Genomic DNA, 129,901 nt, shown 5'->3' with positions numbered 1-129,901 from the left:
TAGGCTGACTCACTCCATTGGAGAAATCTTTACTTTATGCCATTCATTCCCTCCTTTTTTTTTTTTTTTAATAGTTCATTGTGATTAAATCCATAAGCAAGAAGGTGACAGAATATTGCTGCTTAAAGCAATGAGTTTTAATTTATTTCAGACTGTGCTTCCACCAATTCCCACTACTTGTTGATAACCTTGTCACCAAAGACCAACAGACTGGCAGCTGGCAGCTAGTTATCCATAGAACTATTGTACTGTCAAGGTCCCCATTACATATGATGCTTGATGATGGTGTTAAATAAATGCTACTGATCATTTTTTTTTAAACTCCATTTACTCCTATACTGTTTAGTGTTTTTAATAAGAATGTGTGTTGAGTTTTATCAAATGCTTTTTCTGCATCTATTGAGGTAATCTTATGATTTTTGTCATTTTACTTATTAATATACTCAATTATGCTAATAGTTTTCCTAATATTGAACCAGCCCTGCATTCCTAATATAGATCTTACTTGATCATGGGGTCTATCCTGGAGATAATGTAATCTCTTTGCTAATATTGACTTAATATTTTTGCACCAATATTCATTAGGGAAATTGGTCTATAAAATTTTTTTCTCTGTTTTCACCTACCTGGTTTCACCATATCTGTGTCATAAAAAGAATTTGGTAGGATTCCCTCTTTTTACCACATAGTTTGAATAATATTGGAATTAATTGTTCCTTAAATGTTTGGTAGAATTTACATATAAATCCATCTGGCCTGGAGATTTTTTTTTAATTAGGGAGTTGATTAATAACTTGTTCAATTTCATTTTCTAAAATGGACCATTTAAGTAGTTTATTTCCTCTTCTGTTAATCTGGGCAGTCTATATTTTTGGTAGGTATTCCTGCATTTCACTTTGATTATCAGATTTTTTTTACACATAGTTATAATCACTCCTAATTATTATTCTAATTTCCCCTTCATTGGTGGATTTTTGCATTTTTGATACAAACAATTTGATTTTCTTCTTTCCTTTTTCTAATCAAATTAACTAAGGGTTTATTTATTTTGTAGGTTTTTTCATAAAACCAACTCAGTTTTGTTTATTAATTCAATAGTTTTTTTTCTTTTTTTTTTTTTTTTTTTACTTTTAATGAATCTTCCCTTTTATTTTCAGATTTTCAAATTTGGTATTTAATTGGGGGGGTTAATTTGTTCTTCTAGCTTTGCTAGTTGCATGCCCAATTCATTGATTTTCTCTTTCTCTATTTTATACAAGTACACATCTAAAGATATAGACCTTCGCCTAAGAACTGCTTTAGCTGAATCCCATAAATTTTGGTATGTTGTCTCATTATTGTCATTCTCTTGGATGAAGTTATTGATTTTATTTATGCTAATGTTGTTTTACCCATTCATTCTTTAGGATTAGGTTATTTAGTTTCCAATTAATTTTTCATCTCTTTTCCCCTAAACTTTTATTGCATGTAATTTTTATTTCATCATAATCTGAAACAAATGCATTTACTCTTTCTGCATTTCTACATTTGATTTTGAGGTCTTTATGCCCTAATATGTTGACAATTTTTGTATAGGTTTCATGAACTGCTGAAAAAAAAGTGTACTCCTTTCTGTCTCCATTCAATTTTTTCCAAAGATCTATCATATTTAACTTTTCTAAAATTCTATTTACCTCCTTAACTTCTTTCTTATTTATTTTGTGTTTTCATTTATCTAGTTCTGAGAGAGCAAGGTTGTGATTCCCCACTATTATAGTCTTGCTGTCTATTTCTTCTTGCAGGTCTCTTAACTTCCCTTCTAGGAATTTGGATGCTATGCCATTTGGTGCATATATGTTTAGTACTGATATTTCTTCATAATATATGGTACTCTTTAGCAAAATATATTAGATCTATTTTTTGCTTGATCTGAGATCAAGATCATTACTCCTGCTTTTTTTTTTTTTAACTTCACCTGAAGCATAATAGATTCTGTTAAAGCCTTTTACCTTTACTCTAAATGTATCACTCTGCTTTAAATGTGTTTTTTGTAAACAACATATTGTAGGATTCTGGCTTTTATTCCCAGTCTGCTATGTGCTTCTATTTTATGTTCATCCCATTAACATTCACAGATAAAATGACTAATTCTGCCTAACTTTGCTCTCAAGTATATGAATATTACAAAAAATAACAAAGCCAAAGACCTCTCTACAATAATATAAATGCTCCGTTTTTCATGTGAAAGCAGTGGCCTTTTCTGCGGAGGATAGGAAAATATTCTGGGACCTGAATTCTCTGCTGTTTCTATGTCCTTTTCCCCTTTCACCAGAATCCCCTCTCAAGCTCCGGTGAGAATTACAATTCACACTTTAGATATTATAGTTGAAATTTTAAAAACTGGTACAATAATCTTATTTGTTCTCACCTAATGAAACCTTAGAAGTCTTAGAAAAAGACTTTGATAAAGCTATCAATGAACTATGGGAAAAAAAAGGATAAATTCACAAGTAAATTCTTTTTTTTTTTTTTTTTTTTTTTTTAAGTACAATTTTTTTTTATTATATATATATATATATATATATATATATATATATTTTATAATATTATCCCTTGTATTCATTTTTCCAAATTACCCCCCCTCCCTCTATTCCCTCCCCCCGACGACAGGCAATACCATACATTTTACATGTGTTACAATATAGTCTAAGTACAATACATGTGTGTGAATATCATTTTCTTGTTGCACAATAAACATTAGAATCTGAAGTTACATGCAACCTGGGCAGACAGATATTAGTGCTAACAATTTACATTCCCCTCCCAGTGTTTCTTCTCTGGGTGTATCTACCTCTGTCCATCATTGATCAACTGGAAGTGAGTTGGATCTTCTTTATGTTGAAGATTTCCACTTCCATCAGAATACATCCTCATACAGTATTGTTGTTGAAGTATACAGTGATCTTCTGGTTCTGCTCATTTCACTCAGCATCAGTTGATCCAAGTCTCCCCAACCCTCTCTGTATTCCTCCTGCTGGTCATTTCTTACCGAGCAATAATATTCCATAACCTTCATATACCACAATTTACCCAACCATTCTCCAACTGATGGACATCCATTCATCTTCCAGTTTCTAGCTACAACAAAAAGAGCTGCCACAAACATTTTGGCACATGTATGTCTCTTTCCGCTCTTTAGTATTTCTTTGGGATATAATCCCAGTAGTAGCGCTGCTGGGTCAAAGGGTATGCACAGTTTGATAACTTTTTGGGCATAATTCCAGATTGCTCTCCAGAATGGCTGGATTCTTTCACAACTCCACCAGCAATGTATTAGTGTCCCAATTTCCCCACATCCCCTCCAACATTTGTCATTATTTGTTCCTGTCATCTTAGCCAATCTGACAGGTGTGTAGTGGTATCTCAGAGTGGTCTTAATTTGCATTTCTCTGATCAGTAGTGATTTGGAACACTCTTTCATGTGAGTGGATATAGTTTCAATTTCTTCCTCTGAGAATTGTCTGTTCATATCCTTTGACCATTTATCAATTGGAGAATGGTTCGGTTTCTTATAAATTATGGTCAGTTCTCTATATATTTTGGAAATGAGACCTTTGTCAGAACCTTTGTTTTTAAAAATATTTTCCCAATTTGTTACTTCCCTTCTAATCTTGTTTGCATTAGTATTATTTGTACAGAAACTTTTTAGTTTGATGTAATCAAAATCTTCTATTTTGTGATCAATAATGATCTCTAGTTCTCCTCTATTCATAAATTCCTTCCTCCTCCACAAGTCTGAGAGGTAGATTATCCTCTGTTCCTCTAATCTATTTATTATCTCCCTCTTTATGCCTAAATCATGGACCCATTTTGATCTTATCTTGGTATATGGTGTTAAGTGTGGATCCATATCTAATTTCTGCCATACTAATTTCCAGTTTTCCCAACAGTTTTTTCCGAATAATGAATTTTTATCCCTAATGTTGGAATCTTTGGGTTTGTCAAAGATTAGATTGCTATAGATGTACCCTTTTTTGTCCTTTGTATCTAATCTGTTCCACTGATCTACCGGTCTATTTCTTAGCCAATACCAAATGGTTTTGGTGACTGCTGCTATATAATATAGCTTTAGATCAGGTACACTTAGACCACCTTCCTCTGAGTTTTTTTTCATTAGTTCCCTTGCAATTCTTGACCTTTTATTCTTCCATATGAATTTTGTTGTTATTTTTTCTAGGTCATTGAAATAGTTTCTTGGGAGTCTGACTGGTATAGCACTAAATAAATAGATTAGTTTGGGGAGTATTGTCATCTTTATTATATTCGCTCGGCCTATCCAAGAGCACTGAATGTCTTTCCAATTATTTAAATCTGATTTTATTTTTGTGGCAAGTGTTTTGTAATTTTTCTCATATAATTCCTGACTTTTCTTTGGTAGATGGATTCCCAAATATTTTATACTCTCAACATTTGTTTGGAATGGAATTTCTCTTTGTATCTCTTGCTGTTGCATTTTGTTAGTGATATATAAAAATGCCGAGGATTTATGTGGATTTATTTTGTATCCTGCCACTTTGCTGAAATTTTGAATTATTTCTAGTAGCTTTTTAGCAGAGTCTTTGGGGTTCTCTAAGTATACCATCATGTCATCTGCAAAAAGTGATAGTTTAATTTCCTCATTTCCTACTCTAATTCCTTGAATCTCTTTCTCGGCTCTTATTGCCGAGGCTAGCGTTTCTAGTACTATATTGAATAGTAATGGTGATAGTGGGCAACCTTGTTTCACTCCTGATCTTACTGGGAAAGGTTGCAGTTTATTTCTATTGCATATTATGCTTACTGACGGTCTTAAATATATACTCCTGATTATTCTAAGGAATAATCCATTTATTCCTATACTCTCAAGAGTTTTTAGTAGGAATGGATGTTGGATTTTGTCAAATGCTTTTTCTGCATCTATTGAGATGATCATATGGTTCTTATTAATTTGATTATTAATATGGTCAATTATATTAATAGTTTTCCTAATATTAAACCAGCCCTGCATTCCTGGAATAAATCCTACTTGATCATAGTGTATTATCTTGGAGATGATTTTCTGAAGTCTTTTTGCTAATATCTTATTTAAGATTTTAGCATCAATATTCATTAAGGAGATTGGTCTATAATTTTCTTTCTCAGTTTTCGATCTACCAGGTTTAGGTATCAGTACCATGTCTGTGTCATAAAAGGAGTTTGGTAGGACTCCTTCATCCCCTATTTTTTCAAATAATTTATATAACATTGGGGCTAATTGTTCTTTAAATGTTTGGTAGAATTCACATATGAATCCATCTGGCCCTGGGGATTTTTTCCTGGGGAGTTGATTAATAGCTTGTTCTATTTCTTTTTCTGAAATGGGACTATTTAAGCAATTTATCTCCTCCTCTGTTAATCTAGGGAGCCTATATTTTTGGAGGAAGTCATCCATTTCACCTAAGTTATCAAATTTATTGGCATAAAGTTGGGCAAAGTAACTCCTTATTATTTCTCTAATTTCCTCTTCATTGGTGGAAAGATCCCCCTTTTCATTTGTAAGACTATCAATTTGATTTTCCTCTTTCTTTTTTTTGATCAAATTTACCAAAGGTTTATCTATTTTATTGGCTTTTTCATAAAACCAACTCTTGGTTTTATTTATTAATTCAATAGTTTTTTTACTTTCAATTTTATTGATTTCTCCTTTTAATTTTTGTATTTCGAGTTTAATTTTTGGTTGGGGGTTTATAATTTGGTCTTTTTCTAGCCTTTTAAGTTGTAAGCCCAATTCATTAATCTTCTCTTTCTCAATTTTCTTCAAATAAGCCTCTAAAGATATAAAATTTCCCCTTATTACCGCTTTAGCTGCATCCCAAAGATTTTGATATGATGTCTCATCATTATCATTATCTTGGGTGAAATTGTTAATTGTTTCTATAATTTGCTCTTTCACCCAGTCATTCTTTAAGATGAGATTATTCAGTTTCCAATTACTTTTTGGTCTATTTACCCCTAACTTTTTACTGAATGTAGCTTTTATTGCATTGTGATCTGAGAAGAAGGCATTTATTATTTCTGCCTTCCTACATTTAATTTTGAGATCTTTATGTCCTAGTATATGGTCAATTTTTGTATAGGATCCATGAACTGCTGAGAAGAAAGTATATTCCTTCCTATTGCCATTCAGTTTTCTCCAAAGGTCTATCATACCTAGTTTTTCTAATGTTCTATTTACTTTTTTAATTTCTTTCTTGTTTGTTTTGTGGTTTGATTTGTCTAAATCTGAGAGTGCAAGGTTGAGATCTCCCACTATTATAGTTTTACTGTCTATTTCTTCTTGCAGTTCTCTTAACTTTTCCTTTAGAAAGTTAGATGCTATACCACTTGGTGCATATATGTTTAGTATTGATATGGCTTCATTATTTATGCTACCTTTCAGCAGGATATAGTTTCCTTCCTTATCTTTTTTAACGAGATCTACTTCTGCTTTTGCTTGATCTGAGATAAGGATAGCTACCCCTGCTTTTTTGGCTTTACCTGAAGCATAATAGGCTCTGTTCCAACCTTTTACCTTTACTCTGTATGTATCTCCCTGCTTTAAGTGTGTTTCCTGTAGGCAACATATTGTAGGGTTCTGCTTTTTGATCCAATCTACTATCCGTCTCCGTTTGATGGGATCGTTCATCCCATTTACATTTACAGTTAAAATTACTAATTCTGTATTTCCTGCCATCGTATTATCCCCAGATTATGCTTTTTTCCCTTGACCCCCCTGATCCCCCTCCCCGATATTTAATTTACAGACCCCCCTTGTGACGCGCAACCCTCCCTCTTTTTTTTTTTTTTTTTTTTAGGATCCCTCCCCCCTCCCTCCAAGTCCCTTCACTTATTCTCCTTTTCCTTTTCCCTTTTCCTCTCCCCCCTTTTAATGAGGTGAGAGAAAATTCTCTGAAAAACAAATATGTTAATTATTTACTCTTTGAGCCTCTTCTGATGAGAGTAAGATTCACACAATGATTCTCCCCCTCACTAAGTTCCCTCAGATATGGTGTATTTTCTATGTCTCTTCCTGGGATGTAGTTTCCCTCTTTTTATCACTCCTTCCCCTTTTTCTGAACCGACCTCCTTCCCTTTACTACACCCCCCTTTTTTTCTTTTATATCAGTAAAATCAAATTATCCTTGAGTATTTTTTATATACCCACAACAGAGTTACAGTTCTCAAGGGTTCTGTGTACCTTTTTCTGTTTCTCTTCAGTCTTGTGGATGTAGATCAAATTTTTTGTTTAAGTCTGGTTTTTTTCTTAGAAACATATAGAATTCCTCTGTTTCATTGAATGACCATCTTCTTCCATGGAAAAAGATGCTAAACTTAGCTGGGTAGTTCATTCTTGGTTGCAGTCCTTGATCTTTTGCCTTACGGAATATCAGGTTCCAGGCCCTTCTATCTTTTAATGTGGAGGCAGCCAGATCTTGGGTGACCCTTATTGTGGCACCTTGGTATTTAAATTGCTTTTTTCTAGCTGCTTGCAGGATTTTCTCCTTTGTGTGGTAATTCTGCAGCTTAGCCACAATATTCCGTGGTGTTCTTTTTTTAGGGTCTATTTCAGAAGGAGTTCGATGAATTCTTTCCACATGTACTTTCCCTTCTGTTTCTATTATCTCTGGACAGTTCTCTTTGATAATTTCCTGTAAAATAGAATCTAGGCTCTTTTTTTGGTCATAGTTTTCTGGAAGTCCAATAATCCGCAGATTATCTCTCCTAGATCTATTTTCCAGGTCTATAGATTTTCCCAGTAAGTATTTGACGTTGTTCTCCAGCTTCTCATTTTTTTTGTTTTGTTTGACTGATTCTTGGGTTCTCTGTGAATCATTCATTTCTATTTGTTCCATCCTGACTTTTAAGGAGTTATTTTCTTCTTTCACAGTTTTTAGTTCTTTTTGTAAATGCCCAATTTCGTTTTTAAATGAATTATTTTGCTCTATTGAATTTTTTTCCATTTCCCTAATTTTTTTTTTTTGAGAATTATTTTCTTTTTCCAATTCAGAAATTCTATTTTCTTGAGACTTTTTTATCTTTTCCAATTCAGAAATCCTACTTTCCTGTGTTTTTTTAACCTTTTCTAATTCACTAATTTTGTTTCCCTGCATCTCCTGTGAATTCTTTATTTTTTCCAACTCCAATTTCAGGACGTTGTTATTCTCTATCATAACTTCCCTTTCTTTTCCCCATTTTTCTTCGATCTCCCTCAATTTTTTAAGAGCTTCTTCTAGGAGAGAGTTATGTGATGGGGGGCAGGAATCGTTCCCCTTTAGGTTGTTATCTTCTGAATCTTTGCTGTTAACTTCCTCGGGGTTGGATACCCGCTCTTTCTCTGTATAGAAGGAATCTATAGTTTTTCTAGCTTTTTTGCTCATACTTAAAAAATGTTTTGGGGTCTGTCCCTGGGGTAGGAAATTATTTACTTCTTTACCAGCTTCCTCCCAGACCGGATGGATGCAGCGGCCCCTGCGCCGGAGCTAAGATAGAGCTCTGGGAGAGAGTTCCCCACCCCCTCCCTGGAAGTGCCTCAGAGGTGATTAGCACTACTGTGCTTCGAGGGCGTAGAATAGTGAAGACTGCAGGAAGCCCAGCCTATGTGTCGGGGTGGGGAGTGGATGTCTGCAGCAGGTGACGTGAGAAGCCCCTGTGCTCAAACTGGAAGTGTCTGCCAGAAACCGCAGTCCCTAGTTCAAAGGTTCTGCTTCTCTGGGACTTCCTGGAGCTGAGTTCCACTCCCTCCAGCTAAGCTAGGCAGTGTGTGTTGCCTTGGGCCGTATCCACCCACTTGTCAGTCTCTTAACTATTCTCAGGAGGTAGCCGAGGCCACACCCCCTGGTGCCGAGTCTACTGAGTCACCCCCCAGGATCGGGGAAAATCTAATCTGAGTTTTAAAATATCTTGGCTTTCTCTTCTGAACTGCTAAATAATTAGCAGAGAAGAGCTAACAGCCTGTGCCAGATTCCTTTACCTCAGTGGCTTCTCTGATCCCAGAGCCCTTCCCAGCGCAATGGGCGCAGTGTGCCCCTACCCCACCGTCTGTGCTGGTCTTTCTTATTCCTCCCCTGAGAACTGACCTTTCCTGTTGAAACTCCAGATTCTCTTCAGCTGGTAAGTCGTGCTTCCAGTCCTTGTGGTATCTATCAGTCCTGAGCTAATTTTGAGACTTAATTTATCTAATTGGTTGTGAGGGAGTGAGGACGTTCACTGAGTCGTGTGTTTCTTCTCCGCCATCTTGGCTCCCACAAGTAAATTCTAACAAACAATTTTAGGAACAATTAATTCCAATTTTATTATAAATTATTATTTTTAAATAGGTAAAGGACCTAAAGCAGGAAGAGCCAAAATAAAGAAAATTATAGACAAATTTTCTTAATGAATATTGTTGCAAAAATTTAAGTAAAATGCTAGCAAGAAGATTCCAAAAAAAAAAAAAAATCACAAAAGTTATTACTATGAATGGGTGGAATTTATATCAAGGATCAAGGCTGATTCAGGAAAATTAATAACAATAAGGAAAAAATGAATAGTCAAAGACTATAGCAATAATAAAAACAACTTAGAGAACCTGAGTGAATCAACTAAAAAAAAAGTTATAATGATCAACTTTAGCAAAATTACAGAATATAAAATAAATTCAAATAATCATTATTTCTGCATATTATCAACTAGTAGCAAGAGTGTGTGTATGTGAGAGAGAGAGAGAGAGAGAGAGAGAGAAAGAAAAAAAAGTGAGAGAGAGAGAGAGAGAGAGATTCCATTTAAAACACTTGCATACAATGTAAAGAACTTAGTAGCTTATTTGACAAGACAAACCCAGGGACTATATAAACACAGCTACAAAACACTTTTCATAAAAAAAAAAAGATAAATCTAAACAATTGGAGAAATATTAATTGCTCATGGGTAAATAGCCAATATAATAAAAATTACAAATCTTAAATTAACTTATTTGTTGAATACCTTACTAATCAAACTACCAAAAAGTTGTTTAACAGAGCTAGAAAAGATAACAATAAAATTTATCTGGAAAACAAGTCAAGATTATCAAGGGAATTGGTGAGGAAAAAATATGAAGGAAGATAAATCAGCAGTAACAAATTTAAAACTATATTTCAAAGTGGTATATCATCAAAACAATCTGGTTTTGGCTATGCAATAACCTGCTGGATCCAGAGAAATAAATTAGGAATAAAAGACATAATAGTAAATGACTAAAGTAATCTAGTGTTTGATAAATCTAAAGATTCAAGTTTGGGGAGTAAGAATTAGCCATTTAACAAAAATTTCTGGGAAAATAGAAAACAATTTAGTAGAAATTAGGTATAAATCAAAATCTTACACTGTGAATACCAAAATAATGTCAAAATAGTTAAATTATTTAGAGTTAAATAAAATAAGTAAATCAGGGCAACATGGGAAAATATACCCATCAAATCAATGAATAAGCATGGTTTATGACCAAACAAGAGACAGAGAAAATTACTGAAAATAAAATGGATAATTTTGATGCTAGGAAATGAAAAAAAGCTTTTGTACAAACAAAACAAATGCAGTCAAAATTAGAAGAAAAATGAAATTGTGGAAGGAAGGGGAGAAGAAAAAAGATTTTATGGCAAATTTCTGTAGTAAAGAAAGGCCTCATGAACTGAGCCAAATTTAGAAAAATAAGATCCATTCTCCAGTTGCTAAATGGACAAAGTACATGAATAGGTAGTTTTCAGAAGAAGAAATCACTTATCAACAGTCACATAAAAAATGCTCTAAATCACTATTGATTAGAAAAATACAAATTCAAACTATTCCAAGATACCACCACATATTTATCTGATTGGCTAATATAGCAGAAAAGAAAAAAATGACAGAAAAAATGTTGGAGGGGAAATGGAAAAATTAAGAGACAGGAAGGCATTGTTGGTGGAATTGTGAATTAGTACAGCCATTCTGTAGAGCAATTTGGAATTCTACTTAAAGAGCCATAAGACTGTGAGGACTCTTTGACCCAACCATAACACAAACCATTAAAGAAATTACAGAAAACGAAAAAATATAGAGAGAGAAAAGGGGGGAAAACTATTTGTACAAAAATTTTATCAATTGGGGAATGGTTAAACAAACTATAGTTTGTGATTGTGATGAAGTATGATTATGTTTGAAGAAATGATGACTAGGATAGTTTCAGAAAAACCTGGAAATATTTATATATACTGTTGCAAAGTGAAATGAACATAATCAGAAAAACATTGTGCACAATTACAGCAATATGTCAAGATAATCAAATGTGAAGTACTTTGATATTTTGATGAAGATAATAATAGAAGGAAATTTCAATGTACTTATGATGAAAAATGTTTTCTACTCTCAGAAAGAAAATTGATGAACTCTGAGTACCAATTGAATAGCCTTTTTAAAATTTATTTTTCTTCTTTTTTGTCTATTTTCTTTTATAACATGGTTAATATGGAAATCTGTTTTTCATGACTTCACTTTTTTAATCTATATTAAATTGATTGTCTTTTCAAATAAGGGGTATGAGTGGATGGGAGAGAATTTGGAACTCATAATTTTTAAAAATGAATGTTAAAATTTTTTCATGTAACTGAAAAATATTAAATTAAATAAAATGTATTTTTAAAATTGCTGTTGATTTTTCAAATCTCAATTAAAAAGTAAATAAACAAAATTCAGTTTCTTCAACACAACTGTTAGGCAATTCTATGATTTCAGTGATCTTCCTTAGTTTCCATTGTTGAAGTTCCTCATGCCATCCCTCAGTGGCTGCCTGGACTTACAGTACTGAAGACTGCCTGACTTGTTGCATGGTCATTTCCAGAAAGCCATAAAAATTAAATAATTTACATGACAATGAATCCATTAAAAAGTAGGTAGGGTCTTTTAAGAGGCCTCTGGGAAAGTAAAAGTGTAATAATAATCATTAGAAATACAAAGATAACCAGTGACAATGATGACAGAGCACCACTAGTTCTAAATTTGTTCATTTCTTATGAGAGAAAAACCTCTTTCCTTGTTCCAGGAAATTCATTTCTCCAGATTACTTTAAAAATAAATTGAGTTCTATTTTTTTATTATACGTTTTTATTTACAAGATATATGCATAGGAAAATTTTCAGCAATGACACTTGCAAAACCGTTTGTTCCAATTTTTCCCCTCCTTCCCCCTGCCTCCTCCCCAAGATGGCAGGTAGACCAATATATGTTAAATATGTTAAAGTATATGTTAAATACAATATATTTATACATATGCATACAGTTATTTTGCTTCACAAGAAGAATCAGACTTTGAAATAATGTGCAATTAAATTGTGAAGGAAAATCAAAAACAGAAGTGAACAAAAACAAGAATTGGGAATGCTATGTAGTGATTCACATTCATTTCCCAGAGTTCTTTCGCTGAGTATAGCTGGTTCTATTCATTATTGAACAAATGGAACTGATTTGGTTCATTTCATTGCTGAAGAGAGCCACATCCAACAGAATTGATCATCATATAGTATTGTGGTTGAAGTATATAATGATCTCCTGGTTTTATTCATTTCACTCAGCATCAGTTCATGTAAGTCTCTCCAGGCCTTTCTGATCATTTCTTACAGAACAATAATATTCCATAACATTCATACACCACAATTTATTCAGCCATTCTCCAATTGATGGGCATCCACTCAGTTTCCAGTTTCTGGCCACTACAAAAAGGCTGCCACAAATATTCTTGCACATACTGGGCCCTTTCCCTTCTTTAAGTTTTCTTTGGGATATAAGCCCAGTAGTAACGCTGCTGGATCAAAGGGTATGCACAGTTTGATAACTTTTTGAGCATAGTTCCAAATTGCTCTCCAGAATGGCTGGATGTATTCACAGTTCCACCAACAATGTATCAGTGTCCCAGTTTTCCCACATCCCCTCCAACATTCAGCATTATCTTTTCCTGTCATCTTAGCCAATTTGAGAGGTATGTAGTGGAGTTGTCTTAATTTACATTTTTCTGATTAATAATGACTTGCAGCATCTTTTCATATGGCTAGGAATAGTTTAAATTTATCTGAAAATTGTCTGTTCATATCCTTTGACCATTTATCAATTGGAGAATGGCTTGATTATTTATAAATTTGAGTCAATTCTCCATATATTTTGGCCTTTATCAGAACCTTTGACTGTAAAAATGTTTTCCCAGTTTATTGTTTCTTTTCTAATCTTGTCTGCATTAGTTTTGCTTGTACAAAAGCTTGTCAATTTGATATAATCAAAATTTTCTATTTTGTGACCAATAATGATCTTTAGTCACAAATTCCTTCCTCCTCCATAGGTCTGAGAGGTGACTATCCTATGTTCTTCTAATTTATTTATAATCTCATTCTTTATGCCTAGATCATGAACCCATTTTGAACTTATCTTGGTGTACGGTGTTAAGTGTGAATCAATGCCTTTTTTCTGTCACACTAATTTTCAATTTTCCTAGCAAGTTTTCTCAGTGAATTCTTATCCCAAAAACTGGGGTCTTTGGGTTTGTCAAACACTAGATTATAAAACTATTAATGTTTGGTAAAATTAACATGTAAATCCATCTGGTCCTGGGGACTTTTTCTTAAAGAGTTGATTAATAGCATGATCTATTTCTTTTTCTAAAATGGACTATTTAAGCAGTTTACTTCTTCCTCTGTTAATCTGGGAAGCCTATATTTTTGAAGGTAGTCATCCATTTCACTTAGGTTACCAAATTTATTGGCATAATGTTGGACAAAGTATCTCCTAATTATTGTTCTAATTTCCTCTTCATTAGTGGAAAGTTCTGCCTTTTCATTTTTAAGACTAACAATTTGATTTTCCTCTTTCCTTTTTCTTTTTTTTAAATTAATCTTTATAATTATAACATTTTCTTTGACAGTACATATACATAGGTAATTTTTTTTACATTATCCATTGTACTCCCTTCTGTTCCAAATTTTTCCCCTCCTTCCTTCCACCCTCTCCCCTAGATGGCAGGCATTCCCATATCATATTAAATATTTTATAGTATATCCTAGGTACAATATATATGTGCAGAACCAAATTTTGTTGTTGTTGTTGTTGCAAAGGAAGAAGTGTATTCAGAAGTTAAAAATAATCTGGGAAGAAAAACAAAACAAAACAAAACAAAACAGTGCTCACAGTTTATACTCATTTCCCAGTGTTCCTTTTCTGGATGTAGCTGATTCTGTCCATCATTGATCAATTGGAATTGGATTAGCTCTTCTCTATGTTGAAGATATCCACTTCCATCAGAATACATCCTCATACAGTATCATTGTTGAAGTATATAATGATCTTCTGGTTCTGCTCGTTTCACTTAGCATCAGTTGATGTAAGTTTCTCCAAGCCTCTCTGTATTCCTCCTGTTGGTCATTTCTTACATAACAATAATATTCCATAAAATTCATATACCATAATTTACCCAAACATTCTTCAATTGATGGACATCAATTCATTTTCCAGTTTCTAGCCACTATGAAAAGGGCTACCACAAACATTTTGGCACATACAGGTCCCTTTCCCCTCTTTAGTATTTCCTTGGGATATAAGCCCAGGAGTAGCACTGCTGGGTCAAAGGGTATGCACATTTTGATAACTTTGGGGGCATAATTCCAGATTGCTCTCCAGAATGGCTGGATTCTTTCACAACTCCACCAACAATGTATTAGTGTCCCAGTTTTCCCACATCCCCTCCAACATTCATCATTATTTGTTCCTGTCATCTTAGCCAATCTGACAGGTGTATAATGATATCTCAGAGTTGTCTTAATTTGCATTTCTCTGATCAATAGTGATTTGGAACACTCTTTCATATGAGTGGAAATAATTTCAATTTCATCATCTGAAAATTGTCTGTTCATATCCTTTGACCATTTATCAATTGGAGAATGGCTTGATTTCTTATAAATTAAAGTCAATTCTCTGTATATTTTGGAGATGAGGCCTTTATCAGAACTTTTAATTGTAAAAATGTTTTCCCAATTTGTTACTTCCCTTCTAATCTTGTTTGCATTAGTTTTGTTTGTGCAGAAACTTTTTAATTTGGTGTAATCAAAATGTTCTATTTTGTTATCAATAATGGTCTCTAGTTCTCCTTTGGACACAAACTCCTTCCTCCTCCACAAGTCTGAGAGGTAGACTATCCCATGTTCCTCCAATTTATTTATGATTTTGTTCTTTATGCCTAAATCTTGGACCCATTTTGATCTTATCTTAGTATGTGGTGTTAAATGTGGGTCCATGCCTAGTTTCTGCCATACTAATTTTCAGTTTTCCCAGCAGTTTTTTGTCAAATAATGAATTCTTATCCCAAAAGTTGGGATGTTTGGGTTTGTCAAACACTAGATTGCTATTTTTATTCACTATCTTGCCCTGTGAACCTAACCTATTCCACTGATCAACTAGTCTATTTCTTAGCCAATACCAAATGGTTTTGGTGACTGTTGCTTTATAATATAGTTCTAGATCAGGTACAGCTAGACCACCTTCATTTAATTTTTTTTTTCATTACTTCCCTTGAAATTCTCGACCTTCTGTTGTTCCATATGAATTCTGTTGTTATTTTTTTCTAGGTCATTAAAATAGTTTCTTGGGAGTCTGATTGGTATAGCACTAAATAAATAGATTAGTTTAGGGAGTATTGTCATCTTGATTATATTTGCTGGGCCTATCCAAGAGCACTTAATGTCTTTTCAATTATTTAAATCTGACTTTATTTTTGTGGCAAGTATTTTGTAGTTTTGCTCATATAATTCCTGACTATTCTTTGGTAGAGGGATTCCCAAATACTTTATACTCTCAACATTTGTTTGGAATGGAATTTCTCTTTGTATCTCTTGCTGTTGGATTGTGTTGGTAATGTATAAAAATGCTGAGGATCTCTTTCCTTTTTCTAATCAGATTTACCAAAGGTTTATCTATTTTATTTTTTTTCATAAAACCAATTCTTAGTTTTATTTATTAATTCAATAGGGTTTTTTTTTGTTTTCAATTTTATCAATTTCTCCTTTTAATTTTAAAATTTCAAGTTTATTATTTGTTTTGGGTTTTCATTTGCTCTTTTTCTAGCTTTTTAAGTTGCAAGTCGAATTCATTGATTTTCTCTTTTTCTATTTTATTCAAGTAAGCCTCATATAAAATTTACCCTCATTACTGCTTTGGCTTCATCCCACAAATCTTGGTATGTTGTCTCATTGTTGTCATTCTCTTGGGTGAAATTATTAATTGTGTCTATGATTTTCTGTTTCACCCAATTATTCTTTAGGATGAGATTATTTAGTTTTTAATTACTTTTGGTCTATTTATCCCTCCCTTTTTGTTGAATGTAGTTTTTATTGAATCATGATCTGAAAACAATACATTTACTATTTCTGCCTTTCTGCACTTAATTTTGAGGTCTTTATGCCTTAGCATATGGTCAATTTTTGTATAAGCTTCATGAACTGCTGAGAAGAAAGTATACTCCATTCTGTCTCCATTCAGTTTTCTCCAAAGATCTATCACACCCAACTTTTCTATATTCTATTTACCTCTTTAAATTCTTTCTTATTTGTTTTGTGGTTTGATTTATCTAATTCAGAGAGTACAAGGTTGAGATCTCCCATTACTATAGTTTTGCTTTCTATTTCTTCTTACAACTCTATTAACTTCTCCTTTAGAAAGTTAGGTGTTATACCACTTGGTACATATATGTTTAGTATTGATATTGCTTCCTTGTCTATGCTACCCTTTAGCAAGATATAGTTTCCTTCCTTATCTCTTTTAATTAGATCAATTTTTGCTTTTGCTTGATCTGAGATAAGGATGGCTACCCCTGCTTTTTTGACTTCACCTGAAGTATAATAGATTCTGCTCCAGCCTTTTACCTTTACTCTGTATGTATCTCCCATGCTTTAAATGTGTTTCCTGTAAACAACATATTGTAGGGTTCTGGCTTTTGATACAGTCTGCTATCTGCCTCTGCTTTATGGAAAAGTTCATCCCATTCACATTTACAGTTAAAATTACTAATTCTGTATTTCTTGCTATCTTATTATCCCCAGATTATGCTTTTTTTTTTCTTACTCCTTTTACTGCCTTCCCCAGTATTAAATTTATGGGCACCACTTTCCTCATGCAGCTCTCCCACTCTAGAATTCCTCCCATCCCCTTTGAGTATCTTCCCCTTTCTTAATATCTTTACCTTATTACACTTTTCCTTTTCCCTTTTCCTCTTCCACTTTTTAATGAGGTGAGAGAGAATTCTCTGTAAAACAAATATGTCAATTATTTTCTCTTTGTTCCTCCCTCTCCCTAAATTCCCTTGGATATGATAGGTTTCCTTTGCCTCTTTGTAGGATGTAGTTTCCCTCTTTTTATCTCCCCTTTTCCCTTTTTCTAATACTATCCCCTTTCCACTTCTGCTTCCCTCTTTTTTATATTATATCAGTAATATCAAATTATACATGAACTCTTTATGTATGTCTGTAACAGAAATACAGTTCTCAAGAGTTCTTTTTTCTGCTTCTCTTGAGTCCTATAGTTGGAGGTCAAATTTTTTGTTTAGCTCTCATTTTTCCATTAGAAACAAATGGAATTCACTTGTTTCATTAAATGTCCATCTTCTTCCCTGGAAGAAAATGCTCAGCTTAGCTAAGTAATTTATTCTTAGCTGCATTCCAAGTTCTTTTGCCTTTCAGAATATCAGATTCCAGGCCCTTCAATCCTTTAATGTTTTAGCAGCTAGATCCTGAGTGATCCTTATTGTGGCTCCTCAGTATTTGACTTTTTTTTTTCTTTTCTGGCTGCTTGTTATATTCTTTCCTTAGTCTGATAGTTCTGAAATTTAGCCACAATATTCTTTGGAATTTTTATTTTAGGGTCTTTTCAGAAGGTGTTTGATGAATTTTTTCAATGCCTATTTTACCTTATGATTCTATTACATTTGGGCAGTTCTCTTTGATCATTTCCTGTAAAACAGTGTCTAGGCTCTTTTGTTCATCATAATTTTCAGGAAGTTCAATAATCATCAGATTATTTTCCAGGTTTTTTCCAAGTAGATATTTAACATTTGGGGGGGGGGATTTGCTTTACTGATTCTTGAAGTCTCAACAAAGCATCCACTTCTATTTGTTCAGTTCTGATTTTTAATAAGTTATTTTATTCATTAGCTATTTGTACTTCTTTTTGTATAAGTCCAATTGAGTTTTTAAATGAGTTGTTTTGCTCTATGGAATTTTTTTCAATTTTACTTTTTTTTTTTTTTTTAAACTGAGTTATTTTCTTTTTCCAATCACAAATCCTACTTTCCTGGGCGTCCTTTATCTTTTCCAATTCACAAATTCAGTTTCCCTGGGAGTTCTTTATCTTTTCCACTTCACAGATTCTGTTTCCCTGGGAGTTCTTTACCTTTTCCAATTCACATTTCAGGAAGTTGTTTTCTTTTTCCACTTCATCAAATTTTTCTTTTAGTGAATTATATATGCCTTTTCTTTACTCTCTTGCAGAGCTTCTCTTTCCTTTTCCCATTTTTCTTCTAGCTCTCTTTTAAGATCTTTTATAATTTCTTCTAGGAAAGCCTTGTGTGATGAGGACTGTCATCCTTTGGCTTTTGTCTGTATTCTGTCTGCTGTTAGTCTCCTTGGGATTGAAAACCTGGTCTCTTTCTGAATAGATTCTATCGATGGTTAGCTTATGCTTGGCTTTTTATTCATTTCAAAAAAAAAAAAAATCCCTTAGGGTCTGCCTTTATGAAAAGGAGGTTTCCAGCTTCCTCTTCAGAACAGGGATAGATATATGGATGGTAGCTGTCCTGCAAATGGCTTGCAAAAAGTGGCCAAACTGAGGAAGTGCTCTGAGAAGAGCCTCACACTGGAAGTATCTCTGCCCTTGGAACCCCAGCTGCACTGGGAAGTCCCCCTTGGTGTGTAGATTTGTGGCTGACCCACCCTTTCACCTCCCTCCTCTGCAGATTTGTGGCTGCCCCAGTCTGAGCCCTCCTGCTATGCAGAAGTGTGACTACCCCAGCAAAAGCCCATGCTGCAGAATGGGGCTGCACATCTGTGCTATGGTCTGTGCTGAGTCATTTCCAGTTCTGGGTACGTGTAGTCAGATCCTGTTAAATTCTGGCGTTTTTTTGGATTACAATGTACCTTTGGTGTTTGTGTAACTTCTCTGCTAATCTACTGCTTTGCAACCAAAGTAGAACAAACAACCTGTGGTAGAGTTCTCCCTGCAAATTTTTCACTCATGGAGATCACCCCTGCCCTGGTCTGCTTAGTGTACTAGACTCTGCGTTTTATCTCCCTGCCTGTGCTGGCCTGCTCCTGCCAAGCAATACAAACTTTTTTCTGGTGATCTTCCAGATTATCTTCAGCTAGTAATTTGTTGTACTCCCAATATTCATGGATTTTACCAGTCAAGCACTATTTCTGAGGCTGAATTTGGTAATTAATAGTGAGGGTAAAAGAGAAGCTTAGAATGATGTGTGTCTTCTCCACCATCTTGGTTCCTCCCCACATAAATTGAAACTTGTGAGATTCTCACTTGAACTTGCTGGAAGGTTAAACTATCAGTCCAGAAAGCCCAAATAAAGCCATAGAAACTAAATCATAATTTTAGATTCTTAAGGACTCAAAACATAATTACATTGTTCCTCTTCTTGCTGACTGATTAGAGGGAATTTATTCTCTAAACTCCCAGGAGTGAAGGAGATGTACGGAGGGAGACCTCAAATTAAGCAACCACTATGTCTAGAGACAACACTAAAAAGAAATAAAGGCCCATCTTGCCTTACCTTTTTCTGCATTCCCTATTCCTCACTTCAAGAAACTAATAATATACTAAATTTGAAAGAATATGCCAAGGAACTAGAAATTGAGTAAATATCCATCAGCGGGGCAATGACTGAATAAGTTATGGTATGGGAAGGCAATGTCTTAGTGTTCTAGAGTAGTTTCTATGACTAGAAATTACAAAAAAGTCCTGATCTACATTGGTAGATAGTGTTTCCTCAGCTGGAAGCTCTCAATGAAATCATAGGTCTAGTCCTCAAAACCATTGCCTGTATGACAGACAAACCAGAGCATTATGTACAAAATTATTTAGAGAACATCTTGTTTTTGTTATAGCAAATGTAACCGAGGCTATGCACTCCAATTAGGAAATGGTTAAACAATAATATGAAAGATTTCATCTCATTCAAATTCACAATTAAAATTACTAACCATGTATTTCCCAATATCCTATTTTCCCCAAATTATACTTCTCTCTCTTCTTTTGCTCTTCTCCTCCTCCTCAGTGTTTTGCTTCTGATCACTGCCTCCCTCAAACTGTCCTTTCTTTTTTTTCAGCTCCTCCCCCTTCCTTATCCCTTTCTTCTATTTCTGCCCTGCCTTCTATTAGTCTCTCCCTTTCCTTTCCCCTTCCCCTTGCTACTTTCCTGCGGGGTGAAACAAATGTACATGCCAAACTAAGTCTGTATGTTATTCATTTTTAAACTAAAGCTGTTGAGAACAAGATTCAAACAATGCTCATCCTCCTCCCTTCTTTCCCTCAACTGTAATAGATCTTTTATGCCTCTTCATGTGATATAATCTACCTCATTTTATCTCCCCTTCCTTCTTATCCCAGGACAATCTCTTTTACATTCCTAATTTCTTTTTTTATTACCACATTAAAGTCAACTTATAAGTACACACTCGATGTATACTCCTTCTAACTGCCTTGAAAAGAAACAGTTCTTAAAAGTTATATGTACCATCATTCCATGTAGCATTGTAAGCATTTTAACCTTTAAAAAACATAACTTTCCCCATTTTTACCTCTTTATGTTTTTTTTTTTTGAAGGTTGTATTTGAAGATCAAATTTTCTGTTCTGCTCTGATCTTTTTATCAAAAAAAATGATTAGATGTTTTATTGAATGTCCAATCTTTGGTTACAGCACAAGCTCGTTCGTCTTCTAGACTATTGTATTTCAGGCCCTTCTAATACAAGCTGCTAGATCTTGGATAAGCCTGATGTGGCTCCCTAATATTTGAATTATTTCTTTCTGGCTACTTGCAGTATTTTCTTCTTGATCTGATAATTCTGGAATTTAGCTACAATATATTGTTGGCATTTTGGGAGTCTCTTTCAGGAAGAGATCAGTGGATTCTTTCAATGATTATTTAACCCTCTTATTCTTGAAAGATGCTATCCAGGCCCTTTTTTTTTAAATTCATGACTTTCAGATAGTCCAATAAAGCAGAGACCAAGACAAACACACACACACACACACACACACACACACACACACACACACACACACTCAGAAAGACAGTTATTTTAATTGATTCAGAAGTCCAAATGTGTTAGTATGGTAGCAGCATAAAATGAGAAAGGATGTGTTGCCATCTGGTGTACACAGAGTATATTACTGTAGATAGAATATCATTAGTTTTATAAGGCATAAAACTTAGGAGCAACAAATGAGACTTTTCTGTTATCTTATTCTGATTTCTATCTTCATTTTAACAAGTTCACAAAAAAAACTTCACTTGAATATACACTTATAATTTTAAATATTAAAATAACATAGTTGATCAATACATACTACTTGAAAGTTCTGCTAGGCCCCAAAGGACTAAAACTATGACAAGAAGTAATTTAGTGGAAAAAAGCTAAATTTAAGAAAACAGAACATAGTTTCAAGTCTCATTTCTGCTTCCTATATGACATTGGACAAAGTCACTTCTCCAATTTCTTAACAGTCAAATGAGGGGTTTTGCTGGACATATTTTTCTTATTTCAGGTATTACATTCTTAGATACCCCAAATCCCTTAAATGAAGTTATTTTATTTTATTTTATCCTAAATGTAAGAAATAAAACAAGAATTTTCATAACATAGTCAAAAAGAAAAAAATGATTGTACATTAAACTGGAAATCTATTACATACAAAGTTGTTATATAATTTTATTTCCTCTTTTTTTTTCTTTCCTACCCTCCCACAAACCCTAAAGATTTGCTACCATTAGGGACACAAATATGTATATATCAATGAGGTACGAGGAAATTTTTAATGACTAATTCTCACAGGCTAGATGTACATTTTCTCTGTCACAATAAATCTTGGAAATCAACAAACCAATAGATCAAAGTCTGATTTATAACATTTGTAGATTTCTGAGATGTAAATGCTCAAAATAAAATTTTAACAATAGTTAAATAATCACAAGCTGATTTGAGTTGACTCTAGCACAACCATCTGCTTCACAATCTATCATGTGATTAGGTTCAAGCAAACATCATTGTTTCCTATCTCCAAAAAAATCAGGCCTTCCTCTTCCCTTCTTCAATGAATAATCCATTATATGAGAGGAAACTCAAAGAAACAATTCTGAAGTCAAGAGCATAAGAATGAAAGCTGTGAGTAGCAGAACCTTTAGAAACAGGGTCTTCTAGATGATGGGACCTTTTGTTCATGTTCTTTAGTCATTTCAGCTTTGTTACACTCTTCATAATCTCATTTGGGGCTTTCTTGGTAAAGATTCTGGAGTAGTTGGCCACGTCCTTCTCCTGCTCATTTTACAGATGACAAAACTCAGGCACACAAAACACTTGCTCAGGATCACTCAGCTAGTAAATGTCTGAGGCCAGATTCAAACTCACAAAGATGAGTTTTCTTGACCCTAGGACTATCACTCTATCTACTGTGCCATCTAGCTGCTCTAGGACCTGGGTTAGGTGGTGCTAAATTGAAACTCCACTGACATGCAGAGAAATCAGCATTCAAGGACATATTCAAGGACAAGTTAGCATTCATCACAATATTTATGTGATATTCATGCACTGGGCCAGAAACAAGTCCTGGTTCTATTACTACTATGTGATTTTGCTATAAGTTACTTCTTTTCTCTGGGCCTCATTTTCTCCAGCTGTTATGTGAGGAGATTGGGATTGATTACCTTCCAATTCTGACATTGCAGAATTCATTGAATTAGACTAGGTTATTTCTTCTAACCAAGGAAGTCTACTTATTTGTTGGTAAATAAACCCTGTTCATCAGAATCTGAGGCCTGCCTTAATAATCTGAATTTCCTCAAAACAGTGTTAAGAGGGAAGTAGTGTATGTGTATTTATCCCCATTTCAAAGATTATCTTTAATTCAGAAATTAAATGATTTTCTTTGGGTAAAAATAGTAAAGAGCCATACTTTGAGCTTAAGTATTTTAATTTCAAAAATTGGTGGCTTTTTCCATTTCAATAATGTTGCTTTTCCCAAGGTAATAGGAGCTAGAATAGTATTGCATGGTCTTTCAGTATAATTCCCTCATTTTACTGAAAAGAAATCGAGTCCCAAACAGAAGAAAAGAGTGGCTCAGCTTCTCTGACTATAACCAAGAGATCTTCCTTTAAGAATTTATTCTATAGATAAAGAGAAAAATCAATGCATTGGACTTGCAACTAAAAAAGCTAGAAAAAGAACAAATTTTAAAACTCCAATCAAATACTAAACTTAAAATTCTAAAAATAAAAGAAGAGATTAATAAAATTGAAAAAAAAAACCTATTGAATTAATAAATAAAACTAAAAGTTGGTTTTGTGAAAAAAAAACAAAATAGATAAACTTTTAGTTAATTTGATTAGAAAAAGGAAAGAGGAAAATCAAATTGTTAGTTTCAAAAATGAAAAGGGAGAACTTTCCACCAATGAAGAGGAAATTAGATCAATAATTACGAATTACTTTGCCCAACTTTATGCCAATAAATTTGATAACCTAAATGAAATAGAGGAATACCTATAAAGATATACATTGCCCAGATTAATAGAAGAGAAAATAAATTACTGAAATAGTTCCATTTTAGAAAAAGAAATAGAACAAGGTATTAATCAACTCCCTAAGACAAAATCCCCAGAGCAAATGGATTTACATGTGAATTCTACAAAACATTTAAAGAACAATTAACTCCTATACTACATAAACTATTTGAAAAAAATAGGGAATTAAGAACTCCTACCAAATTCCTTTTATGATACTGACATGGTACTAATATCTAAACCAGATACGACAAAAACAAAGAAAATTATAGATCAATGTCTCTAATGAATATTGATGCAAAAACCTTAATAAAATATTAGCAAATAAAATACAGAAAATCAAGGCAGCTAAGTGCCAGAATGGATACAGCACTAGCCATGAAGTCAGGAGAACCTGAGTTCAAATCTGGCCTCAGCCACTTAACACTTCCTGGCTGTGTGACCCTGGGCAAGTCACCCCAATTGTCTCAGGAAAAAAAAAAAGAGAGAGACTACAGAAAATCATCCCCAGAATAATATATCATGACCAAGGAGGATTTATACCAGGAATGCAGGACTGGCTCAACATTAGGAAAACTATTAGCATGATTCAATATATTGATAATCAAATTAACCAAAAACATATGATTATCTCAATAGATGCAGAAAAAAGCATTTGATAAAATCCAACATGCATTTCTATTAAAAAACACTAGAAAGTATAGGAATAAATGGACTTTTCCTTAAAATAGTCAGTAGCATCTATTTAAAATCATCATCAAGCATTAAATGGAATTATTATCAATAAGATCATGGGTGAAAAAAGGTTGCCTACTATCACCATTGCTATTCAGTATTGTATTAGAAATGCTAGCTTTTACTACACACCTGTCAGATTGGCTAAGATGGCAGGAAAAAATAATGATGACTGTTGGAGGGGATGTGGGAAAACTGGGACACTAATACATTGTTGGTGGAGTTGTGAAAGAATCCGGCCATTTTGGAGAGCAATTTGGAACTATGCCCAAAAAGTTATCAAACTGTGCATACCCTTTGATCCAGCATTGCTGCTATTGGGCTTATATCCCAAAAAAAAATACTAAAGAGGAGAAAGGGACCTGTATGTGCCAAAATGTTTGTAGCAGCTCTTTTCATAGTGGCTAGAAACTGGAAGATGAATGGATGTCCATCAATTGGAGAATGGTTGGGTAAATTATGGTATATGAAGGCTATGGAATATTATTGCTCTGTAAGAAATGACCAGCTGGATGAATTCAGAAAGGCTTGGGAAGACTTACATCAACTGATGCTGAGTGAAATGAGAAGAACCAGAAGATCACTGTACACCTCAACAACAATGCTGTATGAAGATATATTCTGATGGAAGTGGATATCTTCAACATAAAAAAGGTACAACTCACTTCCAGCTGATCAATGATGGACAGAAACAACTACACCCAGAGAAGGAACACTGGGAATTGAATGTAAAATATTAACACTACTATCTATCTACCCAGGTTACTTATACATTTGGAATCCAATACTTAATGTGCAACAAGAAAATTGGATTTACACACATATATTGTACCTAGGTTATATTATAACACATGTAAAATGTATGGGATTGCCTGTCATCTAGGGGAGGGAGTAGAGAGAAGGAGGGGAAAATCTGGAAAAATGAATACAAGGGATACTGTTATTAAAAAAAATTACTCATACATATATACTGTCAAAAAATGTATAATCATAAAATTAATAAATAAAAAAATGCTAGCTTTGGCAATAATTAAAGAAAAAAGATTAAAGGAATTAGAGTAGGTAAATAAGGAAACCAAATTATCACTCTTTGCAGAGGATATAATGATATACTTAGAGAACCCTAGAGAATCAATAAAAAGCTATTAGAAATAATCCACAACACCCCTCTTTGTAGTGGCCAGAAACTGGAAACTGAGTGAATGCCCATCAACTGGAGAATGGCTGAATAAATTGTGGTGTATGAATATTATGGAATATTATTGTTCTGTAAGAAATGATCAGCAGCATGATTTCAGAAAGGCCTGGAGAGACTTACATGAGCTAAGGCTGAATAAAATGAGCAGGACCAGGAGATCATTATATACTTCAACAACAATATTATATGATGATCAATTCTGATGGGCATGGCCCCCTTCAACAATGAGATGAACCAAATCAGTTCCAATAGAGCAGTAATGAACTGAACCAGCTACACCCAGGGAAAGAACTCTGGGAGATGACTATGAACCACTACATAGAATTCCCAATCCTTCTATTTTCATCTGCCTACATTTCTGATTTCCTTCACAGGCTAATTGTATACTATTTTAAAACTGATTCTTTTTGTACACCAAAATAACTGTATGGACAAGTATACATATATTGTATTTAACTTATACTTTAACATATTTAACATGTATTGATCAACCTGCCATCAGGGGGTAGGAGTGGGAGGAAAGAGGGGAAAAGTTGGAGCAAAAGGTTTTGCAATTGTCAGTGCTGAAAAATTACCCATGCATATATCTTGTAAAATAAAAAGCTATATATATATAAAAAAATGAAGAATGTGAGCTCCTTGGGGGCAAGGACTGGCCATCTGATAAGAAAAGGGAGTTTCCCTCTTGAACCAGGAAGAAATATTCATGTGATCAACATCAGGATAGAGCACCAGCCTTGAATTCAGGAGAACCGGAGTTCAAATCTGGTCTCAGACACTTAACACTTCCTAGCTGTGTGACCCTGGGCAAGTCACTTAGCCCCAGCCTCAGGAAAAAAGAAAAAAGAAAATTAAGTGACAAGAAAGATTTGCTGTCTTCCTTGTTTTAACTCCACAGAACTAGATGTCCTTCCCAGGATGAGTTCATCACTTCAAAATTCACAATCAGATGATTCAAGACAATTACAATAGACTTGTGATGGAAAGTGCCATCCACAACCAGAGAGAGAACTATGGAGACTGAATATAGATCAAAGCATAGTATTTTCACCTTTGTTGTTGTTGTGTGCTGGCTAATTTTTTCTCTTTCTTAAGATTTTTCTCTTTTGATATGATTTTTCTTAAACACCATGATGAATATGGAAATATATTTAGAAGAATTGCATATTTAAACTATATTGGATTGTTTGCTGAATTAGAGGAAGAGGAGGGAGAGGGAGAAATCTTTGGAACACAAGATTTTGTGAAAGTGAATGATGAAAACTATCTTTGCATGTATTTGGAAAAATAAAATACAAAATAAAATAAACTCACCACAAGGCTCCTACCTTAGCTTTGATCTCCTCCACCTCCCTCAGCCTTCTCTCCCCCTTGTTTGGGTGGCTGAAAGATGGAACAGTAAATTCTTCATAATGTCTTCCTTTATAAAAGTTAGAAATTGAACTCAGATCTCTATACCTTGCATTTGCCCTGCCTGGTTTCAATTCCAAAGTACAAGTTGTCTCTGTACCAGATACTTCGTAGTAGCTCCCCATTCTGATTCCCTGTTTCTTTTTGAGTGCAGTTTTTCCCCTTTAAATTATACTCTCCTCAAGGACAGCGACTGTCTTCTTTTTATTAATTATGTCTCCAAAGTTTATTTCCAAGGGAAGCTCTAGGGTTATAAACTCATGAGCTGATGGACCCTTTTACTCTACAGTGGAGAAACTATGGAGCAGCTTCACCCCTTCCAGTGACAGCAAAGAATATCACCAGGGAACAAAATCAGTAACAAGTATAATCCACACTGGTTTCTAGTAAATGCCTCTTTATTTTCTGAGTTCAGACAATAGTTAAGCGACATGCTAAGAATCACATAGCTAGTAAGTGTCTGAGGTTGAATTTAAACTAATTCCTCACTTCAAATCCAGGACTCTATCCAATGCACTTAACTTCTAGTTATCAATTTGACCTTTTTAGGAAAGATCAAGCTATAATCTAGTGTTCATAAGAAGTTTATGGAAAAGGAAGAAGCAGATACTTAGAACTAATAGAGTGGTCTTATAAAACTGTGTAATGAAGGAATAAATTTGGGAAGGAAGTTGGTACTGTATGCTAACAATCCCTTTTCCTCCTTTTTCCTAATCACCCTCTTTCTGGCCCAAGAACAATAGCTTTATCATGAGAACAAACGAAGAACTCACAATTCTATATTTGAATGTCTAGTATCTGAGTTTCTTATAGTATTTGCACTTTGGTAGAGAGGAGGGAGGGAAAATAGTGAGTTATTCTTGAGTCACTATGAGAGTCAGCTATTTACATCAAATATTAATTTGTGAATCTTTTGGAAGCAGAAAAAATAGCTCATAGTACCACTTTCATTTTCTAAATTTCCTCAAAAGTTACTGATTCTGCAATCCCATTTATATATTCATTCCACATCCAAGGCCAAGATATATTTAAACTAATTTAGACTAGTTAGGTATTTCTGTGCTATCTTCTATGATGTCATCTATATAATACCCTACTCTCTTCTCTGAATATCAGTTCGACATCCCCCAAATTATCTATTGAACTTTTCAAACTGAATGTTCTGGAAGCATGTCAAAATCAGCAAGTCCAAAAAAGAACTCAATCTCTTTCACCCAAATGCACCATTTCCCCAAATTTCTCTGTTTCTGATGAAAGTACTACCAATCTGAACACATATCTATTGGTAAACGTTGCCATTTCTACCTCCCAAGATTTCTCACATTTAACTTTTTTTCTCTAGTCACAGAACCACAATTCTCATCATCTTTCACTTCTACCAGGGGTTCTTAAGCTAGGATCCTTGAACACACAAGAAATTTATGAATTTCAAGGAGTCCAAGAACTTGGATTAAAAAAAAAAAGATAAACTACACCTTTATTTTTGCTATTCTCTATATGAAATCTAGCATTTCCTTTGATTATTTAAAAAATATATTGAGAAGCAGTGAAATGATACAGTGAATAGGTACAGACTAAAAGGACTCAAGTTTAAATTCTGCCTCATATACTTAATACTTAGATAAGTCAATCAATCCCAATTGCCTCCCTCTCCATGCTTAAAATGGATTCATGACTTTATCAGAATCCAAAGTGGTCCATGACACATAAAAAAGATTAAGAAGCTTTGAAGACTATTTTAATTCCTGCCAATTAATTTATTTTCCTGAAATCATTTCCCATTCCCATTAACCCTCCACATAGCTGTCAAATTAATTATCCTGAAGTGTAAATCTCACCATGTCATTCCCTTCCTTAAAAAACTTCAGTGGTTCTCTATTGCTTCTAGGGTAAAATATAACATCTATTTTGCTTTAAAAACCATTTACAAACTGGGAAAAATGTTTTACAGCCAAGGGTTCAGAAAAAGCCTTCATTTCTAAAATATATAGAAAATCAAATAGTCAATAATTTGTGAATTTTTTGGAAATAGAAAAAATACCTCATAGTACCACTTTTGTTTTCTAAACTTTCTCAAAAGTTACTGATTCTGCAGTCCCATTTATATATTCATTCAAATTTATAAGAATACAAGCTATTCTTCAATTGATAAGTGAACAATTTTCAGATGAAGAAATTAAAACCATTTATAGTCATATAAAAATGCTCTAAATTACTATTGATCAGAGAAATGCAAAGTAAGACACTCAGGTATCATTACATTACTCTCAGATTGGCTAAGATGACAGAAAAAGATAGTGATGAATGTAGGAGGGCACATGGGAAAACTGAGACACTAATACCTTGTTGGTGAAGTTGTGAACTGATCCAACCATTCTGGAGAGCAATTTGGAACTATGCCCAAAGGGCTATCAAACTGTTCATACCCTTGGAACCAGCAGTGTCTCTACTGGACCTGTACCTCAAAGAGATCATTAAAAAAGAGAAAAGGACCCACATGTACAAAAGTGTTTGTAGCAGCCCTTTTTGTAATGGCAAGGAAGTGGATAATGAATGGATGCCCATCAGTTGGAAAATGGCTAAATAAATTATGGTATATGAATGTTATAGAATATTATTGTTCTCTAAGAAATGATCAGTAGAATAACTTCAGAAAATCCTGCAGCGAATTACATGAATTGATGCTAAATGAAGTGAATAGAACCAAGAGAACATTGTACACAACAACAAGATTATATGATGATCAATTCTGATGTATGTGGCTCTTTTCGTTGGCTAGATGATTCAGGCCATTTCATAGTCTTATGCTATAGAGAGCCATCTGCAACCAGAGAAAGGGCTGTGGGGACTGAGTATGGATCATAATGTAATATTTTCACTTTTTTTTTTTTTTGTTGTTGTTGCTTGCATTTTATTTTCCTTCTCATTTTTTTCTTTTTGATTGGATTTTTCTTGTGCAGCATGATAATTATGGAAATATGTATAGAAGAATTACACAAGTTTAACATATATTGGATTACTTGCTGTCTAGGGAGAGGGTGGAGGGAAAGGAAAGAAGAAAAAAATTGGAATACAAGATTTTGCAAGGATGAATGTTGAAAACTATCTATGCATGTGTTTTGAAAATAAAAAGCTTTATAAAAATTAATAAAAGCAAAATGTATATATACTCCCCCCAAAAATCCTTTATAAACTGTCTTTTCAGTATCATTATGCATCATTCTCCTTAAAATCTGTGAACTAATCAAACATGCCTTTGCATTATCTTTCTGTACTGTTCATCTTCCTTGCATCTCCTAGAATCCATCTGTTCCTGTCACACACATTTGAGATACCACTTCCTTCATTAAATCTTTCCTAGTTCCACCCAATTGCTAGTGCCCACCCTCTTAAACTATCTTCTCTTTAACTACCTTTTATTTATTTTATATTTATTCTGTATATACAGAAAATATCAATGTACATGTTGTCTCACCCAATTGAATGTAAACTCAAGAGTGAAAGCTGGTTAATTTTTGGTCTTTGTATCCAAAGCACATAGATCATCTTTTACTTTAGAGTCTACCATCATAGAATAATAATTATATTTTATTTTAGTGTTTTAAAAAGTCATCCTCCTCTCAAGCCTCCCTCTGGAAGAAATGCCCATGGTAGGATAATGTGATTCTGGTGCCATCTAGTGGTTTTATTGTTTATAATAGATTAGTCCTTTCTTTACAGATAATTTGAGAATCTACAAGAAAGGCTAGATTTTCTCTTGTGAGATGCTTTTATTAGTATAAATAATTCTATATATCTTTATATGCAGATAAAGAAAGAAACCAAGACATACAGAGATACACAGAGAGAGGCACAGATAGAGACATAGAGCAAAAGCTAGAGAGATTCCTAACTTTTTTCAATGTGTCCTGAAAGGGCTGCCAGCAAAAATTAAATGATAATTTTGGCCCCTAAAAAGTGATTTATTTGAAACTTGTGGGGGGAAATGCTCTTAGATGCCAAAATCTACATCATTATCACTCCCTTCCCAAATACTCTCCTGATATCTTAGGGTATCTTTTAATTCTTTCGCCAATCCTGCAATGAACTATTCTAGGGCTCTCATTTTTCATATTTATTTATTTTTATTTTTAATTTGTTAAATAAAGCAAGCATTTCCACAACATAGTATAATAAAAATATGATTGCTCATGAAACTGCAAATCTATTATGTACAAATTATTCCTTTTATTATGTTATAAAGTTATGTAAATTTCTTTTTAATTTTTTTTCCTTCCCTTCCCCTCAGCCTAGAGATGGCTACCATTAGACACAAATAGTGTAACATGTGTAAAATCTTCTATACAAATTTTGATTTTTTAATTATTTCTCTGGATACATATATAGTTTATATGTCCTTTATAATTAATTTGGGTATTTGTAATAGTCAAAATGACATTCTCTCCATGTTATTCTTTTTTTTTATAATTACATATTTTATCTTATTTTTTTAAAAAAATATGTTAAAGTATATGTTAAATACAATACACGTATACATATCCATAGTTATTTTGCTGCACAAGAAAAATCAGACTTAGAAATAAGGTAAAATTAACCTGAAAAGGAAATAAAAAATGCAAGTGAATAAAAACAGAGGAAGTGGAAATGCTATGTTATGGTTCACACTCATTTACCAGAGTTCTTTAGCTGGGTGTAGCTGGTTCTCTTCATTATTTAACAAATGGAACTGATTTGGTTCATCTCATTGTTGAAGAGGGCCACGTCCATCAGAATTGATAATCATATAGTATTGTTGTTGAAGTATATAATGATCTCCTGCTCCTGCTTATTTCACCTAGCCTCTGTTCATGTAAATTTCTCCAGGCCTCTCTGAAATCATCCTGCTGGTCATTTTTTACAGAACAATAATATTCCATAATATTCATATACCACAACTTATTCAGCCATTCTCCAACTGATGGGTATCCATTCAGTTTCCAGTTTCTATCCACTACAAAAAGGGCTGCCACAAACATTCTTGCACATACAGGTCCCTTTCCCTTCTTTAAGATCTCTTTGGGATATAAGCCCAGTAGAAACACTGCTGGATCAAAGGGTATGCACAGTTTGATAACTTTTTGAGCATAGTTCCAAATTGCTCTCCAGAATGATTGGATGCATTCACAATTCCATCAACAGTGTATCAGTATCAAGTTATAACCTCTCTAGGTTTTAGTTTCTTATAGAGATAACTTATAGGTAAAAGTTTTGGAGATAACTATACATAGCTTGCCTAAAGGAGCTATTAAGAATATTAGTATGGGAAATGAAAAGTAGGAAGACCCAAGGCTTTGAGAATAAGGGTATGAGAAAGCCAGAGTTTCTGTGCATGGTTCTGATCCCACCCTGCCTGTAGAGATCTTTTCTCTTGAAGTATAAGTTTTTTCTTGACTGTGACTAGAATGTATCCCCCTCATTCCACCCCCAGTTATCAATACACTTAATGTATAAGAATCTTTTGCATTCCTCTCTTCAGTGTTTTGGGTGGTGGAAGGGGGATAAAAAGCAAATGCTGAAGCCATAGGAATCTGATATGATTTTGGCTCCCAGTGGGATTTAGTAGTTAACAGAGACAAGAAGAGAAATATAGATCAGACGTGAAATGACATTTTCAAGGTGAGACTTTCCTGAGTGCAAAAATTTGTCTTTGTGGCATGGGAAGGAATCCACTTTATACTTTTATAGCAAAGAAGAAAACCTGGGAAAGAAACTGAATCATACACCTAAGAGATAGGAGAAATCTTAGAGGTCATTTAGTCCAGTACCCTCATTTAACAGTTGAAGAAAATAAAACTCATAGAGGAAATACTTCTTGCCAAGATCAACCAGTTAACTTCTTATAGAAGCCAGGATTTAATAGGCCATAGCATTATAATAGTTACTCAGTGAAAGGAGATATTTTCCTATCTTTCCAGTGACTATGTCTTTTGTTTACAACTAAGAAATATAGCCTATTCCCAGTGATTCAGTCATGCAAATCTAAGACACTGTCTTTCTCATAAGTTGTCTTAATGAAAACTGACAGCTAAGAGCTCTCTTGAGCTGGCCTGGGGGAACTACAGGAAGGCTTCTGTGACTTGGACTTAAGTGGTGGCATTTTCTCTCGTTTGAACTTTTTTTCAAGTTTAGTTTTATACCTTTAGGTACCTATAGAATTGTCAGGGATCAAACCTTACTGTCCTATTTTTGAGGAAGCAAAGCATATTAACAACATAAAAAAGAGATGTTCTTTGGATCAGATACACATATTTTGTAGCAGCTAGCTTCTCTTTGATTTGGTTGGAGAATGGGCAGAGTAGTGAAAGAAGATTAGCTAGCTAATCTCTCTTCCCTATAGGGCTATTTTCATTTTAACTCAGCCTAATATATATCAGCCTGGAAACTATTCATTGTTTTCACTGAGTTGGATTTTTCTTTCTTGGTTACAGGTATGTCCTCACTTTAAGAAAATGTCTTATATGATACTACATCTTTTAGAACCAACACACTAAGGGCTTATTCTTTGCATTTAAAAAGTTTTCTTTAAGTGGTTAATCCTGATGGAAATTGCCAAGATATAAGAGAGGGCAGAGACAACAAGAGGCCAGTTAATTTAACTTTTACCTTTACAGCAATCCCTTCTACACTACTTCTGACAAGTAATTCATTCAGTCTTTACTCAAAAATCTCCAGAAAAAGGAAACATCCCATGAGTTGGAACATCTACTTGCAAATTTAGATGGCTTTGATATTTAGAAAAAATTTTATGGAGAATACAAATATAAATTTCCACCAATTTTCCTAGTTCTATACTTTAGAAATAAGTAGAATTCTAAATAGTTCTTAGATGTATGATCCCTTCAAATATATAAAGACATACATCATGGATTCTTTTCTTCAGGCTAAATATCCCCAGCTGCTTTAATTCTTCTATGACATGGTCTTGAAACACATCATCATTGCACTTGTCATCTTGTGGATCTTGTTCATATTGTCAATGTATTTTATAAAATATGGTACCCAGAACTGAAAGGGTTATGCCAGATATGACCTGACCATGTCATAGTATGACAGAACTATTTATCTTCTATGTTGTGAATATTATTTCTCTCCAAATAGCCTAAAATTACATCAAGTGTTTTGGCCATTTTTGACCTATAATGACTTAATAATTCACAAAATCCCAAAATCTTTTTAGACAAATTGCTATCCAAAAAAATCTCTCTCATTCATACTTACAAAGTTGTTGTTTTTTAAACCCAAGTGCAAAACTTTATGTGAATTTCTTAAATTTCATCATTCTCAAATGTCATCTTTCTAGATGTGTTTTTGGCATTAGATGTGTAATGTTAGACCTTCATCTTTGGGTCACTATAAATTTTATGCTTTTATTAAAGGTTATTAATGTTCTATATTTCAGTGCCAGGGACTGCTCTTGAGCAGTAAGCTATATACAAAGACTTCTCTCCAAGTTGATGGTAACTCATTAAGGACCATTTTAGATCCATTCAAATAGTTCTGAATCCACATAGCTAACCCACATTACTTATCTATTTAAAAAAAATCATGAGAGTCTTTATCAAATGCTTCATTAAAACCAAAATAAATTTATATTTATAATATTCTCTTGATATTCTAGTCTATCAAATCTATGTAAAAAAGTAGGCCAGGCTAGAATGACCTTTTTCTTAATGAAATCATTCCGGCTCTTTGTGATTACTGCTTCCCTTTTTATTTGTTCACTAACCATCCCTTTAATGGAATATTCTAATTTTTTTAAAAAGAAACAAAAAATCAAAGTAACTGGAAAGTAATTTATGGACTTCACTCTCTTAGTCTTTTTTGAAAATTGGGACACAATTTTCCTCTTCTTAAAAGTTACCAAAACCTTTCTTATTCTCCATGATCTTCCAAAGAATACAAAATAACTAATGGGAAAGCACAGAACTTGGAGACTGAATGTCATATTGAGGAATAGTAAAGAGGTCAATATTACTTCTGAATACAATTCTTCCTTTGCAACAACAACAAAACAAAAAAATTCGGTTCTGCACATATATATTGTACCAAGCATATACTATAAGATATTTAATATGTATGGGAATGCCTGCCATCTAGGGGAGGGAGTGGAGGGGAGGAGGGGAAAAATTCGGAACAGAAGGGAGTACAAGAAATAATGTTGTAAAAAAAATTACCTATGCATATGTACTGTCAAAAAAAAGTTATAATTATAAAATTAATTAAAAAAAAAAACAAAGATGATGATACACTTTTGATCTGGAAATCATTAAGGATTTGGAAAAAAACAAAAAACAAAAAAACAAGAGGTCAATATACCTGAAACATAGAGTGAATGGAGAAAAGGAGAGTATAAGACTGGAAATGTAGAAGGACTTGAATTCTAATTCATACTACTACTGACCTCAGTTTCCTCCCCATCAAATGGCCATGGTAATGTTTTCCCTGGTTATCTTGTTAAAGTAATTCCAACAAATGAAACAATTGATATGAAGACATTCTGAAAACTATAATACACTATAGAAAAATGTGAGGTGATGATGATGGGAATAAAGTTGTTTTAAACTTAATTTAGTAGAGGTGATGCTGTGTAGTGGAGAGAGAAATAGGCTAAGATTATCAGCACAGCTCAGCTCAACCACTGACTCATAATATGATCCAAGTAATTACTTCCCCTCCATCAGTGTTAGTCTTCTGTTTTGAAAAATGATGGAGTCTTCAAGGCCCAGATGATCTTTTATTTTTAGCTTGAAAAAGAAAAACATAAAAATATTTTGATGCTTCAGTAGATATATGATCAAATTTGTGTGCCATCTTTCTTCTATGAGCAGAGATCATAATCTATTCCCTCTGTTCCAAGCCCATGTAATTCTTTTTCATGTTCTTTCATAAACCTAACATAGAGGACATACCTGATGGAAGAGACATTTTTATAGATCTGGCTCTGATGTAGTACTACATGATGAGTCTTTTCCTAGTCATATATACTCAGTGATTTCTTTGCTGATACCATCTTTCATGCAAGTCATCCATCATTGTTATGCTGCAGCCTACTTATGCTACTGATACTTTTTATTTTGGGGGGGATCCTGGCATTCCAATACTCATAGCTAAATTACTATGAATTAATAATCCTGAAAAAATACTTGATAGTGATTCTGGAAGCAGATACTTTTTAAAAATAGTAGAATAGAATTGTAAATAAATGCCTTTTGATTAAGATATAATCACACATGTATTGGTGCATGAATGTAATGAAAAGGCATTATGTAATGAAAAAAATGAAAGTGGTTATTATAGAAAGGGAAGATGTATGAACTAATGCAAAGTAAACTAAGTACAACCAAGAAAATACTATACATAAAGACTATAGAAACATATTTTTAAAAAGACAATGATTACAAGATAATTGAAATCGAATGCTACAAATAATGACCAAGTTCAATCACAAAGAAGATATGAGAATTTATCCTCTATTCTTTTCAGAGGTGGGGCACCAATATGCCTATAATGTCAAATTCTTTAAATTTGTTGGCTAGTTTTCTTTGTTTTTATTCACTCTCTTTTTATATTGTTTGCTAAGCTCTACAAAAAAGGAACAAGAATACATTGGGAAATATAGGGGACATAAAACCTAAAGATATTAATAATTTTTAATTTAAAAATGTAATAATTAATTTTAACATTAGAAAATGCTGAAGTACAAACATAAAAGAAGAGAACTAGAGATGGCATAGAAGATATTCTTTATTGTTCTGTCTCCATTTCCTTGATGAAGAACAAGTTTTAAAATAAATCTAGGCCAGACATGGTAATTCATATAGTATTGGAACAACCCATGACATCAAAAGAAAATCACTTGAAACAGTCTTTATTTACATTAAAAGCACACAGATTGGGGAAGAAAGGCAGACATCTCAGAAGATACATTCACCAGAGCTTTCAACATCTTGAGCATATACAACAACAATATACATCACATACACCTAAGTTTTGTAAGAAACAGGATATAGCCTATTACTTACATCCATTTGTAGATATATTGCCCTCATATTCCTCAACAAAAAAGAAAAGTTGAAATACATCATTAATTGAACATTTCTTTCTTCTTTTTCCTTCTTTATATCTCTCCCATTAAACAACTACAAAAGGAAATTATCAGATTGGTGGATACAAGTCTTGGGTGCAATATAGAGAAATCAAAAATCTTTGCTCAATATATTTGTAATCACGTTGGAAATAATTGGAGTGACAAATGAGGCAACACCATTTTGAATTAACATTAAGTTGGCACTCCTTCAAAAAGTTTTCTTAGAGAATTTACTACAGTATGACCTCTCTCCTATGAAATAACCTCTTTGGTAGATTTCTTCAGTTTCTTATCACTCAGGCTAGATGCATACTCCAATTGCATGAGAAGAGAAAATACAGAGCCTAAGAGGTCTCTTTGAGAGATTAAGGCATCTCTGGGGACTATAGAGTAGAGTGTATCTGGCTTTAGATGGTAATGCTCCATTTTTTTAAATCACATTATTTTCTAATTGGAAGGCTTACTGGCCTCACAATAGATTTCTCATGTAGAGATGTTCTCTGACACCAAAATTACCTAATAGCTATTTTTTTTTATTTTAAAATATTACAAAAAATATTACAAAAAAATGGAGGCAATGGATAAAGGTTCGGCAAAATAGCAAAAGTGCAACATACAATAGGCAGTGGTATCCATATTGCAGGAAACCTTTATTATAAAAAGGCAGTAAAAACCAAATGGAATATTACTTATGTAAACAAAGGGACCCTTCTCTTCAAAGTTTCTGAGTGTAAGGCAAACCCTAAAACATTACTGCAAATCCAGTGACTGTGTGGACCCTCGCCAATGACCTCAAGGCCACCAGTATGGAGTGATGCCCACTGGTCAAAGAAAGAACATTCCTCTGTCTATTCTAGAGACACAAGTCACCTCCCAGGCAAGTGATTCCTGGAAACTTCACTGTAGAGAGATGACTCCTGGAACTTCTGAGCTAGCACCACTTTTCTGTTCTTTGTTTAAATCATCTGGAGAATGAAGAATTACAGAAGACTACAAAAAAATAAAAGGCTTTCTTTGAACCAATCCATTCCTCTCCCCACCCTCAACCACATCCTCTATCAGTATATCCACTGAAGCTTTGTTCTCACCCATTCCTCCAAATGTCCTTTTCATGTCCAAAGAGTGATTATTGTAATCAAAGCACAACAGCTGAATAATTCCCCTTTGGCAACCAACTAGGGGAAAATAAATGATACTCTCACTCCTCTTCCCTTCCACCACTTTATTTTGTCCCTTTTTTTGCCAAGTAACACATCTTGGCCATTTGAATGCAATAGCTCTTTAATCATAATACTGAAGATTTCTAGTTTCCCATACTAATAACCAGCTGAGGGAAGCAGAAGCAAGTGGTGTTCTGAGTTATGGTGATTTTGAATTTTCATTCCACTTTCAGAGTAAATAGTACTTATAAAGTTATATAAACCATATCCTAAAATGGTGTCATTTACCAAAGGTGTTGCCTTCTAGTGACACTGCTTGCCTTTGTCTTTAACTATGGCTATAGATTTCTAAACCATGTCTAAACTCTGATGGGTCAGTCTTTGAGTGACCCTTGCCATCTACCAATAAGAATTGGAAGAAATAAATAATCTTTCTCTGCTTCAACTCCTGTCTTCTAGGAAAATCCTATGAATTTTATTTTATGATTTAAAATTCTACCCCTGAAACTAAGGCTTCTTTCATGAGGAGGCACTGTGATTTAGTGGTATTAATTGAGGCACCAGAAATGATAAGTCCATACTGAATTCTTTGGGAGATATATTTTGAACCTGTAAAGAATAATATCTTATTTTTTCCTAAAGCACTTTCATAATACCCTATCAAGAGAAAATCTGGGATTGATAGGCCTCAGGATGATCCTTAAAAAAATAATCCTTATGCTGTTAGGCCTGTGTGTTCAGTGAATGAACCATTCTTCACCTTTTAAACTGTTTGGAAGAAATCAAGGGAATTGAACACCTGTCCACCAGAGTAGTATACCCATGACCTAGGCAAAAAAGTTAGGCTTTTGAATGTTTAAATAAAGTCTATGAATTTTATTTGTTTGTTTGTTTGTTTGTTTGTTTTTTAGGGTAAAATCAAAAATGACAACAACAAATTTTCATGGTCTAGAGAATTATTCACTTCCCTGTATGATGACCACATCTATTGCCATAATTATAATTCAGGAACAGAATTGCCTGGGCTTCAACTTACAGCAATTCAAATGTTCAGGTAAACATTTTAAGGTTCTGTTATTATTTATTTTTTGTAGTGGGGAGTCCCAATAGGACAGGAATATGATATGACTAAAATGTGACTAATTAGTGGGGGCTACTGCTAGGTATAAAACTGAAGGCTACATTTCAGGGCTTTAGATTTTTGAAAAGCAGTGTTTCTCCATGCTTCTGTGTTTTTCCTTGACACTGCATAATCCTTAATGGGGTAAGGGGAAAGAGTAAATATACATACATTTATCAACATAAATTTGGGGAGAGATTTGTGGGGAAAGAATACTAGACTCACAATAGAAAGACATGAAGAAGATAAGAACTATCCTTTAGGTAGGAAGGTAAACCACTTGGCTCACTTGACTTCTACCTAAAGCTTTCCAGGGATAGCCCACATAATCCCTCCCTGATCATTCTATAATTTTATTTTCCTAACATTCAGGAAATCTTTCCTTCAACTCAACCAGCATCATTCCTGCTTTCATTTTAATTATTTTCCTTTTGTTGGGTTTTCTGCGGGATATCTGGATGAGAGTGCCATATAACCTCAATTCTTTAATCTTTCCTCATAGAAAAGCATGTTTCAACTCTTGAGGGCCCATCTTGAAGTGTATTAACTGACTTCTAAATTGATGAAATTGAAAAGGCCTAGGAAGGTTCCCTTTAACCTAATAACCTCCTGTCCTCAAATCTCTCTCCCTCCCCCAATGCCTTCCAAAATCAGTTCTGAAATTAGAAAAGAGGTAGAAAAATGGTTGTTTTTTGAATGATACATCTTCAGTTAGTCACATGCAGCATGTCATTTTTCCTCTATGATTCTGCTAATCATGAGCTTTTTCACCACTGATCCTCTGAAATTAAAAGTGATTTTCCCAAGGCCACAAAGCAGCAACCTTAGCTTACATGGACAAGAATTCAAGTTTTTATTCTCAGGAGGGCTGCAACTGAGCTGAGCTGTGGACCAGAAACAGAAAGAACCAGCACTAATTGGGCCAAACTCCAAACCAAATTCAGGTAGAGATTTTTCCCCTAATTTTTAAAGGTTAAATATGAACCAGTTCTAGCTGACATTACCTAAAACTATTGAACTGGGACATGCAATTAAAGTATTCTCCAACCTGAATCTGACCTAAATTGATACATCTTTTGGGTCAGTTGGTAAATTCCCTATTGACTTTTTTTTTGAGAGGTTGCACAATGGAAAACATGCTGACTTGGGAGCTAGCAAGTGTGAATTTGCATCACAGCTATAACTCTTAATAGCTATGTGATCTTGGGTGAATCATTGCATCTCTATGAGCCTTACTTTCTTCATCTGTAAAATGGAGATATAGATACTGATGACCCAATAGCATTGTTTTGAGAAGAGAGATTACTAAATCTCTAAATTCTACCAAAATGTGAATTATTTTTATTTAATGTAATTTCTTACTACATATACTTTTTTTCCCCTAACTTCTGGGAAGTGATCAGCACATCTATCTGTAGTAATAAAACATCAAGGGGAGAATTCTGGGGTAGGAATCCCAAAGTTGGAAACTCATATTATAATGCAACATGGATTACATCTGAATGCTTTATAGTCTTAAATTGAAAATAAATAAATACAATCAACAGGCAAGCTGTATTTCGGCTCTAGGCAAAGAAGCTGAATCCCAAACTGAGAAAACAATCAATAGCATACTTCTGGCCCTCTTTCTAATTCCCTAAGAGAAATCCCAAAATCACTAGGTCAATCCAAATCAATGTCAATGAGCTTTCCTACATTTCAGTTCAACAGAGTAAGAAGAGCATCATACATTTCTATGGAGATCCTTATCCATGAATCTCCAAAAGTTTGGTTGTCAACCAGATAACAACATCTTTCAGTTACCCACTAACTTGTAACAGCTTTACTTGTGACCTCCCCATGATATATCTTTAATCCAGAGCAGTTAACTTTTGTCCCTTAGCAGGCTCCAGGTTCACCCTCTCACCACCCACAGGAGTGGACTCAAGTAATCAAAAACTCCATTAAAAGCAGCCTGAATAGCTACAAACTATGAAGATAGAGTTGTTGCAAAAACAAAAAACAAAAACAAAAACTAAACTAAACTAAACTAAACTAAAACAAAACAATAAGCTTACTGGTTATCCCAAGAATAAAAAGGAATCATTTTTTGATTATCCAGGCCACTGTTTGTTTCAATGAACATAAAATTCAAAAGCTATATTATTTTATGAGAAGGAGCAGAAAGCAAGGTCTTCTTTACATACTGTGGTAAATTTGGAGGTCCTGGTTTCTCCAGATCAGAATACAACAATCATTTTAAAGAATTGTAGGTTTTATAATTGTGTGACTTTGAACTGAGATGGTGGAGGAAATATGCCTATAACATCTTTAAGCTGATGGAAGTCCCCGAGTGCTGCACCAATATTCATTAAATAACAACCCGGAGGAATTCTTCCAGCATCTCCTATGCAGATGGAGAAATATACACAAGAATCCCTCAGGATAAGAAAATGTGTGGAGGGGTTGCAATCTGCACCAGAGGAGAGAGCACCCACAGCAATGAATCATGGATCCACTGAAGCATTGATGCCAACTTAACAAGGTAAGTGAACCTGTCTCTCATGATAAATAAAATTGTCCTAATGATTAGTTTTAGCTAAGCACCTTCCAATACTAAAAAAATATATATTAGAGAATAACTTATACCACAATCTGTGGTTCCTTAAGTTATAATTCTAAATCCATCCATCTTATTACAAAATAAATAGAACAGAAATGACTCAGCTCTCTCATTCTTCTTCTCTAGAAAACAAAAGTATTAGCCAAGGGAAGGATATGAATAACTAAGGGTCAATTCATACCATATAATTTAGAGGGATACAGAATAGGCCCAGTAAGACATTAGAGATGGCAACAAGCATCTAAATGTCTTTCTCCCCTGACTGTCCCTGCAGCCTGATCCCAAAAATAATGTGGTAACCATTAAACAAGAATTTACTAGCACTAGCCACAGACATTATCTTATCTTGATTTTTCTCCATGTAACAGAGGCATTGAGGGAAGGGATACAAGTCTTTCCAGTTCCCTTTACATCCCATATCTCTACTAAACTTTAGCAAATATATTTCAGGAAATAGTCCATAAAATCAATGGCTCAAAGGAAAACAGACCAGATTCATTTAATTCATTTGTAACAGTGAAAGAAAAGAACTCTTTAGGAAGATTCTCTTCCCTTCAGACAATCCCGTGGGTCAACTCAAGAGCAACTGGTGAAATACAATCCAGAGGGCTGTAACCTTGACTTTGCACTAATCGCATTGGAATGTGGCACAGAAAATAGGGTTCTTCCTTAGGTGAATACAATCAGATGGCTAGCCAGTGTTGGAGCTGAAAAAGAAAAGATTCTTTAATAATTGGGAACTACCTAGATTTTAAAGGACTTGAATTCTTTATGAACCAGTTATTGTTCAATCAGGCAAACTAAAATGAAAGTAGAAGTGACAGAATCCCCAAAGAGTCAATTTCAAGGAATCTTTGAGATAGTGAGAACTTCAGCTTCTTTTAATTTACACAAGTGTCTACCAGTGTCTAAATTTGGACCTGATGAGTGACTTTATATCTATTATATAAGTGTCAGCCTGCTTCAGTGTGAAGAAAGTCATCACTGAAAAGTGGGCCTTGCAGTAATGCAAGTAATTCTTCCTATTCAGGGTTACCTGCAAAGGTTACCTGCTAAGGCAGGGAGGAGTGGTGACTTTCATCAGTAGATGGATTACTCCACTGATGAAATCACCAGATCCTTAAGTGAGTGAAGTTTGACATCAATCCACAAGCTACCACAAAAGTCAGGTATATCTGCAACATGCCCATATTCTTTAAGGATAATGATCAATGAGATGAACCACCATGATGTCTTCCTACAATTCTGTTCCTAGTAGCTCAAAAATAGAACACAGGTCTGCAGGTGGCAATTTTCATAGTTATATGTGCCAAAGGATTAAAAAGAGAAAAGATTCTAGATTTAGAATTAGAAGGGGCATCTTATAAGCCATCGTGTCTGACACCCCTATTTTACAGATGAGGAAACTGAGGCTAAGAGAAGTTAACTCACTTTCCTTAGGTCACACAGCTAGTAAATATTGGAGGCAGGCTTTAAACCCAGGCCTTCCTGACTGAAGTGCTCCATCCAGTACATGATATTGCTTCTTTGAGAATCTACCCATTTAGAAGTCTTAGGACCTCATTATCTTCTCTCTCCTGCACAAACCATCTGAGGTTTTGAACAATCCCTATATGCAAGGGATGGGAGAGAAGAAAAAAAAAAGGAAAGAAAAGTGATGAGAAGTGGAGCTAAGACTTGTTCTACTTTTGAAAAGTAAGAGGTAATCCTTCCCATATGTGCCACCCTAATCAAGTTTTATCTTTTCTCCACTCCTTATATTCACTTTATATTCTATTATATTTTTTATCTTTTTTTATTCTCCTTTCACTTACTCCTCACATTTATCCTTTTACTGTTCCATACTTTGCATATGATTTTCCACATGATTCTCTAACAATCCATCATTCAAAATGCATATAAAAATGGGAGAATAAGAGAAAGGAGAAAAAAAGCAAGGAACATTCATGAAAGAGGGAGCACTTCATAGTAGAAAGGACACTGGAGTACAAATCCAAAGGTCTGGGTTAAAGTCCTGGTTGAAAACACTCTGCAATATATTATATTTCAGCTGCATGACTTTGGGCAAGCCATTTCCCTTTCTTGGTCTCCTTTTCCTTACCTATAAACTGAGAGGTTTGGTCTAGGTAATTTCTAAAGCTTCCCTAAAACTTTTATATTCTATAATCCTTGGAGAATGTAGTTTTGGTCACCAATACCAATTATTATAACTTTATACTTTTTTTTTCCTACATCCTATGGCAAAAAGGATTATAATTATAGGAAATTTGTGAAACTCCCCAAACTATTGGCTTTTATGTTGTATTTTTCTAGGGAGTTCTGTTTCTATCCAACAAACATGGTAACTGAATCCCCAGCCTGAAAACCTGCTAGGGACATGGGCTTCTTGGGAAAGAAGTTGAAGTCAGGCACAAACCTTGAACTGCCTGACGTTCCTTTGTGCCACAAGGTGGTGCTCATTTTCTGGAGTGATGCAGTAAGCCAGTCGCTGAGAATGAAGTAGAAACAGAAAAGAAGTCAGTGCTTCCTGAAAATGCCAGCTGCCACCCCAAATATAATGGGGCTGATTTAGTAAGTGAATAAAATTTTAAAAATATTTTAAATATTTTTTATTTTTAATATTTTAAATAATAAATAAAATAAAAATTTAAATATGTGAACAATGAATAAAAATAAATAACAAACAAATAAATGAAACAAACAGACATAGCTCTAATATTTTCTCACCCCTCTCTGTACAATGTGTATAAAATATATAGCAAGCCATCTCATAAAAACCTATTTACTGAAGAGGAATAGAGGCTAATCCCATTTTAAGTTAATTTAGGATATTAAAATCTGGATTTATCATCAAGAAATTAGATTCATTAATACCTAGTATATTTAGGTACTATGAGGGATGCAAAGGAGAAAAATTAACACTGTGGTTTTTGTACTCTAGGAGATTTACTAGATGTAACTCCTTGAGAGACACATGGTATAATATACTAGGAAGAACATTAGAGTCAGGAAACCTGAATTTAAGACCAATGTGTCATTTCCCTTCTCTAGGTCTTAGTTTCTTCCTCCGTTAAAAAAAAAAAAATGATGAGGTTGAATTATACAACTTTCAAGCAAGCAACCAACAAATATTTAAGAACTAGGTGACTGGAACCATGTTATGCACTGAAAATTCAAAGAGATATAAAACTAATTCAAGGAAGTTTTTGAGAAGAATAGTATTAGCATCTAGGTGTTAGGGAACAGAAGAATGTTATGTAGTACTTGAATTGAGTATTGTCAGAAATCAGGGATTCTAAGAAGCAGAGAAGAGGAAGGATGAATTCCTTATTTTCTCATTTAGCTTAAAATCACATGCCCATAGTTCTGGCCTAAGGCCTTATACATAAAATTAACATGTTTGTTGAACTTACTACAGTTTAGTTCAAGTGACAAGTTCTATACATGTGAAATGAGATTATATTAATAAAAAACATAATAAGATAGACATAGTGGTGTTTGTATCAGCCATAAAATGAGTATGTTACTGAGATGACTCTGGATGACATTTTTGGTGCTCTGCATGGAAGTGTATCACAGAAATAATAAAAAAAAACTACTTGTTAAGTGTTGACTCTCAGCAAGCTCTATGCTAGGGGCTAAGAATGATACAGATCCAATATGACAAGCAGTCCCTGTCCCCAAGAAATTTACATTCTCACCCTGTAAAAGCTTTCACTATCCAAACTTGTTTTCCAATGGACAACACAGGAAAAAATAACAAGGACTCAAAAAATTTGGGAAGATCTGGTTTTGAGTCCCAGGTTTGCTGGTCAGTAGTTTTATAATCCTGGTCAAGTCATTTAATCTCTCTGGGACTCTGATTCTTCATTTGTGAACTAATAGAATGAAGGGCAATGTAGCTCTGATTTCTAAGGTTTCTTACAACTGTAACAAACTATAAAAGTAGTCCTCAATCTGATATTAGATTCCTATGGGGCCTTGATGAAGCTCTACCTACTTTCTAAAACTCAATTTCTTATCTGTAAAATTAGAAGATTGGATTAGGTGATCTATAAGGATACTGAATAGCAGAAAATGTTGCCCATATTCCCTCAACTCTGTAATCAACCCTTGATTCTATCAAAACTAGAGTACTTACCTCTCTTAGAGAACCCCTCAAGCTCAGGAATTTGTAGATAATGTAGGCAGGCACTAGCACCATGGAGGAAAGGGCAATACCCCAGCCCACACAGTTGGCCCACAAAGGGAAGACATAGTCATCATAGGTGAGGGGCTTGAAGTTGATGATGCTGACAACTACCACAAACTAAGGAGGGAAGGAGACAGTTCAAGGTAACTTGGTAAATACCAAGCATTTATTATATTCAAAATTCCATACTAGATATTTGAGGTACAAATACATAGCATATGCAGTGGTTGTCCTCAATGAAAAGAGGGAGAGAGGAAGACACACACACACACACACACACACACACACACACAGAATTAAAAACAGTCCATTACATGTACATAGAATGTTCTTGACAATTGTTTTTTTGAATGAAATAGAGAGGGGGTAATGAAAAGAGGAAGAAAAGAAAAATAAATAATGGAAATAGGAGTGAAATAAGGAATATATGAGAGAATAGGATGACACTGAAGGAAAAAGAGGGGGGAAGACAAGGATGAAGTGGGACAAGAGAATTGAAAAAAAATATATGAGTAGAAAAATCTTCACCAACAATGGATGAGAAGATAACAATACATATTTAAAAAAAAAAAAACTGGGACTTTAATGGATTGTAGCTTAATTCATGTAAACTGTACAGCATGACAGCATGATTAGATCACCCTCCCAAACTACTGAGATAAGACTGCCTAAGGTCTAGAATCAGAGAAGAACCTCAATGAATTCTGCCTTGGTTAGGATGCATGTAGAATATTGCATTTTGTTCTCAGTGCCATATTTTTTATCAATGCCATTAATAGCTTAAAGAGTATCGAAAGGAGAAGGAATAGGGAGGGGAATGGAAAAGTGTTAATACAAGAATCAGTTGAAAGAAGTAGAATGTTTAGCCTAGAGAAGGGAAAACAAGGAGGAAAATGGTAATTGTCTTTAAGCATCTAAAATACTGTAATATGGAATAAATATTAGATTTGTTCTGTTTGGCCCTGGAAGGCAGAACCAGGATCAATAGATAGAAGTTAAAGAGAAATAAATTTCAGGTCAATATAAAAACAAATTATTAATAATCAGAGTTTTCCAAAGTACAATCAGTTGCTTGGGAGGTATCATGCTCTTTCTCATTAGAAACTTTCAAGCAAAAACTCAGATGTTTGCTTGCTTGAGATTTTGTAGCAGAGATTCTTGTTCAATGGAGTTTAGACTAGATAACCTCTGAGGTCCCTTCCAAATTTGAAATTCTGTGTCTATGGAGGGAGGGAAAGGAAGTGAAGAGAAAGAAAATGAGAATGAAACTTATAATGAAGAAGCAAAAAATTCAGAACAGGAGAGTTAGGCATTAAAAGTTAGACAGAGTTGGAACAATGTCAGTCAACCAGTCAACATCATTATATGTGATAGACATTGTGCTAAGCACAGTAGTAGAGAGAAAAGGATGATCCCTCTTCACAAAAACCTGTACGTTCTAATGAGGAGGATAAGATGTAAATTACCTACATACATAATATATTTACATATGTATCTGTATAGCTATGTAAATCTAAATATATAGTAGTAGTAGTAGTAGATGGATGGTAATCTCAGGCATCTAGGGGAGACTGGAGAAGACCTCCTGTAGAAGATGAGAGTAGAACTGAGTCTTGAAGGAAGTCAGTGAAACAAAAGTGAGAGGAAAGCTTTCTCCCAGGTCTGATAAACAGAATGTGCAAAGGCATTTTGTCAGGAGATGAGTATATGAGCAACAACAAATAGGTCAATCTAGCTGGATGGTTAAGTACGTAAAGAAGAGTAACCTGTGAGGAAACTGAAATGGCAGAAAGGATTCAGGTTGTAAAAACTTTAAATGACAAACAAGGACATTGTATTTGATTTTTGGATTTTATAGGGAGTCACTGATGTTCATTGATGGGGGTAGGAATATGATGTGATCAGTTTTAGAAAAATTATCTTGTCTGTTAAGTGAAGAATGGATAGGAATAGAAGAGTTTACACAGGGAGATCAATTAGAAGACTACTGCAATAATCTGGGTGAGAGATGATGAGGACCTGAACAAGTAGTTGTGAGAGTAGAGAGATGGGGGCATATTATGGATATAAATGAAAAAATGACAGTATTTGACCACATATTACATATTTAGTATGAGTGTAAGTAAGGAGTTAAGAATGACACTGTGGTTGAGATGTCTTCCTCAGCTAATAAGGAAATCTAGAAGAAGGGTGGGTTGGCAAGACAATTAGTAGGGGAAATAACTTCTGTGGACATGTTGAGTTGAAATTTTTATGTGACATCCAATTTGAAATGAGTTGGCAGATGGCGGGACAGTACCTTAGGAAAGAGAATAGAACTGAATTCATCAACATAGAAACTTGGATAAAGATAATAGTTGAACCTATGGAAGTTGACAAGAAAGAAATGGCTCTAAATTAATTAGATTATTATTTTCAAAGTTTTCTACAGCCCTCATATCCCTGGAGACATAATTCTACCTCATTCTCTGGAAAATTAAAACTACTCACTAATAGGAAGGCTGGGCTCACAAATTTCCAGCAGAGTCTCCAGTAGAGTCCTGGTTTGAACCCCATCATCTGCTGAATATCATTGCTGAATCTGTCCACACCTGAGGAATACAAAGATACACGCACAAATGCATACATTAGTCAAGCAGCAGGCCTTTATCCAAGATAAATCACAAACACTAGAATAAATGCCCAAATGCCATCTAGAACAGAAGGGCTACTCTTAACCTGCCCTAGTTTCAGCATCAAGTGGTTCCCCAAATATTAATGGAATTAAAGTAATTACTGCCACCCTTGGTGAAGAAAAATCATAAAGTCAGATCCAATGCTGATCTCCCCTGAGGTAAAAAGCAAAGCAATTTTGTTTCTTTAAGTATTATTTTTCTGTATACATGCAGATTCAATTCCTGACTATTAACAGGAATAGAAAAGTGCAATTGCTTGAAACATCAGATGAGTAAGGAATCCAATAAATGAGGCATTTTGTGATCATTTGAATTATATTATCCTTTGGACATCAACTTCTTTTTTCTAACAGTTCATCTCAAGAGTGATGCTTTGGTATAGAGGAAAGAGTGCTAGATTTGGAGTCAGATGTCCAACTCCCAACTCTGATACTTATTACATTATAATTTGAGTACAGTTACTAAATCTCTCTGGGCTCTGCTTCCTACTCTATAAATGAAAGGATTGGACTACTATCCTGTGAGGTCTCTCCCAGCTGTATATCTTTACTCCAATGAGATGTTCCTACATCCATAACACCTCCTGTCACTGACCAATTGCCCAGGAGGATGAAGCAAGTCCAAGTTAAGATTTTCATGATTTATCCATTAAATAGATGATCTAGAGTTAATCTTATAAATTAGGATAACACATAATTACAATTCATCCCTTCTGCTGTTAAGTGCTACATAAATCTCTATATGCCAAGCTATTGTGGAGCCAAGAGTAATTTCTCTAAAGAAAGAAAAACAAAACAAAACACTTACCATAGAACCATGAAACACCAATGGCTTCCATTAAAACAGCAAACAAAATGGAGGTTCCCGCAGCAAAAGTATCCAGCAATGTCAACACATATATTCCACCCTGGAGCACAGAATAAAACAAGCAAACAAACAACAACAAAACAGAACAAATTCATATTTATTTCCATTCACTTAAATTCAACAAACATTTCCTAAACCCCTACTGTGTGCAGAAGATAGTGCTGGAATCACATGGCTAAAAGAATGGCTCCGTACTGGCTCTTAAGGAGCTTATATTCTACCAGGGTTATATGTTATAAGTAAGTTAAATTTCTGCATTATATTTAGAGATGAGTAATCATGATTTAGATAGTTACAGGACAAAAACAATCAATTGTAAATAGGATCAACTGAATTAAAAAAAAAAAAAAACAGAACTAATTTGGCCATTTCAAAAAAAGAAAAGAAAAAGGAAAAGAAATAATGCTTCAGATCTAAGTGGAGAGAACTTGAGTGGTAAATCTTTTTCAAAATTAGCTTTAAGCTCATCAGGTGGTCAAGCCACAGGGAAAGGACAGACAATGTGCTTCTCATTTCGATGAATTGTTTTTCGGGTTCTGTATTTCCCTCTCTTCATTTTCTCTGTCCCTGAGAACACATTTCCATTAAAATGATCAGCTCAAGAGGTCACAGTAACACTAATATCATAGGATTATGATGTATATATATAGATATAGATATAGATATAGATATAGATATATAGATATAGATATAGATATATATATACATATAGATATAGATATAGATATATACACTTGCACATATATTTTGCCACTATCTGTGTGACCTTGGACAAGTCACTTTTGGGGGACTGAGTTTCTTATCTGTAAAATGACAAGTTCGGAACTAAAGAACCCCTAAGTTCCCTCCAGTTCCTAATTCAATGTTCAATGCTTTACAAACTGTTTTTCAAATCCATTATATTATTTGATCTTCATAACAATGCTTCAAGGCAGGAATTATGATCTCTATTTGACAAATGAAGAAACTGAGATCTAGACCAGAAAAAATCACTTGTCCAAGATCATGTAATTAGAATGATGGAGCTGAGACTTAAGCTCACAATTCAAGTATCAAAAATAAAAAATATTCCATTTCCCCACTGACAGATTTAACCAGAAGCTCCTCTCACTAACACCTGACCTAGTCAACGATTTACCTTAGTGATACAAAACAGAGCCAGCAGGAAGGTGCCGAAGGTAACAGCAAATGTGAAAAGCTTCCTGTGCCGCTTCAGGATCTGGAAGTCATCTGCAAGGCCGGTGATGATCGCCTCCATACCTCCCATCTAGAAAGAAGCACAAGTTCAGAATCCTCCTCTGAACAAAGGAGCTGTGGATGCCCAGAGCATGAGAAAGAATGTGATAAAGGAGGCAGGGATAGAATGGAGTGGGGGGTGGGGAATAAAGGAATCTCTCTCAGGAGATAGTAGCCAAATGTGTATGGATTGCTTTTAGGAAACGGTCAAAGCTTCACTAAATGGGTATATGGCCCAATGGTCAAAGCTTCACTAAAAGGCACATTCTCACTCACAAGCAGAGCTCTAACAACTTTCCACTAGAGTCTCTCCCTCCACTCCTGATCTTTGTCTAGCTCTTCTGTTCCTATCTAAATCACTAAATCAACTACTGTGTGTAGGTGTGTACATGCATGAGCTTGTGTAATGAAGTTCTTCCCTGAGTCCTGTCCCCCTCAGGACTCTGCCCTCTACTAAAGAACTAATCACTTTATAATGCAATCTAATTACTTAACATGTTATACCTTGTATTTTATAACATGTTACATTTTTACATTTGCAGAGAGGTCTTCAGAAGGCCATATTTTAACCTAAAACAGTAACTCAAACAGTCATCATTCCTGACACCAAAGAAATCCAGTAGAGGGGAATAGTTCTGACTAGGAAAGGGAAAGCTTGGCTGCCCTTCAAGACGTGTGGTGTGGAAGACAGGAATATGTTACCCCAAGGCAGGATAAATGGATGTGAGATGTAAACTGCCCCCTATTTGTTTGAGATCCAGACATGAGACCGATGCCAACCAAATACCACGGCCCATATACTATAAAATACTAGAGGGAAACACCTTTGGCAGCTATGGATAAGTCATATTTTGAATTCATTGTTAGAGTCAGGCATAAATGAAAGAACACTATAAAAGGAAGGAGCCAGGGGATTTAGCTCTGGCCCTTTCTCTGATGATAATTTTCTGTGTGATTAAGGTCAACTTATTCAATCTCTCTGAGATTCAGTTTCCTCATTTACTGAATAGTAAGGATAACCCCCTTACCCTTCTAGATGTCCTCTGAGCTGTCCTACCAGCTGCCAGGGTTATTGTAAAATGAGATCATACCAATAAAAGCATTTTATTGACTCTAAGTTCTGTGCACATGCAAGAGGGAGAGGGTGCTATGTCTTATAAAGTCATTCCACATTGACTATATTATATTTTCAAAGCTTTTCACAGCTGATTATACCCCAACATGAGGTGGCCAGACCATATATTATTATGCCCATTTGACAAATGAGAAAATTAAGGGTGATTAAGGCCTTAATTTCCTTCTATGTAAAATGAGGGAGTTGGACTAGATAGATGGATTCTAGGGTGCCATCCAGCTCTGGCATTTCATATGCAAAAAGCCATTCCAGTTCTAAGATTTCATTTTCCAAGGTCTCTCCAATTCTGACATTCTTTCCATATTTGACATTGCTGACCTAAGGCCCCTCAAACGCTAACATTCTATTATTCTTGTTCTAATGCATCTGTCAGTCTAAATTTTCTGATATTAGTCAACATTCCCTGCTTAATTGCAAGGGCACTGGGCTACTGGTCTAACTCAGGTTTGGAAGTCTTTATGTGTTGGAATGGAGGAAGTATTTTTGTCCTGAGAGGACTAGGAAGAAGAGAGTAAACTGGGGGATACATACGGAGCTATCGATACCCAGAGCCAACAGCATGATGAAGAATAGTATGGCCCAGAAAGTGGATCCTGCTAAAGTGGAGATGGCTTCTGGATAAAGGATGAACACCAAGCCAGCACCTGAAAGATAGAAAAGTCACATATCCTGTCACTGCTAAGGTCAGTCCCACCATACACTGAAAGATTGGGTTCTGAGATGCCATGCTAGGGGGAGGAATCCTTTCCAAATATGACACTGACAGCATTCTTGGACATTAGCAGCTCTGGTCTCAGCTGAAGTCCCAAGCCTGTGTCCTCTCTCCTGGAACAGTTTATTGCCAGTCAGAGACACATTCCTTGCTGTTATCTCCATCTCATTATCCTTTCTCTCTTCCAGTCAAACAATCCTCGTTCTTCATGGCCCAGCTCATAGCTCATCTCCTCAGTAAAGCCTGACTTTTCTCCCACAAGATCTCATTTCCCTCAGATCCCTCACAAAAATATTTCCTTCACTTAGACTAAAAGGGATTTATTTCTGCTGTGGTCTTTGATTGTTTCCTATGAGAATATCTCAGTTAACAGGCAATTAACAAGCATTTCTTTACCCTGGTACTCTAGGCTTAAGAAGAAATTTCAAATTTGAAGATTAAAAATAGTTAGCAATTGCTGACTCTTAACCTGCTTAGAGAGGCAGAATGGTTAAGGGTAAAGAATTCTAAGTCTAGGATTTGAGGGGCAAGAGCTTTGTAAATCCCAGCCCTTTGAACTCCTAATTCCTTCAAAGCTCAGTCCAAGGGCTCCATTTCATCATGATGCCTTTCCTGTTGTCTCTAGTACCTTCTAAAACAATTTTGTATATATTTTTACAGTTATTTCATGTGCACATGTTGTTTTCCCCACAGAATGCAAGTTCCTGCTTGAAGAACTGTAGTGGAGATTGTTTTATTTTTATCTCTTTATCTCCATTATCTAGGATATAGTAAATACTAAACAAATGCTTGTTAAATGAATGAAAGTCACTATAATCCCTTTAAAATTTAGTTTTCTTATCCACAAAATGGGAATAATAATAATATTTGTTTTAACTATTCATAGAGGTACTGTGAGGAAGTTGCTTTCTAAATATTAACATATTATGAGAATAGCTATTTATTAATCTATGGGTGTATCTTTACTGAGGTAACATGGAGTCCTGGTTAGGGATGAACTCAGAGTCAGGAAGAGCTCAAATCATGCTTCCAATTCTTAATTGGATATGTGGCCTTGATCTATTCATTTAACATTTAATTTTCAGGCAACTCCTTTGGATAGATCTATTAAGCCATAGATAGATTCTGATTTGGTTCCATGATGAAATAAAATGAGACACATTATATCAAAGTACACAGAGGACTTTATTGTGATTTCATTTTTTCCCAATTACATGTAAAAACAATTTTTAATATTAAAAAATTTCAGTTCTAAATCCTCTCCTCCTTCCTTAAGACAGCAAACAATTCTATTTAGATTATACATGTGCTTAAATCATCAGCATTCTTATATGTCACTAACAAATCCAACAGTTAAGAGTTACAAAGAGAAATGTCATTTAAAGTAACTACTGATCGTATAAAATATTTAGGAATCTAGCTGGCAAGGGAAAATCAGAACCTATATGAGCAAAACTACAAAACACTTTCCACACAAATTAAGTCTGATCTAACCAATTGGAAAAATATTAAATGCTCTTGGATAGGGCAAGCAAATATAATAAAGATGATAATACTACCTAAACTAATCTATTTATTTAGCACTATACCAATCAGACTCCCAAAAAACTATTTTAATGACCTAGAAAAAATAACAACAAAGTTCCTATGGAAAAACAAAAATTCAAGAATTTCAAGGGAATTAGTGGAAAAAAAATCAAATGAAGGTGGCCTAGCTGTACCAGATCTACAATTATATTATAAAGCAGCGGTTACCAAAACCATTTGGTATTAGCTGAGAAATAGAAGTTGATCAGTGGAATAGATTAGGTCCAAAGGACAAAATAATCAATAACTTTAATAATTTAGTTTTTGACAAACCTAAGGACCCCAGCTTTTGGCATAAGAACTCAATGTTTGACAAAAATTGCTGGAAAAATTGGAAATTAATATGGCAGACACTAGGCATTGACCCACACTTAGCACCATACATTAAGGTCAGGTCAAAATGAGTTCATGACCTAAGCATAAAGAATGAAATTATAAATAAATTAGAGGAATATAGGATAGTTTACCTCTCAGACTGGTGGAAGAGGAATGAATTTATGTCCAAAGAAGAACTAGAGATCATTATTGATCACAAAGTAGAAAACATTGATTATATTTGTACAAACAAAACTAATGCAGATAAGATTAGAAGGAAAACAATAAACTGAGAAAACATTTTTACAGTCAAAGGTTCCAATAAAGACCTCATTTCCAAAATATATAGAGAATTGACTCTAATTTATAAGTAATCAAGCCATTCTCCAATTGAGTCAAAGGATAGGAACAGACAATTCTCAGATGAAGAAATTAAAACTATTTCTAGCCATGTGAAAAGATGCTCCAAGTCATCATTAATCAGAGAAATGCAAATTAAGACAACTCTGAGAAAAGAGAAATGCAAATTAAGACAACTCTAAGATACCACTACATACCTGTCAGATTGGCTAGAATGACAGGGAAAGATAATGCAGAATATTGGAGGGGATGTGGGAAAACAGGGACACTGATACATTATTGATGGAATTGTGAATACATCTAGCCATTCTGGAGAGCAATTTGGAACTATGCTTAAAAAGTTATCAAACTATGCATATCCTTTGACCCAGCAGTATTACTACTGGGCTTATATCCCAAAGAGATTTTAAAGAAGGACAAGGGACTTGTATGTGCAAGAATGTTTGTGGCAGCCCTCTTTGTAGTGGAAAGAAACTGGAAACTGAGTGGATGCCCATCAATTGGAGAATGGCTGAATAAATTGTGATATATGTGGATGTTATGGAATATTATTATTCTGTAAGAAATGACCAACAGGATGATTTCAGAAAGGCCTGGAAAGATTTTCATGAACTGATCTTGAGTGAAATGAATAGGACCAGGAGATTGTTGTATACTTCAACAACAATACTATACGATGATCAATTCTGATGGACGTGGCCCTCTCCAACAATGAGATGAACCAAATCAGTTCCAATAGAGCAGTAATGAACTGAACCAGCTACATCCATCGAAAGAACTCTGGATTCTACATACACTACATAGAATTCCCAATCCCTCTATTTTTGTCCGCCTGCATTTTGGATTTCCTTCACAGGCTAATTGTACACTATTTCAAAGTCCGATTCTTTTTGTACAGCAAAACAACTGTTTGAATGTATACATATATTGTATTTAATTCATACTTTAACATATTTAACATGTATTGGTCAACCTGCGATGTGGGGGGAGGGGAAAAATTAGAACAAAATGTTTGGCAATTGTCAATGTTGTAAAATTACCCATGCATATATCTGGTAAATAAAAACTATTAAAAAAAAAAAAGATTAAGATTATACATGTGCTGTCATGCTGATCATAAACAGAGGATCCAAGAATCAGGAAGCCCTGGATTTAAGTCCTGAGTCTGACACATACTAATGAAGAGATCATGGACAAATCACTTAACTTCTCCGTGCCTTAGGCAGCTAGCTAAGATTCTAAGTTACAGCAGGTTGCTAATTTTGAATCTAGAGGGAGTTTACATACCAGGAATTCCTCATTAGAAATTAAATCACAAATACAGACTTCCATTGCTATATCCTCTAAGAAATTCTTTATTAGAACAGAACCAGACTGTAAAGCTTTAGCTTTAGAGAGTCGAAGCTCCAGGAGTTTCCTTACCTTCTGTTGCCACATCTTCAATTTTAACCTTGTGTTCATGAGCCATGTAGCCCAGTATGGAAAAGATGGCAAACCCAGAGATGAAACTTGTGACACAGTTGATGGTGCTAGTTAATAGAGCATCCCTGAAATAAAACAATAAGAATGTTAAAGCTTGCAAGAAATTAAAGGAAGGATGTAATTCATTAATTGCATTTTACCTCTGGCAATTCCTCCAATACCACCTTCCCTTGGCTTTTTGATCAACTCAAGAAGTTTCTGTGCTGGGGGAAATCACAAAATCAAGCTGCTCTGGCTAGCAGATTAGAAATCTCCCACCTACAGAATTGCCTGCTCAACACACAAAACACTTTCTATAGGCTCGAAGATATACATAATCCAAAATAATCTAGAAGGATAAATATAAAAACCAAGAAAATCTAAAACCTTGCTTTGCTGTTGGAATCATTACATTTTGATTGTTGATGCATTCTGTTGCCTTTTTCATCTGTCTGGCCTGAGTTCTAAATATCTTTGATAAATACATCCTATGAATCACTTCCTCTAAGGCCTTGTTTGGATACAACCTCCTCCAAGAAACTTCTCTTGGACTCCTTGACTGATCCTAGAATCACAGAACTAGTTGAGTCAGCTAGTCCAATTCATATCTGAGAATCCCCTCTACAACATGCCCAAGAGCCTTCACTTGAAGAGTTCTAATTAAGAGAACATTATTTTCTAAGACATTCCATTTAATTTATGATAACTCTAAATGTTAGTGTAGAGTTAGTTACTTAGAGAGTTTGTCATTACCCAAAGCTTCAATTAGCCTCCTTGAAGCTTCTACCAATAGCTTTTAGTTCCATTTTCTGGGGTCAAGCAGAAGACAACAGGCTCATCACTCTTCAATGTGATGTTTCTTCAAATATTTTAAAGCTGATATCTTGTTTCTTCCTAAGTATTCTCTAGGCTAAAAACCCCTCGTTTCTTCACAAGTGATTTTTGCAAGATATTGAGTCCAATCTTTCAACATCTTGGTTGCCCTCTTTTGGACCTGTTCAAACTTACCTGTCTCTTTCAAAAATGTATCATGCACAGAATAAACACCATGCTCCTGACATCTCCTTTAATCCAGCCTTTCCTTATACCATGAGCTTTTTCTGTCTTCCTTATCACACATTAGACATATAGTGAGTTCACACACCATTGAAATGCTCAGACCTTTTTGCATGATTGTTGAATAATCATGGCTCCCCCATTTTGTACTTGCAAAGTCGACCAGGTGGGAGGGATGGGAAGATAAACTATATGTTTGTCCTCATTAAATTTTATCTTGAAGATCGGTGTGGTATGAGAACCAGCTAACCATGAAATCATAAAGCCCTTTGTTCAAGTTCTGCCTCTGATACATACTAGCCATGTGAGCGACAAATAAGCTGTTAGAAAGTGCCCATCTGCATTGGTAGAAGCAATTCCTTACCCTGAGCTCCTTACCTTGAAGAAATCATAGGTCCAGTCCTCAAAATTAATCCTATTTGATTTTTCTGTCCATTATGAAGTTTTTCTTCATGCTCTGAGACTTGGTTTTGCACTTAGCATATTCTAAGATACCTGTGTCACAGCTCCCTGCTCCCTCCCTCCCATCATCATGTCATAAAACCTTTTCTTCTTTCTTTTACTCACACGGCACTTCCCCTTTTCCCCACCAAACATACTCATTTATATCAAGTGATCTCAACTCCTACATCACTGAGAAGACTGAGGACATCTGGCATAAATTCCTTCCTCTTTCATTCTTCAAAACTTCTCAGCTTAATTACCCATTCTTTTAGGTCAGAAAAAGAATATGTAGCTCTACTTCTCATGAAAGTCAATTCTTTCCTCCCATGCCCTTGATCCCATTGCCTTTAGCCTCCTCTAAAACGAAGGTCTTAGTCAACCTTTCTCTCATTCATGATCAGCGTCTCCTCCTCCATCTGCTTATAGGCAATTAGGACTCCCTAGGTCAACACAAAAACAAACAAATCTTCTAACTGACATCCTTTCACCAATCCATCAGTCCCATACTTTCAAATTTCTAGGGGTAAAAAAATTTTGAATACTTCTTCAACACTTTACAATCTGGTCTTTGTCTTTACCATTCTATTAAAAACTACTCTCTCCATCAAATCCATTGGTGACATACTAATTATAAAAATCTATTCATCTTCCTTAACATCCTCACAACTTTTGAATACTTTTGATCAGTGTCAAAAGCCAGGATCATGATATAACAGAAGAGGTTTGGACTTGAGTCAGAAGAAACCTGTGATCAGATGTGACTCTTACTAGCAATGTGACTGGAAGGCAAATGGTGATAATACTTGTGCTGTCTACCTTATGCTTAACACCTATTTTTATTGTTATATAGTCTGGATTTCTCTTTTCTGGCATCTGCCTGAGGATTTTTACTCTGCCTCTACCATATGATGAAAAGGGACTTCTAAGAAACTGGATTTCTTGAATATGTCCTTCCTTTTGCTTCTTCACTCTATGCCTACTCTGGAAAGGGTCCAAATTAAGGATGAATTCAGTTGAAAACACCCAAATCACCCATCAACTAATCAAAGAAAAGAAAATTCATCCAATTGCAAAGCAGTTTCTCACCTGTAACAATTGTTGTCAAACTTGTTGTAACTGGCAAATGCAATTAAAACTCCAAATCCCGCTCCTAATGAATAAAATATCTGAGTGGCTGCATCAATCCACACCTGCATAGAAAAAATGAGGGCACCAATAATTTGTCTTCCTCCTTGATTATGTAAAAACAGACCACTTAGCTGATGTAAGAAAGAAAAGAGACTGCAATGGCATTTCTATCATCTCAAGCAAATGTGATCACATTCTTTGTCTTTCAACAAAATTAACCTCTTTCTTCTCTCTCCCCTCCGCTTTTTTGATGACTGGCAGCCATATATAAGCAGTTCTCCTTTGGTATATGGGTTTCTTTTCCTATAAGACAGATTGCATTTGCTAAAAATATATTGCCAGTGTGGAAAAAGTTTTGGTATTGGAGTTGGAAAACTTGTTTTAAATACTAGGTTTTGACATTTATTCATTTTGTAACTAGGGTCAAGACATTTGGAATCTTAGTTTTTTTTTTTTTTTCCCTCAGTAAAAGGAGATAATTATATTTGTACTATCTACTTCATAGAGTTATTTGGAAGGCACTTTGTAAGTATTACAGTACTTTGTTAACATTACAGGTCTAGAGAAATATATACTACACATCCAGAAGCTGCCACCATCATCATTCACTGGCTGAATCTAACTGTACAAAGACCTGCATTTCATTTCTAGTCTTTAGTCTGAAATGGATTTACTTTATCTCTTACTATCTTAGATCCCTGGATTCCAGAAGGGGACAATGACCCCTGTATTATCTACTTCAAATTCCACTCATGTGGAACAAAAGCTTACAGATCTAAAGATAAGAGGGACCTCGGATGCATCTAGTGTTACCCCTACATTTTTTTCATATGAAGGAAATAAAGCCAAGAGAGATTAAATAATGTGCCCAAAGTGATACAGGTATCAGTGACAAAATTTGAACACGTCTTCTGACAATTTTTTTCTACTGTGCTAAAATAATGTGAATGACAATACTCTAGAAAAATGTAATACTTAAGAAATTGTGCATTCATGGATCTCTACCATTAGTTATAAACAGTAGCCTAAATCCTATAGAAAAGTTGAATGATTTGCCTAAGTCCAAGGCGATATTTGAGCCCAAATCTTCTGATTCCAGAATTAACTTTCTTTCGCTAGTGTCCTGCAATAGAAATATGTAAAAAAAATAGTCCAAAGAAACAGTGGCCTCTAGAAGACAAAAAGAAGTGACAAATCTTGAAGTGTCAAAGGTGGGATTTGAACCAGTTTCTTCTATCCCATTCTTGAATTCTATCTATTATGCAACATTATCTGTATTCTAGAAACTTAAGGAATTATTATCAAAATATAAGCTGAAAGAGAAAGATGCTGCTATGATGAGATAAAAATGAGAAGGAAATCTTAGGAATTGGCTCAATTAGAAATCTGTCCTATTCTCTGTTACTCTATGGAGAGATCATTCCTTGTGTCTCCCTTTGAACCTGGGATGGGAGGAAGAAAAAAAGAAAAAGAATCCAGTTTTCTTGATTGTCCTAAGCCTTCCCTACATTGACCACTGTCATGCCCTGTCCTATGTATGAGAGACAAAAGGGGAGGGGGTAGTGGTTGGGGGTCAGGGATGCAGAGAGTGAAAAAGTTGGGCTTGAGGAATCAGGGACTGAAAGAATATAGAACATGATACTTAGGGAATGAGGCAAGGGCAAAGGCAAAGGTGTAGGATTGGGAGAAGGAGAAGAAGGTAGGCACAAAACATTACAGAGGGGTAAGAATGGGCACATAGCTAGTTCCCTCCTATGAGGGGAGGAGGTAGGAGAATAATGTCTGTGATTTTATCTCATCTTTACAACATCATATAATTAAAGACTAGAAGAAATCAACCAGATCAGTGACCTAATTTTATAGATGAGGAAAAGAGGTTGTAGATAGATGAAGTAATTTAGGCAAAGTCACTCAGGTAATTAAGAAACATAGGCTCAATTTAGACCCAGGTTTTCTAACTCAAAATACAGCATTCTTTTCACTAAATTGGCTAAAATTCACATTTAGATTAGACAAATTCAACTTCAAACTTGAAGTCATAGGATCACTGAATCAGGCTTGTTCATGATCATACACATAGCAAGTAGCAGAGCTGGGATTTAGACTTAGATACTCCAAAACCAAAATAGTGTAAGAAAGATAGAAAGACACTGACTGTGGCCTCCTTCAGTCTTCGGAAATCGATATGCAGGTAAGCAGTGATTCCATTGTAGGCTCCAGGTAGGGTGATTCCATGAATCAGCAACACAAAGAGTACAAGATAGGGCAAAGTGGCTGTGATCCAAACAACCTAGGGAGAAAAACAGGTGTTGGTGTTAAATGGCCCAACATCAGGACAAACTGGAAACTTGAATCCTCCTGAAAGACTAGGTCATCCCTTTATCTTGAGTCTTCCATTCTTTATTATTTGTTTCTCCATTCATCAAGTTATTTGTGAAGTATCTTGTAATAGAAGAGAAATAGGTTCATGAAATTTAAATAAAAAATTTAATGTGAAGGTCTCCATGATTTTGAATTTTGGGAGATGGTAGTATTTTCTAATTTTGAGTAATGAGTGTCCAAAAAGCAAAAATAAAGTACATGATAGGTGTGAGTATGCTATAATAGATCGCCAACAATGGCATACACCAAAATTGATTTTAAAAAATATCAAGAGTATGAATGTACATAAAAGAAGGACCAATCATGTAGAAAGAAGGAGAAATGCAAAGGGCATATTTGGTTCCCTGTGACTTCTATCTTATTTGATGGACCACTTAGTACAAGAAAACTTTAATAATAAAATGGATTTTGCTCTTTGGTATACTGTATATCTTGAAAGTATAAGAAAATAAGTTATTTAGACTGCTGAGAGCATTAGAAAACTAAGACTTGTATTGGTGTCCATGAGTATCCCCAATGTTTAACCTAGTGCCAGGTACATAGTAAGTAGATGTTTAAATAAAAGTTCAATAAATGTGTGACTATTAAAAACCTAAAACAATGTCTTCTCTATGGAGGAATTCTCTCTTTAGGATTTATAGAAGAACATGGACAAGATTATGTTGCTAGTGAAGGGAGATCAAAATTTATTTAAGCATAGGAGTATTTAGTGAGTGGGATGGCCTCATAAAATCTTATATTTCTCCAAATTAAATAGTTGCAATTTGACCACAATCTTGTTTCCTAGCAATTATTACCCTCATTAGCACCTGAATTTCACATAGTACTTTGTTTTATGTTATTCTTAATTCATTTGTACATATATTATTGTAAATTATTTGTATTTGTATTTGTACTTTATCTCCTTCATTGATTTTAAGCTTCTATTTTGTAGCTTCCTGAACCTAATGTTCTATACACAAGATTTGATGCAGATCTATTGAATAAATCCCTCTGATTCTAAACAGTTCAGGACATTTTAGGGCAAAACTGGGGATAATCAGTGCTGGAGGGACTGTGGCAAGAAAGACATGACGATTCACTATTAGTAGGGTTGTGATTCACCCATTCTGGAAAGGAATTTGGAATTATGTCAAGAAAGTTACCTCAAAATTGTCACACTCATTGACCCAGGGATTCCACTACTAGAGACAAATCTCACAAAAAAATTAAAAACAGAGAAACAAATGGCTCTATATTCATGAAATGGTTGTAGAAGCACTTTTATAAAATCAAAGGAAACTGGAAATAATGAAGATGGCTGTCAATTAAAGAATGGTTAGCATATTTTGTACTATGCCAAAAAAAAAAAAAAAAAAAAAGAATGTGAAGAATACAAGAAAACTTCAGAAGACTTATATAAAACTTATATAAAGTAAAATAAATGGAACCAGGAAAAGATACACTGATCTACAACAATGTAAATGAGAAGACTAAAAGCAAGACCAAATATATGCATTTACTTATCTTTATTCATACATACATACTTTTCCTATATTTTACAAAAATGCAAGCTGATAGGTGTAGAACATTACATATACATATTGTCAGACTTGGTTGGTGTATTGGCTAATTTTAATAAACTTCTTACTTTTTTCTCTCTTATTTTTTTATACTGGACAAAGCCACATCAATGGGTGGGTATATGTGTTGTGTGTGTGTGTGTGTGTGTGTGTGTGTGTGTGTGTGTGTGTGTGTATGTGAAGGTGATGTGTCAAAACAAAAGACATTGAGATGAATTTAGTTAAAATAGGAATTTGTTGAACAAATGAGTATGAATGATTGAGCTGGCAGCTGACAGGCAAAGTATGCTACTCATAAAGAGAAAGATGAATGGATCATGCCACATTGCTCACATTCCCAAATCCATGCCAGGAAACAGGCATGGGGAGACTTGTCTATGTAGAGTGTGAGGAAAGGGGAATGATCAAGAGTCCCAGCTCTATAGAAGAAAGTGGGGAGGAAAAGAGCCATGAAAATTCCAGTCCTTTTCCTGAAAAAATATCATTTCCCTCTCATATATAGGCATACACACTCACATTCAAAAATAATCATTTTTGCAACTCGGACATTTAAAAAAAATATTCTTGGAAGTTCTCTCATTGTAGGAGACTTGATTTTGTTGTCTATGATCCTGTGATAACATGTTAAATCCTTGCCACAATTGTATCAGCCCCATTGTCAAACTGGTTATGTGCACGTGTTCCCTGTTCATGCTTCCTGTAAGCACAAGGCTCTTAGAACTTCACCTGTGCCAGATAATGCCTCGTTCATCTGGCCAAGACACAGCAATTGGGTAAACCCTAGGACTAGGAGTTTGGGTTCCGTTCCTAGGGGCTGTGACAAGTTCGAGCCTTTAGTGTAGAGAATCTCAAAGGAGGAATTACAGAGCCTCAGAGTTAGAAGAAACCAGAAGCATTTCCTATTGAATCTAGCTAGTTTCCATCTAATCCAAGTCTTGAAGGAAACAAACAAACAACAACAACAACAACACAGATCAGAAGGGTATTGAGAAGGAGGTATGGCATGAGATCATATACTTCAAACTGAAAGAAACCTTTGAGGTCATCTAATTCAATCCTTTTTAAAAATTGTATAGATGAAGAACTTGAAAACCAAAGAAGTAGGTGATTTTGTCCAACACTATAGGTAGTAAGGGACAGAACCAAGGTTCAAACCTAGGTCCTTGAATGCCGTGTGGTGTAGTAGAAAGAGCTTTGAACTTGGAGTCATGAGACTGAAGTCCAAATAGCAAGTCTACCACTGACTGACTGGGTGACCTTGGACAAGTAACAGAATCTTTAATCATCAGTTTCCTCATCCACAAAATCCTGAAGTTAGACTTCATGGTTTCCTTTATGATTCCAAATCTATGATCCTTAGATCGTTTTCCTTTGAGTTTCCCCTTCTGGTCCAGAAACTCTGGAGAAATATACTTGAAACAAGGTATCAACTCAATGGAATTGATGAGATGATGGTTCTCTAGTTCACATATATACATATATGTATATATATATTTAGTACTTAGTATGGTGATGTAACAAAAAACATGAATCAACATGAGGAATTATACATGTTCACAAGTCCTAGAAGGAAGGTATATAAATAACAATCACACATACATGTCTCCTTCAGCAGCCAAGAGATAGTCCAAAACCAATCTATTGTCCATTATTTCATGTGTCAGGGAATCCAATGATTCCCGCAAGCTTCTATGTCCTATCAATCTTACAACCTCATTAATTCAGACCCTACACATTTGCAATTTGCAATCATTTGATCTAGATGGTTTTGAATTCTTAGCAGGAGACAGAAGGGATATATGTAGTTTTCACTTAAAACAGACTTTAACAAATTTATTGTCTCCAAATCAATGTTCCTAAATACAAGTCTATTTTTTTTTCTGTTCAAGTCTATTAGCTAGGTGGCATAATAGATAGAGTGGCGAACTTGAAATCAGGGAAGACCTGATTGAGTTCTGTCTCAGACACTTGTTAGCTGTATTAACTTGGGCAAATTACTTAACTTTTCTCCTCTGTGAAATGAGGATAATTATAACACTTACCTTATAAGGTGGTTGTGAATATCAAGTGAAATAATACTTATAAGACACTTTACAAACCTTAAATCATTATGTAAATGCAAGCTATTATTAGTTGTCTTCTAAAACTTCCATTTAGTAATATTAGAAACTCTTTAAAAGTGGGTAAGCACTCCTTAGATGAAGTAATTTTTGTTAGAAGTTGTTTGGAGTTACAATTTGTATGTAAAGTGATAAAACAGTATTTTTAAAAGTTTTATTATTCAATCTTTCTATAAACATTTATTTAGCACCTCTATTTCCTAGGAAATGTGCAAGACTCTGGAGATATAAAATTGATAGTCTTTGCCCTAGAGTTTACCTTCTATTGATGTAGTTCATGTGGGATATAATTTGTTCACAATGTAGACAAGATAGAAACAGAATCAATGGACAGTGGGTAGTTGTTTGTTTTGTTGTTGTTGTTTATTTGTCCTTCATTCTTGAAGAGGACCAATGACATCATGAGTTTGATGTCTTGACTTGCAAATGAATTGAATTTAGTGAGACTGAGCTGGACAGTCATTAGCCTAACTCTCTCCTTCAGAATCATCAGAGTCCAGTGGCAAGACAAGTCAAGATAACTGTTAATGGCTCAGAATGTGGTGGAAGATCTTACAGAAAACTTGAAGGCTTAGTGTTGAAGAGTGCTAGGAGGTGCAAGAGACAGAAAGGTAAGGAAGCATTCTAAGAGTAATGGGACAACCTGTGCCAGACAGGCGATATTAATTCCAGACTAGTTTGAAGAGAATGATAGGCTGAATTTCAGTCAGACTTGGGGAGAAGAATTTCAGTGTTTGTGTCAAAGTATCAAAGAGTTTGAATGTGTAAGGTCTGACTTTCTACTCTTCTTATAGTAAATGCTAAGTAAATGCTAAGATGGGCATAACTGGACATCAACTCACCCTCTCTTTGGAATGCCTAGGAAATGATAACCACTCTATAACAGCAGACTTGATTTCCAAGGTCCATTAGTACATCATTGAGTCTGACTATCCCAGAGTCTGTCTGAAAGGTTTCTGAAGTTTGTTTCCATATTTGCTTCTCTCCAGGTTCCCTATTCGGGCTAACCTTTGCCCAGGGATTTAGTCTCCACAAAAATTTCCAACACACCCTTGGTCCTGATGTAATGGACTCTAACAAGAGGTAAAAGAGACTGGGGATAGGACAAATGGTTTCCACCTCAAATCTTTCCTCCATCCTGAAAGAGTCCTTTTTGTCTCTAAATATTTACTAAATTTCCCTTTGCTTTTGCTCTTGCTTGTTCAAGTCATAGTTAGGGTCCCAGGTGCATAAAAACATACCATTCTCTTAACAGCTATAGTCTTAAAGAATATTCCCAAATCCTAAATCCCTGCCAAAGTTGGAAGTATAAGTACTTGCAATCTATCTCAAAGCCATGGCATTGAGGGAAGAGCAGGACGCCGAATGAACAAAATATCCACTTTTTCATGTGACAGCTTGCCATGATAATTAGAGAGTGGGACAGGGGAAAGTTGTGGGCCTCCTTTGGGCCAGCCTGGGACCCCTGCCCTTTCAGCTGGTGTAGTTTAGCCATGTGGTATTATCAGTGTGCTTATTCTGAATAGCATAATTGGCACAGAAAGGGCAACTAGCCAAGCTAATAAAGGCTCTACTCTCGTGAGTTAATGCAAGTGCTAAGTAGTGCTTTTGGCACAATGAGGCATCTTCTTGAATCTATTACAGATCCTATATCTAATAGTGTCAGAGAGCTAAAGTGGACTTTTCTTGTTTGGGACTCTCTTTGCACATTTAAAGCCATGTTAAAGGGAGAATTATGCTTATACTTCCCAGGGATTCTATTGGTGATGTACATAATCGTTAATAGAATTCCATAAGGAAACTTAGCTAAGGAGTCACTTTCCCTAGAGCCTTTTCCTAATATCCACCTAAAAAATCAAATAAAATTAAAAGGTCCTTTAGTTGAAAATGCTACTTGAATAGGAATATTTTGTAATTCTCTTTCCATGCCCTGCCTCCAGAATTCCTTTCTTAATGGATAATTCTATTTGTGCCAAAAAATTAAAATAAAAAACATAACAAAACATGCTTTTGAATCTTTCCTCCTTTCAGACATCCCCTCTGTATTCTTCTTCACAAATAACAATCTTTCCTGTTCCTTCACTCTTAACTATACCCCCTTATAAATAAATGAATGCTATAATCTTAGAATAGGTAAGAATCACTGAATTATGTAACCATAGTCTCAGAGGGAACCTTGAAGATCATGTTGTGTAACCCCTACCCAAATCATGATCCTCTATGCAACATGCCCAACAAATAGATATTCAGACTTCTTTAAAGACCTCCAGAAATGGGAATCACTATTGATCCAGAGAGCTGATTCCACTCTGGCCTAATTTAGGAAGGGCATAAAGCAATCTTTCAAGATTAGAACTACACACGTATGATTCATTCCTATACAAGTTTCTGGTTTGTTCTTTCCTACTAAGGTTAAAATTCCCTCAATTGTGAGAACTTGGAGACATGGTCACATACCATATTTTGGGGTTCTACATGAGAATTCCATTTCTACTAACTGTCAGAATCTGGTAATCTCTGATATAAACATGTCTAAGGACCTGGAATCAGGAGGAGTTGATCCCAAGTTCCATATAAGTCATTCTGATCAAGTGATTATCCTCAATATCCTCATTCATAAAATGTTAGCATTATTATTTTTGTTGTTGTCCTATGAATAAAGGAAGGCTAAGAAGATGATATCAAGGATGTAGCTCTCCATAATCTTGTTAGCCATGGAATCATTCCATTCAAAAATACTTTTTGGAATAAAATAGACCACCATTGACTGAGGAAGAATCCTAGCGTATAGTGGATTAGATAATCTCAAAAAACACTTCCAACTCTAGAAATTAAGAAGGAGAAATTACCTTTCCTGATGTCTTCACTCCTTTCCACAAGCTGAAAAAGAGGATGATGACGACCACCATCAGGCACAGAGAGAGTTGCCACTGAGGCATGCCAATGTCATGGATCCCATTGCTCTCATGAAGGTGGAGCACACCACGCCTGGTTGGGTAAGAGAACAGAATGGTAGAGGGCATGATCGGTGCTTTGCTTTATGGGACTTGGAGTGGATAATTGATGCAATGATTTCAAAAGATTTTTCCCTCCCTCTACTAAGGTAAGGAGCAATAATAGTTCTGCATCTGCCCTTGGGAAAGTGATGTCTTTTTGTTGTTATTTCTTTGATAATAATTAGTTCATGGACCATGACATAGACAGGGAAACACAGAATGGTACTGTGAAAATGGTGCTAACTCTGGAGTCACAAAACTTAGGTTCAAATCTTGACTTTCCTGGACTTTGTTCTTTTTATTGTTAAAATAGAGGCTTAAAAGAGAGACAATTATCATCCTATTTCTTGTTCATAGCAAATGTCGGCAGATCCACAATTGCTTTGGCAATTTTTTTAGATTGATGATGCCTTTTTGCCTATATCCCTCCTTAAAGTCCAGGATTTATCTCTTTTCATTTCTTATCTACTACCATACTGAGTGAGGCAAAGTTCTACCTCAGTAAAAAGTTTGGATTTATTATATTGTCATATTATTATCTCAGTTGAGAGACACTGCTCTAGATAAGTGAGCAGTGTCAAACTCAAATAGAAATAGAGGCCACTACTCCGTACAGGATACCTGCCAATTGCACAATGCCTTAGTTCCTTAGTTGTTTTTTTTTTAATTAAATGCTTTACTTTTTCCAATTAAACTATAAAAACTTTTTTCCATTTTTTTTTTATTTTTGAAATCCAAATTCATTCTCTCCCCCTCCCCCTTCCTTCTTGAGAAAGTAAGCAATTTGATATAAGTTATACATGTACAGTCCTGCAAAACATATTTCCATATTAGTCATGTTGTGAAAAAATACAGACAAAAAATAAGAAGAAGCTAAAAAAAAAACCAGTATTCTCTGATCTGCAAGTGTATCTCCATCAGTTCTTTCTTTGGAGGTGGACATATTTTTTCAACATGAATCCTTTGTCATTATCTTGGATCACATTGCTGAGAATATCATGCACAATGGAACATTAATACAACATTGTTGTAACCCTGTGTATAATATTATCCTGGTTCTGCTCACTTCACTTTTTATCAGTTCATATCAGTTTTTCCAGTTTATCTGAAATTATCTTGCTCATCATTATTTACCACACAATAGTATTTCATTACAATCATATACCACAACTGATTCAGCCATTCCCCAATCGTTGGCATCCACTACAAAAGGAGCAACTATAAGTATTAGTCCTATAAGTCCTTTTTAATTGACATCTTTAAGATACAAATCTAGTAGTGGTATGCTGGATCAAAGGGTATCCACAGCTTTATATCACTTTGATCATAGTTCCAAATTGCTTTCCAAAATGACTAGATCATTTTTCACAACTCCACCATTACTGTCTCAATTTTTCCATATCTCCTCTACTGTTTATCATTTTCTTTTTCTGTTGTATTAGCCAATCTGAGAGGTATGAGATGGCACCAATGTAATATCTATTATTATTATATTTTCACTTATTATTCCAAATATTTCCCAGTTACATTTTAATCTATTTCAGCTACACTCATATGGGCCATATGGGGTCCATGGGACACATCTTTGGCAACTCCAGTTTAGATTTTTTTTGATTCATAGCTGTAAGGGACCTTAGAAATCATTTAATCTAATTCCTTCATTTTACATATAAAGAAACTAAGTAGCTATAAGATTAAGTGATGAAGTGACTGAGGTCATACACTTACATTTAGTAAGTGGCAGAAGTACACAAGATTTAAACTTAGGTTTCCTTATCATGTGAAAAAAAAAAAAAGAGTCAAAACCTCCTTGTTTATCTCAGGTCACCTTCCTTACAATCCTGGATTCTCACCCTGAGTTATAGCTTGGATAATACCACACATCTCTCCTCACCCTTCAATAGGCTCTGTATTTTCCAGGGAATTTCACTGTTTCAGGGTTTGTCTTCATTTTCCTGGCAAAGCTGAGTTAACTTCCTGTTTCTGAGAAGAAAAGCTCAAAGAGATCCATTAAAAATAAAATCAGGCTTATAAAAAAAAAAAGTCTTGGATGTCTGATCTGTCCTACAAGACCACAAAACCAGAGCCAGATGAATTTCCTTGATAGAAATAGCATGGCAAGGAGATTTGGAATTTATGTTATACTAGTGGAAAAAATGTATCCCAAGTTTGGAGACTTGCTTACTAAATTAGTCACTGAGGAGTCAGTTTGCTGCTGGGGCAAATGGAAGGCTTTGCTGCTGCTGCTGTTTCTGAGACTTAAGGGCAATTACTGCCCTTAGATGGACCATCCAAATAGATTGTGAGGGTGTGCATTACAGTCCTCAGTCTTTTCTCAGATTATTTCTTTCCGTGTATTTGAAGTTCTAGTCAAATGGCTCTTTTGTCATCTTAACACACGCTGCTCTTTTCTGATCTTTCACTCACCTTACATTATAACTCCCTAATTTAAGGTTTTGATTAGATAGAGGTCTGGGTGACCACTGTGGGTCCAAGAATGGGAATGGAGATTGGTAGTTCCAGAGAAAAGATTAGAGACAAATGTCATATAGTTGAAAGAATGCTAGAATAGGAGACTAAGACCTATACTGAAGTGCTGATTCTGTTTTAATCAGTTGTACAGTCATGGAAAAATTATGCCACCTTTTAAAGTCTCATTTTCCTCATTTGTGAAATGGGAGAGTAATCTTTATACTTTCTGTCTCTCAAGTTCATTGTAGAAGAAACCATTTTTTAAACCTTAAAGCATTAGGGAAATGGGATATTGGCTCATGCTATTTCCTGTACTGAGAACATCACAACCTAACCCACCCTTGATTTTGCCTATGAAATTGATACCCACTTTTTAAGATACAACACTAGCTTTGAAAACAGAGAACCTAGATTCAAAGCTTCCCTTTCTCATCTTATAACCTTGAACAAATAATTTAATATTTCTGGGCTCCTTCTATGAAATGATTTCTAAAGTGTCCTACTCTAGATCTATGATCTTAGAAGTAATCCTATTAGTGTTTTTAGTAGATTAAATACTACCTTCTCTATAAAACTTTCACTGAAACCTATCTGACAATGACCCTTCCCATAAGGTCTCACATTGGCTCTTTGTTTTATATTTCTTTGATACACATCACGTAATACAGCATTTTATAATTCTATATTGGTGTCTTTTCCTCCAGGACTGAACTAAACCGTGAATATATTTTTGAGGATATATCTATGTTGTTTCAAGGGGTATGCTGGCAAAAATATTTAATAGAAGGCTATCTGAAAACTCATGCCATACTTTTAAGTTAATCTGAATTATTAAGGATTTTCCCCATTACTTTCTTCACTCTAGAGCAGGACTCAAAGCCTGTCTTGTCAGTTTCCTGTGTGTAAATTTTGCCACTGCAACTTTAACTATCTGCTATCAAGAGGAGGTCCAAACTAACTTTGGTCCACTCTTGGTTGTATTTCAACTTTTTTATCTCCTTCATAACTTTGCAGAGTGTTCTGTATAGGAGTCATTTCTCTCTACTATATTTAGCCCTTATAAAATGAAGGCTAAATAAAAGGGTTTTTTATTTTATTTTTCTATGCCTCGTGGTGTGTAGAGTCTTGAGCATGTATAACTGAATGTTATTTTGTATGAATGGGAACATAAGTGAGTGGGACTGAATGGGTGTGAGGATGAATGGATTTTGTGAAAACTGATTGCTGGGTTTTATTTTTTTTTCCTTTGTGAATACTAAATTATATCAGCAAATGATTGGTGAAATCTAAACATTAAAATTCTGGAAACAACTCTTCTTGGTCTACAATATATTGGACTGACATACATTTGTACAGCAGGGTAAGTGATTGTCCAGGTTGATCAGATGGCCCAAAATTTCACTAAAACTACAAAGGACATAATTTCTTTAACTGATTTCAATACTAGAAATTTGAATCTATTTTTTTCTATATACACAAAGCCCAAGGCACAAAGATTTGACATAACTAACTCAGGCTTCTTTGAATTCGCCAATAAATGCCTTGAAAACTAATCATACTTAATTATGCCTAAAGTTTCCTAGACTTCTAAGCCAGAAAACCTCAGTGTCCTGTTCAGTATTTGGCAAAAAGATTAATCTAGGAAAAAAAGCAATTCTCAATCTTTACCAGAGTCAGACACAGAGTAAAAATTATCACCAGGAAAATAAAGAGCCAAAGATGCACTTACTGAAAGGGCCAAGATTCCTTTTAGCAGCAGGTCTGGTTTGGCTTCAGACCAAGGGCCTGGGGAAAATAATAGGGGTTTTGTTCTCAATTCTTTCAATTCCTTGGCTTAAATGAATACAAGATGGCAACAAAACTAACCGGGGCAGGGGGAGAAGAAGCAGAAGAGGGAGGAAGAGGAGGAGGAGGAGAAGGTGGTAGAGGAAGAGGAGGAGAAGGAGGAGGAGGAGAAAGAAGAAGAGGAAGAAGAAGAAGAAAAAGAAGAAGAAGAACAAGAACAAGAACAAGAAGAACAAGAAGAAGAACAAGAACAAGAAGAACAAGAACAAGAAGAACAAGAACAAGAACAAGAAGAACAAGAAGAACAAGAAGAAGAAAAAGGAGAAGAAGGAAGAAGAAAGAAGAAAGAAAGATCTAATCTTGCCAGAGTGAGTTAACATGTCTGAATGTGGAATCCCCAGATTAGATATCATGTAATTACTTTAATGCCAGAGAATTTTTGAGCAGTGCACTTTCCAGCCTCAAAAACAGAGAAAATGTGTGGCTTTCTTGGGCTAAATTGTAGTCATATTAGGAGGACTAGTGGTAGAGACTAAAAGGAAGAAAAATGGTTCCCCTTTATCTATCCTGACCACAAACCCAGAAAAGTTCTCCTCCTGCCCTAACTCAGAGCTTTGAATTGTTGGAAGCTGGGTGACCACAATGGGATAAGAATGGGAGGGAGAAGGGAAGGAAAAACACATTACCATAGAGTGCTGTGGTATATAGGATGGAATGATGGAGTTAGGTCAAAAGCCTTGGGTCAATTCTTGTTTCAGCTATTTATTATCTATATTACTGTACACAAGATACTTAATTCTTTATATATTTCCTGATGTCTAAAAGTGTCTAAAAGAAAGAGATTTGATAGTGCCTTAAGAGATCCCTTTCTGATACTTGATTGGTCTTACAAGACAAGAAAAGGAAAGGAACTAAGCTTTGGTATCACTTTTAATGCCATCATTTGATCCTTATAACATCTTTAGGAGATGCAAGCTATAACTAACCCTATTTTACAATTAAAGAAACTTAGAAAGAGAATGAGTGACTTGCTTGGGTTATACAGCTAGCAAATGTCAGAGGCTAGATCTGAATCCAGTTCTTCCTCACTCTAGGCTCAATATACCATCCACTGGGCTACCCTCTGCTTTATACAAATCTTTGAGTTTCTGCTTCATCATTTACAAAATGGGGATGATATTATTTATGCTCAACAAAACATTACTCAAGTCCCAGCTTGGCTAATACCTTGATGCATGACCATAGGTGAAAAATTTCTCTAGCCCTTGTGCCTTACTTTCCTCATTTGTTCGCATGGTATACTAGGCAGAATACTAGTTTTGTAGTCAGAAAAATTGGACCACAGCTCAGATTTGTCACATACTAGCTCTGTAACCTTCTACTTTTGGTGCTGCAGTCAATTCAATCTAGCACAACAAATTAATAATCGACAAAGTAATTGCCTTATGTGCAAGGCACCAAAGTACTTTGGGAACAAAAAGATTAAAAAAAAAGGAAAAAAGAAAATTTCCCTAGCCTCATTGAGTTTTACACTTTTGAAAGGATGAGAGAAGCAAATTTACAGATAAGTAAATAAAATTCATGGTAATGTGAGGATAGAGAAAGAGAGAGAGCTGGAGAGACACAGAGAGAAAAAAAAGAGACACACAGAGAGAGACAGAGATAAAGAGACAGAGAGACAGAGATAGGGACAGAGACAGAGAGACAGAGACTATAGGTAGAAAGATAGAAAGACAGAAATACAGAGACACACAAAGGGACAGAGGAACAGAAAGTTCACCATTAAGAAGATCAAGAAAGGCTTTTGGAGGAGCTGGCTTCTGAACCAGCCTTGAAGGAAATTATGGTTTCTTAAAATGTTGTCTCTTTCTCTCTCTGTCTCCCTCTCTTTTCTCTCTGTATCTCTCCATCTCTCTCTCTCTCCTCATATTACCATGAATTTTATTTACTTATCTGTAAATCTGCTTATCTCAAACTCTCAAAAGTAACTCCTTGAGATCAGGGAAATCTTATTTTTTCCTTTATTTTTTAATCTTCCTGTTTTCAACGTACCTTGGTACCTTGCACATAAGGACAAACTCTATTTCAGGAATATTAGTTCTTATGCAAAGAGTTGGAAGATGGATTGTCCAATTTGGGGAAAAGATGACAGAGCAGTTTGGCTAGACTAGAGAATATGAGAAAAGGAATATTGTGAGATGAGTATTAGGCCAAGGTGTTTATAGCTTAATCTAGAATATTTTGAAAATTGCTGTAGAGATGTGACCTATTGTCTGTCATAGATAATTTTGGACCCTCCCTCTACCCCATAATATCCAGTGGATTTTTGGGTATGGTGAGCCTGAAATCCCTGGTCTCTCTTTTTAAGACCATTGATTTAGTCTGGAATTACTGAATCCCAGAAAGGGGAAGGACCTGTCCAAGGTTACTTAGATAGTAAATAGCAGAGTTAGGTTTGAACTGGAGAACTTCAGACTCCAGATCCAAAGCTCTTGTCTTTATACCATATTTCATCCCATTGTTGCTGCCCTTGAGAAATCAACTTTTAAAAGTCTAAAATTTCATCTTCAATGAACCTTATCCATACTAGAAATGCAAAATTATAACTATGGTCTTTTTCTAACTTAAAAATCCAGACACAAAAAAGAAACCCTCAACTTCACCCCTTGCTTGGCTGAACTGACCTCAGAGCTCATTTTTCCCTTGTTCTTTTAACTGGCTGAGGAATAATATAAATGATTATGGAGCTGAGAGATCCCTGTCTGAGCCTGCCTCCAGGAAACCCAAGCCTGTCTCCTTAATATGAAAAGGAGTTATGTGTCTCCCTTCTATGTTGTGGGAACTCACTGATGTTCAAACAATTCCCTAGAATCAGAGACTTGGCTGCCCTACTTTCCATTCCTTGAAATCCACCTGAGTGTCCATGTCTCTATCTCCCTTGTGGTACATAGAGAAACTACCTTTGCATTTTTGGTTTCTGGCAAAGTGGAATAGGTGTGTGTACCTAGATTGTAGGTACAGGTACAGACCAGTAAGGAACTTTAAAGGCCATCTAGTCCCATCCTTCATATTACAGATGAAGAAAATGAGGCTCAAAAAGGGTGAGTAATTTGTTCAAGATCACCTAGGGAAAATAGGCAGAATTTGAATTCAGGCCCTTTAACTAAATCCAACACATATTCTATTGCCTCATGCTGTTACTTCCTCTTCCCGTGTCACTCAACCATCTCTTCTCCTCCCCAGCCTACTTTCCACCCTGTTCCCATTGTCATCATAATTTCCTAATGTTGGGGTTGAAGGACCAGATTAACAATAAGAAGTAGAATGGATTAGAGAAACAAGCTGATTTCATAGAATTTTAGCTAAAAGAAACATTGGTAATCATCTAGCTAGATTCCCTCATTTTATATAAAAGGAAAATAAGAAAAAAAATGCTAAGTGACTTGGCCATAGTCATACATTCATGAAGGAATAGGAAAAAAGACACCAGAATCCTAGTCCTGGCTTTATATATGTCCTTGAGCACTTTACCTTCCTAAGCCTGGAGATTACAATACATTTAAAAAAAATAAACAAGTAAATATAAAGTAATTTGAAGATAAAGAAAGCATCAATAGATAACTAAGGAGATTTTTTTAAGAGCCTTAATCATAGGAATTATTTAGTTGTCTTTGTTTTTAGTACTAAACTTAATTCATAGCACATATTATTTACTTAGTATATGCTTCTTGGATTAATGGATTGATGTGGAAAATACCATTTAAACTGAAGGAAGGAAAGACTCTAAAAAGGGGAAGTGAAGCAGTGGGGGAAGGGGTAGGTAGATGGATAATTGGGTAGTAAGGTAGGAATCTATAATGTTAAGAGGTTTGTCTTGTTAATCTCTAACACAAAAAGTCTAAATGTCTATGGTTATTCTCTTAATTCAAGTAATAGAGGGAGCCACTTTCCTTAAAACCTCAAAGAACTCCTGTTTCAGGATAAAAGGTCCCAGGAGAACTATAAATGTGGTAGAGAATGGCCTCATCCCATTGATCAACAGAACAAAATATGAATTAGAGACCTCACACGGAATGAATCTTTAATTTCTTCCTTAATGCTTTAGGAATCCCTATTTAAAACTGTAATATCCTCCTTTGTTGCCGATTAAAATTCATCTATATATGCCTTAGGAAATTATTTTATGAATTGACAAGGCCAAAAAAAATCATCATCTCATCAAAAATATTTGGTGCCTCTGAAGTCGAGTAGTCTGATTATAGGATCATATGGGAGTTCAAAAGATGTCTAGTCCAATTTCTTCATTTCTGGCTGTTAGTTATTTCTAACTCACCATGAAGCCTTTGGAACTTTTCTTGGCAAGTACACTGGAGTGGTTTAGCATTTCCTTCTCCAGGTTATTTTATGAATGACAAAACTGAGACAAACATGGCCAATTGACTTGCTTAGGGTCACACAACTGCATATGTATATGAGGCTAGGTTTGAACAGCAGGAAAATGAATCTTCCTGGCTCTAAGTCAAGCACTCTATCTATTTTACCACCTAGGTGCTTTCCTTCATTTTACATATGAAGAAACTAGAATCAAATATCAATAAAAGAAAAAGACAGGATGTAAATAGAGGTCCTCTGGCTCCAGAGATATAGGCCTATCCCACAGTCTTTCCAGCAACAGAATGACAGTGACAGAATCTGTTACAGAGACCATATTGAAGCCTTGTTTGCTTGCAGGGCCCACAAAAGCTAGGGTTTCAATGACAACCTGCAAGAGTCCAGAGTCCCCTCCATGTCAAGGTAGGGAGTCAGGTATAAAGTGTGTCAAAGAAGGGCTCTGGGAAGATTGAGATCTGGTAGAATCTGAAGAACTCTATGGGCTGATCTGAAAGGGTTAGATAAGTAAGGAGGGAGCACCCATGCTCATTAAGATCTTTATATGTCCACACAGAGAGTCTAAGGAAGTAATCAAATGGCACATTTGATTGCAGAATTTCAGAGCACATGGTTTAGCAGCAGCAAGACATATTAGAAAGAACAAGGAAGAGAAGACAAGGATCACAGAATTAGAACTAGAAGGAGTCTTGGGGATCCTTAAGTCCAAATCCTCATTTTGCAGAAGAGGAAACTTCCATAAAACAGAGGTGGTAAGTGACTTATCCAAGGTCATACATAGAAGTCGTGAAATTTGAGTACAGATCCTCTAACTTCAAATCTACTAGTCTTTCCACAGTAAGAGAATGTCTCTTGAATTGGAGGCCAGTGGAGCTTCCTGTCAAAGTAATGACAAGACACTCCAAGACAATGACCCTCCTTGTGAAAGTTCATACCTAAGGAATCAATTTGTGGGTAATTCTAAATCCCAGGACACGGAGGAACAAGGTGAAGAGTCATTATTGTTATTTTTATGAATAACAATACAATCTCTAAAACCTCAGTTATTTTGATCTATTCAGAAATGGTATAAACAATTCTTGTTGAGTAAAAAATTCCAGAAAATTTCTTCCTTGTGGGGATTTTCAGGATTTTAATTTGTGAGAGATCAAAGCATCTTAGAATATCAGAATATTGGAAGATGCCAGGGAACTCAAAATGGAGAATTAGGATAGCATTGTATATGAGCTTATAGACTATCAAGGAGACAGGATCATACACATGAAGAAAATCAACTAAAGTATTAGGGAGACTGGCATTGAGGCCAGTGTGAATAAATACAGCATCCCCATCCCACCTCAAACTATTTGCAATGAATCAATTAGAATTTGCTGGTCATGTGGTATATATCAGGTGGAAAATGAAATACATCTTAAATCAGAAAACTTGGTTTCAGATCTTATTTCTACTGCTTTTTTATTATGTGATTTTGATATAGAAGGATGAAAGAAAATTAGATCATGGATTTAGAACTTAAAGGAAGTTTAAAGTCATCTACTTTTTCACAGATTAAGAAATTGAGGTTTAAAGAGGAGAAGTCCTATGCTCAAGGTCATAAAGTTAAGTATAGAGCTGAGAGATTTTCCAAATCCAGATTTTTTCCCATCACACCAAGATAAAATTCAGTCTAAAACTAACAAGTGAAAACAACTTGGATTCAAGAAATTACTAATTTCTTTGGTACACTATCAATTTGTGGGACTAGCACTTTCTGATCTTTAGGTTTAAAACGCATTGCTGTATAATGGGGAACTATTGTGACTGATACTTTTAAATCAGCTTACTTATTAGTGTCCATCTAAGGTATTTACAATTTACCACATACCAAAAATTATATTACAAGCCAAGTGACAATTACAGTAAATGAAAATATTCTAAATTCAGACTTTTTTCTAAGTCAAGTAAGCTATCATTTGAATATAATTAGAAGAACAATCACTAATAATTGGCTTTAACACTAGAAGGGACCTTAAATGATGATGATAGTGATGATGACAACATTAAACTAATAGTTATGTAGTTTTTTGAGTTTTATAAAATATCATTTATTGTTGTTAATTTTTACCTGACTTTACCTAATCCCATTTGGGGTATTCTTGACAAAAATACTGGAATGGTTTGACATTTCCTTCTTTAATTCATTTTATAGAGGAAGAAACTGGGGCAAAGAGGGTTAAAGGTCAAATAATCTAACTTGCTCATTTCACAGGCCAGGAAAGAGAAGTCTATCTGGATAGTGGACTCACCTGAAATCACATTGGTGAAAAGTAGCACAGTCAAGTTGGGAAATTAAGTTTTCTAACTCAAAAACTAATGTTCTCCCCACCTCAAGGTAATATTGATCCATCTTCATTCTAATAGGACAGATGTATACATTATGATGCTGGGTAGGATTATCTCTTCTTTCTTTTTTTAATGGTCTCACCCTTTCACAACTGTCGAGGAGGTTATCCAAGATACACAACAATAAACCAACCCATTTTTGACTTTGCTTCCTTTCAATTCAACCATCCTTCTATTGGCCTATAGCAGGAATCAAAAGGCTTGAAGGGGAACAGAGAATGGACCAAAACTTACTCATAAAATTCAGCTGCTGGCGTGTTCTTGTTCTTAGAGTATTTAGTTCCATTGCCTAGCACAGACCCATTGAGGAACTTGGAGTCTGTGCAGTTTGGACTGTTCCAAGGGTTGTCACAATTGGTCCAGGGGAGATTAAGGGTGAATGAAGAAAACAGGTAGTAGAGAGACCAGGCAATGATGACATTATAGTAGAAGCCCACATAGAGAGCAATAAGGATAACAGCATAGCCGACACCTGGAAAAAAATTGGGGAATAATAAGAGAAGGGATTCCAAATCCAAGCTCAAGAGCCATCTCCTTTGCAGAATCTTCTCTGACTATTCTATCCAACTTATAGCTCACTTCTGAGAGCTCTCTGTAGTCTTTACAATATTTGATTTTATGTGGGGTATCCCAAAAGTCTTAGCACAGTTTGGGGCTTTAGTAAATATAACATGAAAAACTAGGTGGAACAGAAAACAGAGTACTAGATCTTGAGTTAGGAAGACTTGAGCTCAAATCCAGCTTTAGACACTTATTAATTATGTGACCATTTTACATCTCTATCTTGGTATCTTCAACTATAAAATCTCACTTCTCAGGGATCTTCTATAGATAAAATAATATTTTTAAAGCTCTTAACACAGTGCTTGGCACCTAGTAAGCACTTAATAAATGTTATTTTCCTTTTTGTCCTTCCTTATCTTTTCATAAGTAATTAATTGTCATGGCAAATTATGTCATATCAAAAGTATCTCTTCCCTCAGTAGATCTTCTCTCCATTTCCATCACACTAGTACAAAGTTTATGTATTATTTGCCAAAACAATTCAATAGACTGCTTAAAAGTTTCTCCATTCTCACTCTTAATCCTCTCCTTAATTTATTCTTCACATAGGCACTGTAATGGGGACTTGGTCCTATGATTTTATTTGTATAGGGCAAAGGTATGAGATTTATAGCTCTCTACACAACCCTAATCAAATTAAAATATAACTGGGAAGTTTTTGAAAACAACAACAACAACAACAACATAGATATAATGTTAATTTGTGATTTTTTTAAAGTCAATATATCTACAGGGTTCTCATGTTTCTGAGTTTGACATCACTGATATAGAGAATTTCCAAGCAAGGAAACTCCTGTTACCAATGAGTCCACATCTTTTTTTTTTCAAGATTGGGTCTTAGAGATGCCTGGGCCACTAAGAAATTAAGTGACTTCTCCAGACTCATACAGCCATTTTGTGTCAGAGGCAGGTTTTGAACTCAGCTCTTCCTGGCTTCAAGGACAGTTATCTCTATTACACCTTTCACCAACCTTCATATCAGTCCTAAATTAATATTGATTATGTATAATTATAATCCTTTCATTCCTCTGCTCAAAACATCCAGTACCTGTTTATTGTCTACTGGGAAAAGCCCAAGCTTCTTTGCCCAGAAATTTGACACCAATATTGTTCAAGCTCTAACTCATATAATTCTCCATCATCTATTCTACAGCTCCAAAGTGAAACACTTTGCTCTCCCCAAATTTTCTTGCCTCTTTCTTTTTCTATGGCTTTGGGGTGGCCTTTTCCCCTTCTAGAATGTATTTCTTTTCTTTATTTGCCTATTGAGATGGTACCACAATTAAGGAAGAAGTGGAAATATAAGGAAATAAGGAAAAACCCACATGGACTTAATATGTAAGATATTCAATTCTTCATGACCTCATTTGGAGTTTTCTAGCAAAGATATTGGAGTAGCTTGCCATTTCCTTCTCCAGTTCATTTCACAGGTGAGAAAACTGAGGCAAACTAGATTAAGTGACTTTAGCTAATAAGTGTTAGATGGGATTTGAACTCAAATCTTCCTGATTCCAAGACCATCACTTTAACCATTGTACCACGTAAATATTTCAAAGTCAGGGATAGGATCTTATTGAAAATTTGCAACCCTTACCCTTCAGTATAGCATTGAACACTATAGACACAGGATTCTTAAATTTGAATTTATTTAATTTACCTTTCTGCTTAGTACTAGGGATAAGGAAAAACCCAGTTTGCCAAGCCAAATACTTCCTTCGTAGATTATTAGTATAGACAGAAGAAAGCAGATACTGATTGATGCCTTTTCCTTTTGAGACGCACCAAGTGATATCAACCACACAGAGAATCTGAGTATTTCTTCCAGAAGTCATCACTTCACTTCAAGTCAAGTCACCATCTTCAAGTAGCTTTGAATGCCTGCTATGCTTAACTTTCATCAGTTCCCCACTGATAACACCGATACAGGTAAGTCAGGCCATCTAAAAGTATTATACCAGCCCTTGAGGCAGACATTGTAACAATCAAGCCCAGGTCTAGTTTTTTTTTTTTTCTTTCTTTCTTTTTTTTTTTTTTAATCCATTCTCCCTTGCTTTCCCTTGTCTCCCCATTCCTCCACTTTCCCTTGTCTCCCCATTCCTCCTCCCCCTCCCCATTCCTCCACTTTCCCTTTTTCCCTTGTCTTCCCATTTCCCTGCTTTCCCTTGTCTCCCCATTCCCCCACTTTCCCTTGTCTCCCCATTTCCCTTGTCTTTCCCTTGTCTTCCCATTTCCCTGTTTTCTTTCCTTTCTTGTCTCCCCATTTCCCCACTTTCCCTTGTCTTCCCATTTCCCTGTTTTCTTTCCCCTGTCTCCCCATTCTCCTGCTTTCCTTTGTCTCCCCATTCTCCTGCTTTCTCTTGTCTCCCCATTTCCCCACTTTCCCTTGTCTCCCCATTCTCCTGCTTTCCCTTGTCTCCCCATTCTCCTGCTTTCTCTCTGTCTCCCCATTTCCCCACTTTCCCTTGTCTTCCCATTTCCCTGTTTTCTTTCCCCTGTCTCCCCATTCTCCTGCTTTCCTTTGTCTCCCCATTCTCCTGCTTTCTCTTGTCTCCCCATTTCCCCACTTTCCCTTGTCTCCCCATTCTCCTGCTTTCCCTTGTCTCCCCATTCTCCTGCTTTCTCTTGTCTCCCCATTTCCCCACTTTCCCTTGTCTCCCCACTCGCCCACTTTCCCTTGTCTCCCCATTCTCCTGCTTTCTCTTGTCTCCCCATTTCCCTACTTTCCCTTGTCTCCCCATTTCCCCAATTTCCCTTGTCTCCCCATTCCCCCACTTTCCGTTGTCTCCCCATTCTCTTGCTTTCCCTTGTCTCCCCATTTCCCCACTTTCCCTTGTCTCCCCATTCTCCTGCTTTCTCTTGTTTCCCCATTTCTCCCTTTTTCCTATCTACCCATTTTCATTTTTTCATTGTTCCCTGAGAAGGTACCTTTACCTATCCTTTTTCTTCTCCTCATAAACCAACATCCCACTCCTCTTACCTTTGAAAAATGGGCAGATTTTCCACACAGTAGCAGCTCCTTCCCGGTTGTACTGACCCAAAGCCAATTCCATGTAGAACAAAGGCATCCCAGCAATGATGAGGAACAGAGTATATGGGATTAGGAAAGCTCCTATAAGACATACAGAGAGAATTTACTACATATTACTCAGATTAACTTCCACCTTGCACGTTTATTACCTTTCTCATCTGAATACCAGAGCTTTTCCCTAGTCACACTAAAAGAACTCAAGATTTGATAATTAATTAAGACAAGGCTTATGCCAAGGAGAGACAATGTGGTACAGTAGAAAGACCTCTGCATCTACTATCAGAGGACTTAGATTAGAATTCTGGTTCTTTCTTTCACTATCTGTGTAACCTTAGACAAGTCACTTCTTTAGAATTTTGCTGCCTTTTTTTCTAAACTGTGGATAGTTGGAGCTACACATGGCAGAGATAGATTTTAAAGATCAAATAGCAATTTATTTAATCACTTTCAGAGTGAGGAACACAGTTTGCAAACTGGAAGTTCTTCTGGGTAGGTGACCTCTTCCTTTTGTATGAAAGGTAAAGATTTTACACACAAATTATAAGTGGGAAGGGAGGGGAAATACGATGCAATTATTTTCAGTGGCTGAGTGGTTTCCCATAACAAGCCCATGAATGCAAGATAATAAAAGTGTTCTCCAGTCCTGTGGGAATAGTTCATAAGTGATTATTTCAAACCATGGGAGTTGTTCCTTGGTGGGGGGACAGAACCAGATTTCTGTGATGGGAACAGATTCTACAGTCTAATGCACTTCACTTAACATACAAAAGAGTGTTATCAAGAACTGGTTGATCATTTCAAACTATACTCTAACACTCTGTCTCCCAAGTCAGAAAAGGCAGATCTGAGAAATCTAATGATTAGTGCATTCATTACATATATCATATAGATAATTATGAAAATAATAATAATTTTTCCTCATCCTCATTTGGACACTCCAATGACACTCCAGATTTCTCTAGCTGATCCATTAAACCATATGTGTACAAAAAATATCTTCCACAAAGATGCTAGCTCTGGCACTGCTAAAAGAAGACCAAGCTATGGCCATGTCTGCCAATATTGCGACCCTCCAATGTCATGAAGCACAATATTCTATTTGTCGGTAATGGTAGTGGTGGATTAAGGATAGTAAACCCACTCTAGCAAATATAATCTGCTTCTTATATTTCTAGAGACCTTTTTATCCCCAATGTCAAATGCTCCCAGAAGATGATGGGATCAGGAAAAGGACCTATGGCCCAAATCCCTGAACATCACAGGTACCCCTTGTTCTGATATCCTAAAGGCCAGTTTGTCTGGCTCAAAAAAGACTGTCCTGCCCTCCTACTAATTCTCACCTGGTTCATTCAAGATACAAGGTAATGTTCTTTTTTTGCCCAAATAGAGGCATGATTTCACAGAATGTGAGGCAAGTGTTTCAATTAGGCCTGCTATGGCTCTGAATAAGGGGATCCCTCTATACAGCCTTCCTTCAAAATAAGAATTTAAACTTATGCCCTAATATGAAGTATTCTATCTGTCTTGGGAATAGAGAGTGGAAAGGATAAGTAGCAGGAGAATTATAAAAAAAATTATGATTTGTCAAACATCTAAGAAGAGGACAAATAGTCATAAAAGCTTACTGATGGAAAGATGATGCTACTGACTCATTTTCAGTAAAGCAGTTTTTTAGAGTAGAATTTTCTTTTTTTAACCCTAGATTGAAGATAGGCTGTCTTAGGTCATCCTTGTATATTCTTTCTAGTTCCAGCTTTTGTGAGACCCACCACTGACCAGGGCATAAAATCAGTCCACAGTCTTGAAAGAGAGTGAAGTTAATTAATACAAAAGGTTAAGCCTTAGGCTTGGCTTTAATGGCACAGAACATTCCTTACTAAGCTTGCCTGCCACAAGTTGCTAAAAGAAAAAAAAAATTAGTATTCCCTCAGTTGAAGCTTTTGAGAGACCAAAAGGGAAGACCAGAGCTTTATAAAAGGTACCAGGACACTGTCTGAAAACCTTCATGGAGGAAGGGAGGGGATAAACATTTATATAGTCTGTTATGTGCCACACACTGTGCTAAGAGTTTTATAAACAAGTCATTTGATCCTCAAAACAACTCTGAGGTTGTTTCCCATTTTATAGTTGAGAAAACTGAGGTAAACAGATATTAAGTGGCTTGATAAAAGTCACATAGCTAAATGGCTGAGACTGGATTTGAACTCAGGTTTTCAAGAGTCCAGATACAGTGTTCAGGCGAATTCATCTGGAGCCAGTGAGTGGCTTCAGTCCCAGCAAACAACAACAACAACAACAACAACAACAACAACAACAACAACAACAACAACAACAACAACAACAACAAAACAATATACTAGCAGCAAATATGACTCTGATCTAATGTAAATTGAACACCTCTCTTAAATACCAGTCCTTCCCAGACCACTAACAAGTGACCAAAACAAAGGATTTCACTCCTCCTAAGTAGGAAAACAACTTTCTATATCAAAACACCAAGTAGACATTGATAGAATCAAGAATTAGTTGAGAAATAGATACATACTCTCTTGAGTGTTACTGTTTAAAAATAGAGAACCTTAATAATCCCTCCTCCCAGCTCCCTCATTTTACAGATAAGAAAACAATTCTAGAAAGTGATTTATCCAAGGTCACAGACCCATATAATATGAAAGACAGAATGAATCCCAGTCACCTGACTCCCATTCCTGTGCTTTTATTTCCCTCCTTGTCCCCCCCCCCCCCCAAGTTTTTGGATATATTTGATTTCAGGAAATAAAGATTTTCAACACCACACCCATGGAAAAAACACAGAGTCAGCCAATATTTACCAAACAAAGGACCAAAATCCATCATAGAATTAAAGCTGGAAAGGGCCTTAGAGGTCATTAAATCCAATCCCCTCATTTTAATGATAAGCCATTTAAGGACCACAGAGAGATTTTCCACAGTCTTACAGGATCTGCCTCCAGATCCAGGATTCTTTTCCCCATATCTTTCTCAGATTGTATGATCTAAAGTAAAACTTCCCTCCTTCTTATCCTGATGCACTCCAGTTCTGAGAAACACAAATTTCCTTCCATTTAGTCATAAATAGGAGACAGGGATCCCCCTGCCTTAGACTCAAAAATGTGTTCTCCTTTCTTAACTTCAAAAGCAAAGTTAGTGTGCTAGACAACTCAGGCTCAAATCTTGATTTTACTATATATTAGCAGTGTGACCTATTGCTCTGAAGAACAGTACCATCCTCTTAGCCTCCTGGCTGTTCCGTAAACAAGACACATCTCCTGTCTCTGGGAATTTTCTCTGATTGTCCCTTATACCTAGAACATTCTCCTTCTGCTCAGATTATTGAACTCCCTGGCATTCTTTAAGTCCCACTTAAAATTGCATCTTCTACAGGTAACCTTCCAGCCCCTCTTAATTCTAATTCTTCCCTCTATTGATTATTTATTATATGTCCTGATTATAGCTTGCTTTGTCTATATTTGTTTATAATTATCCCCATTACCTTCCCCATTAGATTGTAAGCTCTTTAGGACAGGGGCTATCTATTGCCTCAGTATATCCCCATAGCTTGACACTTAGTGCTTAATGCCTAATATGCATTAGACATTGAAAAAATGTTTACTGATGATTAATTCGGAAGCAAGTCACTTTATCTTCTTTATATAAAAAATGAAAAATAGTGACAGTTTCATAACCTACTTCAAAGGAATATTATAAGAAAAATGTTTTGTATTATAAAAATGTCAGTTACTTTTTGTTCTCATTATAGAACGCTGATCACCAGCAATGAGGAAGTTAGCCTGGAATTAAAATGTTTCTTTATCATTCATAAGATTATAGATTTAGAGATGGTAAAAAACTTAAATCTGAAATCTTCATTTTAGAAATAAGGAAACAGAGGCCCAATGCTATTAATTCATTTACCCAGAGAAACAGCCAGTAAGTGCCTGAGGCAGGATTTGAGCTCAAGTATTCCTTGCCCTGCCTGATTCAGTCCACTGTATCACCTTCCTTTAAAGAATTGCCATGTCAGAATTAGAAAGGACCATCTAATTAGACCAAGCTCTTTATTTGGCAGAGTAGGAAATTGACCACATTTCACATGGATTATTTAAATGGCTTCCTAATTTGTCTCCCTGATCAAATCTAGTTTGTTTTCAACCAAGCTGTGAAAATAATTTTCCTGAAACAGAGATCTGACTCTATCATTCCTCTGTTCAAGAAATTCCAATGATTCCCTCTGGGAACAGATATAAACTCCTCTGTTTGACATTTAAAACTATTCACAGTTATATGAATGTAATGGCATATTCCTGTGTTGTAGGAAATTATGTAGGAAATTTGCACTGGATACAGAAAATCATGCAAAGATCTACATGAACTGATGCAGAGTGAAGTAAACAAAGTCAAGAAAACATATACAGTAACTACAATAGAAATGGAAAGAACAACCACACACCCAAAAATCAAAAGTGAATGTCACCAAACTATATGGATCAAAAATCCCTATGAAGAGATGTATTGAAGAAATATAAGAACACCCCTACCCACCTCTTCATGGAGTTGAAATCTACACATTATATATCCTCGTTTTTTCCCAGAATTTTTCAATTATTGATCAATTATGTTAATCCCCCCCCCAAATCAAAACATTATTTGTCATATGAGATGGTTCTCTGGGAGAGAAAGGAAGAAAGATGCTAAAGATAACTACAATGACATAACTAGTAGAAAATATCAACAAAAACTTATTTAACATATTCTTTACAATTTGACCCCTTTCCTTCCTTTCTATGTCCCTTCACAATTTTCTGATCCAACGGCACTGGCCTTCTTGCTGTTCCTTAAATGTCTGAGATATACCCCCTTTTTCCCTCTGCTTTTTGGCTTCTTTTATTGCCTTCAAGACTCATCTTTAGCACTGCCTTTTACGTGAAGCCTTTCTTCATCTCCTTAATTTTGTTGATATTTTGGGTCTGCCTTCTGAAAAATCAACTTATGTCTACTTGACATATAGCTATATTGGCAAGCATGTCTGACAATATAAACTGCCTCAGTGCAGAACTGCTTTGCTTTGATGTTTGCTTTGATCTTCATATCCCTGGCTCTTAAATTTAATTGAAGATTGGTCTCCGAGTCAGAGTGACCATGTCACATACCGAATGTGTGACTCTGGGCAAATGATTTAACTTTTTAGTATCCCAATCAGCTCTCTATGACTCTGAGAGTCAGAGAAGGGACTCAGCTGCATTGGTAGAAGTTTCCTCAGTAAATCTGAAATCATTGATCTGGTGCTAAAAAGAAATAAGACAAAAAGCCCATGCACTAGTAAATGCTTGTGGTCTGATTAGAAGCCATAGGAGTGAAGAGATTTGCCTAAATTCACACAATTAGTAAATGACAGGTCTTTCTGCTCCAGGTCTGCAGCTCTTTTCCAGCCTGGCAGACAGACAGCCTGCTACAGCTTCTCCTGAGAGAACCACACAAGTTGAAAGAGGAAGAAGGAACAAAAGCTGGCACCTAGAATCATAATATCTCAGGGGCCCCAGAATTAGGATGGCAGGGGCTCTGCAAAGAAACTCTCAGGATTCTGTCAATAATGCAAAGACAGAACAGGAAGTGAGCACAGTGATTAATAAAACCCACAGATAAGCCCTAAATCTTGTTTTAGCTTATGATTTCAATCTTCTGCCCCCACAAAATTTAACAATGCTACTTCATTGCACAGTGCTTCATTGACAAGTTGGAAGCTCAAGTGAGATAAACAATGTAATAAGGCTTTGAAAACTGCAAAATTCTGTTCAAGCATAAGAGGCTATCTTTATTTACTTAACAATTTGAGTTGTTCAAAAATGGAAAACATGCACTTATAAAAGAGTGAATTCTCTAATACCTAGGAACAACTACGGAATTATAAAATTTAGTCTCAACTCACTCTCAACAAAGAATGCTCACCATGACCCACTTGACAGGTGGTCTGAGAGCCTTGCTTGAATAACTGGAACTTCCCCCCTCCTCCCAACCCACTCAGGCGGCATATTCTGTTTCTGGACCACTCTGTTAGGATATTTTTTCCCAGAAATTAAGCCCAAATTTGCCTCTTTCTGAAGTCTGCTCATTGTTCCCAATTCTGCCACCTTTGGCCAAACAGAGCAAGTCTAAGTAATATTTCTTCCACATGATAGGCTTTCATGTACTTGAGGACAGGTATCAGGTACCTTATGTCAATGTTCTCCTCTCCAAGTTAAAGATTCTCATTTTTTAATCTGAATTTTATATGCTAAGCTTGTAGGACCTTCACTATCCTGACTGACCCTCTCTGGACACTATAGTTTATCAAAATACATTCTAAAATGTAGTGCTTAGAACTAAACACAATCCTCCCAATGTGGTATTTACTATAGTGTCTGACATGTAGTAAGCACCTGATAAATGTTTATTGATTGATTAATCAGGACAAAATAGTCAAATAGAGGATGAAGGTTCACCTGTCAAGGGTTATAGGATATAGAGCAGAAAGGATCTTAGAAATAATTTCATCTGGAGATTTTTGATTTTTTTGTTAATGCAAATTTTGTTTTGTCAATGCCTTTGACAGATTGAAGCCTAAGTACCCTCTTTGAAAATAATGTTTTTAAATGAATATAAATATAATAAACAGTATTGCAAAGAAAACCAATTATACTAAAATATGATTATCAAAATAGTTTTAAGAGTTCATGGAACCCAAGTTATAAACCCCTAATCTAGTCTAGCCCCTCTCCCCATTTTTATGGACAAAAACAATGAAGAAGATAAGCAATTTGACCCTCTCTAGTTGTGTCATAATTCAGAGGTTGGCTTAGGTGATCTTTGAGATGCTATGAGTTCATGAAAATTTCCTTTCCTGAATTCTATTGGAGGGTTTCATAAATGACGGGACAGTTACTACAAGACAAGTAGCAGAAAGAAGAAAAAAAATTCTTAGCTAAAGCAAAGATTGGATGACTAGCCATTAAAAAAACATAATTTGTCAACAGCTACTCAACTAACAACCAGTGAAAAGGGATTGTCAACCTTAAAATTTTTCAACAGCATCCTTTGCTATAATGAGGATCAAGGAAAATTGAGTAACAGGTGAAAAGTGATAGATATATTTTGACAAAATTCCAGTCTGAGTGGGAACAGGAAGAAATGGAGTGGAAAAGAGTTGAACTGAAAATAAGAAAATCCATTAACATATTTTCAGAAAAATACTAGAGAAACAATAATATGGCAGGGATACAGTCAGTAGGGAAGAAAAGGGATTTGGTTCTCTTCCTGGGCTTTCTACTTCAACTTCTCAGAAATCTGATCTTCCTAGAGTTTGAGAAACTCACTTTGGTCAAGTCAATTCACTTTTCAGTCTCAAGTTTCCTCATCTATAAAATTAGAAGGTTAATTTCTAAGGTCCCTTCCAGCTCTAGATCTCAAGTCTAATAGTCCTAAATCTCTATCATATCCAAGTATCTGGATCACCTTGCAGCCACCCTAGGATGCTTACAATAATTCCTATATCTTTCACCAAGTACGCAGAAGGTTCTTGCTCCACCACTACATTATTTTCCTCTAGCCTCACCATCTGCCAGGAATGTACTGGAAAAAGCAAATCAAATCAGAGGGAACAGATTTCCAGAAGAATATTGAAAACATTGGAACTGCTCTGTAATGTTGAACAAGTATGGAAGAAGATAGAAAAAAGTGCAACCCACCAAAGCCAAGGGAGTACTGAAGAAAACCCAGACAACATCCTACTCATTATCTGATACTGGTTAGAATGGATTTCTTCTAAAAAAGTATGAATACTTGAGCTCAAGTAGTACTTTCCACTATTCTATGTTCTCCTCTTTATTTGTCTTAGGCCTTTATTCTTTTTCCTACTAAGATGATATCCATCCAACAGAGAAATTTCAGCTACTTGTCCAAAGTCATAATGCTAATAAATGGTAGAATCAAGATTTGAATCCAGGTGAATTTGAATTTGAATTTAAATTCAGTGTTCTTTTCACTGTCATAATAGCTAAACATGAATGTCTAAAAAGCTTAGAACTATAATACCTCTTCTGCTTCAAAATATGTTAAGTAGGGCCTTACTTCCATAAAATATCTGCTCCACTGTTTAACTGTCACTTAATACCACACTGAGGATATATTCTTTTGGATTAGCAGACCACTGATTTCTAAGGCCCTTCTTTTATTATAGCTTTTTATTTTCAAAATATATGCAAAGATAGTTTTCAACATTCACCCCCCGAAAAACCCTGTGTTCCAAATTTTTCTAACACTCTTCCCCCACCCGTCTTCTCTAGATAGCAAGTAATCCAATATATGTTAAACATGTGCAATTCTTTTATACATATGTCCACATTTATTGTACTGCACAAGAAAAAATCATATCAAAAGGGGAAAATGAGCAAGCAAACAACAAAAAAAGGGGAAAATACTATGTTGTGATCCATATTCAGTCCCCACAGTTACCTTTCTGGATTAAGCCCATTCTTAAAATGCAAATCCTCTTTAGGCAACTGATATCATCTTTCTGGGTTTCAGCTTCCTCAGCTATAAAATAAGGGGACTGGCTCAGATCATATCTAAGATTCTATGGTCATCCATCAAAATTCACTTATCAGTGGTTTTCCTCTAGGAAATCTAAGAGGAAAAGACTTTGATGTAGGAATTCTGAATAATGGAAAAGGAATAGGAATAATGAAGAAAAGATGTAGTAATGTCTGGAAACGAAAGGAAGGAAGCTCCTCCCTGGATTCCCAATAACACCACTGGCAATATCTATCCTTGTTAAGGTAGAACCAATCACTAGTAACAGGTTTCTAAAGAACTTGTGAGTTTAAGACAATGAGGAACCCATGAATTGCACTCAAAACACTTAGTGAAGGTACAGAGAAACAAAACTTTAGTCAATTTATTTTAATTTTACTTAGGCATTCTAAACACATCTATCTCTGAGTTGCAAATGAAATCTTTCAGCTCTAGTGGTATAATGGGAAAATCTTAGAAGACCTGAGTTCCAATTCACAGTGTAGCACTAACTTCCAATATGTACTTAAATAAGTCATATTTTCTTTTTTTAAAATGAGGATTAATATATTAAATAACCTCTTAGATTTCTTCCAACTCTGTTATTCTATATCCTTAACAAAGAAAGATAATACTTTGTAAGAGATGCCCCCCCCCCCAGAACTGGTAAGTGGTCTACTCCAAGGCTACAAAATTTGGGACCACAGGGAAACCTTCCAAGGGCTATCTATTACCAGTATAAATTTCTGTCTATTCTCTCAAATGTCCTTATACCAAGTCAAAATTCATCAAAATACAAGTCCATTTTTAGGTGGGGAGGGAACCCCAGGGGAACTGGACCATCACCGTGTTTGACACATTTCTTCAAAGTGTTATGTGAATCTACCTAGTAAACAGTGAGTCTTGGATGAATAACATAGGATAAAATGACTGCTATCAGCCCTGATCTGGGGTGGTGGGCATAAATACTACTGCTTCTTGAGGTGAAAAGACCTGGTGCATTTCATCATGAAAAATCTCCTATTTTTGCTTTTTTTTTTTTTTTTTTTTTTTTTTCCCCCAGTCAGGTTTGGAACACAGAGAATTGGAATGAGTTCAATCACCACATCTTGATGGTCATACCAGCCAGCCCCTCAGATCTGGACTCAGGAACAAACATGATACAGAGAAAAGAGTTCTGGAGGGTCAAGCTCTCTCTGAATTTATCCCCCTACCTCTGTCATTTATTACCAATGTGGTCTTGAGCAAATCATTTAAATTCTCTGGGTTTCAGTTTCTCATCTGCAAAATTACAAAGATGTACTAGACAGCCTCAAGAATCCATTCTAGCTCACATCCCAGCTCTAAAGCTAGGCTCCTCTAATTGAAAAGTTCAGGGTCTGCAGCTTTACAGACTTTTTTACTAGTCTGGAGGAAGTAAAGAGTCTCCCACTAGGAAACAGGATGCCCTGAATTTACAATATACTCTATAGTTGCCAGCATATTTCCATGTCATGGATTGTGGTATTGTCAAGGAAAGATTACCACAGATCCAAAAACTAGGGTGCATACTGCTTGCCAAAAGTCACAGAATGGTGATCTTTGTTGTTATTCCAGAACTTCATCTCTTCAATTACTGTCTGATCTTTTTTTTTCCTTCCTCTGCTTCTTTTATTTCTTATATAGCATTACCAATTTCAAGTGGGAAGGGACCTTAGAGGTCATCTAGTACAGCCCCTTCATTTTAAATGGCTCATCCAGATAAAGAGGTTTCTCCAAAGTCACACATAATAAAAGGGAGAACCAGAATTGAATTCAGATCCTTTAACTCTCAACCCAGTAGTCTTTTCACTTTCCCATGTTCTCCTCTTTATTCTTTTTCCTACTAAGATGGCATCCATTCCACTCATTCATGCATTCGGTCATTCCACTTACCTATGTGCAAAGTATTGCACTAAAGAAGCCAACACTATTGCCCCAGGAATAAGCCTATTCACAAGACTACACATACTATACCTCTGCAAGATCAAACATAAAGCTATATTTTCAAAATGTCCTCTATACAGGAAGGAAAGTTCATAAAAATCCTTCCAACCTAGGAAGAGTGATCCCATCCTGGAAGCTGGACACAATGACCCAGTCATGGTTCCGTCTTCCTGGTGACTCCCAGGCAGTTAAAGTGTATGGTGTTAAAAAAAAAAAAAAGTTTAATTAATGGGGAGGGAGGGCTATTGCATTAGAAGCAAACATACTTTTTTTACCTTCCAATCTTGTCTAGTTTAGTTTTCTTTGGAAGCGCTTGGAACATAGTTCCACAGAAAAAAACTACATACCCAATAAAAATCCCTTTAAACTTGCATGAACATTATGCCCTTTGGGAATATGTTTAGGCAGGTAGGTACTCAATAATTCATTCAAAAATATTTAGCTGGAAGCTTCAACTATTGGCATCTTGTCATTTCAAAATATCCTGCAGTCAATGCCAGAAAGAACAACTGGACTTGGAGAGGCTGCCATGTTACTATTGGCATGGAGCATTGTAGAAAGAGCCTGTGGGCATGGGTTGAGGCAGGTTTACACGTAAGTTTACAGTGCCCTCCAATGCTTCCTCAAAAACTGTCTAGATTTAGACTGGTAAAGTCTGAAAGGATTTTGCAGATTGTCTATCCCCCCCAAATATTCCTCTCCAGTCAAATTTATCTATTTCACTGTCCCTCAAACACAGTACATGGTTGATGTATACTATACTTTGTACTTTGCCTCATAAGTTCTCTATTTTTCTCTTCTCCCTTCATTATTTTGTCCTGCACATGGTAGGCAATCAATAAATGTTTGTTGAAAACTAAAATGATAAAGTTGAAAAGTTTCACTACAAAATTTCACTCAAAACCTTACTGGCCATAGTGTCAAGAAGTAAATAGAGATGATCAGCTGCCAGAAGTGTTGCAGGTATCAAAAAATTAAATACTCTTTCTAAAAAAATGAAGATCTTTTAACTAATAAGAGATAAGAGTGTCAAGCATAATAATAAATGTCTGCCAAATGAATAAAATGTTTGTTTATTAAGATATTATCTATAGTGCTCAAAGGTGTTGATAAGAGTAAGAACATTAAAAAATTTAATTCAATGTATCTTAAATTATGGTACACTGGATAAAATATTGGTTTTGGAGTAAGATCTGGGTTCATTTCCCATCTCTGCACTTCATACTTTTTTGTAATTAGATAAGTCTTTTCTATTTTCTAGGCTTCAGTTTCTTCAGCTATAAAATGAGAGTATCACACTAAATGACATCTAAGTTTCCTTCCATTTCTAGATTTAGACCTATGAAATCTAAAGATTATAGATAATGGGATCTATCAAGATTATTCATGTTGTGAACCAATGTGTTAGATGGAAATGTTTTCCCCTCTGTAAATTGATAGCTGTTGGCTAAATGATCTCTTGGGCTGCCTTCCAGCTCTAACTTTCAGTAACAGTTTTGGACTCTCCTGCAAGAATCTTCATTCTTTTTCAGTCTTTACAAATCCATTGCTTCTTGTCCAAAGGTGAATCTATCAACAAGCATTAATTATCTAGTAAGTGCCAGGTATGAGACACAGAATTGGGTTTCAGAAATAGAGTTTAAGCCTCACCTCTCACACAACCTCACCGTGTGACACTTGGCAATGGGCTTAGCTTCAGTGTTCTCAGAAAACTCCTGAAGATATAAGTGGTATAAAGGTCCTCACCTGTATTAGCAGGGGCAGGTACTTACAAGGAGCTCCCTCCACTGTGATCACAAGCCCAATTTAAAAAAGAAGGAAACAATGGACTCTTGTGATAGGTGCTGAAGAAAAAAGACAAAAATGAAGCATACCCTCCTCTCAAGGAGCTTGTATTCTAGAAGGCAGTCCTACCTCATAGGACAAAAAGACCAAATCACATAGATAAGAAAAGTGTGTATACGTGCACACACGTGCACTTATGTGTGTGTGTGTGTGTGTGTGTGTGTGTGTGTGTGTTTCTTTAAGGTGAGGAATTGTTCAAGGTCAGGTTTTTTTTCCACCTTTGGATCCCCAGAACCTAGCACAGTGCCTACCACACAGCAGACAATAAATACTTGTTGTTTGATATGTAGAACTATAAAATTTTCAATAATCACATTGCAAAAGTACCATGCAGTCAGTAATAATAGTTGTATTCACAGAAGAAAAAGTCCTTAGCTCAGAGTTGAATAAATAGACTCCCGCATGTTCATATCATTGGGCTCATAATATGAGAAGTCAAGTCAGCTAAACAGAACATTTTCCCCCTGTATCCACCTGGACCAGATGCTTCAGCTGACTGTAAATAGTAGTTTCAGTCACCAGCAGCATCCTCTGGCAGCTTTTTTCCTCTGCCTCACAACCTGGCTCACAGAGATTCCTCAGAAGGCAACTGAGGCTTGGAAACCCAAGAAAAGACCAGAAGACAGGGTTTACTATCACTGGAGATCACAGACATGGCCACTTCTCTGTCTACCCAATATAAACATTTCAAGAGAATCCCCATGAGGAACCTGGAATTTAACCTTTCTCTGAAGTAGACAGAAAACTCATATCCACATAAGAGCAAAGAAGTCAGAGCTGGTAGGGGCCTTTGAAAGCAATAATTCCACCTTGTCCCTCATTTTCCTGAGAAGAAATCTAAGAGCCTGGACAGAAAGTCTGACTTTCCCAAACTCTGCTTGGGTAATAAAAAGAAGAGCTGGTTGGGAACCTTGTCTTCTGACTTCAAAGATCCTATGAGACTAATGCCTATCTAACTTTGCTCACATCTCCCTGATTCAGCAGTGGAGAACCTTAGAATTCCTATTTAGTAAATCATTAAGGCCAGATCTTTTAAATAATTACATCTATTTACAGAAGTCTACTTCAGGTGCCAACACAACAGTACATGGGCAGTTTAAGTGGCCTTGCAAGATGTTGAAATGAAATACTGTAAGGCAGGGTTCTCAAACCACAGCCAGAGGATGTGGCCTGCCAGATTATGGCAAATGGGCTGAGGGGCGAAGACAGTGTGAGTTTTTGTTTTTACTATAGTCTGGCCCTCTGAAGGACAGTGAACTGGCCCCCTATTTAAAAAGTTTGAGGACCACTGCTGTAAGGATTCAAAACAAAATTTTTACGCAAATCTTCTTTCCCACTCTATGTCCACAGTTGTCCTATCAATCCTCAAAGATGATATCAACTCTTACAATCAGGATGACTGTTCCTGTGTTATGGGATTTTGAGCTTAAAGGAACCTTAGTTATCTATATGCCTCTCAGCTGTGATTGCTGAGTGAAGTAATGAGGACAGGAGTGACAAGGGGACAAAAGTCTGGATCTGGGGAAAGTACCATCCATTAATATTTGCACCAAATATTGACTTCACATACCTATTTGCAGCAACAGGAAGAATTTAGTTTACGAAATTTTCATTTTGACTTTCATTTTGAGACTATCATTTTACAAAGAAAGAAACTGAGTCCCAGAAGTCCCATATAAATAAGAAGTAGCAGAGTCTGGAGCAGAACCCAGATCCTCTGACCAGAAATCCAGTATGTTTTCCTCTACACCTTCTTACACTACTCAATGGGGGATGGTTTTCAAGAGACTCAAAACCAAGATTCTTTCTGCATTCCTTCTGCTCCTACCGCTCAGGCTTTTTACTCGTTAAAAGTTTTTCCCAGACTAAATCCTATCTTCCTAAGCAGAAGTCTGAATTCACCCCAACTCTGATTCAGGAGATATCACAGCCAGACATTTTTAGCCTTAGACAGCAGGAGTAAGACTGTTCACATCAGGACTCATTTTCCTTCCATCTTCCCCCCAAAAAGCTAGATCTGGCTTCCACTACCCGTTACAACTCCCAAAACCTGAGTGCTCTCTTTCCTTTTGTTCCTCGCATTTTCCTTAGTGTGGAGAAAAGGAACTTGAGTATGCTTCTGGATATTCATCACTTAAGTCCACAGCCATAGACTGGATTGTATCTCAGACCCACAATTTCCTGATTTGCTGCTCTTTGGAGCAAGTTAATTGCACATGCCTTTCCCAAGATAGGTCTCAAATTTAGTAAAAGTGTATTCTCTCCTAATCTCCTCTCAGATATTTTCTTATCCTTAACTTTCCCACTCCAGTTTACTGACTGCAGGCTACAGCCCGCTGGCAGACTTAGAATTCATAATTGAGAAACATGTGGAGGGTGGGAGCAGGGAGTAGGAGCACCTTTTATTGCTATGAACCAGAACCCAGATTCGGAGTGCGGAGGGGGTGAGGGGGAGAGGAAGGTAGAAGCGCGCAGGAACCTGGACCTGGACTCTGTAAGCCTAATGATTTCTCACTTCTCAGCACTCCCCACTTCCCAGTTTCCACTGCATCTGAGAAGTCCCAGATAGGATATCTGCCTGGCTGAGCTATGTGGTTTTGTATTTGTTTGTTTGTTTGTTTGTTTGTTTTTCCCTTTTTTCTTTTATGAACTCTGCTCTCAATGCCTGTGCGTCCTACTCACAGTTTTTCCATAACCCTGGCTCCAATCTTGCTGTGCGCGCCTGTCCCACTCTATCTGTGCATAACACCAAGCTGTTTTGGTACCCAGGGATTTTACCGGCTCTCCGTGCGCCCATGTGGGCCGTAAGTATCCATGCGCCTAGTATCCCGCATGCCCTCAACTTCCACCCGTCTGTGCGCCCACAGTAAAAGCCCCCACCGTGCGCCGGGTCTCTCACCGCCACCATTCTTGTAGCAGAGGTAGGGAAAGCGCCAAACGTTGGCCAGGTCCACCGCAAAACCGATCACGGACAGGAGAAAATCGATCTTCTTGCCCCAGGTCTCCCGGGGTTGTGAGTCCCCGCCTCGGGGCGCAAGGACGCACTGAACCCCGTTTTGCTTCTTCACCAACACCAGCTCCACAGCTTTCCGAGTGGGTTGCAGAGGTGGCGGTGGTTGGAGCTGCTGCTGGGACTGCTGGTTCCTCAGTTGCCCAGGACCCTGGCCAGCCCCGCTGTACTCTGGCTGCACCTGCGGATTCATTCGGGCCGGGAGCATGGACGCGACCAGGATCGGACTAGATTATCCGGGTTCGATTCCAGCCGGAGCCGGGGCGGGCGGTGGCTCTGCTTAGACAAAAGGGAAGGAAGAGAGGGAGGAGAGACGGGCGGTCACCGGAGCCGTTCCGCCTTGTAGAGGGCCTCCCCTGGGACGGAACCGGGTCCTGGAGATGGAGTACCCAACGCGCGAGATGAGAAAAAAAAAAAAAAATCAGAAAAAGGGATAGGGCACCACTTCTACTGAGGAAGTTTGAAAACAGATATCTCAGTCAAGTTCGGGTTAAATGGACCCCATAGGTAAAAAGCTGGAGAGAATAACCCCAGGTCCGGGTCCTGAACAACTGCCCTATCCTTCTACAGCAGAAGAAGAGAGTCAAGAAGATTTCCTAAACTCTGGCCTTTTTGGTCGGATAGCTTAAAGGGTGTCCCTGAAAGTCTCTGGGAAGCCTGTGTTGGAGAAAGAAACAGCGCAGGACCCACTCATAACCAGCTGAGGCTTGTATACAGAACGTTCAGTGATACCCAATCTTCAGCCCAATCACCAGAATTCCCACAGACTTGCTCCTACTCCAGCCCTTCCCTCAGGGCCTGACCAACCTGGAGGACCAACCTCTTATCCGCGTCCCCCTGCCGGAGCGAGCACAACCTCCAGCACCCTTCTTTGAAAGCTGCGTCACATGCACATATTCTGCCCCTCAGTTCCAAAGCCCCCGGCCCGTGGCGCTGTGCCAACATCCCTCCTTATACTCTCCCCCTCACATGCCCCTTGCATCCGCCCAAACTCGTTGTCTCTCCGTCTCTATCTCACTTTATGCCTAAATCTCACTTACTCGGTCTCTGCTTCGCTCTGTCCCTGTCTCTTTTTATCTCAGTGTCTGTCACCCTCTTTCTCTCATATGCCTAATCTGCTCATACACATCTTGCAAACAGGACCAGTTTGAACCACTGGGTAGCCAAGATGCCGCGCTCAGTAACTGGTCTAGTGTCTGAGAGTCTGAAATTCAAAGCAGCTTACTCCTGGTATGATGACTTGTCCGGTTTGTGCTTCTTTCTCCTGTGTTCCAGCCCCCTTGGTGAGCTCCCTTCTTCTGTATTCCCAGCCCCCCGTGTCCACCTCCCCTCGAGGTCAGCAAGAGTCAGGTGGAGTCGCTGGCTCTGCCTGGTTAGCTCTGATCGCGAAGGGAGGAGGGCGGACTGATAATGTAGCCTGCGCCCTCAGGTAACGCATCGATTGCATTAGAAAGTTCTCAGTCCTGGCTCCGTCTGGAGCCTGTTAGAGCTAATGGGGACTGACAGCGCTGCGGAGAGATGGGGACACGTAATGGACTTCCGAACCCCGGGATCCCCACATCTCTGATCACAAGCCAAGCCAAGTGGTAGCCTTTGGTGCCTCCGCATTTCAGGGTGCCAGTGTCTCGACCCCTAGCGTAGGGCACTGAACCTTGCCTCGACATCTGGCACAGTGAAATGCCCGAGCTCGGGAAGAAGTATTACTGGGGATGGGGGGCTGGAGGAGCCTGGATACTTAGCTGGGGTCGCTGGGATTTGAATCCCAAGACAACTAGACACTGATTTCAAACATTAAAAGAAAGTAAAGCAAAATCCCTCTTTGGGAAACAAGATCCGAAGCTCGAAGACAGAAATGCAACAAGGCAGAAGATGACAAGCAAAGGACAAGAGAAAGAAAAATTGTGTATAGAGCTCTGGGTTTAGAATCGACATCTAAACATGGATTCAAACTTCATTTCCTTTTTACTGCAAGTGACCACTAAAAAGTTACAACTTCTCATAATCTCAATTTCCTCACCTGTGAGATGGGAGTGATTGCTCTTCCCTCCCTTTGATAATGTGACAAAAAGGCTTTTATTAAAAATCTAGAGCAGATTGGGGTCCACTTCTGAGCTCTAGGTACATAAATCTTATTTTCATCAACTTCTAACTGAACATCCACATTTCAATTATTTATTTATTATTATTTTTTTTTTTTGCCTGAGGAGATGTCCATAGACTTCCACTGCCAAAGCCATACATGACATAACAAAGATTAAAATTGTTTTACAATTTTCTCCAATCAGACCATGAAGAATAATACTATTAACCATTGTGGGGAAGGGAAATAAAGAAAAGGTGATTCAAGAGTTTTGGGGAAGGTATAAGGAGGGGAAGAAAGAAAAGATAGGAGAAACCTAGAATACAATTTTGCCAGAGGACTCAGATCATTATTAATTTGCATATCCAGAAGTTCCATTTAGGTCTCTTAAATCTTTCTATTCAGATTCTTAGTGGGGACTGGAATTCTTTGTGTTTTTTTTGTTGTTGTTGTTTTGTTTGTTTTTGTTTTTGTTTTTGTTTTTTTGTTTGTTTGTTTGTTTTTGTGGAGGCCCCAAATTCTCCAAATCTCAGACATTATATTTCTGTAAAACTTCAGAGTTAATCAGGAACCCTTACTGACAACCCCAAGAGGTAGATAAAGCTTGTGTTGTTATCATCATTTTATGGATGAGATTTATTCACAGGCATAAAGCCCTTAGGCCAAGGTTGTGTGCCTAGTTTATGGTACTATTAGGTTAGAACTTGGCTCTTGGTTAAGTGACTTTTTTGATACACCTTCTGGGCCTTCAGAAGCTTAGTAAGGAATTGCCCTAAACCACCATTGTTTCAGCCTAAGATTTTATAAGTGAAGTGATTTCCTGAGATAGAACTGACAACCAGTTGGGAATGAGAGGGTGGTCATTTCAAGCTGGACTTTGTTCCATGTCCTCAGGTCTGCATCAGCCCTCAGGGCCTTGGAGCCATCTGGCTTCTCTAGGGCCTCTTCATCTCAATTCCCTCAGGACTGAAAGATGGAGGGGACTCAAATCTGAAGAATTATCTAGAGCTAATAAGATAGGGAAGGCTGTGTCATTTTCAGTTACTGTAGGACTTGGTGACAGAGGCAATAGGAAGATAAGGCTGTCCCTGTTAATGCAAAGAGGGCCTGGCCTCCGTTGTCCTCCTCAGAGTCTGTGATTCTAACTAAGGCTCTAAGCTTCTCCAGTCATCCATTTCTCTCAGCTTTCTGGAATTGGAGTCAGAGGACTTGGCTTCCTAAATTGGTTCTACTATTGCTCATATGAACTAGACTAAGTCACGATCCCTTTTTGAGACTGTTTCCCCACTTACAAAATGAGGAGATTGTCCTACATGGTTTGAAATATCTCTTTTATTATTAAATCCCATGCTTCTCTTGCTGGAGAACCTCCAACAACGCATCTTTCCCATAGCATTGCCTGGACTAGAATTTTAACTAAATGGTAGCCACCAATAAACTGTTTTGGCCACCAAGATATAATCCAACCTAACCTCTTTGCTACTTTTAAGAGTAAGATTTCCAGCATCATTATGTATTACTCCTCTTCCTATACTCTATGGTGCAACCAAACTGACCTTACCTCTGTTTCTCACACTTAGTTTTCCATCTTTCATCACTGTGGTTATCCTATATACATCAGTCTTGCCTTGAATATACTCTATTCTGAACTACAACTAAGACAGTCTCACTTCTTTCATCATATGGCTGGAGATCTAACTGGTATTCTTCCTGAGCTCCCAACTGCTTCTGTTCTCCTTATTGACCACCTTTTATTAAATTTAAATTTTTCCTGTATTTGCTAATATTAGCATATATTATATGCTAATATAGTATATTAGCAAATTATACATCTTTTCTCCTCACTTTATCTAAAAAGAAAAAAGGAAGCACTTTGAGAGAAGGGATTTCTTTTCCTTTTCATTTCCCTAGCATATAGTAGGCACTTTATAAATGTTTGTTAATTGTTAATTGTTTGAGAAATATTTATTGAATTTAATTAAGGTAATAGTTGGTGTTTATGTATTGTTTAAAATTTACAAAGCTATACAATCACTATATTATTTGATACTCAGATAATCTTTTTTGAAATTATATAGTAAGTAAAGATTATTTATAGATGCCTTTTATAGATAAGAAAACTGAGGCTCAAAGAAGGGAAATAATGAAGCAACCTGCCTAATATTACACAATTGGTAAGTAGGAAAGCTAATTAGCAAGTTTAATTCTGAATAGCAATCTTTTTTCTTAAGTAACAGATAACTCTTAAGTTGTACATCAAACTCTATTTCTATGGAAAAGACAAACAGGATTAATAATTGGGAAATTTCTGCTTTTGATGCAAGCAGAACAAGGTGAGATTTTTCTGGCAAGTAAATTTTCATTTCTAATCATTGCTGAACTACAACGATTTGGTATGAGTTTGCAGGGTTGTATGCAATACTATGAAAGCTTAGGCAATTCTACCTTATATTAATAAATGTTTAGTGACCTGCAGAAGTGTGTGTGTGTGTGTGTGTGTGTGTGTGTGTGTGCATGTGTGTGTGAGAGAGAGAGAGAGAGATAGACAGACAGACAGACAGAGGCAGAGACAAAGAGAGAAAGAGACACACAGCAATACACAACAGAGAGAAATTATTTTTATACTGCCTTCTATAGTACACTATAGTATAGTATAGTATAGTATACTTTAATATATATATAGTATACTATTTCTATAGTATTTCTTAGGGGGATGATGGACAAGAAGGACAGTATCCAGAAGTGAGTAAACAGTGTGGTGAGGAAAGTCAAAATTATGTTTTCTGAGGATTAGATAAAGAAATTGAAGGTGTTTATCTTAAAGAGAAGAAGACTTTATGATGAAAAGATTCATTTGCATCCAGAGAGAAGTATGAGACAGAATGCAGATCAAAGCATAGTATTTTCATCTTTTTTTTTTTTTTTTTCTGGTGATGGTTTTTGCTTTTTTAAAATTTTCTTTATTGCCTTGTGTTTTTTCACTTCTGCTCTGATTTTTCTTGCACAGTATGATGGGATTATGAAAATATGTTTAGAATAATTGCACATATTTAAGTATATGGGATTGTCTAGGGGAGGGGGGAAGGAGGGGAGAGAGGGAGAAAATTTTGGAACACAACATTTTGCAAAGGTGAATGTTGAAATCATCTTTGTATATATTTGGAAAAATAAAGTAGTATTGAAAGAAAGAAAAGAAGTTTTAGGATAAGGGTAATGGAATAGGATGTGATCCAAAAGCTGGCAACAAAAGGACAATTATGTAAAGATGGTCTTTTTTAACTCCAGAAGGGAAAGAATGGGTAGAAGTTGCATAAAATGCATGTCCACATTTTATAAAGAAAAAACTTAGAAATCTCTAAAAGTTGAATGGGTTAACTAAAAGATATCAATTTTCCAAGACTTTGTCACCAGAGGATGTGTAATGAATTCCCAGAAACATTGTAGAATGAATTATTGTTCAGGTATGAATTGAACTAGATGTTTCTATGTTCCTTTCAAAATTCTATTTGAGGGTAAAATAGAAAAGGAGATAGTGATGTCCACCCACACCCCTTCAATCCTACTTCAAATTTCTCTCTACCCCCAAATCTACTTGGCAAAATCCATCCCCCACCCAAAGGAAGAAACATCACATCTGTTTTCCAGTTCATCCTATACCTGGAACCATTGTAAACAAATTAGTTTTGTTAGCTGATTGTTTTGCTATTAAGCCTGGAGGGGCTTGTGGGCTGGGAGAATGACAGCCCCAGTGAAGGAGCTGTCCAGGGTCTCAAAGTTATGATGAGTCCCACACTTGGCAGCTCCCCTCCCTGACCTATATTTTAATATGTGCGATTAGATTATTGCTAACGAGGCTTCTTAGGGATAAAAGAATTATGCTCGCTGCCCAGGCTGTGGTAAAAGTGCAATTGAATTAAGGATTGAAATCGTTTAGGACTGAGCTAGACAAACTGTCCCCCAGGCTGAGCAGTAACGGAGATATTAAGCTTTGGAAATTACACAGAAAAAGTATAATTGATCTAAGGTAACTTTACTAGCCTAAATTAAATAAGGTGATGGTGATAGGCAGAAAGGTTAGAGACAAGAAGATGGACTAAAAAGAAGCTCCATCTGGAAATAAAAAAGAATGCAAATAGAGAGAATTCATAACCCTATAGAGTGTCAGAACTAAAAAGATTGTGTGTGTGTTGTGTGTGTGTGTGTACAGAATATTGAAACTGGAAGGACCTTTAGAGATGATTTAGCTGAAACCTTTAATTTAAGAAGTGGGGAAACTGAGTCCCAGAGAGGTACCTTTTATAATCAGTTAATAAACATTGTAATACCTTGAAATCTATAATATAAGCATTCTGAAGTTGATATTCAATAGCAAAATCCAAGACAATATCTAAAGAATTAACCTATGAAATAAATGTCAGTATACCTCTTTTCCTCTTGGTCATCAAGATTTTACAGTTTGTCTGAAATATTTGTCTGACTCTACTTGCCTAGCTTAAGGGGCTACTAGTTGTCTCTACCATATTCCATTTTTCAAACCAACCTCATCAATATCCTCTAAGTCTGCAGCTCTCCCAACTGCCATCCTTCCTAACTCTAATGGATTCATTATTTTGCTTAGTCTGGTAAAGTTAAAAGTAATTTGACATTTGTATTATGATAAGCATTCTCTTAGGACTCTGGCACAAAGCCTGTGGTCAGTATAGCTTATTGATAGAAAGGCAGCTTGGGGGTCAAGATGACCTGGGTTCAAGTTCCATCTCTAAGGCATATTACTATGTAACCCTGAGCAACTCAATTTATCAGCTCCATAGGCAACTTTTAAAGACTATAAATTATAGAACTGGAATCTATCTGCATTGCTAGACTATCCTAACTGAGAGTTTTCTATAGTACACATTAGGGGGAATAGTGGATATTGGGTCTAATGTTAGGAAGACCTGTGTTCAAATCCAGCATCAAATATTAGCTGAAAGATACAAGTTAGGATACACCTAGCCTGTCTGCCTCGGTTTCTTCAATGTAAAAAGAGATAATAGTAAATATCTATTTCACAGGGTTGTTGTGAGTGAAAAGCAAATGATGTAATATTTATAAAGTACTTATAAAGTATATTATCTAGAATATACCAGGCACTTAATAAATTAATGCTTGTACCCTTCCCTCCCTTCCAATAAAATCATAGATTTAATACACACACACACACACACACACACACACACACACACACACAAGCACAATTCTTTCAAGGTGGCTTAAGTTCTGAATGATCTTAACTAGTTGCCTATATATGGATAGAATAACAGAATTATCAGAGCTGAAAGGCTTCTTAGCACACAGAATATTAAAACTGGAAGATACTTTAAGACATAAACAGCCAGTAATAAGAAGAACCTTACAATATACTATGTTAATTCTGGAAGAGCTTAAAGAATTACATGGTACATTTTACCAAAGGGGAAACTGAGACAGAAAAGAAAAAGACAGTGGTATAATAAAAAATGCACTGATTCTTAAGTCCAAATCTCCCTCTAACATTTAGTATCTATGGGACTTTGGGTAAATCACTAAACAACAATTTTTCGTTGTAAAGTGAAAGACTGAATTAGATAAACTCCAAAGGTCCCTTTAGCTCTATAGCTTTGATCTAATGACTTTAGAAATCACTAATTGGATGCAAATAGGTCAATTTCAGTTATTATTTCAACAGGTGAATTTTTCATGTCTCAAAAATTACATACAAATATAGAATTCCATTCAAATTATTTAGAGCATTTTTCTAAAGCAAATCTATGAGAAAAAAATATGAGTAATTTTGAACAATTTTACTGTAAACTATCTGCCCAACAGATTCTAAGTTTTATGAGAGAAGGCACTATTTTGCTTTGATTTTTGTGTCCCTAGTATCTAGTATGTATGCCTCACACATGATATATTCCTTAAAACTATTGTATTGAAATGCTTATTAAATCTACAGAAAATAAAAGTAGAATTATAACTGCATCAAGACTTTTGGGATACCCTATATAATATTTTGAAGTTTGAAAAGTGTTCTACTTTATCTCATTTGAACTTCATAATAACCCTGTGAGGGAGATATAATAGTTGTTATTATCCTCTTCTTATAGACAAGGAAACTTATTTATGACCAAGATAATATAATTCTGTTACTACTAGAAGTAAAACCCAGGTCTTCCTTGACTAAATCTAGCACTCTAGTCACTAAATCAGGTTACCACTTCTAAAGAGGCCTCAGAAAGCTCTTACACCGACAATTCTATTTTTTTTCCCAAATCAGGATAGAGTATTAAATCAGGTCACTAGCATAATATATCATACAAAAAAAATATATATCATATAATGTTGAGGTCTAGCTAAGGGATACTTAAATAAAATTAGGATTAATTTAGGTCTAGTCTGCAATCCCTTTGGATTCCGTGCAAGGATACAAAGTTAAATGAGTTCCCTGTAAATGAATTTACAGGCCTGAAAACCTAGATTGACAAAAAAAGGTTTATTGTAGGGCTTGGAAATAAGGTTAAAGTCTGGTTAGTAAAAGGTATTAGATAGAGGAAGAAATACACCAAAAGCGGCGGATAGAGAGTCTGTGATGCAAAGCATGGTGATTGCATGTTTTAACTCTCTGCCAAGAGATGATTCCAGCTTGGCTCTTTTATTTGCTTGAAGGGGCCTATGGGCAGTGCCAATTTCTTGGCGGGCTTTTCAGATAAGGAAGAAACTGTTTGTTGGGGGTTGGAGAAACCTGAGCAGATAGTGGGGGTTGAAAAACCCAAGCCAGCTCAGATCTGGTGGGGGCTGGCCCCGGATATTCAAAAGGGTGCTTTTTGACCAGGAAAGGAAAGGTTGGGAAATCAGAAAGGAAATCTTAAAGGTGCTACTGCCCCCCATCATAACCACATGCAAATTCACATTGATCCTATTTCCCTAGAGCTCACTCTTATCCCATATCAGGTCAAGCCTTCATCACCTCTCATCTTGGCTATCATAATAGCCTCCTAGCTTGTCTTTAAGTCTTAATAGCTTAAAACTGCAATTGGACTTTTGGCATACTATATACAAATGTTCTATGGGGAGATCATGAGCAAATTTGTAGTGGGGTTGTCATCTTTATTTCTGAAAAGAGAAGCAACACTAATGGATCCTTAGAGACTTTTTTAGAGTCCCAGAATTTAAGAGTTGGAAGGGACCTCAATGGCCAGCTGATTCAAATCCTACATACCAAAGGAATCCCCAATATAATATACCAGATGTGCCAAAAGGACCTGAGTTCAAATTGCAGCTCTGCTACTGCCTCTATAATGTTGGGAAAGTCATTTCATCTATCTGGGTTTTGCTTTGCTCATCTATAACATGAGAGAATTGGAAGAGATGTCTCTTCCAGCTCCAAATTAAATACTCCTATGAATCAATACTGGAATGAGTACTACAGCATGACTGATCTGGCTGCAGTGGAGAATCTCAAATACACCTCATTTCTCTATGATGAACTCACTTCTAGGGCTCCATTAATTTTTGTCTTGATGATAAACCAGAATCAGAGGCTGGACTTCACCATCTGATATCCAATTGTGAAATTATGTTTGACTTTTTATGAGCCAATATGAGGTTTCCAGGTAAAGATAGTAGAGTAAGTTGTATATGGTCACACAGCTAGAGAGTGTCTGAGTTCGAATTTGAACTCACATTTTCCTGACTCTATGTCTGGCATGCTTTCCACTTTGCCATCTTGCTGTCCCTTACCACTGTTAGCACACTTTATATTTTGCCCCCTCCTTCATCTTCTACCTTTTTTAAAAAAGCAATTAATAATCAAATCAGCATTATTTTTGCAATTATAAAAAGGCATAAAACCTATTGAGTTGGAGGCTGCCGAAGTCAAAGCTTCTTTTCCTACTCATTACTCCCTTCTCATTCATGTTATCCCTTTTCCTCCAATGTCTTCTTCCATTCTTCCTTACCCATACATTGGGCTCTCTGAAACTGTGATCAATTAATTTTTTTTTCCTCTTTTGGTGATGCAGTTGGGATTAAGTGATTTGCCTAGGATCACACAGCTATAAAGTGGTAAGTGTATGAGGTCAGATTTTAATTCAGATCCTCCTGATTATGGAGCCAGTATTCTATCCAATGAGCCATCTAGCTGCCCTAATATGATCAATTGTTAACAAATTGTTAACCATCTTTCATATTAGACCTAGACTTCCATAAAGGCAGAGGCAGTTTTATTTTGTACTCTCTAGGATTTAGCCTAATCCTTGACTCTTAGTAGGACATCTCCCTCCCCCCCCCAACAAAATGAAAAGCATTTTTTGATGTCTACTATGTATGTGATAAACAATGAGGATACAAATAAGAAAAGGACTATCTCTGACTCCAAGTTGTTTACAATATTTTTTAATAATCTCTTAAATAATTCTTGTTGAATTGAATTGAATTGAATTGAAAGTAGCCACCTGCCTTGATTCCTGTCTCTCCTTAAAATTCATCACTTAAATTAAATTCTGAAAGCTATGCTTTTCTCTTAATCCCAGGACATTTTCTCATCTTTCTCAGTGAATTCAGTGCCTCATACAGAACCTTCTTCTTCACTTTAATTCTTTGTCTCATTCTAGAGGACTTTAATTTACCTCTTGATGTTCCCTCAAATATCCTAATTTCCTAGTTCCTCATTCTACTCCATTGTCATGATCTACTATGCTCTCATATCCCTCTTTCTCCTGCCTACCCTCACATCCATTCTGTTGAGATCCTTGATTCATACTTTACTGGAAAAAAAAAAAGTTGAAATCATTTGCCAAGAATTGCTTCTTTTCTCCTTTCCCTCGTCTTATATTTTATAGATATCAACTCCCACTCTCTCCTCTTCACCAATCTCTAATGATCATGTGATCCTTCTATTTGCCAAGCTTAATCCCTTTATGTATATTACTTTAATTTCTGTCTACCTTTCATTGAAGATTGCTTCATGCATTATCTTTTTTTTTTTTTTTTTTTTTTTTTTGCTGCCCACAAACATTTTTATCTCCCCTATTCTTAATAAACTTTTACTATGGCTGCCAGCTGCTTGACTACATATGTCTTCCTTCATTTTCATAACAAAACTCTTTGAAAAAAAATCATGTGTACTAAGCACCTCCATTTTCTCTCTTTTTAATCTCTTCTAAACACTATGCAAGCTGGCTTTATAATCTAATCATTCACCTAAAACTGCTCTCTACTACTTTACACATAATCCCAAAATCTAATGGCTTGCACTTCTTTCTTTTACATTTAGTTTTATTTATTTATTTATTTATTTATTTTCCCCCTGAGGCTGGGGTTAAGTGACTTGCCCAGGGTCATACAGCTAGGAAGTGTTAAGTGTCTGAGACCAAATTTGAACTCTGGTCCTCCTGAATCAAGGCTGGTGCTCTATCCACTGCGCCACCTAGCTGCCCCTAGTTTTATTTTTAATGAGGAAAAAAATCTATTCTTTTTTCCTTCTATTCCCCATTAAAAACTTCCTTATAACAAATGTGCATGTTCAAAAATATGCATGTTATTTTGTACACTGAGTTCATTGTAGCTAGGTCCCATTTAGTACATATAATGAATTCTCTGAAATGTTTGCATTATTTCAATTCACATTGCATGTTTCCATCAGTCTGATACCAATGAACATACTTTACACAATTATAGCTTTGAAGAGTACAAATTTGAAGACATATAATCACTTCAGGTTATTCATTCTTCATACTAATCCAGACATTGCTATATCTCTCTGTCAGGAGGTGGATGCATAGCTTGCTTCATCATTGCTCTTCTGAAGCCATGACTAAACTAAAGACTTTGCTTTGAGAAGAGTTCTTAAATCTTCTAACGTTTTCTGTCTTTACAATGTTGTTATTATATAAAATGTTTTTGTGTTTATTCTCATTTCACTCTACATCAGTTCATACAAATCTTACTAGAATTCCCTAAAATACCCCCTTTCTTAATTTTTACACTATATGGTGGATTCAGGTAAGAGAATACTAATAATTAATTCAGTCATTCCTTAATTTATGAGCACCCTTTTAGTTTCCAATTTCTTGCTACCATAGGAGAAAAAAAAAAAACTGCTATAAACACTTTTGCACATTTGGATCTTTTCCTTCTTTTTTCATCTCTTTGAAATATAGGCCTAGCAGTGATAATATTAGATCAAATGACACACATAGTTTGGTGACTTGTTAGGTGTACTTTCAAGCAGCTTTCCATACACAGTTCTACTAACAGCATTGATATGCTTGTTTTCTCATAATCTGTTCAATATTTATCTTTTTTTTTTTTTGTCATCTTGAAATGGCTTCATTTTAGTCCTCATTTTTCTTCACTTTTCTTCAGGATTTGACACTTCTGACCATATTCTCCTTTCTTTTCGATGGTTTTCCATGAATTTTCTCTCTCTTGGTTCTCTATCTCCTTTTCTGCTCTCTTCTTTTCAGCTTCTTTTAGTGGGTCTTCATCTCAAATCAGTGAGTATGAATATCCACGAAGGCTTTATCTGGCCTCTCTTTTCTGTTTACATCACACTTGGTGATCTCATCAGTACCTTTGGGTTCAATTATCATCTCTCACCAGATGGTTCCCGAACCTGTTCATTCTAGCCTTTTTTCCCTTTCAAGTTCTTTATTACTAACTGCTCAAAATGTCTAAGAGAGATATCATGCTCAACTTGTTCAAAACAGAATTTATCTTTCATCTCAAACACATCTATCCTCTACATTTTCCTAGTACTGTCAAAAAATACATCATCTAAGTTTGCAAACTCAATATCACTCTCTATGGATATGCTCCATCTACTCTGTAATTTATCTTTTGTGGAGTGATTCATAAATATTGTATATTTACATATTTTATATATTTACGCATATAAATATATATGTAGATTCCTTAAGGACAGAGTCTGTTTTTGTTTTCTTTGTGTCTCCAATGCTTAGCACAATGTTTGGTTTATAAGTGGCTAAAAATTTTGTATTGATTGATTAATTCAGAAGTGATAGAAGAATTAGAAGTCAAATATATTTGGAAAAAAATAATGATCTTTGTCTAGTTTTTCTTAGGATTTCTTCCCTCTTCCCAGCATCAGTACCTTTATTTTACTGTTTACCTCTGATCATTATAAACTTTTCTCAATCACTAATGGTGGGTTATAAGAAACTGTTACAGATATTGTGAGAAATATTTTTGAGCAGCATTTACACTCCTCAAATCACAGGCTATATGTTCAAAAGTTGTCCCTCAGAGATCCAAAAGAAAGAGAGTAGTTTCTCAAATCACAGGAAAGGGTCTATAAATTTGGGCTTAATTACATTTCCCAGCCTTCTCCTCTGTTACCTTTGGTCACCTGTAATCTCTGTAAAGCTTTCATTACTTTCCCAATTGTCTGATTTTTTTTTCTTTTTTAATTTTTTTCCTGTTACCTTCAGACTTTGAAATTAGTTCAGTGACTCAGCCATTTTAAACTTGTTATTAATTTCATCCTCTCCTGCATTATCAGCCCCTTTGCTTTCCTGTTCCTTGGGAATCTTTTAAATCTTTCTATACAGAAATGAATTCTCTTTAACCCTTTGTACACATTATTTTTTCATTCTTTGCTGGTTTACTATTTTTTTTTTTGTATTCTTATCTACTGATTAGCAGTATTTTTTTTTTTTTTTAGATCTCTTTTCTTTTGGCTATTTCCAAAACTGATTTATAAACTACAAATAATTCCCATGAAAGAAGGAATATTCCTTCTTCTTATAAACTTCTTCTTAGTTTAGTCCAGAATATTTTCCTAGGAAATGTTTTGAATTTAATCAGATATTCTCTGGAAAGTTTGAGACTTCTCAGAGACAGTTTAGTGATAGATTTGAAAGAATATACAATTATTCATTTGTTAAAACTTTTATTCATTTATATATCATTTTAAATTTTTAACTTCATTTTTTCATTTAACAAAATTTTTTCTCTTCCTCTTCCCCCCCTCTTAGAAAAATAAAAACTAAAACCCTTGCAACAAATATGCATAGCAAAGAAAAATAAATTCTTACATTAACCATGACCAAAAATGCCTGTCTTTTCTATACCTTGTGACTATCACTTTTCATTCAAAAGATTGATAGCATGATTTATTATTGGTCTTATAAAATCATAGTTGGTTATTGTGTCAATCAGAGTTCTCGAGTCTTTATAAGTAATTTGTTTTTATATTACTAAATAAATTGTTCTCCTGATTCTACTCAATTTACTCTACATCAGTTCATGTAAATCTTCCCAGATTTCTCTGAAACATCCCTTTCAATAATTTCTTTAGGACAATAATGTTTCATTTTACTCAAATGCCATAATTTGTTCGTCCATCTCTCAATTTACATGAAGATATACCTTATTAAAAAATAAATGTCATCAATACAAATATGATATATTGTGGACATTGGAAACAGATAACATATACAAAAGGTGAACCTGGGTAAGGAGTTTGGGAAACACAAGCCTACTAAGAAAGCATAACTTAGTGATAGAAACTTCAATTCTTTCAATATCTGTTGGAGATTTTACAATTCATCAAAGCAAACATTTGATGATTTGTGTTAATGATAATTTCATCCTTCAATAGCTGGAGAATTTATTATGGAGAATTACTATCTTAATTCTGATCAACAAGAAAGAAATGATTACAGAAGTAGGAATGAAAAGAATATTGGGGAACATATGATCATTTCATCTTCAGATTGAAGCTACCATGGCAAAAATCTGATTTAATTAACATACAGAATAAAATGTGTTTGTCATGTTCTCTACTGCCAATGTTGTTGTAAAGCATTAGGGTATGTTATTGCTAAAAATGAATGCAAGGGAATCTGTCAACAAATTAATAATTTTAAAAGACATTTAAAAAATATGGAAGTAAGGGCAAGTAAGTGAGAATGAATAATGGAGCGTGGCCCTGTAAGAAGTTTATTAAAACAATTAGTATCCAGAATAAGTGAGACTGGCAGTGAAAGCTAAGGCTGACAGAAAGGATGTTTTGGAGTTTTTAATATAGCTTATTTATTCTAGGACCCAGGGAAAAATCAAGTAAGATCTTTTTCCAAGAAGAATGATTTTTAGACAGAATAGAGTAGAACAAAAAATTGTGGAAATTCAGAATAAATGAAGAGATAAATAGAAACTAGCTACATCCAATAAATTTAATTCATCAGGTTTGATGAACGAATTACATTTGAATAAACTACATCCTAGGAGACTAAAAGAACCAGAAGTGACTATTGAGTCATTGCCTGTAATCCTCGAGAATGGTAGAACTGATGTTGAAAAGGGACAAATAATCCTTTTCCTTGTTTCTCTTAAAGTCCCTCATATTAAATTTGTGAATAAGAGATAGAGATGAGGACTAAACAATTAGAAAGGTGGCTAAATGACTGAATCCCAAAAGTAGATATTGACAAAAAGCGGCTTTTCATGCTGTGTAGAATAATTATTTCGGAGTCATGGTGCCATGAGTTTGAATCTCACAAATTTCATAGTTCTATGACTCTGGTTAAATTCCTTAATTTCTCTTAACCTCATTTTCCACATCTGTAAAATAAGAATAAAAACAGCACCTACCTCACAGGGTTGGAAGGAAGGAGACAGGGAGAGATTAAAAAAAAAAATCTGTCAGGGACTGTGCTAAGTGCTTTATAAATATCTCATTTGATTCTAACAACCCTAGGATATAGGTGTTATTATTATTTTTATCTTATAGTTGGGGAAATTGATGCAGTCAAAAGTTAAATGACTTGCCCAAGGTCACAAAAGTACTAAGTGTCTGGCAATGGATTCAAATATGGAGAAATATCTTTAGTGGAGTGCACTAGGTATCTCTTTTTAACTTTGTGCTATTTAACATTTTTATTAATGACTTTATGGAAGGTGCAGATGGCATACTTGTTAAATAGAATAAGTAGCATGCTTTTCTAAATGCTCAGAGGAATACCTAACACATTGTATGTTAGTTTGAATGCAAAAAAGAATTTTGATCAGTTAAAACAATGAACTAAATAAAAATAAAATTCAATTCTTTAAGGGAAAAAAAGAAATTTAAGAAATATAAAATAGAGGAGGTATGGCTACACAGTAATTCCTGTGGCAAAGATTTGGGGGCAACAATAAACTACAAGCTCAAAATAAGTTAATAGTGTGGAAGGATAATGTATGGAGTGAAAAGATATAGGAGGGATCTTGAGTAGGAGGAGGGAAAGACAGTATTAAATAAGATGAGGGCCAGGTAGTTGGTAGAATTAAAGTAGAGAAGGCAGGAAGGATAGAAAATGAGACACATACAAGCATAAATAAAGATCAGGAGTAGAATTTACTATGTAAAAAAAATAGGGGTAGTTAATAGATTTGATCAAAAAGGAAAAAATAGGGAAACTTGTGATGACCACATTAGCACTCTGGATACCTTAGAATCAGTTGGAGTCAGGATAAGCAAAAGTCCTTGCTCTCTATTCTTGGTCTTTAGCGGTAGAAGTCAAGGGGATGGACGTGTAGGATCTCTGTGACCTCACCTCTTCGTGGCTCAGAAGTGACTCTGGTTAGTCTTATTCCACCCCCTAGTCCCTCCTACAATTCCCTGTATACACCAAATGATTGGGCCAGCACATAATAGTGGGAAGGTCCATTTTCTAAGCATATTCTAATAGAGAATGGTCCAATGGGTAATTAGCCTTAAATGGTTAGTTGTCCCACCTCAGTGCATTAACTCAAGAGTTTCATCCCTTTATATTTCCACTTTCTTTTGTTTTAGAACACAGGTGGTCACATCATTCCTGGCTTTTCAGGGAAGTGAGAACCCCAAAAAGGAGGTGATCACACCCTCCCCCCCCTGACTTCTCAGGAAGGAAGGTGAAAGCACTAAAAAGGAGATGATCACTCCCTCTCTGAGGAAGTGCAGATTGCTAGCGGGTTTCTGGGATGAAGGGTGTTATAGAAACAGTTATGCACAAGCCCATCAGCATGGGAGGTATTACACAAACACATAGCAATAATGCACAGCCAATGCAGGTTCAATGTGGTGTAACAAATATGAATTGTACATGCAAGTAGTGATATAACAAACAATATAAATCAACATGGTCTTGTAAAAGATTTCCAGAAGTCCTAGAAGAAGTCACACATATGGCTTCTTTAGCAGCCAAGAGATAGTCCAAAACCAATCTATTGTCCATTGCTTCATGTGTCAGGGAATCCAATGATCCCTGAAAGTTTTTGAAGTCCTGCAACAGTCTTTTTATGTGTTAGGGAATCCAATGATTCCTGCAAATTTTGAGGTCCTGCAACAGTTTTATCATTTCTCAGAAAATCCAATGATTCCTGAGGATTTTCAAGTCCTACAACAGTCTTATCATGTTTCAGAAAATCCAATGATTCCTGAGGGTTTTGAAATCCAACAACAATCTTATCATGTCTCAGAGAATCCAATGATTCCTGAAGGTTTTGAAGTCCTATAACAATCTTATCATGTTTCAGAGAATCCAATGATTCCTGAGGGTTTTAAAGTCCTACAATAATCTTTTCATGTTTCAGGGATTCCAATGATTACTGAGGATTTTGAAGTCCAACAATTTTTGATGTCCATGAGTCAAATGCCATAACTGCCATGCTCTTTTATTGGTGGGCACAGTCAACAATGGAATCCTTCATTTCAAGGGTCTGCTCTATCTCTCTCTGATGGACAAGGGGAATATGGCTCATTGGCACCCATCTGATTCCTTCTCCATCTGTGGAGATATAAGCAAACCCTTTCCCCCAAGCAATTAACCTATCTAGTCCCTTCCATTCACCACTTTCTGGGTCTTTCCACATCACCTGGTGATTATCTAAAGATAGTGGAGCTGCTCACACTGGACACTGCCCTTCCAGTGGGTTATAAAACCTGTCTGCCAGAGCCAGTGCATCTTTGTCAAAAATCAAGAAGTTAATAGAATAAAGAGCTAGATTTAGAAGTTCTCTAGGCTTACCTGTGACTCCCCCTTTCTTTTATTTTTGGAGGAGTGTCTTAATGTCTCTGTTTCTCCTCTCTACTATTGCCTGTCCTTGAGGATTAAAAGGTATGTCAGTGGTGTGTAAAATCTTATACTGTGCACAAAAGTGTGCAAAATGTTTAGAAGCATATGCAGGTCCATTGTCTGTTTTTATTGCTTGTGGCACACCCATAATTGCAAATGCTTGTATAAGGAATTCAGTGACCACTTTGGCTGTCTCTTTTGCTGCTGGCATTGCAAAAGTAAATCCTGAAAAGGTGTCTACCACAACATGGATAAAAGACAGACGACCAAAAGATTTATAATGGGTCACATTCATTTGCCAAATTTCATTAGATCTCAAACCACGAGGGTTCTTCCCTGGAGGGAGTGTAGGAGAATGGAAAAGAATACAAGCTGTACAGGCTTTTACTATGATCCTAGCTTCCTCTCTTGTTATTCCAAATTGTAAATGTAAAGCTTGAGTAGCCTGATGATATTTAAAATGAGATTCTTGGGCTTCTTGAAATAAAGGAGTATTGACCAACATGGTTAGGAACTATCTGCCTTTGAATTTCCATCAAAAATAGGACCTGGAAGTCCACTATGAGAGTGGACATGCAAGATATAAATCTTCCCTGGATGCTTTCTCACTTGCTCTTGAAGTTCCTTAAAAAGCTGATATATATTAGAGGCTACAAATTTTATTTGGGTTGTGACAATTCATTGGACTATACCAACTAAATAGTCCAAATCAGATAATATATTTATATCTCCTGGATAATAAGTAAGAGCTAGAATGATAGCATACAATTCATTCTGCTGAGTGGACTGAAAAGGAGATATGACTACTCTCTTTATAATTAAGTCATGAGAGTATACAGCACAAATATCATGTTTGGATGCATCTGTAAAGATAGTTGGGTCCTTTAAGAGGAGCTTTAGAAACCTTTTCTTTAAGAATACATCACCAATTTTGTAATAGTCTGGTTATCTTTAATGGAGACCCGTGTGTAAAATTTGGAGCCATGGCTAATAAAATTTGCCTCTCTGGGATGGTTTCAGAGCACACATTAATTTGTGCATTAGTATAAAATTTGTATATTTTGTCAGGTCTTATTCCAGATAATTGTACTGCTCACTTAATGGCCTTTAATAAAATTCTAGCCACAAGCTCTGGGTAAGGAGTAAGGCTTTGTTCTGGTTGTGCTGGGAAGTTCACCCATTCTATCATATTGTCTTCTTGATAAAGGACTGCTGTTAGTTGGTCATAGGGGATTGGAGGATTAACTCCACTATGACTATTTTGTTGGGCTTATATCCTACGGAGCTCACTATATTTAGAAAGCCACAACAAGTTCATCCAGGTTCTAAGCATGTCCTTGCTATAGATTTCCATTCCCTAGGCATTAAGACTTCATAAGCCAAATTCTGTAATAACATCTTAACATAAGCTGATGTAGCCCCATAAAGAGTGCAAGCCTTTTTCAGGTCTTTGAGGATTTCTATATCAAAAGGAGTGTATCTTCTACTTTCTTGACCTGAAGAGTTAAACTATTGAATCACAGGATACATATTGATTTTCAAATCAGCTAAATCCTACTCTTCTTCTGTGGCTTTAAGTAGGGCCTTTTGCAATCTAGTCTTAGGAGGCGGTGATTGCTTGGGGGGAGGTGTTGGTGATATCACTGCCCCTCCCATTACTCCTCCTCCCTCCATCTCAGAAGGTGAAGTTGATGGGGCATGTCAAGAACCAGTTCTGGTTTAGACAGGGTTGAAGCTGCCTGGTCACAGTGACAATCACCACGCCCTTCACTACGCCCTTCACCATTCCTTTAACATTCACTTACCTCCACATGCCCTCTAGTGATATCGCTATTAATCTGTTCATTGTCTTCCTCTTTTTCCTCATGCTTCCTCATCTGACTGTTCTTAAATTTTTTTTTCTTTTTCTATAACTTGAAGGATTTTTTAAGGCCAATTGTATTATGTTGTATATATAGAATGTTTCCTTGGAAATTGAATGAGGACCTTTATCATTGTGGTATTCACAAAGTTGTTCTACCAGCTTCCAATTATCTAGCCCTATTTCTTCTTCCTTTAAGAACCAAGGGGATGTGCGTTCTAACGTGCCTGAGTCTAGCGATCTGCACCAAGTAACAAGTAACTTGATCAACTTAAGCATGCTTTCTATAATGCCCCCTTGGGGTTAGGGGCTAGGGTTGGGAGAGAATCTTTTCCTAATATCTGCCCCATTTCATCTAGAAAAAGTTACTAGTATAGCCCTTAACAAAATAAGTTCCCTGTTTGCCTATTAAAATACTCATCCTATTTCCTGGTCCCCAAGGGTTTCTTCAGTGAAATTAGGGTCCTTGGTCCCATGTTGGGCACTAAATGCTCATTAGCACCCTAGATACCTTAGAATCAGCTGGAGTCAGGATAAGCAAAAGTCCTTGATCTTTATTCTTTGTCTTTAGCAGTAGAAGTCAAGGGGATGGACACAGAATCTCTGCCACCTCACCTCTTCATCTCTCACCCAGAAATGACTCTGGCTAGTCTCATTACACCTCCTTGTCCCTCCCACAATTCTTTGTATACACCAGATGATAGGGCCAGCATAGGAGAGTGGGAAAGGCCATTTTCCAGGCATATTCTTATAGAGTATTGTCCAATAAGTAATTAGCCTTAAGTGCTTGGTTGTCTGACCTCAGTGCATTGACTCAAGAGTTTCAGCCCTTTACAGAAACTAGATGATGCCAACCAAATTAGTCAATACTGTTTTAAATTATTTAAACTTATTAGATAATATAAGGTTGGAATATTTCTGTGATATGGGATAAAACTTCTTAAACTGCAGGTTGTGACCCCATATGGGGTTATATGATTGAATGTGAGGGTTCTAGCAAATTTGGCAACAATAAAAAGTATTTTTAAAAAGATTTAATTCTTTATGTAAAAATAAACAAATAAATCCATCTCATAATGCAAATTTGCTTATGTCTTTAGTGAATGGTAAAGTTATATGTGTACCAAATAATTGTTTTTAAATAAATTTCTTTATGATTTATTACCATTAAATGCTTGATTTGTATATCTATTTTATATATCTACATATCTGTAGTCATGTAAAAATTTCTTGGTGAAAAAGGGTCACAAGTGGGAAAAGTTTAAGCCCTAGTGTAGGAAACAATGAGTTGGTAAAATCAGAAAAACATGGGAAGACTTGGACTTATGAAGGAAAATGTTATCTACTATCAGAAAAAGAGGGCAAATAAACATAGTACAATTTTACATAGATACCTAGGAATGTACATGTATATTATTATAGATATCTATGTATATGCACACATATATGTTTCATAGACTCAGACACACATGTATGTTGATGTGCGTATCTATTATATGTGCATACATATGTGTGTATATAGATACATGTGTACCTATATACTTATATATATGCTTTGTTGTAGCTTTCTTGGGGGCATGGAGAAAAAAGAATAAAGTAAGAAGTGCACAGCTGAAAACAAAAAAATCTACAAAGAGGCAAAGAAAAGATGGACAACTTTGAATACGATATGTAGCATTCATTACATGAATGCTTTTTGGAAATTGAAATTTATTACTTTATATTTTGAATCCTCTTTTATGTTCTTCTGTGTACATGGAAATGCTTTTTTTCCCCCCCTTTCCTATTTCCTATTTAAGTTTAAAATAAATAAATAAATAAAGTTAAATTGAAAAATAGTGTGGTATATTAGGCAGAAAAGTTTATTCAGTCCTGGGCTGCAATGAGAAGCACATCATCTACTATGAGTGAAATAAAAATTTTGTTATTTCCTGTTTTGGTCTGCTCACATCTGGAGATCTATCTCCACATTTAGGGATAAACGTTTAGGAAAGGCATTGACAAAATGAAAGAAATACAGAAGGGGATTAAGAGAATTGTTCAAAAACAATATAAGGACCGGTTGAAGGAATGAGGGTGTTTAGCCCATAGGGGGGAAAAAAAAAAAGACTTAGAGGAACCATGCTTACTATCTTCAAATATTTGAAGGTCTGTCATGCACAAAAGGAATCAGACTTCTTTTGATTGTTCCTAGAGAGGAGATCTGAGAGCAATGGTTGGAAGCAGCTAGAGGCAGATTTCAGTTTAATGAGAAGCAAAATTTTCTATTAGAACTAACAGTGAAATAGATTTCTAGTGAGGAAGGAGGACCCTTAACGTCTACTAAAGAAACCTGAATTGGAGAAGCACTTAATGGGGATTTATTAGAAGGAATTTTGGACCAGGGTTGGATTAGTTTAGATTCCCCTCTGAGGTCCTTTTCTTCTCTGAGCCTGTGTGACTTTCTAATTCGGTGAAAAAAAAAGCCTTCACACCCATTAATGTAGATTTCCAAATGGGATTTGGTATTCAACTGCTACTGAAGCTCTGGTTTTTTAAAGCAGCTCACCAGAAGCCAGTGGACATTTATTCCCTCCATCTTCCTTAACTCTGCCCCATTTATTCAATTTGTATCAATAACTCCCTGTAAAATGCATATAGCCAAAAGGCCTTAAAAAAGCACTAAATGATTTTCACATTATCACTCAAAATCAATCCTTGGGACTGGGAAATGTGACTAAGGAGGGCTGAAAGATTTCAAAGACTGCTATCTGGGTTCCATGGAAGCTGATGGCTATTATAATTTAGCTGCAAAATCTCAACTCTGGACTATTCCCTTAATCAATTATAAGACTGGCTCAGGAAAAAGGCTGAGGAACCATGTTATATAAAAAACTAGCTTATTTCATGCATTCATTCTAGAAGTAATTTTTGAATGTCTAATCCAGGCTCCAAAATAAGGTAGTGGTCAGTGGAGTTCTTTAGTGCTTACAATCTAAGTATGCCATGTTATGTCCTCTTGGAAAAGCATTACCTTTAACTCTGCCTTGTTTCATGAATGGAAGCTGCACCTTTTTAGGTTGGTGGTGGACGTGAATTGAACCTTTGCTTACTTAGAGAACTCTTCATATGAAAAAATCCTTTTACCATGACTCATCAACAACTCATCTAAAATTTATAGTCAGAGTTTGAGATAATGACGAATTAAGTTACTTATATAGGGTTATACAGCTAATATGTGCCGGGGTCAGGTCTAAAACCCAGATATTACTGACTACAAGACTAACCTATTTATTACCCTTATGTGGCCCCTTACTAAGAAGAATAACAAGTGTTTCAAACATTGAGAACTTTTCAGTGGGATTCCAAATATGTGAAACTAAAGCCTTTACCTTCTATTTACTATCTGTCCTAATATGCTCTTTGTATTGTTCTAGAGGGCAAAAGTCTGTGAACCCTATTGAGTGGTCTAGGCTGAGGGGTTATATCATACATGAAAGCAAACAATGTAGGTTGATATGGGAATCAGATTCCAGAGGTATACAATGGAGGAATGCTTTGGATTGGACAAGGCACCATATCTCTGAGAAAGAATACATGGTTTGGGGAGGGAAATTGAATTTGGGATCAAAAGAGCTGAGTTCAAATTCAGTCAATGATACTTTCTGGTGACATGACCCTAAGCAAAATAGTTAACTTCTATAAGCTTTGATTTCTTTATTTATAAAATCAGGATGATAAAACATTATAGATTTCAGAACTGAAAGGGACTTTAGCATTCTTCTAGTCCTTTACTCATTTTATGTGTCATGAAATTGAGGCCTAGAGGAGAGAAATGATCTACTCAAAATCACGTAGTTACTAAGCCAAAGCCTCCTGACCCCAAATCTAATATTCTTTACAAAAATATTTTTAAAATTCATTTAAAAAATTTTGAATACCAAATTCTCTCCCTCCCTTCCAGCAGCATTAGCTTCAGGAACTTTTGCCTCATGGATAGTGTGGAGGTCAGACAGCTGATCAGGGGAAGATGGCAGACCTGTCTGTTGGCCCAATGCGAGCAGACCTAGTCATAGGGTATGATTATGGGAGAAGAAGAAACACATGCAAGTGAGTGGGGTCACAGAGGGATGGGGTTTTGGTCACTCAAAGAAGAGTGGAGTCACTGATTTTGATTCCAGAGCAAAAGAGTGAAATGAAGTTTGCATCCAAGGAAGGGACCACAAGGAGTAACAATGTTGCTGGGGGCCCTGATGGTGGCTCAGGGGCAGAAAGGGGTTCCTGAAGTCAGGTCCTCAGAGAGAGCTCAGAAAACAAAAGCACAAAAAACCTAAATGTTGAAACACTAATCCTCACATTTAAGGACTAGCACTCAACCCTAATATAAAATTAAGTCAAGAAATAAGCCACTACTTTCTTCAACAATGAGATGAACCAAATCAGTTCAATTTGTTCAATAACGAATAGAACCAGCCACACTTGAGAAATGAGTGTGAACCACAACATAGCATTTCCAATCCCTCTGTTTTTGCCCGCTTGCATTTTTTATTTCCTTCACAGATTAATTGTACATTATTTCAAAGTCCGATTCTTCTTGTGCAGCAAAATAACTATATGGATATATTGTATTTAACATATATTTTAACATATTTAACATGTATTGGTCCACCTGCAATATGGGGAAGGGGGTAGGGGGAAGTTCCGAGAGGAAAAACTGGAACTAAAGATTTTGCAATTGTCAATGCTGAGAAATTACCCATGCATATATCTTGTAAATAAAAAGCTATAATAAAATCATTAGTAACTACAACAGTTGGGACAGCTAGGTGGGGCAATGGATAGAGCACCAGCCCTGAAGTCAGTAGTACCTGAGTTCAAATCAGGCCTCAGACACTTAACACTTCCTGGCTGTGTGACCTTGGGCAAGTCACTTAACCCCTATTGCCTCAGCAAAAAATAAAATAAATAATTACAACAGTGATAGAAAAGATTTGGGCTCAAACTCAGAAGACGACAGTGAAGTCAAAACAATCATTTTTACTTCAAATAAAAAGTGATAAGCGGTCAGAAGCCTCCAAAAAAAGAGTTCTTCGTACAGCTTTAAAAATAAGATGACAGAGATTAAGGAAAAATTGGGGTGGGGGGAGCATGATAATGCAAAAAATCAAGAAAATTTGGAAAACAAAGGCAACTAATTGGAAAAAAATATCTAAAAACTCCTGAAAAAAATAACTCCTTAAAATTTAGAATCAGGCATGGGGAAGTCATGGACTTTTCAAGATATCAAGAAATTAAAAGAAAAAAAAATAAAAACAATAAAAAAAAATGAAGAGAATGTGAAACATTTCATTAGAAAAATAATTAGCCTAGAAAACAGATCAAGGAGAGATAATATAGGAAATGTTGGACTATCTGAAAGTCATGATTTTTAAAAATGTAGATGTTTAATATTATAGGATGATCAATTCTGATCAATGTGACTCTTTCCAACAATGATGCCAGAACCAATGAAGAGAGCCCTCTACACTGAGAAACTGAATGTGGATCACAACATAACATTCTCACTCTTTTTGTTGTTGTTCACTTGCATTTTGTTTTCTTACTCATTTACTTTCTTTTTTTTTTTGATCTGATTTCTCTTGTGCATCAAGAGAATTGTATAAATATGCTTATACATATTGGATTTAAGATATATTTTAACATGTTTAATATATATTGAATTGCTTGTCATCTGGGGTGGGGGTGGGGGGAAAGAAGAGAAAATATGAAACACAAGGCTATGCAAGGGTCAAAGTTGTCAAATTATCCATGCATATGTTTTGAAAATAAAAGCTTTATTTAAAAAATGTAGATGTTATTCTTCAAAAATTATTATGGAGGAGGATTCTAGGAAAATGACTGAGTAGGTTGGTAAATTTCAAGCTCTCCAGATTTCACCCAAAAAGAGGACAAATTTGTGTCTCAGGGTAAACATAGACTGGTGAAAAACCAAGAAGATTTGGGACAGAACAGAGATTCTCCTGATACAACTTGACCAGATTGAAGACTCTGGGCCAGGATTAAACTATCTTGAAGTGCAAACACCCCTGGGGTAGTTCCACTGAAACATCAAGTAGGTATCCCTCAGTAAGCTGGGTGTGGCTGGACCTCAGTAGGAACCATAGACACTTTTACCTCTGGGACTGTCTGTCTAGTGGCAAATTGAATCCAGGAAGACTGAATGCAAGTCTTAGGAACGCCAGGCCCAGCTGTGCTGCTGACATGCAGTCTTGGGTGAGAAGGAAACAGCGCCTAGTAAGTGCAGAAAACAAGGCAGGAGCATTTGCAGGAGGATAGAGCTCTTAATTTGGGGTTCCTGGTTAGAGGGGAGAGTTGAATTGAAACTTGAGGCACCATTTCCCTACCTCATAATTAAAGGTGCTTACACTAATACCTCTTACTTTTAAAAAATGAACTGGCATGGGGCAGCTAGGTGGTGCAGTGGATAGACCACCAGCCCTGAAGTCAGAAGAACCTGAGTTCAAATTTGACCTCAACCACTTAACACTTCCTAGTTATGTGACCCTAGGCAAGTCACCTAAATTGCCCCAGCAAACTAAACAAATAAAATGAACTGGCAAAGAAGAAAGAATCCCATCACTGAAACATATTATGGGAACAAGGAAGACTGGACAGTTTAGTTAAAAAATGTTTCTACCCCAAAGAGCAACTTGAAATGGCTCCCTGACTAGAAAGAATTCATAGAAGAACTCAAAAAAGAATTCAAAAATCAAATAAGAGACATTGAGGAAAAAGTAAAGAAAAAAATAAAACCATCCAAGAAAAAAAGATTATGAAAAAAAGTTAACCAATTAGAAAAGGAGGTACGGAGTCTTGAAGATGAAAATAACTCTTTGAAAATTAAAATTGGGCAAGGGGAAACCAGTGAAGGTATGAGATACCAAGAAATAAGAAAACAGATTATAAATAATGAGAAAAATAGAACAGAATATGAAATGTAACATAAGAAAAATAATAGATTTAAAGAACAGATTAAGAAGAGAAAATATAAAAATAATTGGACTACCAGAAAGTTGTACCAAAAAGAGAATCTTGACACAATAATGCAGGAAATAATCCAAGAAAATTGTCCTAGAGTGATAGAACATGAGGGGAAAATAGAAATAGAAAAAATTCACTGATCACTCCCTCTCAAAGAGATCCTTTGTGGAAAGCACATAGTAATATTATTGCCAAATTTAGAAACCCCAGATCAAAGAGAAAAATTCAATTCAAATATGCTGGAACTACAATTAGAACTGTAGAAGACTTATCATCAGCTACAATAAAGAGCACAGGTCTTGGAATCATATCTACAGATAAGCAAAAGAACTAGGTCTGTGGCCAAAAATATAATATCTGGCAAAATTACCTGTAATTTTCAATGAGAAAAAAAATGGATGTTCAATGAACTTGCAGATTTTCAGGACTTTCTACCAACCTAACCCGAATTTAACAGAAGATTTAACATATAAGAGCCAATATGAAAGACCAATCCTCACTGTAGACAAATTGTTTATATATATATATATATATATTTTTTTTTTTTAACATGGGAAATGTATATTTTATGTTTAAGATTTACATCAGCAATAGGGTAAGCTCAAAAGAAAAATTGGCAGAGTAAAAGTAAAAATAATAACCATGTTATACAAATGAGGTGCAGAAGAAGAATAGACAGAGGCATTAGAGAGGGGAGGAGGGTTCATAGTACTATGGACCTACTCACATCAAGATTGGGTTCAATAGGCAACACGAAGTATATACTATAAAGGGGTGCCATACCCTTTACTATTAAACTATTAAAAATAAGGGGGGAGGGATAGATGGATGGGGAAGCAAAAAGACAAAGGAGGAATTCCTGGATGGGGGGAGATTAAGTAATAGTAAGCCATCTATGGAGCAGAATTTGATCACAGGGTTAGGAAAGGCATTTATGTGTCTGAGGTATGTGTGTCTGTATGTATATCTCTGCATATGTATACATAAATAGGGATAGGAAAGGCATTTATGTGTCTGAGGTATGTGTGTCTGTATGTATATCTCTGCATATGTATACATAAATATATTTTTTCTTAACTGTAGCTTCCTTGGGTGTGGGAGAGGGGATGAAAGGGAGGTATGTACATGTCTATGTGTATATGTGTGTGTATGTATGTGTATGTAAATATCTGCATATGTATATATCCTTTCTTAACTATAGCCTGCTTGGAGGTAGGGGAAATGAAAGGAGGAAAAAAGAATAAAGTAAATAAGGGGTATAGCAGAGAACAAAATAACAATTTACAAGAAAGTAAAGAAAAGAAAGACACTCATGAATATAATTTCTTCTACTAATATATACATATATATGTATATTTTTAAATTACTATTTGTTGTCATATATTTTTAATTCTCCCTAATGGTCTGCTGAGCACAAGATAAAGTTCTCTCTTTTTTTTGTTGTTTCATTTTGTTTTGTATTGTTTATTTTTATTCTTTTTTCTGTTTCTTTAAGTAAAATAAATGTGGAAAAAATATTAAGGAAAATTGCTCTGAAGTTTTAGAACTTAAGGGTAAAATCAATTTTTTAAAAAAATCTACCAATTGACCACCTGAAGGAGATACCAAGATGAAAATACACAGCAACATTAGAGTTAACATTTGAAGTTTTGGGAACTTCAAAGGAGAAAACACTATAAGCAACTAGAAAGGAACAATCTAAATACTGTGCAGCTACAGTCAGGATAATGCAAGATTTAGCAGTTTCTAAATTAAGAGACTGAAGGGCATACAACATGATATTCCAAAGAGGAAAGGAACTGGGTTTGCAGCCAAGAATAACTTGCTCAGCAAAGCTGATTGTAATTCTTCTTGGAAAAATTTTAATAAATTAAAGGACTCTCAGTTATTTGTGAAGAAAAGATCAGAAATGGATAATATTTTTACCACAAAAAATAGGAGAAACATAATAATGGAAATATAAAAAAATTATAAGGGATTTAATAAGGTCATATTGTCTGCTTCTTATATGGTAAAACATTATAATTCTTAAGAATGATATCATTAAGACTTCTGTCAAGATGACAGAGTAAAGCCAGGAAGCTGCTTGAGCTCTCCTGGTTTCCCTTGACAATCACATGAAACCAAGCCTCTGATCAGAGTTTGATGGAATGAAAGCACTCTCCAGCTCAAGATACACTGGAAAAACTTCAAAAAAGGTTATTCTCACTGGAGTGAAAAGCATATTCAGCCCAGCTCAGATAAACTTTGGGAAAGCTAGTGAGAGGGTCTTAATCATATCAAATCACCCTCAGTGCTGTCTCAGTAGAGGAGCAGATCAGTGGGACAGCCTCCAGTCCTAGGTCAGAAGGAAGTAAAGCTGTTTCCCCAAAATAGCAGGCAATGCTATCCCCTACAAACACAAGGGCTCAAAACCAAGGCTCAGAAATTTGGGGCAGAGTCTTCTTTATCCCAGGAGCAGAATTCAACTGTAAAAGTTAAACAAAAAGAAATACCATAAGAAAAGGAAAGAAAATGAGCAAGAAACAGAACAGAGCCTTGACCATAGAAAGCTACTATGGTGACAGAGAAGACCAAAACGACCAACTCAGATGTGGACAAAATGTCCACAGAGGAAATTTCAAAGAGTGATATGAATTGGTCTGAAGCCCAAAAATGCTTCTTGAAAGTGCTCATAAAATATTTTTAAACACAAATAAGAGATGTAGAGGGAAAAAAAATGAGAAAGGAAATGAAAAATATGCATGAGAGATTCAACAGCTTGAAAAAGTAAAGGAAAAAAAATTGTCTGAAGAAAACAACTCCTTAAACTGTAGAATTAACCAAATGGAAAAAAAGATATACAAAAACTAATTGAATGAAACTTCAAATTAAAAACTAGAACAGGGTAAGTGGAAGCTAATGACTTGTAAGACAGCAAGAATCATTCAAACTAAAAAGAATGAAAAAAATGGAAGAAAATATGAAATACTTCTTAGGGAAAACAGCTGACCTGGAAAATAGATCCAGAAGAGACAATTTAAAAATTCTTGGCCTACCTGAAGGCCATGATATATTTAAAAAAAAAAAAAAAAAAAAAAAAAAAGCCTGGATAGCACTCTAAAAGGAAACTGCCTCAATAATTTGGAAACAGAGGAGGAAATACCAATTGAAAAGCTCCATTAGTCATCTCCAGAAAGAGATCCCACAAGAAAAACTCCAAGGAACATTGTTGTGAAACTCCAAAATTACAATCTTAAGGGAAAAATATTGCGAGTTGCCAGACAAAAACAATTCAAATATTAAGGAGCAAAAGTCACAATTACTCATGATCTTGCAGCTTCTACAATAAAGGACCAAAGGGTCTAGAATACCATATGCTAAAAGGCAAAGAACTTAGGGTTACAATTAAGAATTAAGAAGCAAAATTCAGCATCATCTTTCAGAAGAGGAGATGGAGCTTCAATGAATTAAAAGACTTTCAATCATTTCTATTAAAAAAAAACAAACCAGAACTAATGTCTAATCAAAAAATAAATAATAAAGAAACCAAGGAGAGAAATAGAATCTTATGTAAGTTAGAGATGATAGATATCAAGAGAGAATGGAATTAGAAGAAAAAATATGTACATACTATTTCCTCTTCTGTTAATTTAGAGCTTGCTTTTGGTAATATTCACTTAGATTGTCAATTTTATCAGTGTATAATTGTACAAAATAGCTCCTAATAATTGCTTTAATTTTATCCTCATAGATCACTCATTTGCCCTTTTAATTTTTGATACAGATAATTTGATTTTCTTCTTTTTAAAATCAAATTTTAAAGTGGCTTATCTATTTTATTGTTTTTATTCACAGAACCAGTTCTGAATTTTATTTATTAGTTCAACATTTTTACTTTCAATTTTATTAATTTTTCCTTTGCTTTTCAGGATTTACATATTAGTTCTTAGTTGGAGATTTTAAAATTTCTTTTATTTTTATAGTTGCATGCTTAATTCATTTATCTGTTCTTTCTATAGCTGACACATGGCACATATTACACACACACATGTATATATATATACATAGAGGGAAAAGAGAGAGAGAGAGAGAAAGAGAGAGAGAGAGAGAGAGAGAGAGAGAGAGAGAGAGAGAGAGAGAGAGAGAGAAATTTTCTCGTAAATACTACTTTGGTTTGCTATGTTGTCTCATTGATGTCATTATCTTTAATTTTTCTGCTTTTTAAAATTTGTGTGTGAAGTTTTTAAGCCCAAATTTATAGTTAACTTTGTGAAGATACTATGTACATCTGAGAAAAAAGAATTCCTTTTCTTTTCTTATTCAGTTTTCTCCGGAGGTTTATTATATCTTTTGCAAAATTCTGTTCCTTAATTTCTTTTAAAAATTATTATTACTTTATAATTAGATTTATCTAGCTCTGAAATGAGAAAGCTGAAGTTGTCTAGTGGTACAGTTTTAGTAT

General features: G+C 35.8%; 1 protein-coding gene across 4 annotated transcripts; it reads right to left on the bottom strand.

The window, feature by feature from the left end:
* Positions 1–42,664: 42,664 nt before the first annotated feature.
* Positions 42,665–115,095, bottom strand: SLC6A2 (solute carrier family 6 member 2). 4 transcript variants are annotated; one of them, XM_074293441.1, is made up of 15 exons: positions 114,971–115,095; positions 98,310–98,696; positions 82,988–83,119; positions 79,681–79,918; positions 68,272–68,410; positions 61,514–61,648; positions 59,317–59,420; positions 56,692–56,816; positions 52,827–52,939; positions 51,063–51,191; positions 49,865–49,964; positions 48,873–48,973; positions 46,332–46,499; positions 44,607–44,678; positions 42,665–42,897 (listed from the first exon to the last, which is right to left on the bottom strand). In XM_074293441.1, exons 2-15 carry the CDS (start codon positions 98,626–98,628, stop codon positions 42,874–42,876), a joined length of 1,899 nt encoding a protein of 632 aa, XP_074149542.1. In that variant the 5' UTR covers positions 98,629–98,696; positions 114,971–115,095; the 3' UTR covers positions 42,665–42,873. The 4 variants fall into 4 exon arrangements, with proteins under 4 accessions (XP_074149542.1, XP_074149543.1, XP_074149544.1 ...); XM_074293442.1 differs by having other exon boundaries at positions 98,310–98,699; positions 114,971–115,056; XM_074293443.1 differs by lacking the exon at positions 114,971–115,095 and adding an exon at positions 99,646–99,680.
* Between the last annotated feature and the right edge of the window lie 14,806 nt (positions 115,096–129,901).

The sequence above is a fragment of the Sminthopsis crassicaudata genome, chromosome 2, assembly GCF_048593235.1.
Source record: "Sminthopsis crassicaudata isolate SCR6 chromosome 2, ASM4859323v1, whole genome shotgun sequence".
Taxonomy (NCBI): Eukaryota; Metazoa; Chordata; class Mammalia; order Dasyuromorphia; family Dasyuridae; genus Sminthopsis; species Sminthopsis crassicaudata.
The sequence above is the reverse complement of the archived record's forward strand: the minus strand, read 5'-3'. Positions and strand labels throughout refer to the sequence as shown.

Bases quoted from the DNA above. Each gene is read 5' to 3' on its own strand.
- SLC6A2 (XM_074293441.1), bottom strand. From the start codon at position 98,628: ATGCTCCCGGCCCGAATGAATCCGCAGGTGCAGCCAGAGTACAGCGGG. The intron at 52,940-56,691 runs GTAAGGAAACTC...TCTATCTTTCAG, and splicing joins TGAAGATGTGGCAACAGAAG to GTGCTGGCTTGGTGTTCATC. The intron at 51,192-52,826 runs GTATGTATCCCC...GCTTCTTTCTAG, and splicing joins CTCTGGGTATCGATAGCTCC to ATGGGAGGTATGGAGGCGAT.